Source organism: Amphiura filiformis, chromosome 7 (genome assembly GCF_039555335.1).
Source record: "Amphiura filiformis chromosome 7, Afil_fr2py, whole genome shotgun sequence".
NCBI classification, from domain to species: domain Eukaryota; kingdom Metazoa; phylum Echinodermata; class Ophiuroidea; order Amphilepidida; family Amphiuridae; genus Amphiura; species Amphiura filiformis.
Window position 1 is genome coordinate 70,144,062 of NC_092634.1, and position 142,793 is coordinate 70,286,854.

Sequence of the window (142,793 nt, forward strand, 5' to 3'; positions counted from 1 at the left end):
TGATGTCCTCACTCACCATATGTAGGTTTACCACTAGGAGTGTACAGCCCGGGAGCACAGTAAAAGGCCTGGATAAAGGTTGATGATGTCCTCACTCACCATATGTAGGTTTACCACTAGGAGTGTACAGTCCGGGTGTACAGTAAAAGGCCTGGATAAAGGTTGATGATGTCCTCACTCACCCTATGTAGGTTTACCACTAGGAGTGTACAGTCCGGTGTACAGTAAAAGGCCTGGATAAAGGTTGATGATGATGTCCTCACTCACCATATGTAGGTTTACCACTAGGAGTGTACAGTCCGGGTGTACAGTAAAAGGCCTGGATAAAGGTTGATGATGTCCTCACTCACCCTATGTAGGTTTACCACTAGGAGTGTACAGTCCGGTGTACAGTAAAAGGCCTGGATAAAGGTTGATGATGTCCTCACTCACCATATGTAGGTTTACCACTAGGAGTGTACAGTCCGGGTGTACAGTAAAAGGCCTGGATAAAGGTTGATGATGTCCTCACTCACCATATGTAGGTTTACCACTAGGAGTGTACAGTCCGGGTGTACAGTAAAAGGCCTGGATAAAGGTTGATGATGTCCTCACTCACCCTATGTAGGTTTACCACTAGGAGTGTACAGTCCGGGTGTACAGTAAAAGGCCTGGATAAAGGTTGATGATGTCCTCACTCACCATATGTAGGTTTACCACTAGGAGTGTACAGTCCGGGTGTACAGTAAAAGGCCTGGATAAAGGTTGATGATGTCCTCACTCACCATATGTAGGTTTACCACTAGGAGTGTACAGTCCGGGTGTACAGTAAAAGGCCTGGATAAAGGTTGATGATGTCCTCACTCACCATATGTAGGTTTACCACTAGGAGTGTACAGTCCGGGTGTACAGTAAAAGGCCTGGATAAAGGTTGATGATGTCCTCACTCACCATATGTAGGTTTACCACTAGGAGTGTACAGTCCGGGTGTACAGTAAAAGGCCTGGATAAAGGTTGATGATGTCCTCACTCACCATATGTAGGTTTACCACTAGGAGTGTACAGTCCGGGTGTACAGTAAAAGGCCTGGATAAAGGTTGATGATGTCCTCACTCACCATATGTAGGTTTACCACTAGGAGTGTACAGTCCGGGTGTACAGTAAAAGGCCTGGATAAAGGTTGATGATGTCCTCACTCACCCTATGTAGGTTTACCACTAGGAGTGTACAGTCCGGGTGTACAGTAAAAGGCCTGGATAAAGGTTGATGATGTCCTCACTCACCATATGTAGGTTTACCACTAGGAGTGTACAGTCCGGGTGTACAGTAAAAGGCCTGGATAAAGGTTGATGATGTCCTCACTCACCATATGTAGGTTTACCACTAGGAGTGTACAGTCCGGTGTACAGTAAAAGGCCTGGATAAAGGTTGATGATGTCCTCACTCACCCTATGTAGGTTTACCACTAGGAGTGTACAGTCCGGGTGTACAGTAAAAGGCCTGGATAAAGGTTGATGATGTCCTCACTCACCATATGTAGGTTTACCACTAGGAGTGTACAGTCCGGGTGTACAGTAAAAGGCCTGGATAAAGGTTGATGATGTCCTCACTCACCCTATGTAGGTTTACCACTAGGAGTGTACAGTCCGGGTGTACAGTAAAAGGCCTGGATAAAGGTTGATGATGTCCTCACTCACCATATGTAGGTTTACCACTAGGAGTGTACAGTCCGGGTGTACAGTAAAAGGCCTGGATAAAGGTTGATGATGTCCTCACTCACCATATGTAGGTTTACCACTAGGAGTGTACAGTCCGGGTGTACAGTAAAAGGCCTGGATAAAGGTTGATGATGTCCTCACTCACCATATGTAGGTTTACCACTAGGAGTGTACAGTCCGGGTGTACAGTAAAAGGCCTGGATAAAGGTTGATGATGTCCTCACTCACCATATGTAGGTTTACCACTAGGAGTGTACAGTCCGGGTGTACAGTAAAAGGCCTGGATAAAGGTTGATGATGTCCTCACTCACCATATGTAGGTTTACCACTAGGAGTGTACAGTCCGGGTGTACAGTAAAAGGCCTGGATAAAGGTTGATGATGTCCTCACTCACCATATGTAGGTTTACCACTAGGAGTGTACAGTCCGGGTGTACAGTAAAAGGCCTGGATAAAGGTTGATGATGTCCTCACTCACCATATGTAGGTTTACCACTAGGAGTGTACAGTCCGGGTGTACAGTAAAAGGCCTGGATAAAGGTTGATGATGTCCTCACTCACCATATGTAGGTTTACCACTAGGAGTGTACAGTCCGGGTGTACAGTAAAAGGCCTGGATAAAGGTTGATGATGTCCTCACTCACCATATGTAGGTTTACCACTAGGAGTGTACAGTCCGGGTGTACAGTAAAAGGCCTGGATAAAGGTTGATGATGTCCTCACTCACCATATGTAGGTTTACCACTAGGAGTGTACAGTCCGGGTGTACAGTAAAAGGCCTGGATAAAGGTTGATGATGTCCTCACTCACCATATGTAGGTTTACCACTAGGAGTGTACAGTCCGGGTGTACAGTAAAAGGCCTGGATAAAGGTTGATGATGTCCTCACTCACCATATGTAGGTTTACCACTAGGAGTGTACAGTCCGGTGTACAGTAAAAGGCCTGGATAAAGGTTGATGATGTCCTCACTCACCATATGTAGGTTTACCACTAGGAGTGTACAGTCCGGGTGTACAGTAAAAGGCCTGGATAAAGGTTGATGATGTCCTCACTCACCATATGTAGGTTTACCACTAGGAGTGTACAGTCCGGGTGTACAGTAAAAGGCCTGGATAAAGGTTGATGATGTCCTCACTCACCATATGTAGGTTTACCACTAGGAGTGTACAGTCCGGTGTACAGTAAAAGGCCTGGATAAAGGTTGATGATGTCCTCACTCACCATATGTAGGTTTACCACTAGGAGTGTACAGTCCGGGTGTACAGTAAAAGGCCTGGATAAAGGTTGATGATGTCCTCACTCACCATATGTAGGTTTACCACTAGGAGTGTACAGTCCGGGTGTACAGTAAAAGGCCTGGATAAAGGTTGATGATGGCCTCACTCACCATATGTAGGTTTACCACTAGGAGTGTACAGTCCGGGTGTACAGTAAAAGGCCTGGATAAAGGTTGATGATGTCCTCACTCACCATATGTAGGTTTACCACTAGGAGTGTACAGTCCGGGTGTACAGTAAAAGGCCTGGATAAAGGTTGATGATGTCCTGTAAACAAACTAACTTAAAAGGGCACTTCGTGATCCACAGCCTCATCCCCCCACTTTTCTCAAAAAAAGTTGAGATTTTTATATCACTGGAAACCTCTGGCTACATAATGTTTATGTACAAAATATTTCTTGCAGATTAATCGTGAAATTTGAATTTCGTTCTGGTGCACCAGAACGAAATTACAACGTATTGTCTATGGAGCAAACGCAATATCGGAATCAACTGAAATTTTGGGAATATGCTTTTTTCGTGGATATCTACTGAAAAATGTTATAAAAAGAGGATGCTAGGATCACGAAATACTCCTTTAATTGACACAGGATATTTCTTCCTTCAAAGCGACTCCCACTGGCTTTTGTAATGGGCTCATTATAGCATGACAGATCAACACTCACTCGCTGTACAAATGAGGTATCAAAATATACGCAGACCAAAACTCTATTTATTACATTATTTGGTAATTTAGGTTTAGTGTTTTTAAGATGTGTTTCAAGTATTCGAATACTTCGCTGGATTTCTACAGCAATCAATGGAGGATTTGGGGAACAAATAATTTTCCCCCAGGAAAAAGGGGAACAAAACATTTTCAGTTAAATACGAGGAAGGGTATATAATTTTCCATGAAGAAATGAGTGAGAAATGAGGAGTGGAGGCAATTCTAGTGAATGACCCCCTTGCTGCAATAGAATTGTCCCGATAGCAGGCTAGCCATGAAAACAAATAGCCGTCATTTCCTCACAGGAAAGAAAGGGTTGCCCAGTCCATACCGTCTTATCCATCCAAATGAAATGATTCGAGGCTTGTAATAGATTCAGGTACGTCTGTCTGTCAGCCTGGATTTCCTGATTCTGATGTGATGTCTAAATAAAGTAGAATTTGAACCCGGGATCAAATCAACCAATTGTAAAACATGTATAAACCATTTGTTGTCAGTAATATTGTAACATTTCCATAAAAAATAGATAGACTTTAATGTCAGATATGCCCTTTTAAAGGCTTAATGTACGATTTCCTTCAAATTTTAAATTTGTCATTATATACTCAAAATGCTGAAATAATACTAGTAATAATGATCAGGAATGGTTTCTATCCATTTTGAGCTGAAATAACGAGGTAACGTGAAAGAAACACTGCTTGTTATTTTGGCCGTTTAACACGCAGTTCTATGGGCGGACATAAAGTCATAATTTCTTGAATTATGACTATGTTGAACTTTGCTCTGTTTACCTACAAACACAACAAATTTGGCTGATTCCATTTAGGTGCAAGTTGTGACATGTGTAAACATTACAAATATGCAAAAAAATCAGGTTTAAAAAAAATTAACTAAATTCATATTATAAGATCGTACATTATGACTTTAATTGAGCCAAAACAAATGAGGTAAAACATATTTACTACTTGTAACACTTATCAAAAATTTCAGTAACTCTGACAATTTGTGTTAAATTTGGCAGAAAGTTTGACTTTAGGTATCTAATGGGTCATTTGAGTTAAAAGGTCTTGTTTTGTGTTGACTGGTATATTGATGGGTGAACTTGTCAGCAGCACACCCCTACCCAAACCCGGGGGTACTCAAGTTTGGTTTTGGTAGGGACGTGACGCTGAGATTTTGGAAGTAGACCCATAAAAAAAAAAAAATATAATAAATTTGGACCAATTGATATACCAAAAGTCAAAATTTTCGGCCGAATTTACCCAAAATTGTCTTAGTTTTTACAAATTTTCCCAAAATGTTGGGAAAATTTTGGCTAGATTAAGGAAAAATTGGGCTGTTTTCCGAAAAAATTGAGAAAATTTTGAAAAAAGGACCCATGCATATACCAAAATAGGCTTTGAAAAAGGGGTCATTGATATACCAGAAGGCTGAAAATGCTACCCATGTTTGCGGCACGTCCCCGTATGGTCATTTGTACTGAGTAGGCCCTACCCCCCGGGACCCAAACCAACTTACGTATTCCCTCTCCCAGATTTTATGGAGGACAAATGCATTAAAGCAATAATGTGTGATTTGCATTAAGAATAGATTCCTATTTAAATGTTTTCACTGATCACATTATCCCCTTTTAATTTTGAGCCAAACAAATGAGGTATAACAAAGAAAATTGCAATTTCATTCCAGTGCCTACAATGGGTGTACTACGCTCGCCGATCGTAACATGTAATACTGCACGGGGCATCGCGCTCGATGTGTGTACACATAAGAGGACATCCACGGGAGATGTTAGCAAGCACTCGATCGATGAACTCTGAATAAAACAAGGTCGACCCAGTTTTAATATAAAAAGTTAAATTTTACTGTTATTTCGTGGTACACTACTGGGCATTATAATTATGCAAAAAGTAGAAATCCGAGTAAAATTGAGGGCGTCGCTGTGAAGCAAATCACACATTATGGCTTTAAGTGCATCAAGAGGGTTTTTTTTGACAAGAACCTATTCATTTTTAAAAATGACATGGCAATCTATAATGAGTTTCTTGAGAATATCGGATTCATTTAGAAGAGAAATCTGTTCCAAATAGTTTCCATTGTCAAATTTGACAAGTTTCTATTTAAAAAGAGTAGATCGTTTTAAGAGTGTGTGTGTTTGGTTGGTCCACTTCAAGAAGCACAGTTTCAATCAGAAAGTATTGGATTTGTCTTTTAAATGTAGTTTTATGCAACTTGCATTATTAATAAGGTGGTACTACACCCCCTGATAAATTGTGTGACTAATTTTGAATTTTTCTCAAAAAATGATTAACACACTGGTAACAAAATGTATGTATATTATAGGGGCAAGGAATCCAATTGCTTCACTGACATTCACTGTGATTCAAGACAAGTGGTTCATTATATTATTAAGAAATGAGGTAAATAATGCACTACTTGTCAAAATGGCGATATGACGGAAAATGCAATTTGAACACGATTTAGGCAAAATACGATATACTTGATTTTTTGGCAAAATATGGAAACAAATTCCAATTTTTGTGTTTCCCCAGTAGAACTTATGATGTGGAACACACTGGCAACAATAAAATTTAAATTTGTGGAATCAATAATTTCAAAATGCAGTTTAATTTGTACATATCAAATGAAACAAAAAATTATCCCTGCTGCTGAAATGGAATCGCCCTCGTGATGTCACGCGATGTTTCCATGGGAAGCCAATTGGGTGCCTTGTTTGGTATCAGGCGGGCCAATCACAGGCAGCCTTGCTTGGAGCCGTCGGTGGCCATTTTGTTAGCTAAGGCCATTCTCTGTCAGTTTTTCAGCAAGAACGGATGCAGAAATTTTTTTTCAACTATAAGACAATGAATAGGCCGTCACAGCTTACAAAAAAGTGGGTAGTGGTGAATCCAACGGATGTGGACACAAAACACATCAAGGATACCTCGAATATGAACAACTGGAAAGAAAAAGCAAGTAAGCTTACAGTTTACACCACATCACATCACATGAAATGAATTGTGACGGTACAATGAACAGTCTGGAGTTGTTTGTATAACATGTATAACTCGATAAAACTTTCGTGGTCGATTGTCTAAACAGTGATTTGAGGAAGTCATGCATGTACGAGTACTATTGATTGGGATTGCCGGACTGGTGGTATGGAATAATTCAAATGTGTTGAAATATTGTAGACGAGATCTTAGCGCTATTACATTTGTCAGAAGAGAGACTATATTTATCCTATGCTTGTAAGCGGTGGCAACAGCCGATGGCCAAATAGAGTATTTGTATTTTGCGTCAACAGTGAATAACACGGTGAGAAATTTGCTTTCAAAATTGTCAAACATGGTCGTTCTACATGTATAGGCCTACATGTATGTACATTACTAATATAGGCCACTGAATCACGGCAGTATATAGCCGGGGGTCACTGGGTTATCAGGGGTTTTTGACCTCATAAATAATTATAAATCATGCAGGTAGGAGAATGGAAAATGCTTGAAATTAAGGGAAAGCAAAGTTTTGAACCATTTCTATGTTCATCATAATTATATTAGGCAGTCTGAAGGAACACAATCTATTTCTGTTCTGGTTTGAAATTGAAAGTTGTATAACAACACGGTTCAAAATTTTTGTTCTGAATTGGAAAATCTCTCTTGGTATTTAATAGCCATATGAGTGAATTTAGCACATGTTATCATCATGGGATGGACACGTGATGCTTTGTCTTGGTAAAATTATAATAGGCCTAGTCATATGAGTGAATTTAATTGTCAATTTCAATCTTTTGGCAACATGGTTCAAACATTTTGTTCTGAATTGGAAAATCAGTGTCTTTGTATAATAATAACCATATGAGTGATTTTAATTTCAATCCGTTTAGCGCATAATCATGATGGGCGAGACACGTGATGCTCTCTCTGGGTAAAATTATAATAATAGTCATAATATGAGTGATTTTCATGGTCAATTTATCGCAATCATCATCATGGCCGTAGACGCGTGATTCTCTCTCTTGGTATATAGAAGCCATGTGAGGGAATTTAATTGTCAATTTCAAACGTTTTATACGCAAGCATCATGACGTGGACACATGATGCTCTAATTTTGGAAGCCATCCGGGTTTCTATTTGGATAAAACGAATCACAACAAAAAAAGAGTAACTTCAACGCTATCGTCTATGTCGTCTATGAAAAACAAAACGGCCTTTAAAAATAAATAGATAAATAAATAAATTTTAAAATATGAATAAAAAATGGGTTTAATTATGTGTTTTTTGACCTTTATTACAAGTTCAATCCAAGGTTGTCGGAGTTCAAATAGATTAATAAAGGAGTTGAATTGTTGAATATATTGGATGTCATTTATAGACAGGCATGAATTATACACAAAGTAAAAGGGCTTTTGCTGGCAGAATTTGCTTCTCTTTTTCTGTCTTTTAATTCACTGCAGGTCATGTGGTTACTTCGAGACAGGTGGTAGAAGGAGGACATCTTGCGGGATCTGCAACAGAAAGCCCGTAATTACCATGCCTATGACAGTGGATGGAGTATATTTTGAATCGTAACCTGGCTCTATGGGGAGGAACGATCTTTGTTAGAGCACAAACATGATGGAAACGGTAACTTCTCTAATGGTGAACAATTTTATTGTGTATAACGGCTAACTACATTTAGAGCATGTACAGATAACGAAGAATCTTCATCTACATTAGATACATTGTATCCTTCAAATGGAGTATTGTTGCACCTTAATATGGCGAGGAGGCGAACCAAAATGCTAGTGGTGAACGGGAAGATTATATTATACAGTTCTTCACGCGAGTAAAAAATAGCATAAGCAATTATGGAAGCTGTATGCTAACAAGTCCATGTCAAAAATGCTTCTACTGAATGGAGCTGCAATAAAGGATAGAGGAAGATCATTCCATAGCTTGATGGAAATGCCAATATTTATTTTGTACCACTGATTGGGCTTATATTATTCTTGGGCAATATGTCCATGTCAAATAATACAAGAAACAGATGAAGGAAGCGGTTGCAAGAAAGGATAGAGGAAGATCATTCCATAGCTTGATGGAAATGTCAAAATTTATTTTGTACCACTGATTGGGCTTATATTATTCTTGGGCAATATGTCCATGTCAAATAATAGAAGAAACAGATGAAGGAAGCGGTTGCAGGAAACGGCAGAATTATCTTGGTGTCATCAATGGATCATTTTAGTGATAAAATGTCATACATTAAATGCTGAAGCGATCTGAAGGCAATTGAGTGGATTTATCTCGGAGGAGCTAATTAACCAAACTCGTTGCTGCATGAATTATCTTTTAGGTGTCATAGCACATCAGACAACTTGACTTTTGCTAGTTGGAGAAATAACGGCAAACTTTTGCTAGTTGGAGAAATAACCCCAAATTCTATGGGGTAGAATTCACATTGAAGTGAAATATTGCTCATCATATCAAACTTTTATAGATGTTCATATTAATAAAACAAGGAAATTTGTGTATTTGCAGATAGGGTGCGAGGTCCAGAGTCCGAATAAAATTTATTTACTGGGGAAAAATTATTCATCAATTAAATTATTGCAAATTGGCAATGTTTTCAATCAAATTACCTTTTACACTATACGCTTTGTCACCTAACTATTCTCCGACACAGGTTGGGGGTAGTCTGTTAACATAGGCAGAAGGAAATGTGTGATTATTATGAAATTATCAAAACAAATTCATGGTAAATGATTTCTTATTCAGTATCTATCAAACGAAGTCCAGAACTCTTGTACATTATTATTATGTTTTCATGGTTTTAGTATATTAAGGTGTGTATATGAGTTCTATCATGCGTATTTTTTATGTATACTATTTTGTTCAGAATGTAGGCCCTATTTTTAATTTTTAATTTTTTTATTTTAGTGGGTGTAAATTTAAGATTCTGTGCAGTAGCTGCTGCCTTTGAGGATTTTTTTACATCGTGGGGCGCTTTATAAATCCCATGTATTATTATTATTATTATTATGTCTTCGTTCTAATTACGGCAAATTAACCTTTAAAATTGCAGTTAAATTAAGCACATTTTGTCCCAGTAGATATTCACTGATAGACCAGGGGAGTCATTTAAAGAAGCAAAAAGAATTTCATATAACATAATTAATGTACATTGCTATAAGAGTGTTATCAAGTTTGGTAAAACAAATTATTGTTTTTGTACCTATCAAACAAAGAACAATTCTTCATTAGTATTAAGTGTGGTAAATCAAAGTTATGAATTTAAACGTACTGTAGGACAGATTCGTTCACCATGTATGGCAAATTGACCTTATATAGTTTCATTTATCGGTAAATTGGTCACTAAAACATTTGTCCTAGTTGGTATGTACAAATAGGCTATGTGTAGTCCGAAACAGACGGAAATTCATAGATTACATGTATAGTAATGTTTTTCGGTATGTCAGTGTTTTAAATAGGTTATCACCTAGTTGTTACTCCTGAAGCAGAAGGAAATTTACAATGGTAACTCGTTAATAAGTAATAGTAGGCCTATTAAGCTACTAAAACACTCATTCATGATAATTGACAGTGGTCAAAATATGAGAAGTAGACACTCACTCGACAGTAGCATAATTATCTCATCTCACATGTTCAGAAGGAAGGAAATTCAAATAATTCAAAACAATCCTTTTGAAGTTATAATAGTCAGTGGGTTTTGTTGTTTTCTTTTCGGGTTTTCTCGACGTGAATGTACCAGATGGCCAAAACAAAGCATTGGCAGGCATTCTTTTCCACTAGTACTGCATAAGAATGCTCACTAGGTAGGACTGTTGATCCAATCAGTCAAGTTAAATCCTAAACTTTTTAACATTCGTCACCACCAACAATGGCAGGTTTATAAGTTGGGACAAACTATTTTAAGAACACTATAATGGAGATCATAAACAAGGAAGGAGCGACAGCCAAGAGCTCGCCTTATTTGTAAAGCATAAAAATCTCGGGGGGGGTGGTTTGGTTTGGCAATTTCCTTGCATGTGATGACAAGGAACTTGGGTGGCAGTATTTGGATCATTTTTCTAAAATGATCGATTTAATGTACAGAATTATACATGTACTACATTAATAAATTCGATTTAGTAGTTCCAATATCCGGAGGTATCTACCTACTGGGTATTTGGCATGGGTATATTTACCGATGTCCACTATGTAATCTGAATATGAATATAATAGGAAAATGAGAAAGGTATCAGCCATTTAATTTCTTTTGACGCGCTAGATGACTGCCTAGCGAATTCATGTAAGTCCGCGGCATTTTATTTTCTCTCCATTGGTATTATGGAGCTTTTTATTTCCTCCTCCGAGGAGATATCGTGTAGAGGATTGCCTAGCGAAATATTTGTCCATTGGTATATGGAGCTTTTCCTCCTCGATAAGGAGTTGATCGCTAGATGAGTGCCTAGCAAAATAGTTCCCAGTGTGTTAAGGGGAACTCTTGGGTTATAGGCGCAACAAGCTTCCCAGTAATTGTTGGGAGGCTCGGTCGGGTATTTACTCCGTTCGAAAAAGTTGTCCAGAAATCATTATTATTTGGCTGATTCCAGGGAATTTTCTAAAAACATTGCTTGAATAAATTATGCGTTCTTTCTGAATGGCTGACCAGAGGCCCAAATTTTGGCGTATGTGTTTCCGTCATTTCAGTGTCTGGGGATAATGCAGTTTAATTTGTACATATCAAATGAAACAAAAATTATCCCTGCTGCTGAAATGGAATCGCCCTCGTGATGTCATGCGATGGTTCCATGGGAAGCCAATTGGGTGCCTTGTTTGGTATCAGGCGGGCCAATCACAGGCAGCCTTGCTTGGAGCCGTCGGTGGCCATTTTGTTAGCTAAGGCCATTCTCTGTCAGTTTTTCAGCAAGAACGGATGCAGAAATTTTTTTTCCCACCCACCACTCCCCATATGTCATAATTGATATCTGTTTAAAATTGATTTCAAGAGTTTGATAGTGTGTCATAAAATTTGAGTCTCGCAGTAGTGAGACAAGTACATATAAAGTGTCGGTCTTCAAATTAAAAGGTAATGAGGAATGAGATGAAATACGAAGAGAAAGGAAAATATATTCGATTGAGAGTTCTTTGAATTTGAATAATATTCTAATTACATTGAGGTTTTTGAGTTACATAGGAGTATGACTATTGTATACGGGTGTGAGAGTGTGCGTGGGTAGATCACTTTAGGTTCAATTTCTATCTCAGCAACACATTCTATTCTGTTGCGCAGTTGTATTTTCTGAAATTCTATTTGTATAGGTGTGTTCACTCTAGTGTGTCTTCAGAAGCATTAACAAAATCGATACAATTGGTACCACTTTCAGTCTTAGGTGGTAATGCCCTTCAGTCTTAGGTCGAGTAATTTTATTTATAGCAGGAAGGAAGGAATTAACACCAGGTTGGCATGGGATAGCTAGACAGGGGCCAAGTACTATGCCCTCAGATTTTCTTGTTCATCAAAGTATAAATAAAAATGAAATATTGGGTTCAAGTTTTTATGAGGTTGCGCAGCCGGCTGGTTATCGCGTTAATTTCTGTTAAAGGCTGCCTTTTGTATTAGACATGATATCCTAGTTATGTATTCGAATTCATAAATGTGCAGAGCATGGCACTGTGTTTGCTTGGCGTTGGCAGCGAAAAATAATGGGTTTTGCAATTAACTCCTTCAACATGTTCAAACAAAAACATCGGGTTAATGGTCCACTGTGGTGAAGAGGCCTCGACCGTAAAATTCAGAGGCTCTTCAAATAATCGCAAACGTGGATCTTGCGGTATTTATTATGTATGTATGTATTATTCACTGAGCGTGTTTGTAGAGAGCCAGCTTATCAGTTAGGCGCTTATCACCGTAGAAGTACTTCAAGATCATTTGCCAGTGCAGTGTGGTATTTCCGTGATAAACCACTACAAGCACGCTCGTAATATCATTATGCATTTAAAGTGCATTGTGGTCAATCATACATAGTAATGTTATTCTAATTTAATTATATTGATTTAATTGTTACTGCCTAAATGTATTGAGATTTATTTATATACCAATCACTCTTGTTTACATTTAATTTTATTACTTTGTTGAGCTATTAGTATCACTTGTATATTGATGTTGATGATTGATGAAAATGAAATATGAATGAATGAATTTACTAGCAAAGGAAATGAGGGGATCAGAAATAGCTTATTCCATGGTACAGGGTACGGATGTTAACAAGTAGTCCTTGTGGCAGTTTTTGGATCATTTTTCTAAAATGATCGATTTAATGTACAGAATTATACATGTACTACATTAATAAATTCGATTTAGTAGTTCCAATATCCGGAGGTATCTACCTACTGGGTATTTGGCATGGGTATATTTACCGATGTCCACTATGTAATCTGAATATGAATATAATAGGAAAATGAGAAAGGTATCAGCCCTTTAATTTCTTTTGACGCGCTAGATGACTGCCTAGCTTAATTCATGTAAGTCCGCTGCATTTTATTTTCTCTCCATTGGTATTATGGAGCTTTTTATTTCCTCCTCCGAGGAGATATCGTAGAGGATTGCCTAGCGAAATATTTGTCCATTGGTATATGGAGCTTTTCCTCCTCGATAAGGAGTTGATCGCTAGATGAGTGCCTAGCAAAATAGTTCCCAGTGTGTTAAGGGGAACTCTTGGGTTATAGGCGCAACAAGCTTCCCAGTAATTGTTGGGAGGCTCGGTCGGGTATTTACTCCGTTCGAAAAAGTTGTCCAGAAATCATTATTATTTGGCTGATTCCAGGGAATTTTCTAAAAACATTGCTTGAATAAATTATGCGTTCTTTCTGAATGGCTGACCAGAGGCCCAAATTTTGGCGTATGTGTTTCCGTCATTTCAGTGTCTGGGGATAATGGCGATATCACGGAAAATGTGATTTAAACACGATTTAGGCAAAATACAATATACTTGATTTTTTCGCCAAAATGTGGAAACAAATTACAATTTTTTGTGTTTCCCTGTGGAACATGGAACACACTGGCAACAAAAAAAGTTTAAATTTGTGGAATCACTAATTTCAAAATGGCAATATCACGGAAAATGCAATTTGAACATGATTTAGGCGAAATATGATATACTTGATTTTTTCGCCAAAATGTGGAATTAAATTCCAATTAAATTCCAATCTTAAGTCACTGAAATTCCAGTGTAGTAACTGAATTCCTTGCCCCTTTCCTCACAGGGAAGAAAGGGTTGCCCACTGCCCAGTCCATATCATAGAGACTCTTACATAACTTATGTTGCCAGTGTTTTATTATTTTTTGAGAAAAATGCAAAAATAGTCGCAAATTAATCAAAGGGTGTATATGGCATGACCATATATGGTTTCTTTTACCCTGAGCACCTGAATCCTGCATTAACAAATAAATGCTATTATTTTTTGGGGGATATAATTTTTTTCCCAAGGTGAAAAATTGTGTGTAAGGACCTGCAAAATACAATAAACTGTTTCTGTGTAATAATCATGAGCTATAAAGGGTGTAAAATTTCCAAATGACATGCAAAAATTGCTTGTCCCCACCCCCCTCTCAACCTGCCAAAAATTGCTTTAACCCCTCTCGGCCTACAAACAAATCGCCCGCCCCCCCCCCCCACCCCATGTATAAATTGGTTTGATTCCCATTTGCAAACCTTAATGGTCTATATATAGAATGTGAGGGCAGCAAGCAGGAAAATTTGCACATTTTAAAAGCATTTCGGTAATGTTTCCCTATAAAGCCTTTTTAGAGTATTTTATTTGAAAGGTGCCCATGAATGTATGCCAAAAATGGCTTGCCCCTCCTTTTGGCTCGCCAAATATTGCTTCCCCCCTTCGGCTTGCCAAAAAATCCCCTCCCTAATTTTTACCTTCCCCAGGGCCCATAATTATTATTGCACAGTCCCATGAAGGATGTCTTTGCTAAAACTGCAATGTTCATATAATTTTTTATAGGATATAAAGTATTGTAATGCTCTGCTCTGCTGTGGTCAAAGCTGGGGGGTATTCATCATTAACAGGGGCTGAGCAATATAATTATTATCTTGAAATATTTCTTGTAAACTGTCAATATGTAAGAGGGAAGCCAGTCAGGTGGTTTACAGGGGGAAGTTATTACATTTATTCATTATGTTATTTTACAAATAGGTGTCATTTTGTTTCCGACTGCAATAGTATTATGCAAATAGGAAATGATTGGAATATTAAATCAGCTTTGATGACCATATCAGGGCCCATATTGTGAAATGACTTTATCAAAACTGGGCAATGTGGCAATAACAAGCTTACTATTGCGATAAAGATTTAATTTAAATCTGATCAACCAGACATACCTATTTGACTGCATGTATCATAGACTGGTTCTATTTTGCAACAAGCGGCAAGCTCACGTAAAAGCTGACAACCAAATTATATTTTGGTTAATTTGCTAATAAAAGTTCTTTGTCAAGACCAAAGGAAAAACTTATGTTTTTCTGCTGACAGTTTCGCCAGAAACCTTCTGGCTTTCTCAAAGCGATTGATGTGGGAATTTGGTTGGTACATAGATGTGAAGGAGCTATGGTTGGTTGGTAGTAAGATCTGTCTGAGCATGAAACTGTTTTTCCCAATTTTTTCTATGAATTCTTTTTGTGTAGGCTCAATTTTTCGGTTTTTTTAGTGCTTATAATAATATAATTCTTAGAAATTCTTCTGTGGTAAAACCCAAGAAAGTTGAAGGTGGGTGTGTACAGGTAGGCATAATATATATGAAAGTTTCACAGTCTTTTGTATACATTTTAGTATGCCACTTTCTTTGTTGTATTTCCTATAAAGTGGCTGTACATTTAACAGTATAGGGTGTGCATGGCGTTAAGGGATCATTCACAAACACTTGTAATGGGGAGGGGGGGCTGATGCAAAAAGTGGGTCCTAAATATTTTATTTTGATCCGTCTGTAGGGGCTCATTAAAAAATCACCAAAATATTTTCTCGCAGAACCCCATACAAAAGAGTTTACACTATTTTGTATGGGGTTGACATACATTTTTCATGGCCAAAAGGTCTAGATAATATAATGCGAGCTACTAGTATGCAAATTACATAGGCCTATGATAAAATGTCACTTTCGTATGATTATGCACATAATTATTATACAGGCCAAAGATCATCATGTATGGGTCATTTCCGTTCTTAGCCTCCGGCATTATGTTGGCAAACCTTTCTTTTCCTTCAATCTCCATCTCCTTCCTTCGTCCTGCTGCTTCCATCACTTTCTTTTCCTTCCTCTATCTATTCTTCTCCTTTCTCATCCACCTTATTCTCCTCCTTCTCCCTCATCTCCTTTTTTCCTTTATGTTCTTCTAAACCTTTTCATCTTTTTATGTAACATACATCTAGGCCTATGTACTGGCCCAAATGGGATATGGCCTAAGTGGGACATAGCCTAAGTGGGCCCCCTTTTTGACATGAAAATTATGGGTCAACCCCATACAAAAGCATATAAACTCAATTTTCCCAGGAAAATTTGTGGTCATTTTTTTCAGGGCCCCCCCTTAGGAGGGTCAAAAAATTTCAGGGGCCCCTTTTTGCATCAGCCCCCCCCCTAACAAGTGTTTGTGAACGGTCCCTTGATTATTATGAATTACAGATGTTATATGACAGAAGGAAGCAGTTAACATGATTTTTTTGTCAATTGGTGTCACCACAGATAAGGCCCCTAACAGTCAATTTTGAGTTTCCCGTCACATAATTTCTGAAAACAAGTGAGGTAACTTTTTCATTATTCATTATTTGTCTGCCTTTCATTATATGACCAACACACATGTAAAATGTGTTGTTATTTGCCGCTCACTCACTTGAAGATGGATGTTTAGCCCAAATGAGATTCAAAAGTATACAAAGAGTCTGCAAGGTTGACAGCAATGTGTATGTTTTGATTTTGATTTTTCCACAAAAAGTAAAGGGATATTCGGTCGATCCTTCATGTAATTATTTCGTGTAATCTAATCCTAACTCTAACCCTAATCCTAACCCTAATCCTAATCATAACCCTAATCCTAACCCTAACCCTAATCCTAACCCTAATCCTAACCCTAAACTAACCCTAACTCTAACCCTAACCCTAACCCTAATTTCGTGTAAAATTACATGAAGGAATAACCGGATATTCATATTTTTTTTTGCAAATATAACCAGTTTTTATGGGTATTTTTTGGAAAATCACAATAATGAATTCAAGTGAGGGTCAGAAAATGAAGTGAGGGCGGGTGACAGGAAACTCAAAATCGACTTTCCTTGACCTAAGGCCAAAAAAAAAAAGTTGTTTGTTTGTCCTCCACCGCCCGCTCCTCAGATTAAGGCCTGACCAATATATTTTTTTTTTTTTTTTAAAAAAAAATAAAAATAAGTAAAATTCTTTTTTTTTTTTTTTTTCAGATTTGGAGTATCTCTGGACCTAGCTAGAGCTAAATACTAAGATCTTTCATGGTTGAACGTAAAAAAGTCCCCCAAAAACATTTTGTGTCTTCAATATGCAAAGTTATAACTTGTGTTCATGTCATAGTCTATTATTTTTAGTGACTTCAAAATACATTGGATTTGAAATCATTAAAAGACTATGACACGAACACAAATTATAACTTTAACTGCATATTAAAGAAACAGAATGTTGGTTTTTTTTTTTTCACCATGAACGATTGTGGCATTCAGGGTTTTCTTTAACGCACAAAACCACGCCAGTATTTACGCATTCAGGCACTTTGCTGACTCCTTCAAATCCAAAGTCCCAAAGTCCAACGCGTACAAAATCTTGAAAACGTACGCGTTCAGATATTGCAATATTTGAATAGAGAAACACCCGATATTGTTCATTTATTCTCGGCTTTTGGCATTTAGGACCTGGTCCCGATATGTAGGGCCCATCACATTTTGTCAGCATTAATCCATGTTTTAGTGATTGCGAGTCTCTAAAATGTGTCGGTTTGAAATCTTGCAAATTGGGTTCGGGTCCTTTTTTCTGTTCAAATGATGCACCAAATGTCTTCAATTTGACTTTAATTTTGCAAAATTTTCCCTCTCAGGCATGTCAGGGTTGAACATCCCCCTCAGACACCCCCATGCGTAGTGGTTAAACAAGTGACCATTTTCGCTTCTGCTTTCGACATTTGCCAATTTAGGTCCTATTTTTAACACAATTTATAAGCCTAATATGGAAAATGTGACAAAGAAAGGCTTCATGGACCGTCCATTTCACAATTTTCGGCTTTTCAGCTTAAATTTTACACAGTAATAGTGCCCAAATAATCGCTTCAATTAGGTCTTCATTTTGCCAAATTTTCCAAGTTCTGAGGGGGGAACATCACCCTGCGTAGTTGATAAACAAATGGCCACTTTCACTTCTGCTTTCGACATTTGCCAATAATGTTTAACGCAATTTATAGGCCTACCATAATAGGGAAAACTTGCCGTCCGAAGGCTCCATCATGATCATGTCCATGGACTGCTCAATTCAACAATTGTTCGGCTTTTTTAAACTAAAATTTTACACATTAATAGTGCCAAAATGATCCACCAAATTGCTTCAATTAGGTCTTCATTTTGCAAAAGTTTCTTACTTGATCCAGCACCTTTTGGCGAAAGAATAAGTTTATGGTACAAAAAAATTTGCCATTGTTGAAATATGGTGCATAAGTGGAAAAAAATCGTGCTAAGCGCGCAAAAAGTGCACGTTTGGTCTAAAATGACCAAACATGAGGTTAATTTGGTCAGAAACCCACATACAGGCGTCAACATTGGGGGCTGAATGTATGGACCACCCCTGGTAAAATATTGGGGGAGATCCCCCCCCCCCAGATCTACGCCTATGGTTCCAAAAACAAACATATTGTTAAAAATGTCTTCAAAAATAATATTATAAAAATACCCCTTGGGCAATGTTTTTGACTCCTTCAGAGCAAAAATTCACAATTGAAAGGGTCAAAAATTTTTGAAAATACCCCTTCAGCAAAATGCTTAAAGAAAACCCTGGTGGCATTTAGCTCTAGCTAGGTCCAGGAATACGCCTAAATCCAAAAAATTTTTTTTTTTAAAAAAAAAAAAAATCCGCCCGCCCGTACGTTCTCTTTCAAAGCTGTGGAGGACAAACAAACAATTTTTTTTGGCCTAATGGAACACATTTGGTGTCACACACAGCTGTTGGGAGTATAGACAAATTCACATTTAAAAATGTACTTTTAACCTTCTATTCAAGAGTAGAGCATGTGCCCTTTTCTATTTACGGTATTTAGATTAAAGGCCATTCAGTGATTTGCTTATCCGGACGATTGTAAAAATCATGAACATTCAGATTTTGGTACGTTTGTCATTGTCATAGATGTCACATGTGCCAGGGGCTATTTTAACGTGCCTCACTGTCACGTTCGTGCAATGAGATAAAAGTGTTGATGAAGTAGAGTGCGTTTCAAAAATTAAAAAATTGACATTTTTACCTGAATGTGACCGTAAGAAAGGCTCTACCATTGTCTACTATTAAAGCATATCTACACGGATTGTTAATTGTCACTGTACGAATATTTTATCTCGACACGTACGTGACAGTGAGGCACGTTAAAATAGCCCCTGACATGTGCTAACATCCCGGTGGGTTCAGTCTTTACTGAGGATGTACGCATGATGGGTCCAATTAGGGGTACTTTTCAAGAAATATCCGCAGAATTTTCGAGGACAAAATTGTTTGTGATTGTCCAAATTAGGGGTGTTTTGGAGCGTTTTACCGCTACAGTTTTTTTTTGTATTTTTTCTGTCCGTTTTTTAGCAGTTCCACACAAAAATTGATAGGGTATTTTTTTCCGAAAAAAGTTATCCTCTGTGAAATAGGGGGAAAATTCAAAAGCGTCCTTGAAATGGTACAAATATGGGTATTTATTTTGGAAAAATGTCCTTGATTCCTCGTGATAAGGGGGTGAAATGAAAATGCGTCCTCAAAATGATAAAAATAGGGGAGGTATTTGGGGGCAAATTTTCCTTGATTTCGCGCAAAATAGGGGGTATATTTGCTGCAAATGTCCTTGATTCCCCATGAAATAGGGGGTCATTTTCAAATCCTGGAACGGTCATACGTCCTACCTTTAAATATAAACTGAACCCACCGGGGCTAACATAGCCTGCTAGTGGTTCAACCGAAAACCGTGTATTTAACAAATAAGGCATTTACATGAATTTGTAATTTATGTATAGAAATTAGCTACATGTTTTTGAATGGGGCTTCAACTTCATCAATACCTGCTGTTTTCTTCATTTTTTGCCAAATTTTTCATTTCAATAATACCAAATGAAAATTTAAATGATTTATCCTTCACTTTTATGCAATTTAGAAACAAATTGAAACCACAAAACTGCTCAACAGTTCAAATCCTGACAAATTGAATACCACAAGACAGTATGGCACTGCACAGTAGATTTAGTGTCAAAGTTTGGCCATTTGAAAAATAATCTAAAATCAATATACCCCACACACAATAGTTTAATAGGTAAAAGAGCTGCAGTTTAAGCCACACATGCAAAAGGTCTATTAAAATCTGCAAAAGGTCTCCACAAAAATCTGCAAAAGGTCTTTGTCTGTAAACAATATCAAAATTGGGTCAATTGTTCACAAATTTGATAAATATACCCCAAATCATGAACTTCTGTGAAATTTGTTAACAAATATGACCCACAAATCAATTGCATAGTGGACAAAGGCATTCTCTTAAAAGGTCTGCATTTGGAAAATCTGCACTCCCCCAACAAAAAATTCTGGTTAGGGGCCTGCCTATGGGGGATTGACTTTGGATTCGCAATTCTTGAGTCACGCCAATACTTGAATGACTGTGTGAACACACTGCATGCCCAGGTGTCCTAAGCCAAGATCATGGTCACAGTATAGTACATCCTTTGTCATATAATTTAGATGTCTTTGTCAAGTTTGCAAAATTCTCTGCAAAAAGGGCAGACCCAAACACAAAGAGTGAATACACCGGAAATACCTGTGTTGAATAACCATAAAAATTACAAAGTTATGAAAATACTCTAAGTGATGTGATCAAGCCTATCACTGGCTTCTAAGCTGTCCTCTGATACCTATATAGGCGCCACGGTTTGAGAATGGGGCTAGTTCTAATCAAGCCAAAATGAGGCTAATGACGCTATTAAAACACCCGGGGGGGGGGTCAGTCCCATTGTGGCCTGTACACCATCCGCGATAATGAAAACGCGTAAAAGGGTAGTTTTTTGGGTAGGCACGATCTGCAGCGTATGGTGTTTAGGGTATCAAAAACATGAAAAAACAGAAAAAAGGGTAGCAAAATTGCAATGGCTAATACGCGGAAATGAAATTTAGGGTATGAAATTTGCTGCAAGGAATAAAATCCCTGTTTAGGGTATCGTTTTAGCCAAGGGTTAAATCCTTGTTTAGGGTGCTTTTCAAAAGTTGATTATCGCGGATGGTGTACAGGCCACAATGGGAGTGACCCCCCTCCCCCCCGGGTTAAAACAGTATACACCTCCCACAATGCATCTCTTCCATTTTAATTTTCTGTACTGATTTGCTATCTATTGTAACCCAGTGAGGGGGACATGTGTATTGCAAGCAAGTAAACAAAAGCAAGTAAAAAGGGTCTTTTTTCACAGTCTTTTTTTCTCATTTAGTGTATCAAAAACAACAAAAATGGGTAAAAATTGCGCAGATGTTAGTTAAGGGTAGCTAAATTTGGCACCAAGATGCCAACAAAAATTAGTTGAAAAGAAGGTTAAATTCTAGGTAAAATTATATTCATAAACTCCTCAAAATATGTGCTTGTTCACCGGTTTTTCTTCAGGCCTCTTGACTGATTGCTACCGGACCATAATCGCTTAGGGTACTTTTTAAATCTCCATATCAGTACATGGGTGATATACAACTTGAAATACAAGTGCAACAGAAGTGCAACATGGGTTCATAGTGACCCCCCCACTGGCTACGCCACTGGCATTTACATAAAAAGTTCTTCCTCATTTTGCTAAAATCTTAAACTTGACCTTTTATAAACATTGTCCTTATTTTGCTGAGTCCTTGTAAATATTACAAAACTACTGACCATGACCTTCCATTTGACAAGCACTGATAATAAGGGCCTAAGCAAAAGTTATTGGCAAATATATGAGCTAGGTCAGATGTAACTAATTGGACAAAAGAAAACCCATCCTGATTTACCTGGGTTAATTGGTGGTATTACATTAAAGGGACAGTCACTAAATTTATATATGTTGAACTTCTCACAAGCAGAGTAAGACATGGCCCAAATGGGAATGGAAAAATAGTGAGATATTTCTAAATGGATCTGGACCAAATAAGATTGATCTAAATGGATCTGGACCAAGTGAGATGGAACTAAATGGGTCTGGACCAGGTAGGATTGGACTAAATGGGTCTGGACCAAGTGAGACTGGACTAAATGGGACATGACCCAAATGAGATTTGACAAGTAAATGGGTCTGGACCAAGTGAGACTGGACCAGGATTGGACCAGTGGAGTGATACTGCCAACATAGCAGGCGACAGATAGCTATTAGTATTAGGGACCGTTCACAAACACTTGTAAGGGGGGCCTGATGCAAAAAAAAATTATCGCGAAAATTTTTGGGGACCCCTTTACAGACCTCAAAAATTACAGGGCCCCCCCTTTTTGACATGAAAATTATCGGTCAACCCCATAGAAAAGCATATAAACTCAAGAAAAATTTGTGGCCATTTTTTTCAGGCCCTTAGAGGATCAAAAATTTTCCCCCCCTTAGAAGGTTCAAAAATTTTCAGGGCCCCCTTTTTTGCATCAGGCCCCATTTGTGCTTGTGAACGGCCCCTTAGCAGAATGAATAGCTACAAATTATTTGCAATTAAAAAAAAATGAAACAAAAATGTGTGCATTTTGTTTTAATCAAAATATGACATTAATGCTTGTCAAGTGAATGACAAAGTTATAGCAGGTGACAATAAGGAAATGTTCCATTTTTTGTTCATGTCTTAGACCCTGTTCACATTAGAAAATTTCTTCATTCGACGAAGATAAGTTAATCTGGATTAACTAAATAAGCAAGTGTACACATTACACGCTGAACGAAGACCGAACGAAGACATTGCACTGTACACATTTCATGAAAATTAACGAAGCTCGATGAAGCTATTAACGCCTGGCTATTATTAAAGCCGGCGAAGGTCACTTGTCACAAGATCACTTTCCTTCGTCGAACGAAGCGAGCGTACACATTATAAAATTAGCTTCGTCGAACGAAGTATTCCTTCGTCGAAACAACCTTTTTAGCTAACGAAGCAATTTTAATCTTCGTCGAAGGAAGAAAATTGTGTACACATTAGGAAAAAATGATTTTTAATCTTCGTTCGAGGTTTGTCGAAAGAAGAAAATTTCCTAATGTGAACAGGGTCTTAAATGCTTATTTGTTTGAGCGAGACAAAATATATTGCACCAATAATCTCTTTGCACCTTTAATCAAGGCTGTGGATCTGACCCTTTCAAATACTGACTAGGAATGATGAATGTGTTGTTATTTACAGACCTCAATCAACGAGGCCAAAAATGTGCCTTCAACCTAATTAGTGCCACTCACTCTTGTACACAAAAGACCCCTCCTGCATAACCTGCCTGGGCTGCATATAAAATCTATGGTTTCTTTTGTCTATGGCCCCTCCCCTAATATGCACCCCTGTGGACTTTTCTGATTTCCAGTACATCAAATTACACAATGCTTTGAAGGCCCCAGCAAACATAAAATGTTTTAAAGAATAAAGGTATTGTTTTTAGCCACTGGAGTGCATCTATTGTCTCATGTAACACAGGCGACATCATTATTTTAAGTAAAACTTTAAAATTCTTCTTCACGTTTTCAAAGTACTAAATGGACTGTCACCGATCTATCTCACTGACTACATCATTACCTACATTCCACCTAGGAAAGGCCTCCGCTCTGGGCTGGATATTACTCGCTTTGTCATCCCCAGGAGTAATAGAAAAATTGGTGATGGTTCATTTAGTGTGTCTGGTCCAACCCTCTGGAACCTGTTACCAGCTACCCTACGCACTGCTCTCACAGTTGAATCTTTCATAAATGGTCTTAAAACATATATTTTCTAATGTATTTTGCTGTTGTTATTTTTTGTATATTTGTAAAGCGCAATGTTCATATTTTTGGTATTGCGCAATATTAAGCGCCGTTGTTATTCGCCGAGTTGTTTTACGCCAAAAATAATGATGTTGCCCGTGTTTTACGAGACGATAGATGCACGACAGCTGCTAAAAACAATACCTTTAGTCTCATTCTTAAGGTGGTTATGGAGGCATTATAAAAGTGCTCTAAACATGTTTTAAACAGATTAATTGAGTAGAGCAAAGTACACTGATCAATATGCCTTTTGTTTGGAGTCAATCGGACATACGGTTATCAAAATATATCAATTTATATTTTCTTTGTATCTTATTGTTTTTATCAATAATCAATCAAGTTAATGAGCTAAAATGTCTGGAGAAGCTCATTTACATATAATTTTTGCCAATATTTTGCTAAAAATCCATGCATAAATGTTCAGGGTACTTTTATTTTGCATAATTTTGCCCTGAAACTTGGTCAAAGTGTTTCTAATATGTTCTAATGTATTATATAGTGAAGCCACCCCCTAATTTGCATATTTGCATAATTAATTAGCATTTATGCAAATTAGCTCATTAATTATGCAAATATGCAAATTAGGGGGCGGCTTCACTATATAATACATTAGAACATATTAGAAACACTTTGACCAAGTTTCAGGGCAACAGTATGCAAAATAAAAGTACCATGAACATTTATGCATTGATTTTTAGCAAAATATTGGCAAAATTGTACCTTTACAGTCCTTTTAGCTCATTAACTATATTGATTATTGACAAAAACAATAGGCTGCAAAGAAAATATAAATTGATATATTTTGGCAACCGTATGTCCGATTTGCTGCAAACAAAAGGCATATTAATAAGTGTACTTTACCCTACTCAATTAATATGTTTAAAACATGCTCAAAGCATTTTCTAATTTCTAGAAAATGCATCCAATACCACCTTAAACACTTCAATTCAAATAGAAATATCGTAAGTACTACAAATTTTAATCACATTAAATCCTACATTTTACAAGGAACTACCTAGGCCTTAAAATCGATCAGTCCCGTTGTTGCTATGCATCTCCGATTGGTACAAATAGCGAGTATGTGTATCGCGTTGATGCACACACGCTAACCCGAATGATATCATGTAATATCACACGGGTAAGAACCAATAAGATTGCAGGAACGTTCTCAAGTGTTTAAGAACAACATTAAATGTCGGGTAAAACGTTTTGTATGAAAACACACTACAACAGCATTTTTGAAATGTTGGTATGTTATTGTTGTTATGTTTAATTGAAAAATTTATTTTGCAAACATTTTTTTTTGTTAACACTTAAATAAGATTATGTTAGAATATTTTGCTGTAAGTGTTCAAACCTGTTTTTGAATGTTATTGTTATGAAAAGTTTTAATAATCCAACATTGAAATGTTTTCTGGCAAGCTTTTTGCGAATAATGTCAAAAACGTTTGTGTTTGCTGGGGCATGCCTCCTCGTTTCTAATACTGTTGGCAATTGCAACATCTAAAATGCTCTTCTATGCTTTGTGGATAATTTCTAGGCTGTATAAAAACCAATGGACAAAGAAAAAGAGCAACACTATCTCCTTCAGTTATATTGCTATCAATTTATTATACTTACATTTTTTATACAAGTTTTTTAAAATAAATGTACTGTGTGTCTGACTGGTTTTTGTTAAATACAAAGTGCAAAGATTCCATAAACATGATACACAGATTTTTACATATTTTTGGTTCAAAATTGGGATCACTTGGACATGTGCTGCATGTGATATTTTAACAGGCTACAGCCATATAGGGTTAGACTTTGGTGCTCTTACTCTTATCCTGTGTATTGATCATAATTGAGTGGCCCAGTATAAAAACGGTCAATGGCACATTTTTCGTCATTGGGAGAAATCGGCACTGTAAATGTACGAATGTTCAATAAAATACATAAGAAATTTGATGCTTAAAAGATTAAATTGACAACATTCCCAAGTTACATACATGATGTGTTGTTTGTATGGATGACCTTTGGTGACCTTTGACATTTTTCAACAGCGCCCTCTATTAGTGAGATATAAAGAAACTAGATGCCATCTGATAATCAACTCCACACAGCCCATGATTTGTAGTAGCGCATTAAGGTTGCTTCATCTGGTGCCTTTATCGGGACTTTTACTTGGCAAAAATCAACTTTTCTACACGAAGGTATTGTTGACATGGTGTCTTCACAAGACATGTGTTCTGAAATTTGAATGGTCAAGGACAACTTGTAAACAAACTGTTTGTGAGTTTGATTGACAGGTGACACAAGACTGGAACTAGTTTCTTCATTTCTGGCCCCCATAATAAACACATGTATTACAATAGAGTCCAATTAACTTACTGTGACCAGTTTATATAAAGTGCAGCCACAGGCAATGGTTATGGTTGGCAAACACAGATACCTGGTTAAAACATTTCAACATTTCTTACAAAACATGATAACTTGTCTTTTTCAATGATAAAAATGTGACACAATCAAGAGAAAGGAGTCTAATATTGATTTTGAGATATTGGCAAAGAAAGTGTTAGAATTCTTTTGTTTTATATTGTTTTCAGTGATTGATAAATGAACGTTACTTTGCAAATAAAAGTCGTAAAAGTCAGTTTATGAAAGCTCTTTAGAAACATATGTATAACTCATTTTTGACCACGGTCAACATGTGACTCATTCCCCTTGATCATGTCACAAATTACATTAACGTTTTGCGACATTTGAAAATATTTAAAAAAACATTTGCATTGTATAATCTTTGTATTACCCAACTGCCAACTTGGTACACCCTTTTGAAAATATTGATTACCACTTCTGCCCAATGGGGTAAATGTTTCTTAACTTTTTTTTGACATTATTACATACCGTATTTTGTCAAATAAACGCCCCCGGGGGCGTTACATTTTCCCAAGGGGGGGGGCGGCGTTTATTAAAGGTCAATTTTAGAACGATAATTCCCGTTAAAATCATTAGGTAAACTAAAAACACACGCTAAAATGACGAACTATGAACTAGAAACACGGACTTCTGGCTCACTTCCGGGTTTCTGATCCAGATTTTCGCCAATTATTGACGCTATTATCGACCATGTGCGCAACTTGGTAAGCTTACTACACAAGATAGCATGGAAATATTGGCATTTTTGAAACATCTTGGTTGAAAAAAGTGGTGGGGGCGTTTATTTGAGGGGGGGGGGGTGGCGACTATTTGACGAAATACGGTACATCTTGAAAAGAAAAACAAAACAGAATAAACCAATGACTTGTTCATAGAATAGAATAATATACAAATATTAAATGTTTATGAGTTCAATGGTAAGAATATAATAATGGGTTGAAATATGGATGGACTGTTCTATTATGGAACACTTCATATTTCACCAAATGAAAACATTTTTCCATTGAACGAATAAAAACATTCAAAATTTGTTTTATATAACTCAGTATAAATTCCTTTTCTTCCACTTAATTTTATAAATCCCCAGGAAAATAAAATAAATGAAAAAAATAAATATCTAAACAACACCCATACCTACAATGGTTGAGTCGAGGTAAGGCCAAAACAAAAAAAAGGTTGTCTCAAAGCTCACGAGAAATTTAAAAACAAATGCGAAATGCGATTAAAAAAAAAAAAAATTTATTCCCGACTTTTTCATGGTATTTTGAGAAAAAGTTTTTTCTGGAAAAACTATAAAAAAAAATCTTTGAAATAAAAAAAATTTCCGCATTTCTTTTTTGTCAAATTGCGCCATTTTACAAATGCGCGTACAAGCTTTGAGACAAACCTTTTTTTTTTGCCTAATCACAACGAGTGCTATACGCCCGCGTTTGTCAGCATTGCCATGGTAGCTGTGCGTGAGTGCAATGGAAATGGATTATTGTTGTCCCATAGTCTTTTTGCTAAAAATAGCAAAAATAATCAAAAGTGATTAGCCATACAAGTTATATAAAATAGAATAGTTCACAATGGCAATAGAAGAGATCAGATGAAAAAGGCTACAACAAAGGAGTCGTCATTACTGATGTCATTTCTTAAAGCCCTCTATCATCAGGCTGCCTTGTCTTAATATTGTTAAGGCCCTTCATATTAAATTCTTAGTTTACTGTTAACGCCCGCGTCCAAAATTGAAAATTGCAAAATATTTAATTATTTTATTTTTATTTTGGATTTTGTCCTTTAAAATAACTTTTAATGACTTTTACTTGCTACTTTCTAACATGAATCATATCAACAGTAATGATGAATAAACAAACAGCATAACTGCACCTGATACTATGTGTAAAAGTAAGCATATTAATAAAATAATTAAATGCCGACTCCCGTCAAAACGGTTTGATAATTGGTTGCGATAACTAATACTAAATAAAGAAAATAATAGATAATTAATAATTAATAATTAAAAGTCACCTCGTACTATTTTTAAAATCTTGAACAGTAAACTCAGAATCAATTGTGAAGGGCCTAATGAGTATTAACAATAATTATATAGGGAGAGTCACTAATCAGGTGATCAAAATATGAACACCCTGAGAAGTAAAATAATACTCAACAATATATTGATGAAAAATAACGCAAGGTAACCATGGCATTTATCTTTTTTATGTTTACAACTCTTCAATTTAATACTGAAATACAACACTGGTTTTATAATGCCACTGTACATTTATAATAATAAATAAAACAAAAATATAAGCTTTTCTCTTGCCTTGCAGATGACGGATGATGTCGTACAATGTACGAGGCTGTCAAAAAATAGTTGATTATCAAGTAAAACTTCAAAAATACTTCACTGGGGGTTGTTTTATTTTTTATACGTTTTTGAATTCCATAGGATAAGAATGCAAAAAACATTTGTCACAGCAATCTTGGATTTTTTGGCTTTGTATTTCAAAATCACATGTAAACCAATGGAGAATTGAACATCCCTACAGATCCTGCCTGCACTATGGACCACAATGGCCTCATCCCAATGCCATAGTTCAATAAGCTCAATTAAGCAACCATAGAGCAAAATTTGACCTCAAGTTGCAGAGTATGAGTTTGTGTACCCAAATTTTCAAAGGTCATTCAATGAATGTGCAACTGTATTGGGGTTAATGAAATGTGCCCTGATAGATGAGCATGTTGTGGATCCTAGTGCTGGCCACTCACTAACTTTCTGCAGGAATCATCACAACTGTTTAAAAAAATATCATTTTATGGTTGAATTAGCTCTCAATAAATCGCGCCGGATTTAAAATAATGCCCTCTGTGTATGTTGCAGCATTCACTATTGCATGTCTTTGGTTCTGAGAAGGGGGAGGACTTCATTGAGTGGGACACAGAGGGTAATGCTACAGTGTACAGTATCACCTCATCCCATTCTATTATCTTTCCTAAAAATGATCAATATCATTTCGCTTTGACTAAAACAGTTTCTTACTCAGCTCTTGTACTTGTTCCAGCTTGTGGGAGTTGACCATGGTGAAGTGACACAGGTAGACTACGTGAAGGAGACACGATGTGAAGGAGAGACTGGTCACATTCCATTGTTTTAATCTGTATATAAAGAAAATAGAATAGAACGATTCTTGAATGTAATATGTTGTAAACATTCTTGTCATTTGTTTTTACTCAGCTTCACTGTATCCTGCACTGGGTCACTCCAGTTGAAATCCATACAACCCCTATTCTCTTGGTCAGGGTTGTACCATCTATTGCACTTACCCTGGGGGCACGGTGGCGCAGCGGTACGGGCTCTACCTCGCAATCAGAGGGTTGCGAGTTCGAGCCCCGGCGGTGCCATCGTGTTGTGCACTTGGGCAAGGCACTTTATCTCACTTGCCTCTCTCTACCCAGGGGTGAAATGGGGAGCTGTTAGGGATATTGTCCATTGAGCCGCCTAAAGGTATGAGCATGCCTTGGGCATTGTATGGCAGCTGACATATTCTAACGACGGCGGAATAAATGTAAAGCGCTTTGATACACATGAAAGGCGCTATATAAATGTCAACATTTTTTTTTTTTTTTTACCTACTTCTCTGTTAAAGGGAACATCCTCGCAAAATCCTAGTCTGTCCACATAGAAGTACAAAGTAAATAAATAGACCTCGGAAATCGGTATGAGAATAATTATTTCGGTGCAATGCGTGTGCAAATGCTTCTTTAGTTTAGCGCCCCAATTGCGGCGCGATTTATACTTGCCGAGCGCACTACGCACTTTATGCGTTGCATGTTTTAACACGCAGTGCGTGTGACGCAAAGCATCGACCTCCGATGTCACAGATTTGGTTTGTACTTTGGCAACTTTCTCAGCACAGAAAACATTGAGTACAACAGTAAGGGCGCAAGATGGAATAGCCAAATCATGGCAAAAACAACCAATACAAAGAAGCTATCTATTGCAAGTGACGTCATGCCGACTGACCGATGGAAGACACGACCTAAATTGCCCACACAGGGGGTGTACATTTCAAATGGATTCACCCATTCAGGTAAACCCATTTGAAATGTGTGTAAGATTATGTGGGTGTATGGAGTTCAACTGGAACAGCCCAATTTCTTTTCAGATGTACTGTAAAAGTGAACATTTCTGTATCAATTTTCATGCTCCACAAAGAAAACCTGAAACTAATGATAAACGTAAGCTCAAATTATTTCAACTTCTTGGAAGTATCAAAATTATTGATTCATTAATTATTGATCAAAATTATCAAAAATCACCCCTTGTACAGTAACTGACATTTTTTATCATACAGTTGGTAGTAATGTAATTCAATTTGCCCCTTATTCTAGGTAACCATGGCTAACTTAGAGGCAGTATTCGAAATGTGCCAAACTAGAGAATTTCACAGTTTTTGAGTTGCACGGTTCTTGATGCACACAAAGCATCGGCTGCCTTGACACGCATCATTTTAACTGGGGCGATTTTACTTTGAGCTGGGTTGAAAAATAAAATTATAAAGAATTTTTTGCAACAAAAACCTCTAAGGGAAATTTGAAGACCAGTTCCAAGAAATTGCACTCGCATCCCCAGATGGACGGAAATTTAACAAGAGCACCACTGGTGCTGTAGCTCATTTGTTATGGGTTATGGTCAGGAATACCATGCATAGCTATGTATAGCCATGCATAGCTATGTATAGCCATGCATAGCTATGTATAGCCATGCATAGCTATGTATAGCCATGCATAGTTATGTATAGCCATGCATAGTTATGTATAGCCATGCATAGCTATGTATAGCCATGCATAGCTATGTACAGCCATGGATAGCTATGTATATAGCCATACCAAATTTGCATATTTTACAATGAAAACCTACTGGAATTTGAAAAATTGCTACCCCTCCACCAAATCACTTCACTGTAAGCCTTACCAGTACCATTGGACATACAGAGGGCCGATGAGCAAAGGACAGGCAGCTGACTGCAACAATATAACATGATTATGTCTTGTTCTATTTATAAATGATATTTGCTTAAATGTTTCCAAAGTCAAGTACATGAATCGGTCTTTGAACTTGTTGATATGGGAACAATACCTGACACCTCTATTAAGGGGGCACTAAACCATCAATCAGTGCCCAATCAGGACACCGACAGATTTGGTTGGGAATTGTGATTTTCTGGCTTGACATCCCCTCTGAAGGATGGACTACTCTCATGGTTCATATGTACCTATAGCTTCAAATGCACCATGGGGAAAGTAGAAGTCTGAGACTTTTTCCCCACATCAGTACCCTTCCTTGCAAGTTACCACTGCCAGGAATCAGAGGATGATTTAAGCACTTCCCAGCAAGTCTTGCGGTTAGCACAGCTGTGTGAGTGAACATGACGCCACTGCCCGCCCACTGCATACACACGTGCATGGTTAAATTTGAATTTGGACAGATATATTTACAATAAAAACACCTTCTAAAGGTTGGTCGATTTCACATTTTATGTTATCTACAGAAGGTGTGGATTATCCTTCATGCATACATCACTTTAGATCTGAAATCGACCAACTAATAATGACACACGGGCAATTCTAAAACAACATCTTTTGCACAGAGTTCAATGGGATTTGAAAAGTAAAGTGGCAGTTGAAACTCTAGTGATAACACTTTTACAGTGCATGATGGGGCTTCCTTAAATCATCCTCTGGCCAGGAATTGAACATTTATATATGAATAAAATATTATTATAAGAACACAATATTATTACCGGTATTAATACCTGTATCATTAGTACATGCAATAGTCCCACAGCAAATGAGATTTTTCACAATACCTTAAATAAAAACAACTGATGCGCAGTCATTAACCTCTAATTGATAATGGCCTATTTATGATTCCTGATTATGGATAAGTAACACAAAATATTATCACTAGGATCCACAACATGCTCATCTATCAGGGCACAGTTCTTTAACCCCAATACATTTGTACATTCATTGAATGACCTTTGAAAATTTGGGAACAAAAACTCATACTCGGCAACTTGAGGTCAAATGTTGCACTACCACTGTTTAATTGAGGTTATTGAACTATGCCATTGGGATGAGGCCATTGTGGTCCATAGTGTATGTACAGAGCATCTGTGATTGTCACTTTATGAATAGCTAGCTGGTCATCAACCCCGTCAACAATCCTGCTGAATGTACAACATTTGAACGAACAATGCTCAACAATGATACTGATAAAGCAACCCATAAAAGATTGCTTGCTTGTCCTTTTTATTTTTTATTTCATTCAAAATCTTGAATTATTCCATCGAAAAAAAATGTCCGACATGAAGATGTTTAAGGGAAGGGGTATGAACGTTTGGACAGTATTTATTTTGGGACATTAGAGCACATCAGGCATATCGAATTGCATTCTGAATACGAAGAATGTCCTTCTGATATCAAATAATTTTGATTTTTTGAAATTCGCAATTTAATACACATTTTATGGCAAATCATTAAAAATTGATATTTTTGATATTTAGCAGTACTCGAAGTAAACTTTACAAATCTGATGATTTATACTTAAAGTGTATGTAGGTGGGATGAAAAGCCGATGAGCAATTGAAAATTGTGACCTTTCGTATTGGAGATATGGATTTTTTTCCCCAAAACACCAAAAAAAATTAGGTCTTTTTTGGAAAAAAATCCAGATCTTCAATATGAAAGGTCAAAATTTTCAATTGACCGTCGGCTTTTCCTCCCAGCTACATACACTTTAAGAACATATCATTAGATTTATATAATTTACTTCGAGGACTGTTATATATCAAAAATTTGAAAAATATCAAATTTTTATAATTTGTCATAAAATTTGTATTATATTGTGATTTTCAAAAATGAAAATTATTTGATATCAGAAAGACATGCTTCAGTATTCAGAATGCAATTCGATAGGTCTGAGGTGCTCTCACGTCCCACAAGAATACTGTCGAAACGCAATAAACGCTCATTCTGGATCCCTTAAGTGCATGTTCGCCACCAATCATTTGAAAATTATGACTTTTCGTATTAAAGATAATCATTTTTTCCGAAAAATATTTGTGCAACAGGAAAGATGACGTCTTGACTTGTGTAACTCGTCCCTGACTGGAATCACCACTGACCAACTTAACAGACTTCAAAGAATACAAAATTGCGTGGCCCGTTTAATCATGAAGAAAAGGAAGTATGAGCATATCATCCCCGTCATATAATGAGCTTCACTGGCTGCCTTTAGAATTTCGGATTCAGTATAAGTTAGCTGTTCTTGCTTTTCGGCACTTTGAAGATACTTTACCAACTTATCTGTCTGCTACGCTCTGCACGTACAAACTAGCTCAATCACTTTGATCTTCTACTGAAAGATTATTAAAATCTCCCCGTGTTAATCTTAAATCGGCTGGTGAACGCTCCTTTCATTTCGCTGCTCCGGCTGTTTGGAATTCGCTACCAAACAGCATCTGTAACACACATTCGTTTACTCAGTTCAAAAAGCAACTTAAAACTCATCTTTTTCTTCATGCTTTTCCGGATTCACATATATGTAACTTGTTTGTCTTTATTGTTTGTGCGCCTGAGTTCTTTTGAAGATTGCACACCTACTAAGAACCCTCCATTATTATTATTATTATTATTCTTTGTGTGTAAATACCGTAAAACCCCGTCTACAAGCATACATAGTGTTTTTTATGAAAGCTAAATTAATTCGAAGCCAGCGTAAATATACCAATACAATAGATTGGTCTTAAAATAATACTTGTTTGTATATGCTTGGATCTGTAATTTATTTGCTCATACTCCATAATGGCGCCTGGATTAATGTAGCTTTCCTCAGAAGCACTCTATATGCTTGTAGACGGGGTTTTACGGTATTGAGTGTTACTTGATATAGGTAACTTTGTAAACAACATATAGACTGCAAGCTATATGGTCACCAACCAACAACCCCTCCAAAACACAGGGCACTCTCATGATTCATTTACCCAATACCTAAATTTAGACAAATGTCTGGTGATTAGGCCATCGGCAATGAATTCATAGTTTCCGCTTGGAGATCTTGAGAAGGGGACAAGGTCACATTTCATTATTCATTATTTGGCATCATTTCATTATTTGCTATTTTTACAGGGTTATATATGGATTCAAACAATAAAACATGTTCCAAATGAATTACTGCAGCATATCATTTTGCTCAGTTAATTTAACACATTTTTCGTTATATTTAATGTCCTGTTAAGTTTGAATTCGTCCATAAAATTTGGAAGTGTCTATTTGTAAACTTAAATTTCATCTTTGGTCAAATAAATTCATATTTTGATCAAAAAGAATCATAATGTTCATTTAATTTTGTCCCAGAGTGCATTGGAATCGTCTCACCTGTTGCATGGACAGTACTTGGCTACTTGCACAAATATAATTAGTCTTTGTTCATTAATTTTCATGGTTTGATCAAACCAATTCATCAGCCATATGTTATAATAATGCATTGTAGGCCTTCGTTTTTGGATTGCAGCTTAGATTTGAACCACTGGTCTTGAGTTCTCACCTTGCTGATATAGATCCAAACAGGCATGTCTAAATTTATTCTGACCAAATAACAGTTATTACAATAAGATGGCAGCGAAACAAAGGGGCCCAGCAAACACAAAACGTTTTCGACATCATTTGACCAAAGACGAAATTAAAGTTTACAAACAGACACTTCGAAATTTTATTTAACAAATTCAAACTTAACGGGATATTAAATACAACGAAAAATGTGCTAAATTCACTGAGAAAACCTATATTATTGCAAGCGCATCTAAAAATGCTCCGGAAAGGGACGATTCAAAAATTCCCATTATCTACATGTACCCCTACTGCTGCATTCTGTATTGTACACATCTATAACTATGGCACCTGGCAGCTTTTGCACATAGGGCATTCGTTCACTATGTATTTTTAGCATAAAATATTACTTATGTAGGAGATAATGTATAGACATCCCCGGGGGGTACTCAGTACAAATGACCATGCGGGGACGTGCCGCAAATATGGGTAGCATTTTCAGCCTTTTGGTATATCAATGACCCCTTTTTCAAAGCCTATTTTGGTATATGAATGGGTCCTTTTTTTTAAATTTTCTCAATTTTTTTTGGAAAACAGCCCAATTTTTCCTTAATCTAGCCATAATTTTCCCAAAATTTTGGGAACATTTGTAAAAACTAAGACAATTTGGGTTAAATTCGGCCGAAAATTTTGACTTTTGGTATATCAATGGGTCCAAATTTCTTGGAAAATTGGTATATTTATGGGTCCACTTTCAAATTCTCAGCGGCACGTCCCTACCCAAACCAAACTTGAGTACCCCCCGCCACCCCCCCGGTAGACATCACTATAAAATGCTTCATTTTCAATTTGGTCTTGTCTCTTCTTTGGGCTATTAATAGGTTGTATTTACACTCACTTGAGACATGCTTGACATCAGGCAACCAATGATGACAAAAGGCTATTCCAAATGAAATCCATACACCCCCTATGGAAGACATGACCATAATCTCCCACGGAGGGTGTATAAGATTATGGAGTCACACATTCAGGTACCCCCATTTGAAATTCACACTCCCTGTGTGGAAGCTTATGGTCATGTCTTCCACAGAGGGTATATAGATTTCAATTGGAATAGCGCAACTGATTTGTAAGAGCCACTTGTTAATGCTCTGCGTGCTATCCATGCGCCTCCATGGAAAAAGTTCAAGTTTTGAAATATTTTCTCAAAATATCAAGAGCTATCTTAAGAACTACTGAATAAATACTAGGCTTGTTTGTACTCATTTTAATGCATTTTTCATGCTGATTCCAAATATGGTCATGAAAATTTACATTTCTGAAATTTTTGAATTTCTAAATTTTTTTTGAAACTTGTCGTCTGCAGTCGACACCCGCGTGAAGAGAGTTAAGCTACTTTATCATGTATCTAGGTGTTGATTAAAACAAGGTGTTTCAAGATGTCATTGCATTTTGAATGACACACAACCTCCTTCTGTGTCCGGGGGGTTCACTCCCATTGTGGCCTGTACACCATCCGCGATAATAAAAATGCGGAAAAAGGGTAGTTTTTCGTGGGTGTCAAAAACATGAAAAATTGGAAAAAAGGGTAGCAAACTTGCAATTGCTAATACGCGGAAATGAAATTTAGGGTATGACGCAAGGAATAAAATCCTGTTTAGGGTGTGAAAACAGGCGCGTGTTACCTGTTTAGGGTATCGTTTTAGCCAAGGGTTAAATCATTGTTTAGGGTGCTTTTCAAAAGTTGATTATCGCGGATGGTGTACAGGCAGGCCCGTACCCAGGGGTGGTGCGACCGCACCTCCCCAAATTTGCAAAAGTATACAAAAAGTCCCAAAATTTAAGAATTTGCGAGCGTAGCAAGCAAAAAAATCAGTTTTTTGTGGGTTTTTTGGTCAAAAAAGGTCCAAATTTGGGGAGAAAAGTCCACTTTTCACAAAATCGCCCCCCCCCCTTTGGAAAAAAGTCCACTTTCCCCAAATGCACTCAGGCCACAATGGGAGTGACCCCCTGGGCTTCTGTGACCTATATGAAGCCAACAGCAAAAGTAGGTTCACTCTTATTACATATTTTAGTATCACAACTGTTGATGAATCAGGCAGGGATTTGGGCATGCCCATCATTTTTAATACACTCTGTATTTTTACTACACAAAACATTTATTTTGTGATCTGCAAGCCAAGAGTACTGGTAGTATATCAGTTCGGGGGCACTCGTAATAACCGGACGTCTCTGATTTCAAAGACGGGTCAGTGATTTCACATACGGGGGTCTGTGATATCACATACGGGGGTCTGTGATATCACATACGTCGAGCTTTGCCGAGCTTTGTTGACAGCTCGGCACTCGATGCAGCACATCGGAACGAAGCTGAGTGTATTAGAATAAGCTTTCCTATGTTTAGAAAATATCTACCTGTGCAAAAATTATATCTATCTGTGTAAATTCTGACAAATGGTCCCAGAACACACTTAGATTGCAATGGTCAAAATCAAATGTTTTGGAAGTAAAAAAATCCCAATTTTACTATCCAATTCATGAATTGGATAGTAAAATTAGCAGGCACTGAACATGCTCAACTTGGGCTAGCTACAACCCTGATAAGGCCTATACACAAAATTATTCCCACTGCGATTACCGGGAAGAGTAACATTTTCCTTCTTGAGGAAGAAAAATAGCAGGGACACTTACTGGTGAACGCCATATAAAAACTCACTCCATTCCTACAGAGTGTGCATACAGGCAAGGAAACAGAAGTTGATTGAGACCATGTGATCGCGAAATTGACTTCTGCATCGTCAAGCGATGTGCTGCATTTTATAGCAGAGATTTACGAGTAAGGCTGAAAAAAATGTTTGGTTGCCCTCAACCGACCGACCGCAAGAATTGGAAATCTTGGGTCGGTTGGTGTTTTTTTCCCCCAATCACTTTTTTAGAAGAAACCTTAAATTTGGACAGAATCAAGGATTTTTTTAATTTCTTATTCACTCATTTTATTTATTAAATGCATATTTGATTGAAAACAAGAAGTATTTCCATTTAAATCCAGTCCAAAAACACACAATTTTTTTACCATAAAATATTCAAGCATTTGTCAATACTAGCCTTTTCAAAATGGAGGAAAATCGAGGAAGAGTACATGAAAAAAAGAAAAGAAAAAAAGGATCAACCTACCGACCTTACAAATTTTTGTCTCGGAAGGGCAACCAAACAATTTATTTTTTTTGGCCTAAGCAATGGAAACTGACAGCTATCCGTCTTTTGCCGCTATTTGACAGCGAACACTTTTACCAGTAAAATGCAGGGGACTCAATAGAAACATGTTATAAGTTGCCAGTGTGATCAAAACGGTGACATCTCGCTATCTCTAAGGTCCGCTATCTCTAAGGTTCGCTATCTCTAAGGTTCGCTATCACTAACGTGTAAAGTCTATGGAGATCAGAATCCGCTATCTCTAATAGAGAAAAGGGTTCGCTATACCTAAAAAAGGTCCGCTACTTCTAAGGTTCGATATCACTAATTTAGAATAAGGTTCGCTAGTTCTAAGGTTCGATATCACTAATTATAAATAAGGTTCGCTATCACTAATTTAAAATAAGGTTCGCTATCACTAATTTTGAATAAGGTCCGCTATCACTAATTTATTGAAGGTTCGCTATCTCTAAGGTTCGTTATCACTAATTCCAATAAAGGTCCGCTATACCTAAGGTTCGCTATCACTAATTTTGTTTCAGGTTCGCTATCCCTAATTAATTAAGGTTCGCTATCTCTAAGGTTCGTTATCACTAATTTCGATTAAGGTTCAGCTATACCTAAGGTTCAAGTATCACTAATCTTAAATAAGGTCCACTATCTCTAATTTTAAATAAGGTCCGCTATCTCTAATTTCAAATGAGGTCCGCTATCTCTAATTTTAAATAAGGACCGCTATAGCGAACCTTATTTGAAATTAGAGATAGCGAGCCTTATTTAAAATTAGAGATAGCGACCTTATTTAAAATTAAGAGATAGCGAACCTTATTTGAAATTAGTGATAGCAAACCTTAGAGATAGCGAACCTTAGAGATAGCGAACCGTAACCATCAAAACACTGAGGAAACATATGTACAGAATGGGCCCCTTATTTGGGTATGTGGTGACTGTCCTTTCAATTCCTTTTTACTTGCAATAATCTTAATTGTGTGTTTTTATTGTATTTTTGCTCCTTAGAAGGGGGTTCTTCTTGGCTGACAGATTACCATTTCAGCGATTTTGGCATATCAATGGGTGGGTTTTCAGTGAGACCAATGCACCCAATTGGGCACATTTGGGTGATTTTGGCATATCAATGGGTGGGTTTTCAGTGAGACCAATGCACCCAATTGGGCACATTTGGGTGATTTTGGCATATCAATGGGTGGGTTTTCAGTGAGACCAATGCACCCAATTGGGCACATTTGGGTGATTTTGGCATATCAATGGGTGGGTTTTCAGTGAGACCAATGCACCCAATTGGGCACATGTGGGCAAAAGTGCCCTTTGAAGCACTCAATTTAATAGGGCAAATTTGGGTACTTTTGTGAAAAAATGGTGCACTGATAGGTTACAGCAAAAATTAGGTACGGTACAGAGAAAGTCAGTATCCCAAAGTCTGTTTACCAATGACCCTAGGGTCTACATGTATGGTGTGGCACATCCCCATACAAACGTTTTTGATGACCCCCCAGGCGTTTGCATATCTCAACTTTATTATTGCTGACATTTGATCACATCATATATATGTGACACAATCTGGTCCATGGGGCCAAAGGCCGCACATTTAAAACTGAGATAAAGGTAAAAATATGGAGGTAAAAAAACAATAAAATACATAAGAAAATAGGCATCAAAAAACTTCATAACTTTAGACCCAAGTATGCTAGACCTTTGGTGTCTTCAGTAAATGATAGTCTATTCTATGTGAAATGTAATAGTTACAGTAACTCAATTGTCAAAAATGCCTCCTTTGGCCCCCATGGACCAGGTCGTGACACATATCATGTAAATTATAGCACAGATATTGGAATAGTAAGTATTGTTTGTGAAAATATTTTGTCACAAATATTACCCATGTACTGTACCCACAAATCTATGGTCTTCCTCCTTTTCCTGTGGTCAAGCACCCACACTTTTTCCGGGATTAATATTTTAATTAATGATCCAACACAAGGTTTCCAGACTAATTTTAAGTGTTGAAAGTTTAGTGTAGATCGGTTGTTCAACCAGATCCTGGGGAAAATCTGTATTTTTATTTATTTGCTGTTTTACAATGTTTATGAGACATGATATTGATATTCAAAGTTGGCTGGGAAAGAGCATTGATGGTGGGATACATGATAGACAAAAATAAAACAAAACAACAACAACAAACAAACCAACAACACACACAAACAAGAGCACCAATGGCGCTGTGGCTCTACGCTTTTTTTGTGGGAAAGCAATTGTTCTTGGAGTCGAATGCGCAACAGGTTGGTAGGTCGGTCAATTTTTTAAACCTTCAGTTTGAAAAAATTCCCCAAATATTCAATACGGTCCTTGAAACTCGATGCGGTGGTCAATCTTCCTCCTCCGCATTATTATTTTTTGCCGCATTACTATTAGTTGCAAAATCTGAAAATAATTCATTATTGTGCAAATTACTACTGAACCAGCAAGAATAATTTGTTCTGCAAAATTTTAAAATCCCCTTTTTTTAGTATTTGAAGCTTTCAACAACTATAGAAAGCCTTGGCAACTATTAGAATTCATCTAAATTGACCTCAGACGACCCCGAAATGACCTCCCAAAATTTTGCTCTAAATGGTGACCTCAGATGACCCCGAAATGACCTTCTAAAAATTTGACTTCAAATGTTGACTGTACCCACCAAGTTTCATGCCCATCGACAGTTTTAGTAATTTGACCTCAGGTGACCCCTGGCTGACTCGAAATGAGCTTCCAAAAATTTGGTTCTAAATGTTGACTGTACCCACCAAGTTTCATGCCCATCGACAGTTTTGCTAATTTGACTTCAGATGACCCCTGGATGACCTCTGGTGACCGTGACCCACTATCCAATACAAACTTGTTCTGTGCGACCCTACAAAATTAGGCTCCAAATGTTGGCCGTGCCCACCAATGCCCATACAACATTTTTAGCAATTTTACCTCAGATGACCCCTGGGTGACACCGGTTGACCCTGAAATGACCTTCCAAAAATTTGACTCCAAATGTTGACTGTACCCACCAAGTTTCATGCCCATATGACAGTTTTTGCTAATTTGACCTCAGATGACCCTGGATGACCTCAGGTGACCTTGACCCACTAACCAATACAAACTTGTTCTGCCTGGGGTCAAGATGCACCCACCAAGCCAAGTTCGAGGAACATGCGACCCCACAAAATTTGGCTCCAAATGTTGACTGTATCCAGTTTCATGTTCATACAACAGTTTTTTAGTAATATGACCTCAGATGACCCCTGGGTGACCCCAAAATGACCTTCCCAAAATGTTGATTCCAAATGTTGACTGTACCCACCAAGTTTCATGTCCATACGACAGTTTTTAGTAATTTGACCTCAGGTGACCCCGGATGACCTCAAAATGACCTTCCCAAAATTTGACTCCAAATGTTGACTGTACCCACCTAGTTTCATGCCCATACGACACTGTGTAGTATCTTCCCTAAATTTGTCCTTAAATGTTGACTGTACCCACCATGTCTCGTGCCCAGACGAGTTTTTAGTAATTTGACCTCAGATGACCCCTGGGTGACCCCGGATGACCTTCCCGAAATTTGACTCCAAATGTTGACTGTACCCACGGTTTCATGCCCCTACAACAGTTTTTGCAAATTTGACCTCAGATGACCCCTGGATGACCTCAGGTGACCTTGACCCACTAACCAATACAAACTTATGCTGGGGTCAAGATGCACCTAGTACCAGGGATCTATACGATGATTTTGTTTTTGGGTGGATCATCACGCCAGATAGGCATTTTACACATAAAATACACATAACCCACACACAACGCAATTGAATAACAGACCGGTACTGCACAGTGCCGCTGGTTACCAGTTGTTCTCATTTATGTAATCAGCAATTGGAGCCTACAAAATGTGCTGCATTTATAGTGTACGGTACTATTATGTGATATCGGGAATTGACACAAATTTTACGGTAACAAAATCAGTCATACCCAGAAAGGATAAAATTGAATTGAGAAAATATTGTATGTGTGACTTGTTGTACTAAAGATGCATCCACCCACCAAGTTTGAGGAACATGCTTCCCCTACTATGCTAGTGCTCTGACGATAACACTCGATCGCCATGCAATCTAAGTTTTGTAGGCCAGTGGGACAACGGAATCACTACGTAACGAGCTACTACTACACTAGTCTCTGAGCGAAGAGGCAGACACAGACAAACAAACAGATTCTAGTGAATTAAATAGTGATGATCAGTTGTAGCAGCTACAAATTTGACGTTTGTCAGGGGTCAAACCCCTCCATTTATATTTCCCCACACTTTTAGACAGACACCCTTTTATCAAAAATTGAACCCCCACCCTTATGCAGTGTTTGTGACCAAAGCTTACAGCATTACTTTATCAAATTCGAAGACTGAACATCGGGCGCTATCGCCGTTTTATACAGTCACTTCGGGTCCATTTTATCACTATCTGCGCCATCAATCCATTTCAGAATCCAAATTGATGCAGAATTTATCCTCATCTATCAAACACTCATGATTTTCTTATTCATCTGAAACATTTGCGACATAATATTGGCAAAACTGCAATCATCTTTCGAAAAGATACGACTTTAGATTGTTTACAGCATTACTTTATCAAATTCGGAAGACTGAACATCGGTAGTCACGATTATGCACTTTCAGTTTCCCACGCGTTTGAACGGGAATTGGATTGCGTACTTTTTCGATGTCTAGTGAGCAAATTTTTTCATTATTTTGAGAAAATGATGTCAAATTTTCTATTCTATATTGTTTGGTAATAATGTCTTTTGCCAATAGTATGTTTAAAGTTGTAATTTTGTGTTTTTGATCGCAAAGATCGGATATTTTCGTTCCGATTCAATTCTGAACCCTTCGCAAGGGTGCCGATTTCGCAGAACTTTGACGATAATTTTGCCTTTTGGACACTTAAATGCTTTCGATCCTTAATTTTGTTTCAACCGAGTCTTAAATTATCAAGCACAATACAGTTGGTACCACATTTATATACATTGATGAAATTTTAAATATTTTTTTTCAAGTTTCTAACCGGCGCAAATCGTTAAGTGTGTATTTCCCATTGACATCCAAAATGGCGTAAGCCAGTCCTCAATATACATAGGTACGGCGTATATAGGACTGGCAAGCGAGTCTAGAACATCGGCGTTTCATACAGTCACTTCCGGGTCCATTTTATCATTATCTGCGCCATCAATCCATTTCAGAATCGAATTGATGCAGAATTTATCCTCATCTATCAAACACTCATGATTTTCTTATTCATCTGAAACATTTGCGACATATTAAATGTTGGCAAAACTGCATCACTGCAACTGCATCGAAAAATACGACTTTAGATTGTTTATCATAAAGTAACACATGGGCAAATGGGCAAAAGGCTGAGATACCTGTGAGATCCTGAATACATGAATACGTCAGTCTATACTCTCTACACGCCGCTGTGGTTCGGATCGCTCCACTTCTAGTGTGAGCGAAAGCGGCCAAAGCGACTGATGTAGAGACTGAAAATTATATTCATTCATAAAACTCACGGTAGCGTCGATTCTACTACAGGTGACGTCGTATGAATTGAAAACATCAGCAAATTAATTTTTGACATTTTCTTTCCAGATTTATGAAGAAAATATGAATGTTTTTCAACAGATCATCAAATTACTTTATTATATTTTTTTTTCAATTGGTAGCGTTACCCCTACGCTTTATAATTATATATTGCTCACACGCTTTTTAGAAACCCACCCTATATTCCGCAAAATTGTAATTTTTACAGATTTTCAGAATTCCCAACCCACGCTGTAGAAAGCGTGCCAGACAAACAATGATAATGAATAGCCAGATGTGACCTTCGCTGTCGAGCCGTTGTTTTCAGGGTTGTCAAACCCAGCGATTTGGTAACCCAATTAGGCGACTTTTGAAGATTTTCCCCGGGACAATTTCCTGCCCCATAGAATACAAAGGGTAAAGAAAACACCTGGGCGACTTTTCGATTATTTGACCTGCGATTCGGGCTGAATTTCTTTGGCAACCCTGGTTATTTAGCGTTCATTTAATTAAATTACTACGCCGCTGGTCTCTAAATATTTTGAAGTGTTGTCCCATGGTAACAAAACTCCCGAGAACTCAATAAACAATCTGGACAAAGGAATCATCCAATCACGTTTCTATCCATGTGAGATCACCGCAAAAATTCATGATAAAAGGTCACTTTCCCAAAGAAAAATAGTGCAATCCGTCAATTCCGCCATGATCTCACAACTTAAATTACTCAGACCAAAATAATCTCTAGCGCATACAGGGAACCAAGCAAAACGATAGAAATGACTTGTTTCTCATGACGACTTTTGACTTTTCTCACTTCAAAATAAGTACTTTCCCCACCCCAAATTCACTTCTAAAGGAGTGCAATCGATTGCTAAATAACTAAGCAAACCTTGGAATGTAATTTCAAAGCCAAATATCATTAACAAAAGAAACCTTAGCATAAAAAGCAAGAACGCAAGTGGCCAAAATGTGTAGCAAAAATACAGTCCTCACTGACTACAATGACTAAGGCTCACTAGCTCCGCTAAGAGCCAAAAAAACTAATTTGGCACCTTTTTCTGAAAAAAGCACAACTTCTCTAAACAATTGTACTGTGTGGACCATAGCCATCCCTGTTCGCACCTTTCCACTAACTAACCCCTATAAATCTTTCCACTATAGGGTGGTGTAATACTAAACTCATCCCAAAAAGAAAGTATCCAGTTTGATTTTGGTCCATAAATCAAAGATGGGGTCTTAAATCAAGACCTACTAAAAGTATGTTACAGATAAACTTATTGGGTACATTTTGATACCTCATTTGTCCAAATCGATGCAGAATTGATGACACAATGACCTTTTGAAGGCACCTACCCAGGATTTTAAAGTTGCAGTAATTCTTATTGATGTCGATTTCCTGCCTCTCAAGATTCTTCATAAAGGTACACCATATTATCAGAGACGGACTAAGACTGTTTGACTTCACTTCATGTGTTTTATTGAATACAGATACTCTTTTTCTCATTCCTCAATGTTTTACCCTTCACACTTAACTTCACACATCTGCGGCACATGCTCTCAGTGAAACAAAATGAATATTGAGTAGCAGGACCAAATCAATAGCAATTACTGCAACTTTTATAATTGAGGTGATTGCATTCAAATAGTCATTGTGTCATTAATCTCTCCATCGATTTGGACAAATGAGGTATCAAACTGTGCGGCATAAATGTATCTATAACATACTTTTGGTAGGTCTTGATTTTTCTTTGACTTATGGACCAAAATTAAACTGGATACTTTCTTTTTGGGATGAGTTTATGATTACCCCAGGGTGAATTATAGGGGGCCAACCATTTTTGGCAAGTCTCAGCATGGAAGGGGCAAGCATTTTTAGCATGTTGAAATGGAGGCCAAGCGATTTGTGGCACATATTTTTTAGCAATCCTTTCAATATCAGGTCCTAAAGAGGCACAGAAAAATGTTCAAATATGCATACTCGCTCACCGCACTTCAAAAAAACCCTGAAATAGTGCATAAGTTTGTGATAAAAATAAGATCAAAAAAGTGTGGAAATTTAAAAAAGAAGAAATTCAGGCAAAACATGGAAAAGTGGCATCTCTGGGGGGGATAGACTATGCCATAAGCAATTTTGATAAAATATGTTATTATTATTTAATCATGATGAATGTGCCGCAAATTCCATAAATTGTTGTGTACTCTGTAGTTAATGGCAATAGCATGTGCCCGCCGCCCGGAGGATTTAAACAATAGCGAGATCTGGGCGACCAATCACAAGCCAGATCCATTTAAAGATGCATTACATCATGGTCAATTTTAAGTTAGGCGAGAAATTGGCCTAACTCTCCATAGAGTCCTGTGTTAAGAATCTTCTCTCTACTGTCTATGCCGCAACCCAAAAGGGTGGTGCAATAATTATGTGTACCCCTGGTCTGGTGAATTATAGGGGGGGGCAAAGATTTTTTGGCAGGCCAAAAGGGGAAGCATTTTTGGCAGGTCGAAAGGGGGGGTCAAGCGATTTTTGGCAGGTCAAAAGGGGGGCAAGCGATTTTTGGCACAGATATTTTAGGCACCGTTTCTATATTACGCCCTAAAAAGGTGTAGGAAAACACTAGGAACACATTCAAATATGCAAAATTTCCTGCTTGCTGCACTCGCATTATATGATAAGACAATTTAAGGTTTTAAATTTGGGTTCCCCAAAATCTCACATGTGTGTGGGGGGGGGCAAAGATTTTTGGCACGGCCAGAGGGGGACAAGCGATTTTTCCAGACCATTTTGAAAGTTCACCACCCCGGGGGTACACATAATTATTGCACAGCCCCTAAGTAGTCCACTTTGGAAACTAACAAACAGAGGGAGTATGGTGACTGAAAATATCAGATGTGAAAATCTATCAATTGCACACAAATTAATACAAATCAGCATTTTATGCTTAAATGTATGCAAAATGGGCAAGTGGACTACGGAGAAGTCTAGTGGGGGGGGGGGGGCAAAGATTTTATAGCAAATCAAAACAAAGGAGAGGGGGAAGTGATTTTTTTGCAGATCATTTTGTGAATACCCCCTGGGGTACACATGATTGTTGCACAGCACCAAGAACCACCCTTATAATGGGTTAAACCATTGATCCTCCCTTTAATTCCATGTATTTCATCTTACAGTTAGGTCACAGTGCACCTTTAAGGTACTGTTGATGGCTTACACTAGAATCCACAACATGTTCATCTATCAGGGCACAGTTCTTTAACCCCAATACATTTATACATACTTTGAATGACCTTTGAAAATGTGGGTACACAAACTCATACTCTGCCACTTGAGGTCAAATTTTGCACTACAAGTATTTAATTGAGATTATTGAACTATGGCATTGGGATGAGGCCATTGTGGTCCATAGTGAGTACCAACCAACATATGGAATGACAATCAACCTAGATTCTATTTCACATGCATATATTGCTATTAAGGGCTGCATATGCAATAATTATCTGTTCAATAGCCTGCTAAACAATGTTTGGCCAGTGGAGTAACAAGCGGTGGGGGCAGGGGGCGGTTTTGAACCCTTGCCCCCTGCTTGCCCTCCAAAATTAAAAAGGTGAAGTAGGCCTACTTCTGAGAGTTATTAATTAACCTAGTATTTGGTCATTTTAACCTTAAAACCCCAAATTTTTGTGCGCTTTACGCACATTTATTCCACTTCCAGTTTAGCTTCAATATGCCAAAATTTTTCGCGCAAAATATCACTTGCCGCCCCCCCTTTCGACTGGCAAAAAATGAGTGAAATAGCTAGAAAAAGGGGTGTTTTTCCTCTAAATTGTGCTGCGATCAAGCAAAATCAGTCGGAACTCGGAAATATTAAATTTTCAGTTTCTTATAGGGTAGTAAAAAGCATTTACAAAGCTGTATTTTACAGAAAACCCTGTTGAAATTGAACAACCAGTTCCAAAGATAAGAGCAATTAAACAGGAAGCCCTGCTTGCCCAGTTCTCCACAGAAGAACTGGCAATAAACCTGTTACTTTGATGACAGAGAACAGAATTTACATGGATAAATTTGAACCTTGACTAATTCCCCAAGGAATTTGAACTAAAAGCGGGGCTTTCACTTTAAAGAGTTTCCAAAACAAACGGGAAACAAAAGGAAATGTTTCATTCATTCGGCTATATCTCAAAATCAATATTTCTGAGTTCCGACAGATTTTGCTTGATCGCATCAAAAATGTGAAATAAGATTCAAAGTTGGGCGATGAGCATGAATACCCCAGGTACATGGAGTGTGGGGACGGAGGCACTGACTGGCTGCTCTTCCTGATTATCACATAAAAAGAATTAGGTCAAACCTGGGTCATGCAATGATTCAATTATTTACTAGCCAATCAGGACCACTTTGTGCCCAAAAATTTGACACACCTAGGCCAAACTATACTTTTATCGGAGTCCATATGACTACAGGAATACTGTAATGTGGTTTTTAAACAAGATTAGAGCAATTTTGAAATTTGACCCCTGTATAAAGTTTGATGCCCTTTTGAAAATGATCCCCCACAGGAATTCTGGGTAATATTTACTGGTGACATAGTCAGGACCCATAGTTCATAAAATACCACAATTTGCTTGTAGTTGTAGTACAATAGTCACTAGGATCCACAACATGTTCATCTATCAGGGCACAGTTCTTTAACCCCAATACATTTGTACATTCATTGAATGACCTTTGAAAATTTGGGTACAAAAACTCATACTATGCAACCTGAGGTCAAAATTTGCAATGTGAGTGTTTAATTGAGGTTATTGAACTATGTAATTGGGATGAGGCCATTGTGGATCATAGTGAGTTGGACATCTCCTACATGTACGCTTGTTATCAAATGTCCATCAGTTGTATCAGTTGCAGGATATGTGATACTAAATGTCCATATAATCAAGGCTTAACTCATTTGTCTTGGGCCTGTAGCATTATGAATTTATTATAGTGCCAGATATCAAATGATAATTATAACAGCTATCATATACTGTATAAGTGGTAATTTTCGCGTACAGTTATTTTCGCGACTTGTAGTGAGAGACACATTTTCGTGAATGTTATTTTCGCGATTGCCCAGTCCTCCCCTATACTTATAATACATTATGGCATATATTCGTGAGGTGTTATTTTCGCGGTTGGAGCTCTAATCGCGAAATTCGCGAAAATAAAACCCTCGCGAAAATTTCCACTTATACAGTATGGGAGGAAACAATAGGTCATAGGAGCAATGTGTATGTTCTTTCTTGGAGCTATGATAACTAGAGTGGTTACCACACCATAGCTGAACCATGGGGCTTCAGCAGCATATTGTGGATGTCACACATTTCAGACTTTTTCTCTTTCATGTGACATCACCCGGGGGTCACACTTTTGACAATTTTGTTTTTTAGATATTTCATGTAGCACAGACCAAAATATGAATATTCACCCGGGTCTTTTAAAGAAATATTGACCCGGGTCTTATGAGGAGTGTCATCTCTGGTAGGGAAAATATTTTTATTATAATTCTGTACTTTTTCTCTTTCATTTGACACCACTCGGGGGGTTTGCCTACTCCATAGAGTTGTACACATTTTTGATTTCGCATGTATAATGACCTATGTACAACTCTATGGAGAATGCAAACCTCATTGATGTGTTGAAGTCATCGAGTCCCAAAGCCAATATCTCTCAGAAATGTTGTCCAAGGACATATTTTCAACATACCTGAAGTTGATGGTGGATCAAAATGTCTGACATTGGTTTTCAGGGGGGTCAAAATGTACAAAAAATGTACAATTGGGGTTTTGCATGGGTAATATCTCGGCTAAAAGCATTCTAATAGGCTCAATATTGGATAAGAGTAATGTCCTACCAAAGGGCTCTGACTGGCAAAAAAATGGACAGTAAAATTATTTTTACTTTTGGAGTTCTGACCCCCCAAAGTTGGTCCTGGATGGACGAAGTTGCATTTTCAGGGCCCTATATCTTTTAAAGTAAAGGAGTTACAAGTTTTCTGATGCCAGATTTGAATTCTACACAAATAAGTACCCCAGGATACATACTTTTCAAAGTTGTAAAGGGTTCCTTTATACATTTATGGACCTCCAAACATCGTCTTTCGGCGTTGCGACACATTTTTATGCTGACCCCCTAAATTTCAAATTGATGCCACAGGAAAAGCGAAATGGAGTATGAAGCTCAAATTTTGGGATTGTACTTTCTCATCAATATCTACCACCACACAGAAAAAGAAAAAAAATTGAAGAGGTGCTGCGGTGCACATCCCTGGAGTTGACATGGAATGGGTCTGCTGCTTTATTTGCAGCAGGATACTAGCTGGTATTGAATCTCTGTATAATACAATATTTGACTAATTGCCCCACAAGATTTGGACCATTTTGGGAAAATATTATAAAACTTCGACCCACTCCAACAGTAGTACATCAAACTAGTCGAAATGGTCACAATATAAAACCAGCCTCCTTCAGTGACCAATCACAGATGCTGTTATAAAACCCTTTGCAAGTCCATATATATACTTTGACCCAGTACTAGACCTACTACTTGTAAACACGTCAAAGCAACTGGCCTTATTATACTCAAATCCCACATTGAAAATTGCCTAATATTCTTAAATGGTTGTGGACTAAATGTCATTTCCATTGACATAAGTGTGCGTTTTAATCAATTTTAGTACAAAATGATACATAATTCATTAAAATCGCTCAATATTTGACAAAGTTAGCTCACAGACATATGATATATAGTAGTTAGCCCCTTAGCTACAGATGTTAACCCATTAGCTTAGCCATTTAATTTAATACTAATTTAATTTAATATAAACTGTGTTGTCTTTTTAAAAGACAGTTCTTGTTTATTCTATTTTAATACACATGTATATTTCCATAACAATTAATTATTTATATTAAAAACACAGATCTCATATTTATGTTATTATTGCTTTGATTCATGTTTTTTATTGGTTATGAAGAATTGGCAATATACTAAAACATCACTTTGGAAAATTTTATGAGTACGAAAGTTTTCTGAAATTTTTATCCGTATTAATTTGTACAGGAAAACAGTTTATTGCCTATTGGATAGGATAGGTCGAGCCTGTAGAAAAAAAAAGGTGTTTTTTCATTGCCTTTGTACCAGTGGTCTCTTGTCTTGATTGTTATTTGTCACTGAACAATGCACAAAACCAAAACTAATAAGTGCATCTTATTATGAATTATTATGACGAGAGGAAGAATTTGACACTATTTTGACAACAATCGGAGCAAGTTTTCAAATTTGGCCTCTGTAGAGGTCTAACCTTGACATTTGACCGTTTTGTTTATAACTTGAGAACCATACATCACAGATAGGTCAAACTATACTTTTTCTGAATCCTTGTGACCAGAGGAACACTTTGGCATGGTTTATAACTCAATTTGAACAACTTTGAATTTTTTCCCTGTATAAAGTTCGATGACCTCTATGGCGGCCATGTTGGACAAAATATTTTTGGCCCTCCCCCTGGAATTGTTCACCAGACTGAATACTACATCTGAGCCAAATTTCACACTTTTCACAAAACTTTAACAATGGTTTCACCATTTTGCAGCACTATACAGATTTTGTAATGCAAATATGAATGTTTTTGACCAAATTAACATCATATTGACCATATTTTGCTCCAGTTGATTGTCATATTTGATCATTTTAGATCCAACATGGCAAATGTTTGTGCACTACTTGCTTCAGGAAAGTTACTCTGGAATCAAGCTCTAGTCACTCTGCTTCACAGATTTGATATCAACCTCCATCCACCATGTCAAAAAGAAAGCTATGTCACTGCACACAATGCACTCTTTTTCTGAATATCCAAGACCTAATTAAAAAGACCAGTTTGCACCTGACATCAGGACAAAGCCACGGCATTTTTGTTCTGGTTAACAGGACGTCATACGCAAACTAGTCTTTTCTATTTCAGTTTTGGATTATAACATGTTGACTTACCTGACTCAGTTGTATGTTTTCAATAGTTGACCATTTTCTTGATAGTTTCTATGCATCTCCATTTATCTGGCAAATAGTATGGTTCAAATATATGTGGAAATGGTGTGTCATAGCCGCACACTCTCTGGATTGGGCACTCTAAATGAAGGAAACATTCACTCTGAAATGAACAAATAATACAACAGGATATTGTGGATGATGTCCAGTGTTCGAACAAAGGAAAAATAAATGGTTGTCCCACGGACATCCAGATTACAATTTCTGGTTGTCCGTCTCAAGTTTTGGTTGTCTGTAGGCCTACAATGGTGATAAAGGCTACAGATTTATGGTTGTCCGTGGACAACCGAATCAATATTCTTGGTTGTCCGGCTGACTTTTTAGTTGTCCCGGCGAGCGGACAACCAAAATTTCGAACGCTGATGATGTCATAGAGGTAGCCTCTCTGGATCGGGCACTGTTAATAACATTGACAATGGGGGAGTTGGCACTTCAAAGGGGGGAAAGATTTTTGGCATGTCCAATAGGAGAGGCAAGCGTTTTTTTGGTAGACAATCTAAGAATTCAGCATCTGGGGGTTCATTACTGCACAGTCCCTAATTCTGACGGTCGGCATGATGTCACTTGCGACAGATTGCTTCTTCCCATTGGTTGCTTTTGCCAATATTTGGCTGTTCCATCTTGCCCCTTGGACACAAAGGGGACACTTACCATTGCACTCAATGGGGGAAATCACAAAACACGCCATAAAATAAATGCCTTTTGATGAAACAATTCCAAAAGTTCAATTTCTTATCATCAGGTGAAGCAACTATAAATAATTACCAAAGACAAAGCTAATTAGTATTTTCTGTGCTGAGAAAATTGACTTAAACTGAAAGCCCCTGTACAAACCAATCAGGATTTTGTGTGGGTGTCCCCTTTGACAGACGAGAGAAGTGGGTACGTGCAATAGATGGAACAGCCCGGCTGAGAGAATGATCTCTTACCTGCACAGTGGATGCAATTTCTCCTGCAAAGCCTCCTGTGATGGGTGCTTCATGAGCTATCAATAGTCCCTACTGATCTCTTACCTGCACAGTTGATGCAATTTCTCCTGCAAAGCCTCCTGTGATGGGTGCTTCATGAGCTATCAATAGTCCCTACTGATCTCTTACCTGCACAGTGGATGCAATTTCTCCTGCAAAGCCTCCTGTGATGGGTGCTTCATGAGCTATCAATAGTCCCTACTGATCTCTTACCTGCACAGTGGATGCAATTTCTCCTGCAAAGCCTCCTGTGATGGGTGCTTCATGAGCTATCAATAGTCCCTACTGATCTCTTACCTGCACAGTGGATGCAATTTCTCCTGCAAAGTCTCCTGTGATGGGTGCTTCATGAGCTATCAATAGTCCCTACTGATCTCTTACCTGCACAGTTGATGCAATTTCTCCTGCAAAGTCTCCTGTGATGGGTGCTTCATGAGCTATCAATAGCCCCTACTGATCTCTTACCTGCACAGTGGATGCAATTTCTTCTGCAAAGCCTCCTGTGATGGGTGCTTCATGAGCTATCAATAGTCCCTACTGATCTCTTACCTGCACAGTTGATGCAATTTCTCCTGCAAAGCCTCCTGTGATGGGTGCTTCATGAGCTATCAATAGTCCCTACTGATCTCTTACCTGCACAGTGGATGCAATTTCTCCTGCAAAGCCTCCTGTGATGGGTGCTTCATGAGCTATCAATAGCCCCTACTGATCTCTTACCTGCACAGTTGATGCAATTTCTCCTGCAAAGCCTCCTGTGATGGGTGCTTCATGAGCTATCAATAGTCCCTACTGATCTCTTACCTGCACAGTGGATGCAATTTCTCCTGCAAAGCCTCCTGTGATGGGTGCTTCATGAGTTATCAATAGTCCCTACTGATCTCTTACCTGCACAGTTGATGCAATTTCTCCTGCAAAGCCTCCTGTGATGGGTGTTTCATGAGCTATCAAAAGTCCCTACTGATCTCTTACCTGCACAGTGGATGCAATTTCTCCTGCAAAGCCTCCTGTGATGGGTGCTTTATGAGCTATCAATAGTCCCTAATGATCTCTTACCTGCACAGTGGATGCAATGTCTCCTGCAAAGCCTCCTGTGATGGGTGCTTCATGAGCTACCAATAGTCTCTACTGATCTCTTACCTGCACAGTGGATGCAATTTCTCCTGCAAAGCCTCCTGTGATGGGTGCTTCATGAGCTATCAATAGTCCCTACTGATCTCTTACCTGCACAGTGGATGCAATTTCTCCTGCAAAGCCTCCTGTGATGGGTGCTTCATGAGCTATCAATAGTCCCTACTGATCTCTTACCTGCACAGTTGATGCAATTTCTCCTGCAAAGCCTCCTGTGATGGGTGCTTCATGAGCTACCAATAGTCTCTACTGATCTCTTACCTGCACAGTGGATGCAATTTCTCCTGCAAAGCCTCCTGTGATGGGTGCTTCATGAGCTATCAATAGTCCCTACTGATCTCTTACCTGCACAGTTGATGCAATTTCTTCTGCAAAGCCTCCTGTGATGGGTGCTTCATGAGCTATCAATAGTCCCTACTGATCTCTTACCTGCACAGTGGATGCAATTTCTCCTGCAAAGCCTCCTGTGATGGGTGCTTCATGAGCTATCAATAGTCCCTACTGATCTCTTACCTGCACAGTGGATGCAATTTCTCCTGCAAAGCCTCCTGTGATGGGTGCTTCATGAGCTACCAATAGTCTCTACTGATCTCTTACCTGCACAGTGGATGCAATTTCTCCTGCAAAGCCTCCTGTGATGGGTGCTTCATGAGCTATCAATAGTCTGCCAGTTTTGTTTACAGACTGAAAATAAATAAATAAACAAAACAAAAATCAGCTATAGTTTACAAATAAAAATGCAGTGATGACATAAATTGATCACGATTGATTACTACTGTATTCATCGTAATTATTAAATGCCTCGGCTCGTTGGTAAGTCAGTAAACATGTTTTAAAAGATTTGTTTACTATTTAAAGCCATAATGTACTATAATATGAAATTGTTTCAAACCTTATTTTTTGGCATATTTGTAACATTTGCATATGTCCCAACTAATTACACCTAAATGTAATCAGCCTAATATGTTGTGTAGGCCAACAGAGCAATTTTGACAAGAGTGTCCTATTTATCCATTAATTCTGCCCATAGAACTCCATGTTAAACAGCCAATATAGCAAGTGGGGTTTCTTTCCCTTTACCCTGTTATTTCGGCTTAAAATGGACTGGAACCTGTGGGCTGTTATTACTAATATTATTTCAGCATTTTGGATAAAGAATAAGAAAATTAAAATTTGATGGAAATCGTACATTATGGCTTTAATGTGCTATGAGGAGTCAAACTATAAGTCAAAATAGACATGAAGTAGAGTAATGCTGACACGATTCGATATTATACAAATATTAACTGTCTATGAGTGTGATGGTCGAAATATAATCACGTGGTGAAAGATGGATTGTTCCATTCCACGAGCCGTAACGGCGAGTGGAATGGAACTATACATCTTTCACCAGTGATATATTTCGACCATTACACCTAATTTAAGACAGTTAATATTTGTTTTATATCACTCATGCATAAATTCTATTACTAAAATACTATTTAAAGTAGGAAATACATTTTTTCATCAACATAACACCATGTTTTGCCGTGATATACTTCACATTTTGGGGTCCACCCCATAACTAAATTAAGCGAGTCCAAGAGTCAGCGTCTGACTTGGCGCAGCAGCTGCGCACTACTGACAGAGCACTATGATGGTAAAGACTATCACACGGAGAGGGTGATAGTAAAAATGATAAATGGTAATCAACCAATGAACTGTCAAGAATTTATGTATGAGTGATATAACAAGAAATAGCAAGTGCACATTAAATGTTGGCGCCAGTGAAACCCGAGAGTTTTCTGTGATATCATTTGACCGTAACTCATGCAAACCAAGTACATTGAGGGGAAACAGTACGTAATGAATAAATGATACAAGGGGGTACCTTGAATTAGACAATAATAACTACGCACCATCTATTTTGAGGTCATTGTGTGAAATCGGAGGGTTTTGTTTTGGGCTGAGGTATTTTTACCGAGGCCCCTCTACAGTATGCAGAGCTACAAACGTAGGCACAGAAGTAGTTTGATACACAAAAAACCATTTAAAACGTTTTAAAAACATTTTGTGTTTGGTGGCGCATTTGGATTTAGAAATTTGAAAATACATATACTTGTACATTAATAAAAAATAGGAAATTGTGGGTGCTATTCAGATTTTTATCTCAAAATTTTTGGGGCAGCAGGAGATAGGACCTACCTATCCTTTATGCCATGATAGTCAATATCAAAAACAAAAATTCTCACCTAACATGCATAGCAGATTTGCCATAGCCTAGAAGCTTGTCCACAGAACTAACATAAATAAAAGCCGGTTATTAAAGGGACACAACGTATTGTTGGTCGAAGCAGCCCCCCCCCCAAAAAAAAATTTGATTTTCATTATTTAAATCAATATATTATTGAAAAATAACACTTCAAATGATGTTTTGCAAAAGTTCATTCTACAAATCATATACTATGAAAACGTGCTTGATTTATTGTTTTTATTAAAATGAGCTACATACGTTTCATAAAAGTTTTTGTTTCAGCCTTCTTTACAACATAACTCAAGAACCACAGGACCTACAAAAGTATATATCTGTGATATTAGAATTCTTTTACACGCTCGCTATGAAATGATCAATGCAATTTTTGTTGAAGCTCACTACCATTCGCAAGATGCTGTGAACTACCAAATCGCAACAGTTTAAAATACACCAGGCACAAAAAAAAACTCGTCAGTTATATTCATCCTTGCTGTTCAATAACTTGATAATTTTGGATTATTCTGAAATATACATTTTGTTAATTGGACTTTTCTTTCTCATTTGACACCCTGTTCGTGAACATTGAGCAAGAATTGACCAAGATATGCACCTCCAAACTCTCAAACCCCAAAATGAAAAGTTGCAATTTTAACGATTTAATTGTGCCTGTTACACTGTGTGCTTTATTGATTGGCCCGTGGTGCTTGTGTGCAATATAACGATGCGTTCCCATTGAAAATGCAACTTTTGATTTTGGGGTTTGAGGCTTTGGAGGCGCATATCTTGGTCAATTCTTGTTCGTTTTTCACGAACAGGGTGTCAAATGAGAAAGCAAAGTCCAATTAACAAACTGTATATTTCAGAATAATCCAAAATTATCAAGTTATTTGAACAGCAAGGATGAATATAACTGACGAGTTTCTTTTTGTGCCTGGTGTAGTTGCTAACCTTAAAGCTACATTGTAAGCATGGGGAAATATTACTATGTGTCTAGTCATACACATCAGTACCATGTCTGGATGCTAGCTAGTCTGACAGACAGTGTAATACAATGCTACCAACAGATGTTATGGGCAACCCATTGAGTAAAATGAGATAACTGACATTAAGTCTACACCTGTATTCACACTCTACTTGCTGTCATGTAACCAATCAGCTACCTTGTTTCAAGTTGCTATGAAAAGAACAATCAATCTAAATGGTCAAATATCAATCACTTGTTACCAGCAATTGGAGCATAAACTCAGCTTTAATTTCACCAATTAACAACAGCACTTTAAAACTACACTTTTTTTTCACAAGCTTAATTTGTACTTATCTTTGAAATGCCAAAATTGAATACATCTCTTCTTGATATTGTTATATTTCTGGTGGAGTGGGTTTTTTAAATTTGATTTGGGAGAGGTGCTTTTATACTATGGGCCTGAGTTGTTTAAACCATGATATGTTCATGCTTCTCTCATTCATTGAAATGGGCATACTATAAAATAGTTCAATAACCTTTATATTGTAAAGTGAATGCTTGGTGGAACTGGTTTGGCATAGTGCGGAGTAGGCTAGGTGTGGACATGTGGTAGGAGTAGGCTAGGTATGGACATGTGGTAGGAGTAGGGAAATTATTTGTGGAATTTTTATCAATGCTAGTGTAAAGTTTAGGCCAGGTGTAATGGTCAATCTACACAGTGCGATTCTGCCGCATGCGAATTTTAACATCTGGTTTTCTTTGATTGATGACTGGTGCGGGCGTTCAATATACACAGTGCAATCATTTTGGTGCGATGCAAACTTTCAAAAGTTCAGTGTCCCCACTTTTTCCACATAGGTAAGGGATAGTCTAAGTTTGGTCAATTCTTGTTCCAAACTACCGAAGTGTACATTTGCCATAGACAAGCTGTTATATAAGCCTTGACCTTTTTGAAAATCATCACTGAGGTCTGGGGTAAGTAGGCTATAGAGACAAAAATCAGACTAAATTCATTTAAATTGGTTCTGTTCTCACATCTATTTCATAACTATCATATTACCTGAGACCCATGGAATGCTGTTCATGTAAAACTGGGACACTTTTAAATACTTTTCTATATTATCATAGGCCTATATTTTCATTTATCTGTAGTAAAAAAGCATTAATAGCGAGGCTGTGATAATTTTTCATCCGACATCTTCAATAGTTTGCTCTCTTTCCTTCCTGTCATAAAATTCAAAATCAAGTGAACAAATTTAGAGAATGGAAAATCCAAATTATGAATGAGTTGATGATCCCTTAACTGTAGTACTGTGACTCGTTTTCCAGGTGTTTTTTCGGCCACAATGAATTCTGTCCCATTTGGGGAATTGGAATACTGCACGAAAAATAGAACAAGTCCTATTTTGCTGCGGCATATTTTTGACTTTGATGACCCATGCGGCATGATGCGATGGACCTATTTACACAGTGCATTTTTCCTTGCAGTACTCTCTGGAGCTTTCCGCATGCAGTCGATCGCACCAAAATCGCACTGTGTAGATTGGGCATAACTCAAACTATTGGAAGTGAGGCCTTTTGGCTATTTAAAAGAACAGTACATGCAGGCCCGTAGCCAGGGGGGGTGCCACGCACCCCCCCAAATGCCAATGACCCAAAAAGTCCATTTTTTTGACCCAAAAAGTCGCATTTGCGAGCGTAGCGAGCGAAAAAATAGAGGTTTTTTATGCCTTTTGGTCCAAAATGTCCAAATCCGCCCCCACCAGTCCAACAAGGTCCAAATTTTGAAAAAAGGTCCACTTTTTTCAAAATCAGCACCCCCCCCAAAATAAATCCTGGCTACGGGCCTGAGTACATGGGTCATGAGTATACAAGAAGTCATGACTGGGCTAGCTATAAAGAGATTGGCATATTATTTATTTGACATCTATGTGAGTGGTGCATAAAGAGATTGGCATATTATTTATTTGACATCTATGTGAGTGGTGCATAAAGAGATTGGCATATTATTTATTTGACATCTATGTGAGTGGTGCATAAAGAGATTGGCATATTATTTATTTGACATCTATGTGAGTGGTGCATAAAGAGATTGGCATATTATTTATTTGACATCTATGTGAGTGGTGCATAAAGAGATTGGCATATTATTTATTTGACATCTATGTGAGTGGTGCATAAAGAGATTGGCATATTATTTATTTGACATCTATGTGAGTGGTGCATAAAGAGATTGGCATATTATTTATTTGACATCTATGTGAGTGGTGCATAAAGAGATTGGCATATTATTTATTTGACATCTATGTGAGTGGTGCATAAAGAGATTGGCATATTATTTATTTGACATCTATGTGAGTGGTGCATAAAGAGATTGGCATATTATTTATTTGACATCTATGTGAGTGGTGCATAAAGAGATTGGCATATTATTTATTTGACATCTATGTGAGTGGTGCATAAAGAGATTGGCATATTATTTATTTGACATCTATGTGAGTGGTGCATAAAGAGATTGGCATATTATTTATTTGACATCTATGTGAGTGGTGCATAAAGAGATTGGCATATTATTTATTTGACATCTATGTGAGTGGTGCATAAAGAGATTGGCATATTATTTATTTGACATCTATGTGAGTGGTGCATAAAGAGATTGGCATATTATTTATTTGACATCTATGTGAGTGGTGCATAAAGAGATTGGCATATTATTTATTTGACATCTATGTGAGTGGTGCATAAAGAGATTGGCATATTATTTATTTGACATCTATGTGAGTGGTGCATAAAGAGATTGGCATATTATTTATTTGACATCTATGTGAGTGGTGCATAAAGAGATTGGCATATTATTTATTTGACATCTATGTGAGTGGTGCATAAAGAGATTGGCATATTATTTATTTGACATCTATGTGAGTGGTGCATAAAGAGATTGGCATATTATTTATTTGACATCTATGTGAGTGGTGCATAAAGAGATTGGCATATTATTTATTTGACATCTATGTGAGTGGTGCATAAAGAGATTGGCATATTATTTATTTGACATCTATGTGAGTGGTGCATAAAGAGATTGGCATATTATTTATTTGACATCTATGTGAGTGGTGCATAAAGAGATTGGCATATTATTTATTTGACATCTATGTGAGTGGTGCATAAAGAGATTGGCATATTATTTATTTGACATCTATGTGAGTGGTGCATAAAGAGATTGGCATATTATTTATTTGACATCTATGTGAGTGGTGCATAAAGAGATTGGCATATTATTTATTTGACATCTATGTGAGTGGTGCATAAAGAGATTGGCATATTATTTATTTGACATCTATGTGAGTGGTGCATAAAGAGATTGGCATATTATTTATTTGACATCTATGTGAGTGGTGCATAAAGAGATTGGCATATTATTTATTTGACATCTATGTGAGTGGTGCATAAAGAGATTGGCATATTATTTATTTGACATCTATGTGAGTGGTGCATAAAGCAGAGATGCCAGTTACTCTTCTCAAAATTTCCTGAAATGCTTAGAAAATTTCCTGAAAATGTGCATTCTCCTATTCTTTTGTACAGGAGGATCTGTACAAAATTTCCTGAAATCAGGAAATTTCCTGAAAATCGGCATCTCTGATAAAGAGATTGGCATATTATTTATTTGACATCTATGTGAGTGGTGCATAAACTTTTATTTAGGGAATTCAATCCAAACTTCAAATGTTGCCACCTAAAATTCTTTATTTTGCTGTGTATTTCAATGTCAGATTTATTCAGTGGCATGTGTGCCCACTTCAAAAAATCCATTTAAGATTTTCGGAAACTGGACACATTTAGAATTTTAAAGTATATGCAGGCCCGTATGCAGGATTTTTTTTGGGGGGTGCTGATTTTGAAAAAGTGGACTTTTTTTCAAGGGGGGGGGGGCAATTTTGTGACTTACTTCCCAAAATGTGGACCTTTTTTGACGTTAAAAGGGCCTGAGTATAGGTAGGCCTACACCACCAATTTGAGGCCATGCACCCCCGCATGGACCCAACTTGTAGAATGTGAGGGAGCCAATCATACACACATTCTGCTGTAGCCCTATAATAAGCTCATTCTTTGAAAACTTCAGCGTGGGCGTGAAGGACTGTGGAAAATATCAGCTGATCATCATCAATGAGCTGATCAGCTTGGAAGCTTTAACGTATGCAAAGTGTGCAGACAGCAGAGGTCAGGCAGCAATAGTCATGTTCACACGGGCATAGAATTCTTGAGTATTGCAACTCCTAAGTCAAACTTCGAGTGCATGTCCACATGACTCCACTGAAGCCTAGAATGCATAGTGTGCAGACAGCAGAGGTCAGGCAGCAATAGTCATGTTCACACGGGCATAGAATTCTTGAGTATTGCAACTCCTAAGTCAAACTTCGAGTGCATGTTCACATGACTCCACTGAAGCCTAGAATCCTAGAGTTTTACAATGACTGATATCATTTACTGATTGAACCATATTAAAATATAATTAGGCCTAAACCATAAGGCCGCAGGTTAAGCTCAGTCAGGCACGTATGCAGGATTTCATTTGGGGGTGCTGTTTTTGAAAAAGTGGACTTTGTTCCATGGGGAGGGGGGCAATTTTGTGAAAAGTGGACTTTCTTCCCAAAATTTGGACAGTTTTTTTGCTACGCTTGCAAATTCTGAAATTTTGGGACTTTTTGTATACTTTTCCAAATTGGGGGGGCTCATTCTCCTGGCAATAGCTTTTCGACACTCCAGCATTGCTCGAGCATCACTTGGGAAAATCATGAAATCCCCTAAATTTCTTTGGGATAAATTTTGGGGAAAACTTAGGAATTGGATCCTCAAGACCATTCACACGGCTGATTTCCCCCAAGGTTTTGCTTGAGAGCCATGTTGCATGTGGACATGCACCTGCTGGGTTTTGTGAAATTGAGTGATTTTCCAGATTTGCCTTGAAGAGAGAAAGTCACAGCACAGATATTGTATTAATTTGTGGTCACAGATATTGGCATCATGTGTAGATATAAATCTCAAGGCTCTGATGATATACAATATGGATATGGGAGGGCAAATTCAGCCAAATTAAAAAAAATATTTGGATCTTTTTGTAAAAAAAAATGCCAAAATTGGCCTTTAAGAGTGATTAAGGGGGTACTACACCCCTGGCCAATTTTGTGCCTATTTTTGCATTTTTCTCAAAAATCATAGCATATTTGGGACAAGTAAGATATGTATATTATAGGGGCAAGGACTACAACTTCTGTACTGAAAATTCAGCAACTCAAAGTAAGTAGTTATTGATTTATTGATTAAATATTGGTTTCCCTCATTTTTGACTGTAACTCCACAACTGTTGTCTGTGTTGAAATAAAATTTCCAGTGCAGTAGTTGTAGTCCTTGCCCCTATAATATACATATCTTACTTGTCCCAAATATGCTATGATTTTTGAGAAAAAGGCAAAAATAGGCACAACATTGGGCAGGGGTGTAGTACCCCCTTAATTCAATCAATCAATCTTCTACTATCACTGAAAACACTCTGGTGAAAACAGGTGGATTTCTTGTTGTAGTGAACTGAGAAGAGGTCACTAGATAATTGGGTCAAAACAAATCAGCTGGTGAATCACACCATGGAAGTAATCACACACACCCCAGAGACTCACACTGGCATTCAGCACAACAGTTACAAGATGAGTCTTTGAAAAGGACAAGTTACCTTGTGGACAATATTTTTATCAGGAATCTCTTAGATTTTGCATAGTCATGTCATTTTCTTATCATGTTTTCTATGCTTCTTGTGTAAAATTCAAAGCTGTCCCGCAAAATGCGCTTTCCTAAACCTCCCTCAGACGGCTGTTTACTTCTTGCCTAATGGCCCATTTTACTGTTTTTAAGAGAAGGGATTTTACTTACCTACACTCAACATGTAGCAAAACACAAGACCATTAGGCCAAAAAAAATATTGTTGTGTTGCCCTCAACCGTCCTACCCTAAATCCTGAAAAATCAGTATCGCATTTTTTTTTTTTTTTTTGGAATGATGATTTTTACAGACTTGTTCAAAAACTCAATGTTTTTCATTTAAAATTAATATTATATTGTAAGACTAGTCTTTAATTGTTGTCTAACAGGTATCCAGAAGTCAAAATTGACAAACGTCCCCTAATTGAACAAGCAATATTTAATATTTGAGGGGATTTTTAAAAACTGAAGGTTTAAAAAAAAAAAAAAAAGGAAAAAAAAAATAATAATCAGACCGTCCTACCCAAATTTCCTATTTTTCCACTTGAGGGCAACACAATAATATTTTTTTGTCCTTATTTAGATCTTTAAGGCCCTTCACAATTGATTCTTAGTTTCCTGTTTCACGGTTGAAAACTGGGGATGAGGTGACTTTTAATTATTAATTATTCATTATCTATTATTTTCTTTATTTTAAAACAAGTGGTCGCAACCTACATCAACCTGTTTTGCTTAGGAACATGCATTTAATTATTTTACAACTTTGTTTGATTTTATACATAAGTAATGGTACAGTTATGTTCTTTGTTTATTCATGATTATAGTTGATATGATCAAAATCAGAAAGTAGCAAATGGAAGTCATTAAAAGTTACTTTTAATAAAAGAGAAAATCCAAAATATAAATAAAATAATTAAATATTTTGCAATTCTCTTCTTTTGTATGCGGGCGGGAAACAGGAAACTAAGAATCAATTGTAAAGGGCCTAAGCTTAGGGACCTTTCACAAACACTTGTAACAGGGGGCTGATACAAAAAGAAAAATTGACATATTTTTTTCAGGGCACCCCTTTCAGACCTAAAATTATTTTCAGTGCCCCTAATTATTGGCCATGAAAAATGAACATCATCCCCATAGAAAATAGTGTCAACTCATGTTCCACAAGAGAAATTTTAATTAACCTTAAAAGGTGATATTTTTAAAGGTCCCCCTTCAGAGGGATAAAAATTTTCAGGGCCCTTTTTTGCATCATGTCCCCGTTACAAGTGTTTGTGAATGGTGTCCCTTAGGCATTGTAGTATAGATGCGTTGACATGTGTTTACATTTGATACACCCTCTGTTGGTCTGAAATCAAAACTGCCAGTGTACATGGAAGTTGGGTTTTTTTCCATTAACTTTGGTTTCAAAACAAATAATACTGAAAATGTTATCAAAGTTGTTTACAAATGCATCAAATCAAGCCAGAGCTGAAATCAAGCTAAATACATAATATCACACAAAACAACAAAGATCTTAAAAAGTTGGCGTTTGAAAAGATGTTTGTGGTCTGCCATAGACACTCTTGTATTATTTTGCCTGGCTTGAAACAACAGAGGGCATTCTGAATGTAATGACACCACAGGTCAACTCATTTATAACCTTACATCATCAAGAGTGTTTAGCAGGTTTGCATCAGTGAAAATAATATAGGCCTAGCTAGGTATAATAAACCTTAACCAACTTTATTTTAGGCTTTATTTTAGGGGCGATTGTTAAAAACAATCAATTCAATTTTTTTTAAATAGATTATTTTCGATGTATTGAACATTGTGCGACTGTAATAGGTTGAGCAATGAGCATCATTTGTTGCATAGAATTCCACTATTAAACATCGTGGTGCATTTTAAGTAGAGAAAGATGTGTTTAGTAGCTGTTCACTTGTTATTCTGGGTGTAATTTAAGCTCTAATCATCTATAAAGATGCAACTATTTAAAAAAACACCTATCAGTTGAAACATTGCTTTAAAAAACTTTGCTTAGAAAAACAATAGATTATTTTTGATAGAATCAAAATGTTGATACTTCGATTAAGGTGTTTTAAAATAATTGAGTACCCCATTAAAAAGAATAATTGATTATTTGCAATTAATCAAACTATCGCCCAAGAGATGGAGTGTTCAGCTTAAAGTTGGTTATGCTGCCTCAGACCCAGGTTATGCTGACTCAGACCCAAGATTATGCTGCCTCAGACCCAGGTTATGCTGCCTCAGACCCAAGATTATGCTGTCTCAGACCCAAGATTATGCTGCCTCAGACCCAGGTTATGCTGCCTCAGACCCAGGTTATGCTGCCCTAGACCCAGGTTATGCTGCCTCAGACCCAGGTTATGCTGCCTCAGACCCAGGTTATGCTGCCTCAGACCCGGGTTATGCTGCCTCCCGGGTTATGCTGCCTCAGACCCAGTTTATGCTACCTCAGACCCAGGTTATGCTGCCTGAGACCCGGGTTATGCTGCCTCAGACCCAGGTTATGCTGCCTCAGTCCCAGGTTCCTCTTTTTATTAACAAATGTTAGGCCAAAAAAACTGTTTGTTTGCCCTTCCTCAACCTGCAAAAAAAAAAATGCTGACCCTCTTTCTTAAAAAGGCAAACAACCCATGGGCAAGAAAACAAACAAACAAACAGTACTAGTACCAGAAATGATTGAGGTCAATAATTTGTGCCTTGGGATAGATGGGAATGGTCAGTCAATTTTCTGTGCTGAGCACCCTGAGTACCTATGTAAGGCCGAGTCTTCAGTGGGGCACACTGACATCACCTGGCTAATAATTACTTGGTGCATCAGAGATACTACAATCAATACCCGGGATCGATACACATGAATGTGCTATGAACGAGTTTGATATGAGACGAAAATCTTTGGATACCGGGGTAGAAAATGATGAATATCTCCCGTAAATGATTTCGTAAAGAAACCAGATGTGGTTCCTTGCACTTGAATATATGTTTTGAATAGATATAATAGTCGTTAGCTAGCGTCTTGAGAAAGAAGCTTGCGTCTTGAACTAAAAAACTTACAATAATTCTGATTTTATATGTGCCGACTATATAGCGCAGTGTATAGGCCAATCGTGGAGGTAGTCTAAAAGCAGATGACATATGGCGTACCATGGTCACTCACACACTAGCGAGGTCAGTCACCCATGGTCACCGGGCTATTGTCAGTAGCCTTAGTCAGATGTCCTTCGGCCCATTATGCGACTCAAAACTATCAAACAGGTCGGAACAAAATGGCCATGCGTGGCGGTGGATTCAACCTACCATGGCGATTTCTGCCATGAAGATATCGGGGCGATGACACGGTGTGGGGTTCCTTTGCATTTGGTTAGTAAATTTCAAGGATCATGCATCATATTGCATTGAAACACTCGTAATTTACAAACTATAGACCCTATCATAGCAAAAGTATACATTTTCTGAAAAGGAAAATGTCCAATCTTTCAACTGTGCTGGTTGGCACCCAAGTGGTTGGTGGGTCAATTCCCGGGTGGGCCGGGGAAAACAACTTTTCTCTTCATCTTCTTTCCTTCTACTTGGGTAAAAAGAAGAGAGGGAGTTGGGGTTAACCTATATAACCTTGGGTTTTTAATATTTCACATGATTCAATTTGGTGTGGCATTAGGCCAAAAAAAAATTGTTTGTTTGTCCACGTCCGACCGACCGTGTACCTTGGTCCCGACTGTGTCTTTTTTTTTGAATTTTTTTTTGGGGGGGGGGGAATTTTATTTTATTTTTTATTTTTTGGCATTGGTGGGACACCGTATAAAACAGTGGTTAGTATAAATTTAAAGAAAGAAAATGTAAAGAAAATGAACAGTATAACATGCAGAACCATCTCAAGAGTTAAACCAGTAAAGTGCTGTGTGTTTTGAATTATTTACCAGTCTTCAAATTGTCAGTTTCAAGTGCAATATCTGTAAAAAAACAAAACAAAAAAAAATCCGACCTACCGACCCAACTGTTTCATAAGCCTCTATGGACAAACAAACATTTTTTTTGGCCTTACATAGGTCACAGAAGCTCCCAGTTGTAATTGTACTTGAAGATTCCAGACTTCAGTGGAGTTGTGTAGACCAGTCAGGGATTGGCTTAGGAATCACAATTCTCAAGTACGTCAATTCTTGAGAATTGTATGATCATCTGAACACCCTTATAAAAGACAATCTCACTAGGATCCACAACATGCTCATCTATCAGGGCACAGTTCTTTAACCCAAATACATTTGCACATTCATTTAATGACCTTAGAAAAGTTGGATACAAAAACTCATACTCTGCAACTAGAGGTCAAATTTTGCACTATGAGTGTTTATGAGGTTCTTGAACTATGCCATTGGGATGAGGTCACTGTGGTCCATAGTGTCTGGTGTAGGATGAAGGGAAGGGATGGGTCATGCAGTTATTTATAGACGGTCAGTCCTCATATCACTACCCTGGTCAAAACTAGCCAAGTCCTTGAGTCATTTTCTACTTGAAATTAAAAACAATTATATTTTTGTCAAATGAGGGATAAATATAAACCAAACCAAAACTGGCACTGTGATGAGATACACATGTGAGTCAGGAAAGAAAATCACAGAAAATGGTCATATTCAGGACGAAAATGTTCTTATTTTGAGCGAAAATCACCCATTTGAAGGCGAAAATTGCCCTCTTTTGAATGAAAAACATTTTGGGCAAAAATTGCCCATTGTTTGGAAAATTTTCCCGATTTTTGTCCCCGCCAAATTTCACTTTGGGCCCCACCCCCTCAACAACTCATGATGCCATTTGTTCTTTTCCTTGGACGACCTAAAAATGATGAATCTGTTCATTTTCCTTACCTCAATAATGGTTTGTTCATCCCACGGCATGATGGTCCTCAGGTCAATGAGTTCACATGACAAGCCAAGTTTATCTTGTGCCATCTGTGCTACATCTCGCATAACATGGACTTGTGTACCCCACGCTACTAATGTTAAATCCGAACCTAAAAATAAGGTAAAAGACACAGAGAAATGCAAGATGCGTTTGTTAATCATGGTGCAATTTGATATAGCCATATGACTGTCAAGTTGCATACTAATTAAATAACCACCAAGGGTGTGTAGATTCAGATTCCACTTTCTACAATGTGGGGGTTTGGAATTCCAATTGGTAAGAAGGGTGGGGGTTAAAATTTGATGCACTCTGAAGTCTTGGGTGCATTTTCAACCATTTTGGTTTTATTGATGGCCCACAATTCCCCCCACAATGGGAGGGTGAACCATTTTGCTGTTATATGATGGAGGGGAACAGTCTGTGTGTTCATTTGTAAGGGTCAATTAATTATTTGACAACCTGCTTCCATGTTTGAACTTGTTCTTTATGTTTATAAAGCTAAAATACCATACACTGACAATTGAGTGGCAAACATTGTCCTTGATGTGAATTCTATAAATGGTTGGTTAATGCTCTGCGTGCTAGTCCTTCGCTTCAACGGAAAAAGTTCAAAGTTTTGAAATATTTTCTCAAATTGGCAAGAGCTATCTTAAGAACTACTGAACCAATACTAGGCTTGTTTGTACTCATTTTAATGCATTTTTCATGCTGAATCCAAATATGGTCATGAAAATTTACATTTCTGAAATTTTTGAAATTTTAAAATTTGTTTGAAACATGTCGTCTGCAGTCGACACCCAACTGAGCATGCTGTAATGCCAAAGTTGATTGGATATACAGGCCACCTTATGGGGAAACCATTAATATAACCAGCCCACTCTTTTGACATAATCAGCACACAGGTTACTAATCAAAGTCATTGAAAGGGCCACTTATACACTGGCGAAGTGACGAAATAAATCGGATTAACTACCATAGCAATAGGTGAAAACAATTTTAAATATATCGTGCTGCACTACAAGCAGGTTGCACTCCTGTGTATGTCTGCAATCATAGATTGAATACAATACTGGTCTTTTCAAAGATATTTAAAAATCTTACAGCCTGTGTGAGTGATCAGCATGATATGGTTCGATGCAGAGGTACCGTGTAAACGTACTAGTGCAGTGCGGTATATTCAAAAATTATTTTCACCTATTGCTATGGTAGTTATCCGATTATTATATAACTTCACCAGCGTAATGCAAACTAACAGTTTACTATAAGCCATGCAGCCCTCGATTAAGGATCTGAACGGGCATGGCAACTTTTTAGGGCAAGTTGATAATTGCCTTGGATTTTCACTGAAAAGGCAAGGCAGCACGGCAGTTTGTAATATTTCAAGAGGGCATCATGGCAACTGTTTAAATTTTGAGAAGGGCACCAAGGCAAAGTGAACAAAATACACACACAAACAGTCTGATAGATGATTTTATAATGAAGGGGCAGGCCTGGGGCACCGACAGCAACTTCATTTAGAGGGCATGGCAAGTGACTGCCTTGGGTGAAGGACATATTTTGAGGGCATTACGGCAGTGGGGAAGGGCACCCACGGCAAAATGCCATGAGTGCCGTGGGTTAATTCGAGGGCTGAAGCCATGCCTATTTAACATGCTTAGTGCTTTATTCAAACTGGTCAAACTTGTACCACTAAAGAAAGAAAAGAAGTGCTCAATGTCCATGGCTAATACTCTAATAACTTGTCATCTTTTTCCAATGAAAAGATGTTCAGTGCACATGGTGCTGGACTGGCAAACCAGATTTCACAAATCAATATTATTAATGAACTTGAAATTTGAACACTCTATTTCACCTCGTTTGGAAATAATATCAATGCTTTGGAGGTGACGCGTATGTAGGGCTGTTAAGACCCCCTTTTTCAGCATCGCTGTCACCCAAAGACCCCATATTTTTTACGAACACATGCTCTCTCTGATCTGTCACCCAAAGACCCTAACAAGTTCAATTTGAACAGCAACTTTCATTCATCACTGATTTTGTTACTTAGTTTGAAAAAACAAAGAAATTTGAAGAGATTTTGCACTAGAAATTCGATTTTCGAGGTTTCTGCGGCGCTATTTCTGCTCTCACCCAAAGATTTCATTTAAAAAAAGGTCATGTTCTCACCCAATGACCCCATATTTTTTACATTTTGCTCTTACCGAATGCTAAAAATCATGCTCTCACCCAATGACCCCATATTTTTTACATTTTGCTCTCACCGAATGCCCCTTAGTGCGAAAGTGTCAGCCCTACACCTATCCATTTCATATTGAAGTGCCCCCCCCCCCACACAGCCGTCTCAAATTAATTTGCTATCAAGTATCATTCAGTATTCAAGCCACTGTATTGCTAATACACTGCCCAGGTTTACTAAAGACAGGCAGAATAGATGATATGAATTGATCTGCCATATGTGGGTCATTAGAAATGATCTTTACATCAACACGAACAGCACTTATTCTATAATATACAAGAGCGGTTACAGCACCATAGCTGAACCATGGGGCTTCGGCAGTATATTGTGGTACATGTATATATCACTCTCTCACATTGTGGACATAAAAACCAATCCATGAAAATATTCCCACAAATGTGTCAGATGCAATGTTATCGACCATTTTCATCATGTGTACAGTAAAAGCTGCTGACTCTTTCTCCACAAATGAATTCTATTCTGTTATTGAGTCAGGGGCTGTGCAATAATGTGTACCTCTGTGGTAGTGAATTCTCAAAATGGTCTGCCAAAAACCGCACCCCTCCCCCCCTTTGGCCTGCCAAAAACCGGCATTTTGAAAACTTGACCTTTGAACCCTTTATGGCCCCTTAATGAATTTAAAATATTTTAAACATGTTTAGAATGTCATAAGGATCATTGCATTTAAATTTCAGCTCAATTGGATCATTTTGAAAACTTGACTTTTGACTCCTTTATGACCCCTTAATGAATTTTAAAATATTTAAAATATGTTTAGAATTTCATAACGATCATTGCATTTAAATTTCAGCTCAAAATGAGCATTTTGAAAACTTGACCCCTGACCCCTGTGACCCCTTGGATGGTCTCTGATGTTAGGAAATTTCATTATATTCTTTACTCTTTCCTCATTCATTTGACATCACTCGGGGGTTCATACCTTTGTGGCATTTAAAGATATGTCCATTTCAGACCAAAAGGTTAGTTAATAACCTAGGAACCTAGTAAGCGGGGGGGGGGGCACTATAGTGTCAAAAGGGGGTATCAGGCGCGTCCGAGGACTCTCAAAAAGCACCCTAAACAAGTATTTCCGAGACTGAAATTTTCCCCCCTAAACAAGTATAAGTTGCACGATTTGCTACCCTAAACAAGTAGTTGTCTTTTCCCCAACCCTAAACAAGTAATTGATGCAATTATTACCCCTAAACAAGTAAACACACAGAACCCAGGCGGCGAGTGGCATGATAGGGCTAGCAATTTGTGGCAAGCCGTCTGAATTTTGAGCCATACAAGTTTACGTAGTGCTAAAGCTTACCTCAAAGTTCATGCAGTATGTCCAATATTTTCAAGATTTTTGGGCCAATAATTTCCCCTTTTTGGATCACAGGTCTAACCCTTTTATTGAAATATTGTAGAATTTATTCTTTGGGATTGGGATGTACCCATTTCTCCACATATCCAAGAGAATTTTGAACTGCAAGTCCAACGCAAATTACGGCGTCCATGGCGATTGCAAACCACACATTGAAGTTGGAAGAAGACGGCAAACACGGCCAGTTTAGCTTGGTTTATTTCCTAATTTCGTCTCGATTTAAAACATCCTAGAGCATTAATTATCATACTGGATTCAGTGGTAAACCCAACTAAAATCCTGAAACTCATTGATTTATATTTTAAGAAAGCCAAAATAGTTCCAAATTCTTCAATCGTTGTGTTTGTAAATACCTTGGTAAAATTTCACACATATCAAAAGTTCATTGACACAGCTTGTTTACAAACCTAGAAGTTTGTGGTTGCTTTGTTGCTCCTTTAGACCATGTTCCGATCAACCAAATTTTCTGGGCTGGAAGCCACCAAGACTATGAATATTAATGAGTTTAAAGAGGTTCGGCCGATCGAAAATCCTCTTATATTTTTCCTCATAATTTATTGACTCCACAGTTAAGAAAAAGCATGCTGATTGGTTGTATATTCTGAACAAGTTGTGACCTAGACTAATTCCAATCAGCCGTCTACACTTCGCATGTACTGTCATGCTTCGTAGTGACGACTGATTATCTTACAGCCCAAATCATGACGGACTTCTGCAAAGTATTCAATGCGACTTTGGTTATGCGCCGTAGCGCGACTGACTAGCGGCGCCCGTGTACCGCGTTGCTGTACCGCGCCGCTGTGTGATGTGACAAGATCGCGCTCTGAACTTCTAAAAACAACAAACTCGGTCAAAAGGTCAATTTGGACACAACTGCGCACGCTCTATGCCACAGGAATCCTGTTGCAAAATCCGTCACTTTTTTTCCACATAGTTTTTTCAGTCGTCAATCCAGACGGTTGACGACTGAGGGCAGCAGTCTAGTTGTGACCTCGTCCGGGGACCTCGTGTTTAGTATGCTAGCTGGGCCAGTATAGGGATCTGTCACCTCTGACAGGTCAGTGACAGCTAAAAGATGGCTTTTAACTGCTTTTGGGGTGTAGGAAGAAGACACTTTCCTTTCACTTTTCATGAATGAAGGAGAAAGCACAAAATCCCAAACTTGGCAAAACTACCCTTAAAGTACGTAAGAGCTCCAAAAACATACCCTTTTACACCAATTTTACATGAATTTGATACCCTATTCACGTTACGCACGTAAGGTACCCTAGTCTGAAAAAATACCCTTTTTACGTGAATTTACGGACGCGCCTGATACCCCCCTTCAATATTACAGTGGCCCCCTGGGCCTAGTAACCTACTAGTAACATACACTGTTATAGGCTGATACCATTTCATGGTTCAGTAATAATATCAGGGTGACTCTCTTTAATGTCAATTGACAATGACAATTACAGTGTATTTATTCATGGTGTGTTCTATCTAATACAATCAGAACTGCATAGAAAGGGGGCCTACTCAAATTTGTGTGAGATAAATCAAAGGTCAATCTCTCAAAATATAATTTGTGTCAGTCTTGTGAAGACCTCGATGCGTGGCCGGGGTGGGGCACCCACTAATAATGTGTGATGGGGATGTGTGGTTACACTGACCCCCAATTTTCAACCCCCTCTCTCACCCAATGACCCCCCTTTTTGTTTTACTGAACTCCATCTCACCCTATGACCCCTTCCTTTGTTTTCCTGTCACCCCTCTTTTCAAGAATTTTTGACAAATCTCTTTTGTTGACTTTTTGAAAATTGTGCATGAAATTTTCCAGTCTCATGGAAAGACCCCCTTTTTAAATAAAATTTCCCCTGTCTCATTTGTAAGCGCCATGGTATCTTCTGGTGAATGGCGCCATATATGCCTGTAAAATGTAACTGTAACTGTACTCATACTCTATTAATTAACCCTAACACTTAACCCTGCTTTTTGATATCGGAAGTTACAGAAGATACGAAAAAGGAGAGAAGATGAAGAAAAAAGTCACTTGGCCCCCGGGATTCGAACCTTTGACCCCCCCCGCATGCTAACCACACGATCACGGACCGGTAGCTACATGGGTTATCGCTGCCCGGGCAGCAATTTCGTGAGCATATAACACATAACACTTAGGGTGATTGCATCATCTCAGACCCTGGGATTCACTTAAATGCGCTTAATTTTTCATCGTGGTATTCTGTGGTATTTTTGGGTGTTGGGGTTAAATTAATAATTTCAAAATGCATTGAATTTGTATGCATTTTGAAATCATTAATAGAGTATGACATGAGTACAAATTTATTCAAAACACATAGGCCTACAATTTTTTTTTTAATCCTCCATGAATGATCCTAGCATTTAGCTCTAGGTCCAGGGACACTTCAAAGCTGAAAAAATAAATAACTTAAAAAAAAAAAAAAAATTGTTGAAATTCGAGTATAGTTCCACCCCCAATTTTGAAAAATGTTCACCCCAAAATGGGGTGGGACTATACTCGACTCAGTACGGTATATTGCAGATTTCAAACAATCAAAATTATTTGATATCAGAGGGACATTCTTCGTATTCAGAATGCAATTCGATATGGCTGATGTGCTCTCATGTCCCACAAAAAATATTGTCCAAACGCTCATACCAGAACCCTTAAAAATGCACACAATTGAATACCTGAGTGAAAGAAGGGCCCAACTCCAATTTTTTTACAAAAATGAGTTAGACCCAGCATTATATTGCCAGCAGATTGTTCTTCCTTGTGTGTGAAAGATGAGCCCAAATCCACTCTCTAAATAGTCTTCCACATACACTTAGAGAATAAAAGATAGGATTTTGTCTTTTGCCTATCCAATATCGTGTCATAATGGATGGGCTGGCCAATATTTTGAGTAGTGGATGCCGGCGCAGCCGGTATCCACTACGATTCTTATTCAGTTTTAATGTAATTTTTCGAGAAAAACTGCCTTTTTTCAGAAAAAATAAAGTTACTTTTGTGAGGACATCCCCGTTGTTTTAAATGAACGAAACCATCACGAACATCTAAGCCACCGAATCGCGTTTTAGTTCTCGCACGTGTATTACGCGAACGCATTACCGCGCGATCATTGAGGAGCAACAAGCGTGGCGCCGTTGCGTGGCGGCGCGCGCCCTGACTAATATCACTATCAACTATTGTTGAAGAAAGAACCAACTCCATGCAGTTGGGCCCTTCTTCCACAAATATTGGGTTAAAGAGGAATTTTGTTCATCCATGAAATCTGCTTTTCACTACAATAAAACTTTCTTGCTAACATATTACATGCTTCTACTTGTGCAATTAATGGATAATTACCAAATTTCTGTAGCTTTTTACAACACATCTGCTTATGGTACTGGCACTTGCAGTATATTAGTGGAAGAAGGGCCCAACTCCAGCTTGTATTAAGACCTGTACCGTTGCCATGGAAACATCATATATAATTTTGAATGTATGTAATGTTGTATGTTCATGTATTGAAGGTCCCCTGAAGCTGAACACATTCTGTCTATAAAACTTTTCCAAATATTAAGTTTTTTCTTAATATCTCAAAAACAGTTTTGATGGAGTTGGGCCCTTCTTCCACTCAGGTATTCAATTACTCCCAGCTACATTCCAGAACATCCCACTTTAAAAAGAGTCCCATTCCCTATTTTGTTGCTATATTAAACAAATAGCATGTCTTTTTCCTGCATTTTTCTGTGTGCATGCACATTTCAGCTTTTATGTTCAATAATATTTGAGCCATTCCATGTCAACTCCAGGGATGTGCACCGCAGCACCTCTTCAATTTTTTTCTTTTTCTGTGTGGTGGTAGATATTAATGAGAAAGTGAAATCCTGAAAATTTGAGCTTCATACTCCATTTCGTTTTCTGATGCCAGATTTGAATTATACACAAAAAAGTACCCCCAACAACTTTGAAAAGTATGTATCCTGGGGTACTTTTTTGTGTATAATTCAAATCTGGCATCAGAAAACTTTTAGGACTCCTTTACTTTAAAAGATATAGGGCCCTCAAAATGCAACTTTGTCCATCCATACTTCGGGGGGTCAGAACTCCAAAAGTAAAAATAATTTTTTGTCCATTTTTTTTGCCAGTCAGAGCCCTTTGGTAGGAGATTACTTTTATCCCATATTGAGCCTATTAGAATACTTTTAGCTGAGATATCACCCATGCACCCATGCAAAACTCCAATTGTACATTTTTTGTACATTTTGACCCCCCTGAAAACCAATGTCAGACAATTTACCCCACCATCAACTTCAAGTATGTTGAAAATATGTTCTTGGACAACATTTCTGAGAGATATTGGCTTTGGGACTCAATGACTTTGCTTTAAAAACATCAGTTAGGTTTGCCTACTCACATATGTCATTCCAACCACATCAACAAAATGGGTTGGTTGGTCAGTGGTCATCCCCTCAAATTTTGCTGAAAATCATTTCTGGCATACCTCTGATGCACTATTGCATAATGTATGAGACCCTGTGGGATGTTCTTCAAATTCTTCGCTGGTTAGCAAAGCCCAACACCCGTGGTAAAGTGTCGCCGACCCAGTGCTTGGCATGTGAGGGGTCTTGGGTTCGAATCCCACCCAGAGCAAACAACTTCTCTCTTTATTCCTTCCTTCTTTCCCTTCCCGTCGCCAAAAAGCCCTTAGGCCGTTAGGGTTAATCTCCCACACAGGGAGTGTAAATTTCAAATGGAGTCACCCACTCAGGTAGTCCAGAAATTCACACTCTCTGTGTAGGAGATTACAGTCATGTCTTCCATAGAGGGTGTATAGATTTCAAGTGGAATACCCCATTGTGTACGTCACTTACCTTCCACCACTACTTCTGCTTTTGATAGAGGTATTTCATATGCTTTGACAGGAACTTGCTCCACTGTAATGAACAAACAAAAAACTATTACAGTCAATATTTAAATTATAGTGCTCAGCATGGGACACACACACAATGAAATACTAAGAAACTAGAACTGGTGTAAGGAAACTCTGCCCGCTTTGTCACGGGAGACTACGATAGACCAAGCCGTGTCACCTCAATGCTCCGTAAGCTCAATTGGACCTCTTTCCAGACCTACGTCTCTACAGTCGCATATAGAAGAGCTCAAAAGAAGCACGAAAACACCTACAATACTGCATGAAAGACGCAGAAAATCACAGTGGCACTATATAATTTTGTATTACACAGGGTACCAGAAAGCAGTAACAAGGACTAAATACTAAAGCCCCTGAACAACAAATTTGGCACCAATTTTGATCTTACTATGTTTGTTTGTACAAATTGTCTTGGATGACTGAAACATATGAAGATGGATGACATTACACCAAAGCTAAGACCCACCATCATCAACTTTGCATTTAATTACAATGTAACATGGTATACAGTGCTAAGTGTTGATTTAAAAGCTCAAAGAATAAACAGGTTCCTTTCTCTCACACATGCTATAGGAAAATTCCTGTTCATCATAGAACTTTCCCAATGCGTACACATGGCGTACATAGTGTACGACGCAGACGTGAATGTGTGTTATTGCACAAATGCGATTGGTCAGTTCTGAAAATGTTGCACCTTATGCCTTTGTGTTGCTACGTGCGAAGTTGCTAAGCCATAGTTAATTCTGATCTAGAACCACTTATAGTAGGAAAGTATGATTTGTGTCACATACCCGCAGCTATGCATAAGACCTTTGGCTTAACGCGGCTGTGTACTCTAGCCATTGTTTCTTTCTCAAAATTGAGTTTTTATGATATGTTTGTACCTTGTTATGTTTTTTATAAATACAAGGAATGAAAATCCAGATTTGTAAACTCCAACTGCAATATTTTAAGGATTTTATTTCACTATTCCACTCGAGTTTGAAATTGAAAAGGAAAGAAAATCTTTGTTGTACCAGCAAGGTACACGGCATAACAACTCATCGCGTTGCTATGTCGCGCAATTTGTTGCGCTTTAAATACGCGACGACACGCGACGCTTATCTGCATGCGTGGCGCATCTTATGGAAACACCACGGAAGCACTGATTTCACAAAAACCTAGTGGTCAAATGGCTCCGTTTTAGCTGATAAAATGTGGGTTTTTCAAGTTCTTTCCCCTGATTTAGATATCAAGTTATGAATGGATTTCGCTCAAACTTCTCAAGGGGCTGTGGATTTACCCGATGTTCACGTAATATAAGTTTCAAAAACGAAAACTGTCGCATTCTCCTGTGAGATTCGATGAAAGTGCAAAATGTGACCACTTTAAACTTCAACGGCCATTATTTCAATGTTCATTTTCTCGGTAAAATGACGATTTAGGTACACGATAACTCAATAAATACAGCATCTATAGGTAAGCAAATATGATCATCGTAAAAAGCATGATCGACTCAAGAAACGGTTTTCTCATTTTTTTATATTTTGGTCTATTTCCGATTTTGGGCATCATTTTGTGCAAATAGGCGTTTTGAATTTTAAAAAGTTCATTTTGATGCCTTATATGATCAATATCTCAAAAAATAAGGCCAATATCAAAAAATAAAAAACCGTTTTTGGAATGGAGCCTCAAGATTGAGCTAAAAACAAAATAAAATATTTTGGAAAGAGTGTTTTTTTGTTATGATGTACCTAAAAATATTGCAAAAAACTCACTTTTTTGTGATTTTCTTCAAAATTGTTATTTTTACCCCAAATCTGTATTTATATTAAGATTTATTGATGTCTTGCCTTCATAAAAATGTATACTTTTATATGTTTTATGTGAATAATTACAAAGTTATTGCACTTTTACTACATGCATGTCTGAGAGTACACAGCCACCTTAATAGGAGACTACGTGATTTGTATTACATACCTGCTGCTCGGTATAAGACCTTTGGCTCAAAGAATATACAAGGGTTTCTATCTCTTATACATGCTAGTAGGAAACTATGGTGTGTATTACATACCTGCTGCTCGGTATAAGACCTTTGGCTCAAAAAATATACAAGGGTTTCTGTCTCTTATACATGCTAGTAGGAAACTATAGTGTGCATTACATACCTGCTGCTCAGTATAAGACCTTTGGCTCAAAGAATATACAAGGGTTTCTGTCTCTTACATGCTAGTAGGAAACTATATGGTGTGTATTACATACCTGCTGCTCGGTATAAGACCTTTGGCTCAAAGAATATACAAGGGTTTCTGTCTCTTATACATGCTAGTAGGAAACTATGGTGTGCATTACATACCTGCTGCTCGGTATAAGACTTTGGCTCAAAGAATATACAAGGGTTTCTGTCTCTTATACATGCTAACTAGTAGGAAACTATGGTGTGCATTACATACCTGCTGCTCGGTATAAGACCTTTGGCTTTAAGAATATACAAGGGTTTCTGTCTCTTATACATGCTAGTAGGAAACTATGGTGTGTATTACATACCTGCTGCTCGGTATAAGACCTTTGGTTCAAAAAAAAAAGAATATACAAGGGTTTCTGTCTCTTATACATGCTAGTAGGAAACTATGGTGTGTATTACATACCTGCTGCTCGGTATAAGACCTTTGGCTCAAAAAGAATATACAAGGGTTTCTGTCTCTTATACATGCTAGTAGGAAACTATGGTGTGTATTACATACCTGCTGCTCGGTATAAGACCTTTGGTTCAAAGAATATACAAGGGTTTCTGTCTCTTATACATGCTAGTAGGAAACTATGGTGTGTATTACATACCTGCTGCTCGGTATAAGACCTTTGGCTCAAAGAATATACAAGGGTTTCTGTCTCTTATACATGCTAGTAGGTAACTATGGTGTGTATTACATACCTGCTGCTCGGTATAAGACCTTTGGCTCAAAGAATATACAAGGGTTTCTGTCTCTTACATGCTGGTAGGAAACTATGGTGTGTATTACATACCCGCAGCTCGGTATAAGACCTTTGGCTCAAAGAATATACAAGGGTTTCTGTCTCTTACATGCTAGTAGGAGACTGGTTTATATTACATACCTGCTGCTCGGTATAAGACCTTTGGCTCAAAAAATATACAAGGGTTTCTGTCTCTTATACATGCTAGTAGGAGACTGGTTTATATTACATACCTGCTGCTCGGTATAAGACCTTTGGCTCAAAAAATATACAAGGGTTTCTGTCTCTTATACATGCTAGTAGTAGGCCTTTGGCTTGAATTGGACTTCTTGGAATCACTACCTGTAACAAATCAATATAACACAGATAATGAAATAGTGACTCAAATTCACTGAGAATCACAGCATCATTCTTTAACATAACAAAACATTAATACATCATGCACATAGCTACAGCCATAAATGGGCTATTCCACATGAAATCCATACACCCCCCTATGGAAAACATCAACTTAAGGTTAGCAACTATCTTAAACTGTTGCGATTTGGTAGTTAACAGCATCTTGTGAATGGTAGTGAGCTTTGGCAAAAATTGCATTGATTATTTCATAGCGAGTGTGTAGAAGAATTCAAATATCACAGATATAGTTTTGTAGGTCCTGTGGTTCTTGAGTTATGTTGTAAAGAGGGCTGAAACAACAACACTTTTGTAAAATGTACATAACTCATTAACAACAATAGATCAAGTAAGTTTTCAATGTATATGATTTGAAGAATGAACTATACAAAACATCAAAGTGTTATTTTTCAATAATATATTGATTAAGATAATGAAAATAACAATTTTGGTTGCTTCGACCAACAATACATCATGTAGCCTTAATCTCCCACACAGGGGTGTATATTTCAAATATTTCAAATTTGCATTCCCTATGTGGGAGATTAAAGTCATGACTTCTAGGGGGCACATGGATTTCTACTGGATAAGCCCAATGTTGGGATTTGTAGATATTTCCAGGGATAAACAGAGACAATTAAGATACTCATTTTTTTCCATGACTTTGACATTTTTATTCTTTTCTATGACTTTTCCAGGGCAGGAAATTGATTGTCAAATTTCCATGACATTTCCAGGGTTTCCATGACTGGGAGACCCAGCAGAGAATGTTCCATTATCTACCTGACACTATTTGTCATTCATATCTCAGTTATAAATCAATTATTGGTGAGATTCATCAGTATAATCCAAAAGTCAATTAAATAAATAAGATCCGAAAGAATGAAGTATCTACTCCATATATTTCAGCTCATATCAGGAACTTTGTTTGACTGTGGTGTTTCTAGATATTGGTAGTTTTGGTGGCTATGATGACGTCGCCACTTTTGAAGATTGCCATTTTGAAATGATCTGGTACGGTCATAAACTCGGTCCAATTTGTATGCCCCTTTGTCCTTGTTCATAGCATTTTCTCCTGATCCAAATGGCTTCTTTGAGTTCTTTGACCAATGTGTGGTTTTGTATACCTCTTGATGGATGATCATCACAGGACTGCCGACTTCTAGTAACACCACAGTCATTACAGAGTGAACAAGGTTCCTGACAGGAGCTTTAGTATTTGGAGTGAGTTACCTGAACTTGTTAAATCATTTATCAATGCCTAAAATTAAAGATGAAAAAATGGTGTTCAATTGGGGTATATCAGTTTTGTGATTTCTAGTCATTTTAAGTACTGTATTTTCTATGCATGATAGAAGATGTTGTCAGACATACCTTGACTCCTGGTACATGTGCATAGTATGCCTCTGGGCTTTGAGAATGGTACATAGCTCCATGGCCTACAGCTCCTGATGGTGTGCGGATGGTAAGACCCCCACAGTTGAATAGGTTACCAGACCGATACCTGAACTTGGATGCCTCGTTTACAATCTGTACAAAAATACAAATTTAATTAAGAGTTTTGTATCCGAAAGTAACAACCTGCAACTCCTGGCAAGTTACATACTCACACATGTCGTCTAGCATTTCTTGGTGGGGGACTAATTAGACAATAATAACTTTGTACCATCTATTTTGAGGTCATTGTGTGAAATCAGAGGGTTTTGTTTTGGGCTGAAGTATTTTTCCGAGGGAGCGGTAGCTCCCAAGAAAAAATACCGAGGCCCAAAACAAAACCCGACAATTTCACACAATGAACTCAAAATAGATGGTGCAAAGTTATTATTGTCATTCATTACCGTCGTATTTAATAATTTGAACAAATCAAAATAGCATTTTATGTTATTTTATGCCATAAAACGTTGTTAAAATATAACCAGTTTTAATTATTGTTGTAACCTACCCTACAAAAAATCGACCAGGCGAATTTAACATTCGCGCCGACAACAAGAGCTACCAATCACAGAAACGCGTCGGCATCACGCATAGGCGTGTGCGTTGCAATAACGCTTAGCTTTATACACGCACACGCGCGCAGAAGTCATTGTAGCGCGTCAGGAGTCATTGTGAGTTATTAATGACCTCGCAATTAGTGCACGGTCAGGCAATCAATTTCTTTTGATTGGATCACAGGTTTCGCGTATATTAATGAGGTTATGAATATCTCTTTGTTACCTCCACATCGTATCTATTGGGGTTACAAACCTTTATTCAGTTATTATACTTAGTTCTCTGGATTAATAGGAATGATGAACAAATTTGGTCTTATTCTGCACTGTTATCCACAATTTAACACTTTGCTCAATCAATGTAAAATTACACATAATGCTCTTAGGCCATCTTAATTAAATCCCAAGTCTCAAAGTTGCCGCACTCATTAGTAAAATCATGCACATAGTCCTGTTTGAAAATCACAAATGCCTTTGATTTTTCACAAATCACAGCACTACAGTGCAGATTATCTAATCTCCTCATCCTCAACAAAAGTTTGGAAAGTTTTTTCAAGCATCTATATCTCAGATTATTTGTGACACGTTCATATCGTGTTGCATATCAATGGATAGCTACTTTATACACTTTTACAATGACACCACATTTAAAGCAATCACCTTTTTTCTTGTCCGAGTACACTTTTTGTGAATGTAGTGGGATCTCAAACAGAATGCGCCAAATCGACCATTATTCCGTGCTCAAGCAACACTAGTCACTAATAGCGGTTGGAAAAACCATACGCAGCCACAACAGCCAGTCACCTCCTCCTCATGCTGCTCACCTGGCTGGTCACATGTTGCTGTGGGATGGTTATTCAATGTGGCTGCATTGGCTCTCTGGCACACACAGCACGACCAAGCTGGTCTCACGAGTGTTCAATCAGGTTGCGGTCTGGGCTGATGGCAGGCCATTCCATTCTCTCTACTCCCATAATCTGTAGGTAGTCATGGACTACACTGGCTCTGTGGGGGCGAGCGTCGTCATATTAGAGGATTGCATTAGGTCCCAGATTGTGACGATATGGGATTGCAGCTTAAGCTGCATAGAATAATGGTCAATTTGGCACATTCTGTTTGAGACCCCACTACATTTACAAGATGTGTACTCTGGCGTGAAAAAAGGCATTGTTTCAAATTTGGTGTCATTGTAAAAGAGACTTAAATAGCTATTCATTAATATGCAAAACGATATAAACATATCACAATTAATTTGATAAAACGAACAGAGACGGGAAACAGTATAGTTTAGCAAATTTTCGGTACCAAGCGTACCTTCTTCAGGCTTTATTATAAAATGAAACTAGAAAAACAACAGGTAAAGTATATTGTTTCCTGTCTCCTTTCGTTTTATTTGATTTCACTTCAAGGGAGTGTATCTTCAGATCCAGTATAAGCATGTGTGTTTTGTCAACCATCTGTTTACAAACCACAATTAATTTGAGCTGTAGATGCTTGAAAAAAACTTTTGTTGAGGAGTTTATCTATCTATTGTTGATTCCCAAACGATGCAAAACCGAATCCCACAGGGCATCGTTTTTCAACCGTATTGTTCCCCTGTGGAATCAACTTCCTCTCACAATTAGATCCACTGTCAACATGTCCTCTCTCTGAGTGGTACAAGAAAAAACTAGAGGAGAGTTTTGATCCTTACAACACATGCTCTTGGGTTACATGTTGCCAGTGTTCTGGTTGTATAGGCTTGTGTAGGGTTTATTTTTTTTGTCTTTTTTTTTTTTTTTTTTTTTTTTTTTTTAGTTGGGAAGGGGGAGGGGGTGTCCTCATTGTTTTGATCTTTGGTGGGACTGTCCTAGAGGTGCTTTGCACCTGTTAGTCCTTGCCTTTCACTGGTGCAAAATTTTATCAATACTTCCTTTTTTTTCAGTGTACAATGTATGTACTTTTGAATATTCATATTATGTGCAATATATTTTGATGTTATATTATAATTATTGTATACCAGTGATAAAGTGTAATAAATAAAATAAATAAAATCTATCTATCTATCTCTCTATCTGTCCTACCTGATCAAATGCTGGATGGATATAATCAGCAAACTGGATTTCAGCAATTGCTGTAGCACCTAATGCTGCCATCCCTATACCAAAGCCAACAATACCCTGCTCACACAGAGGAGTGTTGAACACCCTGTCTTTTCCTGCAAGTTAAACAAATAAATTATGTAACAGAAAATCACACTTACACAACCAGATTCCTATTCCTCACACTCCCAGGGGTACATGTATGCTACTGCACAGCTACTTCATTGGTACTAGAGTATCTGTGTGGGTAATCTGAATTACACATACAGTACACACTGGACAGTGGTGCTGTACTATCACAAGAGTACATGTAGTTGGGCAGCAATCATATAGGCTTCACAATTGAATACCTGAGTGGAAGAAGGGCCCAACTCCATCAAAACTGTTTTTGAGATATTAAGAAAAAACTTAATATTTGGAAAAGTTTTATAGACAGAATGTTTTCATCTTCAGGGACCTTTAATACATGAACATACAATATTACATACATTCAAAATAATGTATAATGCTTCCATGGCAACGGTACAGGTCTTAATACGAGATGGAGTTGGGCCCTTCTTCCACTAATATACTGTAAGTGCCAGTTCCGTAAGCAGATGTGTTATAAATAGCTACAGAAATTTGGTAATTATCCATTAATGTGCAAGTAGAAGCATGTAATATGTTAGGAAAAAGATTTCTTATTGTAGTGAAAAGCAGATTTCATGGATGAACAAAATTCCTCTTTAACCCAATATTTGTGGAAGAAGGGCCCAACTCCGTGGAGTTGGGCCTTTCTTCCATGAAAACCATGATTAAGTGTACGTGGAAGACTATTTAGAAAGTGGATTTTGGCTCATCTTTCACACACAAGGAAGAACAGTCTGCTGGCAATAAAATGGCGGGTCTAACTCATTTTTGTAAAAAATTGGAGTTGGGCCCTTCCACTCAGGTATTCAATTATATTTGCTTGTTATTTGGTTCTGTTTTTGTTTGTTTGTTAGTTTGTTTGTGTGTGGAACTAGGTCACTCCCTAACACCTAATATTTATAAGCTTCTACTTGATGTTATATCATAACAAAAGTTGTTACCCAGTAAGTACACATTGCGAAAAGAAAACCCCTTCCCCAATCTCTATTGTGTCACTCATGGACACCAAAATAGTGTGCTTTATTTACCTTGATTATTTTGCTATGTGCCTGACCTATTTTGAATTAAATGTGTACATAGTGTGTTGTGGTAATTATGAGCACACACCTTAAACCTAATGCCCTTAAGGGGGTACTACACCCCTGCCCTATTTTTGCATTTTTCTCAAAAATTATAGCGCATTGAGGACAAGTAAGATATGTATATGATAGGGGCAAGGACTACAATTACTGCACTGGAAATTCTATTTCAGCACCGACAACAGTTGTGGAGTTACAGTCAAAAATGAGGGAAAACCACTATTTGATCAATAAATCAATAACTACTTGCTTTGAGTTGCTGAATTTTCAGTACAGTAGTTGTAGTCCTTGCCCCTATAATATACACATCTTACTTGTCACCAATGTGCTATAATTTTTGAGAAAAATGCAAAAATAGGCAAAAAATTGGCCATGGGTGTAGTACCTCCTTAAGTGATTTTTTAATGGAAAGGAAAGAAGGAAAAAATTAAGATGGACAAGAAGTTGTTTGTTTTTATCAGGATTCAAATCTGATATACCTTGTGTGCCAAGCAGTAGCTCGGTGACCGGTAGCCACAGGAATTTTGTTGGCCTAGCCAACAAATATGTTTATCACATAGGTAATTGCATCATTGCATCATGTGGGATGCATGCATGCAATGGATATATCTCAAAGTATACAAATTCATCAACATGTTTTGAGGGGAAGTAGTCAAAACTACTGGTCCCTCTGTGATGGATGATTTGACTAATTCCTGACGCGTCAGCGGAGGGAAGTAGTCAAATCATCAAACACGAGGGACCAGTAGTTTTGAATACTTCCCCGAAAAGGAACATGTTGTATTTGCTTTACTATACCTCATAGATATTTTCACTATCATGGTAAAAACCGTAAACGAAAGTTGAAACACACACCGGTAACGGCCAGCATGACGACCGACATGATTAGTAAGCTTAATATTTTGCTTACCTGATTTTATTGAAGGATTTCTGTTCAATAAAATTAGATGGATAATTTTCTAATTTCCTTTTTAACACTCCATAAATAACAGTTTGTTTCATAAAATGTCAAATTTGTGTGTTATTTTCCATCGGTAATCTCGGCAAAATAACTGCAGCAGACGCCATTTTAAAGATAAACGCATCTGCAGAATCGCCGCTGTGCAGCATAGTGCTACGTCTGAAGGAACGGTGACGTGCGGGTCGAGACACCCATGTGGTAGTAGGGGTGTGGAATTTTTTACTACTTGTACTTCCCCGTATGTGAGTAATTGCACAGGCGCGGGGAAGTAGTCAAATTACCGTACTCGGACGCTAGCATTATTAACCAATAAGATGACTGGATTACCTAATAAATATTTATAAGGTATAGTAATATTTTGTACTATACCTGGGTGTGTTTATAGGGTTAAGTACTACATGCACAAACCTAATGCTCATCTTCAGGGTTGCCAAAAGATTTCAGCCCGAATCGCGGGTCAAATAATCGAAAAGTCGCCCAATTTTTCTCTTTACCATTGGCTTCTATGGGGCAGGAAACTATCGGAAGTCGCGGAAGCCAATGTTGAAAAGTCGCACAAATTTTTTCTTAACCATTGGTTTCTATGGGACAGGAAATTGTCAAAAGTCGCGGGAAAAATCTTCAAAAGTCGCCCAATTGGGCTACCAAATCGCAGGTTTGGCAACCCTGCTCATCCTAATTGATTGTTGCGTTTGCTGATAAATCCAGAGGAGACTATCTTGTTGCCATGACAATCCCATGTGGTGGATTTGATTGGTTATTTGGGTGTGTAACTTACCATGCTTATCTGCTAAGCCAACCGTGCATCTAAAGACACCACCAAAGTTAACATCCTCACCAAATATAACTGCAAGAAATATACAACAAATATAGCTTCAAAAATGGTTAGTTGAGTGGTGCCTATTGTTTTCTGTTCTGCATCACTGCCTTCAAATATGGCAATATTGTCATTGAATACAAATGCTGGGAGTGACTACAGATCTCACACCACCAAATAGAAATAAGGTTGAGTGACTTTTAATATTACTGTCTGCTTCAATTTATGGGTAAGAAACAGACAAATTAAATATTAAAATGAGCAGAAATTTGTTTGATTTAGGCTAAACTTGGATTGCTACATTGTAATGAATAGAAGAGAGGAAGATCAGCAGCAAGCTGGCTAGATGGATGATAAAATTCACTGACATGAGCATGACACATATAACATGGAGATTATTGGGATGTGCCCTGAGTAATTTAATTTGATCATCTAACTTTAATGGAGTATTTCCTGATCCTAGCATTCTCTTTTTATGACATTTTTCAGTAGATATCCACGAAAAATGCTTATTCCCAAAATTTCAGTTGATTCCGATTTTGCGTTTGCGTCAACTTTGCGAGTTATGTATGATTATGTGTATTATACTGCTTCATAGACAATGTGTTGTAATTTCGTTCTGGTATCAGAACGAAATTCAAATTTCTCAATATCTTTGCTAAACGAATTAATCTGCAAGAAATTTTTTGTACAATAAACATTATGTAGCGAGAGGTTTCCAGTGATATAAAAATCTCAAATTTTTTTGAGAGAAGTGGGGGATGAAGCTGTGGATCACGAAATGCCCTTTTAAATCCCCATAATAGGCAATGATCATTGTACTGCATAATACATAAAACCCTGTGGCTAAAATAAGGTGAATGTGAAAGTAGTGAGCTATTAATACAATGGGATATTTTGGTGTTTAGTGTATATATTGTAAACATAATTTTGTGTCAGATTTATTTGAAGAGTTGTTGTGCAGTAATGTGATTACTACTATAGTTCGATCAGTTCGTAATAGGCTTGAAAAGTTAGGCTTTTACCACGATGCCAAAAAGCAGACCCATGTTAAGAGTGCTATGTCTGGTAGATATTTTGTGTGTTAAAGAGAGTAAACAAAATAGGAATTGAATAATTTGTGATACTTCTGGCGAGATATCACAAGACAATTCTCAAAATAAAATATTTTCTATCAATGTATATGTAAGTGGAAACAGCTCAGTGGAACAAGGCCTGCTTCCTGAAGAAAGTGAGTGAATCTTGAAAGCAGTGCTTTGGAAATTATCATCTGTGCAAGGATTTTGTAAGCAAAAGATATATGTTACACAAATCAACACAATACCGTATTTCGTCAAATAAACACCCCCGGGGGCGTTACATTTTCCCAAGGGGGGGGGGGCGTTTATTCAAGGTCAATTTTAGAACGATAATTCCCGTTAAAATCATTAGGTAAACTAAAAACACACGCTAAAATGACGAACTATGAACTAGAAACACTGACTTCTGGCTCACTTCCGGTTTCTGATCCAGATTTTCGCCAATTATTGACGCTATTATCGACCATGTGCGCAACTGGGTAAGCTTACTACACAAGATAGCATGAAAATATCGGCATTTTTGAAAAAAAAAAAAAAAAAAAAAGTGGTGGGGGTGTTTATTTGAGGGGGCGACTATTTGACTAAATACGGTACTAGTTTAAATGAGGAAATAAATCAGTTGTACAGATCATTGAGTGTAATCAACAAGAAGAAGCCTGTCAGATTTAGTGAATATTGTAAATCATTATAATTTGATGATTGTGTATGCATTCAATATCGTCAATGATTTATACACTGTGGTGCAGTATGGGCTCTCTCTCGCAATTGGAGGACAAGGCGCTTTACCTCACTTGCCTCTCTCTACCAAAGGGGTGAAATGGTGAGCTGTTATGAATATTGTCCATTGAACTCCACCCAAAGGTATGAGCATGCCTTGGGCATTTCATAGCAGCAGACATATTCTAACGACAGCGGAAAAATAAATGTTAAGTGCTTTGATACATGTGAAAAGTGCTGTATAAATGCCAATATTTATTTCATTATTCATTTTTATATGCAAGAACATTGTCCAACTATTCCATACTTTTCATTAAAGATTCAAATTTTGTTAACTTATGAAACGGTGTGAATTTGAGTAAAAGGTGTTTTTGGCCTTATAGGTCATTGCAATCCATAACAGTCAGTATGCAATTCCCAGCCAACATTGACTGTCAACAATAATGACTGTCAACCTACTGTTAAAGTCAATATTTTCGCGAGAAGATATTTTCGCGATTTTGAAGATTTTGTTAATTGCGCGCGAATTAAATTTCACGGTTTTGATATTGATACAATAGAAACCTAATGCAAAAGGTTAGTTTCGTGAGTTTTTATTTTCGCTTTTTTATGTCCACTCGCGAAATTCGCGAAAATAAAAACCTCGCGAAAATTTCTACTTTTACAGTATTGTATTTCCTTGTCAGAGAGACCAGGCAAGGGCTAATTTCAACCATCATATCTGTGGCTAAGAACCAAGTCACTCCTATGAAAATAAAATGACAATTTCTTTTAAAAGGCAAATTTTGTACACATCTCTACAGGACTGGCATTTGGTGGTGTGAGATCTACATGGGTTTGACATAGTATTGCTTTTCAGCACCATGCTAAATTACTGAACATCAACATCACCACATATTTGTGATAACTGTGCAGTTCCCACCAAACCTGCAACAGGGCACACAACCATATTTATTTTTATATACCTCATCTAAAGATTCCCGTCATCTGATTGGTTAAAAGAGCGGGCATAGTTTTGACTATGCCCACTAAAGTAACTATTCCCCGGGCATAGTTCTGTGTGTGCTTTGTTCCCAGCGTAAAATGATATTACGCACGCGTTAATGTTTCGTGGCGCTATAATTAGGGCGGAAATCGCCTGTGCCGTTCGCATTGAAACTATTCACTTTCTCTTTCCAAAATCGATGCTTTTAACCAAACAGATGACAAGAATCTTAAGATTTGGTATATAAAACAATATTCACTGCTTTTTTTATTGGGTATGGTTAAAATTAAAGGTTCATGGTGATCTCAAAACCGTGACTATGCCCTCGGCTACGCCTCGGGCATAGTCATGGTTTTGAGATCACCGCAGGCCTATAATTTTAACCATGCCCCTCATAGCAGTCAATATTTGTATAATATTATATAAGTATATATATAATATTGATTTTCAAATGTAGTATCACCATTCTTTTTATATTTGTCAATAATAATATACTGATATTTAAAAATAAAATTGAGCATGTGAGTTTGTTGGCCTACCTGCTGATTGGTCTTCACCTAGTGCTATATCCATGGCGTTGGTAATTGATTGAAACAGGTTCATCTTTGTGGTTTCTCCTGTAAACAATGTTTGAGGAAACAAATTATAAACAAATCAGGGGTAAAGTTAGAAAATAAAGTTACATGTACCCAGACAGTTTTTTTTAAAATATGGGCTGAATATCACAAAATTTTGCATGCACAGGCAAAATTCTACATGTACAGAACCAATGTGTATGCATCATCTGTGCATGCATGTACATGTAATACCCTATAACCAGTCTGGGCACGTCATACCCAGCCAATCTCCCAAGTACGATCTAAGATGGATTGTTTGCATCACGGCTTGTCCTGAAAACACTCTTGTTAGTCTTGAACATAACATACAATGTATGCAGTGCATCTAATTATAACCGTCACATCATTACCCTGGAAGTCACAATGTATTTTATGAGTGAAATTGACCCTTTTCAAGGGTCATGTAATATACGCATTAGTGATGGTAATCTTGGTGACTGAGAGCTGCCATTTTGGTAGATATGTGCGTTCTACTCGCAAGATACAGCAGTTTAATTAACTTTTGGTTGACATAAATCCAACAAAATTTTCAATAACGGGTCCAGCGTTCGAAATAAGTCGGTTCCTCGCACCAAATACCTGTGAAAGTAGGCACAGGACTGCAAATTTCCTACCGGTATGGGTCCGTGTGATCCGTAAAAATTGAACCAAGCAAAGAGCAGAAAATTCTAGTTTTGTTCTTCCATTAGAAAATTAATCTGGTTCATATAATATGTCCAGCTCCCTGCCCTGAATAAATTTTTTTTAGCTTCCCATTCAACCCAGGTTTTCAATCTACATACCGTGATCGCTGTAGCTAATTCTCATTCACTTTATTTTCTGTAGGTCTAGATGGCTACGCGATATCAGCTATTTCCAACGCTGAATATTTTGTGTTATTCAGCCCATTTTGAGAAAAAATCATACATAACAATTAATGCTGGTTTCATACTTTCCTGCTGCTTGCTAAGTTTTGTTGTCGCAGTTCGTACCCATTGAATTTGTGTGGAGCGGACTTGCTATCACTATCAGGGAAATGTACGTAACCATTCCCCACCGTAGCATCCCCACCCAATCACCCATATGATAAAGGACGCAAAGGTGGGGTGTTCCTCACTAATTCAGACATCGCTTCGGCCAAATAAAAAAATTAACATGTTTCACGTCCCCTCCCGCTTCCTTTTTTGAGGTTTCTTCAATTATATTTTATTTTTTGAAATTCAGTCATAACTTTTCTAAAAATATACTGTCTAGGAAGTAGAGATGCTATAGATCTATAGCCTTGCTGATTTTTACTTGGCCTTATCTTACGCAAGTTACATGGGCATTAGACGTTCGCTTTTCGCATCTCTTTCCTTGTTGGAAAGGTATAAGTAACGTTGAGGAGATATGGATGATATTTGTTCAAAATACTCTCATGCGTCACTTTCCAGCTGTTTTTAGGGTAAAAAGTACAATTTCTCTACTTTAGTGCCGGTTGGCAAGTCCTCATATTCCCTTGAGTGCCGGTTGGTCTGCCTGAGTGCTGGTTACTACCGACCGGCACCGACCAATCATACTCGGCAGTGGGGTTTGACCCCCACCCTTTTTACTGAGGCACCCTTTATACTGAAAATTCCTGACCCCCACGCTTTTTACTGAGGCACCCTTTATACTGAAAATTCCTGACCCCACCACTTTTTGTATCCATTGATGAAGTCACTCGCAATTCGAAGTAAATCAAGTATGCCGAATTCTGCACCTATTTCACACGTGCAAGTCCGATGTTTTTCTCTCCATGAAGTTGATACATTATGTGAACAATGCAAATTATTTTATGTGAAAAGCTACTACCGTACTGTACTGTACAATAAACATTTTAATGCATAACTGTACTTTTTTGGTGTCCAAATGTTGTTCTTGTCATGAACTGATTCGTATCTCGTGTGCGCTGTGTTCAGTGACTTATATCCTACCCTTCTTCGCTCAATCAATTATGCATGATTAATGACGTCACTCATACGTACGATCGATGTAAAGAATTAACTACCGTACCACACATCGTAACACGTCATGGAAAAAATCGGACATTTGCATATCACGGAAGGGCTTCCGGGGGAGGATATTGTGTACATTGCGCTGGTGTGGACTCACCTAAACAGGCGCTGGCCTGCTTCAAATGGAATTTTATCTTGCGCAGGTTTGGCGATTTTTCTTGGAATTATAATTGTTTTAACATTCAATAAAAATATACTGTAAGCTGAAACAAGCCCACGCTTTTTATTTTATTCCCACGCTTTATACCATTCCACGCTTTTAACCCAAAAAGTTTAAACCTCCACGCTTTTACCAATTTTCAGAATTTCGAACCGGCATGCATTAAAAAGCGTGGACTGCCGAGTGCCAGTGTAGTGACAACCCGTCCCTGGTAACGGTACATGAACACTGTCTTTTGTGCCTATGTAAATTAGTCATTGTGTAAAGCTGTGTTTATACTAGTTCCAGTAACTGTAACTCGTCATACCTATAAGGTACAAGGTATATTTCTTGATGCTTGAAGTTTGGATTTCTTAAACGTACAGTGCATCCCTATATCGCTGCAAGACTTCAGGTCCGTAGATGTCATTATGTTTATGATAAAGACTGAAGTCTTGCTGGCAGGACTATGTTTATACCCATGCATGTTACTCATCATCAGACTGAATCATTGTCGTTAACTGCACAAGTTATGCATTTGTTATGTGTGCAATTCTAGAGAATGTTGGCCAACAGAGGGTGTCAATATAGGCCTATGTGTCGCTTTTGAAAAGCAGCGAATCGTGCGCATGCTCAACAGGCAAATATACAACGGCGATTTAGTACACTGATCATGCGTGCGATTCAGGTTTCTGTAAAAGCGATTGAGTATAAATGCATCTTTAGAAATGACCGGCGATTGTGTGTTCTCAAGTGGGTTTTATCATGTTAATTAGTGACCTGACACACATTTGTATTGGTTCGATCAAGCATTGAAATGCTTTTGTTTTTTGTCCTGGATCGGTCAAGCATGTCCAACAAATTTTTCAATGTAAGTGCCTCTGGCCCTAGTGGAAGTAAAAACAGATACTATAACTATCGCCAAATTGGTCAAGCTGGGAGATTTCACGTTTGTTGATAGAAAGACAACCTAGGCTAATAGAAATTGGCACTTCATTCGTGGTGGATAATAATACTAAAGTTTAAAACATGTAGGCCTAGCCTATGTCCGGCACTTAAGCAGGGTGATTCTTTGTTGGATTATTTTATTTGATCCTATTTGTGACCTCTTCTCAAAATGTATTACTTTCCTTTTCTCACAAGTCTGAAACATCGAGTCGTAGTACCGTCCACGCGAACTTGGATGTAAGCTTAAATTGCATTGGCCTACATGTTGCAATGGTTGACGCAAATTCAAGAAAGTAGAAAACTTGGAAGTATGACTATATCCCGGGACTATATCTGACTCTGTATTTTGCAAACTAAAACAAGAATAGGGTCCTACTGTATTAAATAAATACGAAAATGAGAGTAGGCCTATGACTGAATTAATTTAGATGCCAAGACACTGAAACTGATTTAAGTAAAAGTCACACGGCTCGCACAAAGTTATGAATGAATGCCGTACAAAATAGTTTTATACTCATCACATGTATATCGCCATGGTGGGGGCACATAGGCCTATGTAGGGCTATTTGCATGCTTGTCATAGTACGAGGAACCCATACCGAAAATGTCATACCGATAAATGACACGTCTGTTTTACCCGGTTTTTTTAAGTTTGCCTTGCGAACTATGCTTGTCATGGGTCGACCTGGCTAAAAATCCTGGCGTTTGCGGGCCGAATGTGGCAACCCAAAATTTACGGTCGACCTGGGAGAAACCGATTCACGATAACTTAGGTGGTCTATCGTGGTATGCGATACGCTATTTTTTGGTCGACCTGGGATTTTTTTCTCCCAGCTTGACCCAAAACACATAACTATCATAACTATGGCCAGTGCAAAGTTCTGCTAGTCCCTAATGGGCATGGCGCATGAAAAGAAGTGTCTTGCTTTGCACGCTCGCACTGTTTGCGCTATTTTTGAGTTTGCTCACGCGGTACCTGACTTAGCATCGATCCCCACGGGCAATATGTCATGTTTCCACGGTATGCTATCAGCAATATACCTTATTGTGAATGTCACACACGTACGAAAATCAGGAAAGCTGCCGAATTCGACAGGTTAACATTTTTTACGAAGACATTTAAAATTCAACACATGAAGTGCAAATCATTTACCATCTGCCTCAGAAGGAGTGTCAGGTACAATAATAAAACCTGCAGCATTCCGACGACTTTCTATACGGTTTATATCTCTAGAAACCTTGAAAAGACTGTCTTTTCTCCGCAAAAAGTGGCCCGAAAATCGACCAAAAACGCATCTAATCGACGCCATGTTTTGTTTTGTTGTGAATGGGAAATTCCTCGTTTTGTGTAGGAGCACCTCTTCCTTTTTGGGCGAGGTGCGGTACGCCGCACCCGCCCTATTATATATTAGTCTGACTATTGACCTACTTTTTCACATGCAGTGTTGCAGAAAATATTCGTGCTGGTTATATACCCAAAAACCCACAGAGGTGATAGTTTACGGCGAGTTTTGTAATTATTACTTGATTTTGATATACGATAAAGTCATCATAGGCAGTAATGTGTTTGTATTAAAAGAAATAACAAAAATAATTATTTAAGTAATATAAATACTATTCGGAAATTGCAGCAAGCTTTGCAGATGTCTTTATTTGAACAGTACCAGTTCTCCAGTTTTGCTAGTTTTCCTAATTTTTGGGCTAAATTAAAAGCATCGTAAAGGTCATAATTTTATACTGACAGCTTCGCTATGTACTTTATAGCTTGTATGTGCAATTTGTTCAGTGTGTACATAGGCTATTTACTTTTCAAATCTTGTGACAAATTGTGCTTGTTGATGCTTGTATAATGTATTATAGACAAATTATTAGAATGCATGTGCAGCCCAGCGCTGTCCAGGTTGAATAAAATAAATAAACCTATGAATGAATATTTTATTCCCTGTTACTATTATATTTGTTGGGACAAAATAATGATATAGTTTGATGCATTGCTTTGAAACTTTATGTTAATCATGATAAAGATAGAAAGTTAAAAAATAATATCGAAATATTGTAAAATCGAACTTTTCCCCTCATAAGTTGTATCAAAATAATATATTGAGGAAATAGATATAACATATTTTGAAACTTTCATATGGAAAGATAGCCCAGACCTGTTGTCTCACCAGAGAAGATGAGCAGAAGTCTTCCTACCTGATGATAAAAAAACTCTAGGTATGATTACGAAAATGTACGGAGCCTCATGGGTGACATGTAACAAATATGTTTTTGAAAATTATCCCGAGATAATCAGGTTATCTCAGGATAATTATCCGAGATAATCATGTTATCCGGGATAATCAGGTTATCTCAGGATAATTATCCCGAGATAATCATGTTATCCTGGGATAATCAGGTTATCTCGGGATAATTATCCCGGGATAACTTGATTATCCCGGGATAATTTTCAAAAAAAATATTTGTTACATGTCACCCATGAGGCTCCGTAAAAATGTTTTAAATAACTATTATCTACAAAATTTTATAACAATGTTCTATATAAAATGTTAATATAAAACGTTTTCTGTTATGATGTGAATTGTTAATATAAAAACAGGGAAAATCTGTTCCAACTGACCAGCAGGGAACCAAAGGAGATTCAAACGGATAAGCAACTAGCAATGGATAATATTAAAATCAGGGAAAATATGACACAACATCGATTTCCAATGGGGAATAACACATTCATTTCATTTCTATTGACAATTCTCGCTATTCGCAATAAGGGCGCCGCCAGCGTTTTGCGATGTAATCGTGATGTATCATGGGAAAATCGTGATGTATCATGGGAAAAGGTCGACATCCAAGTCCGCGCAATATGAATATTACCATGCTATTACATAGGAACACGTGACAATATTTTTAGTTTGTCAATATAACGGTATTACACGCAAATCGATAGAGAAAAAATTAATTGTGCACATTTCAAATCACATTATTAAGTATTGAGTATCGCGTGTAACACCTTTTGACAAACTAAACAAATATTGTCACGTGTTCCTATGTAATAGCATGGTAATATTCGTATTGCGCGGACTTGATGTCGACCTTTTCCCATGATACATCACGATTACATCGCAAACCGCTGGCGGCGCCCTTATTGCGAATAGCGAGAATTTTTCATTTGCTCGCCCTATTCCTTTTAAAGGAATTTTTTTATAGAAGAGTATGTTCAGTTCATCACGATGTGCCATGCCTAGTCCAGGCCCTAGCTAGAACCCGGCCTACACCGGATAGGGCAGAGATTTTGACACTTGATTTGGGTTATTGGACCTTTGAGGTTAACGAATCACAGAGGTGCTTTTGCGAAAGCGGCTGCGAATTCGAGAAATCCAAGATGGCGGCCGGCGGCCATTTTGAAAATTTTAAATTTTAGTTTTCACTCAATATTCATGTGTAATACATCATTCTATAGGTTTTTGCATACAAGGAATCAATTTCTGACATTATTTTTATGATTGAAGGTCAGTATAACATGTTTACATTCAAAATGGCCGCCGAATGGTTGCCAAAAGATGGGGTTTTCATTAAAATGCATTTAGAATTCAATATTTTAACTTATTTGATGTTAAAAATAACCATGGGATGCTGATATTATGGTGACAACAAAGCATAAGTCGTCTATGTCATTTCTATCATCTCCTGGATATGTTTAAAAATCAAAATGGCTGCCAAAATGGCCGCCAAAATAGTCTTTTTTCATTAAAATGTGTTACAGGAGTATTATAAAGTACCAGATTTACAATGAAATGGTGCCAAACATTGTGTTCTTTTAATATTAAACTATAATCTAGTCAACTGGACTTACTATTTTTGAGTGGAAATTTTCACGTCCAATCCTGAACGCATCATCAGCCCTACTGATGTTGTGGCGGCAAAAGTTCATTGACCTGTGAAACGGATGTTGTAGTATCACAGGTCACCACCTTTGAGTTCAACCTGAGAGGTATCTTCCTGATCGCTGAACTGTAGGCCCCGGCCAAGTTGTGACGTAGGCCGCCTCCCCTGTTAAGTGAAGGCTCCTCCCGTTTCACGTAAATCGCTTCTTTGACCCCTCTCTCAAACCATCTGCTTTCTCTGTCCAAGATTTTCACAACCTCTCAGGTTGAACTCAAAGGTGGTGACCTGTGATACTACAACATCCGTTTCACAGGTCAATGAACTTTTGCCGCCACAACATCAGTAGGGCTGATGATGCGTTCAGGATTGGACGTGAAAATTTCCACTCAAAAATAGTAAGTCCAGTTGACTAGATTATAGTTTAATATTAATACTGTTTACTACCTGGATGAATGATAATCTTCACAAACGTATTGTGTTCTTTTGTATTCAAAGTATCCCTCTGGTAAAGGGGTAACAATATGACATCGGCATCAATTAATATTATCTCATATGGGCATGTAAACATTCAAAATGGCCGCCAAAATGGCTGCAAAACATGATTTTTTCATTAAACTGGTATTTAAAACAGCATTTTAATAGATGTTGTGTTAAATATTTCCATGGAACGCTGATATAATGTTAAAGGGATATTTCTATCCCAATTTCTTCCTGCTCATGTGTTTTTACATTCATAAAAGAATCTTAAATCCTAAATTTCATGCAAATTGGACATTCCGTTGGCGAATTATGGACTATAACATACCGTATATTTCAATGGTCCATAGGATTGTGTGTTATACTTTCGTTGGCGACAGAATAAAATTCAAAATCGAACATGTTGGCCGGTTTCTCTGGAAAGGGAATATATTTGCAAGATTCCTCTTGCACTTGATCATTATGCACCTAGTATATAAGGGGTCCCGTTGGTATGAGCATGCCGGCAGAATCATTTTACGACAGAATGTTAACCATATGCCATGAAGCTGAAAAAATGACATCTCCTGTAAAAAACTGGTATCTTGAAAGTTGGTGTAACAGTCATTTAAGGTGGCTGTGTACTCTCAGATATGCATGTAGTAAAAGTGCAATAACTTTGTAATTATTCGCGCAAGATATATAAAAGTATACATTTTTATGAAGGCAAGACATCAATAAATCTTAATATAAATACAGATTTGGGGTAAAAACAACAATTATGAAGAAAATCACAAAAAAGTGAGTTTTTGGCAATATTTGTTAGGTACATCATAACAAAAAAACACTCTTTCCAAAATATTCTATTTTGTTATTAGCTCAATCTTGAGGCTCCATTCCAAAAACGGTTTTTTTATTTTTTTGATATTGGCCTTATTTTTTTGAGATAAGGCATCAAATGAACTTTTTAAAATTTACAACCGCCTATTTTCACAAAATGATGCCTAAAATCATAAATAGACCAAAATATAAAAAAATGAGAAAACCGTTTCTTGAGTCGATCATGCTTTTTACGATGATCATATTTGCTTACCTATAGAGGCTGTATTTATTGAGCTATCGTGTACCTAAATCGTCATTTTACCGAGAAAATGAACATTGAAAGAATGGCCGTTGAAGTTTAAAGTGGTCACATTATGCACTTTCATCGAATCTTACAGGAGAATGCGGCAGTTTTCGTTTTTCTACCTTATATAACGTGAACATCGGGTAAATCCACAGCCCCTTGAGAACTTTTGAGCGAAATCCATTCATAACTTGATATTTAAATCGGGGGAAAGAACTTGAAAAAACCCACATTTTATCAGCTAAAACGGAGCCATTTGACCGCTAGGTTTTTGTGAAATCAGTGCTTCCGTGGTGCTTCACCTAGGTTTCATTATCATTGAGGTATAGGACTTTTTATTTTTTCGGAGAAGAGCAGGTAAGGCAACTACTTGATTATATTTCTACATGTTCATACTACATACTCTGAAAATTTTAGAAAATTCGCACGAGTCCGTTTTTTTTAAATCACATTTTTGTTCCTAAAATTAGGGTTATAGCGCCCTCAACGGGCACTCTCTCCATAGGGCTACATGTAAAGACCTGTTATAGACAAATGGCCCTAAAATAAAACGGACTCGTGCGAATTTCCTCAAATTTTGCATATGATGTAGATTTAACATCTGGAATGTAATGCAAGTGATGTCGTTGCTGCTCTTCTAAATTCATTTTTAAAATGTCCGCCCCAGACCAAGGTGCTTCCATAAGATGCGCCGCACATGTAGATACGCGTTGCGTATGCGTAGCGTGTTTGTGCGTTAACAAATTGCGCGATACGCAACGCGATGCGCGGTTGCGCGCGTGTACCCTGCTGGTACAACAAAGATTTTCTTTCCTTTTCAATTTCAAATATGAGTGGAATAGTGAAATAAAATCCTTAAAATATTGCAGTTGGAGTTTACAAATTTGGATTTTCATTCCTTGTATTTATAAAAAACATAACAAAGTACAAACTTATCAAAAAAACTCAATTTTGCGAAAGAAACCATGTCTAGAGTACACAGCCGCGTTAAAAGAATATAATATACTCTTTTAAATGACTGTTACACCAACATCCAAAATATTATTTTGGTGGCCAAGTTGAATTTTAAACATGCCCAATTACCCATAAGTCCATGCTGTTTTCCTATTACTGCTATGCTATAATGATTATGTGGGAAAATACTCTCCTTTTATGGCACCATCCCTTGAAAACCAGATACCTAGTGTCGCTGTAACAGATTTTGATGAAAAAATAATATTTTGGTGGCCATTTTGGGAGTCAATTTTATTTCTTTGAACTTACCCATGGGATAATTTTGAATGACATATTTTACGTTACCCTTCTGCCACAAAGATATTTTTGGATCTCGAAGAAAGCACTCATGTGGCACCATTTCCTTAAAAATCAGATAAATTACATGTTGTTGAGACATAATATTATCAATTTAAAAACTACTTGCATGGTCATTTTGGAGAAAAAAAGAAAGGAAAGAAAGCACTATTGTTGCACATAATACATTATGTAAATTGTAAGTTGCTGGAAGGTATGGGTCTTGCTTAAAATGCCATATAGTTGAAAGCTTTCCATCCTGTTTCTGTTTTGCGGAATTTGATGGAAAACAAAAAATAGACTATGGGGCAGGTTGGCCCACTTGTGCTGGGCAGGTTGCCCCATTGTGTTTATGGGCAAGAGTTATGCATACTTTCTCCATTTTCACCCATTTTGTGTCAAATGAAGCAAAATACAATTTACACACCAACACTAGTCAGTTCCATGGATAAAATTGTTCAAAGGCGGAGTATAGTACAAAAAAAATCTATATTGTTGTCCTATTTGAGCACTTTTTGACTGGAAATAGCAATATTTCAATATCATATTTCTTTATAATTGGGAATTTGTACATAAAAAGTAATTCATCACTCAGAATAGTTAATAATGAACAAAAAGTCAATTACAATTGTTATCCACAGCCTTTCAGTTTTTCGTTATGGGTTTTATAAGATGATTGGTTAACGTTATTTCCTTGATTTTAGCTATTTCCTCAAGAATGACCCATGATGTCGCAAAATGAATTTTATTTTTTGATTATCTTGGAACTATGATAGGTGATATCTTACCGCAGTTGTAACTTTAGAATGTTTTATTGGAAAGAAATATGGCAATAACACACGGTTGTGCATAGAGGGCCAACCTGCCCCGTTTGGTGGGCCAACCTGCCCCGGCCTGATTAATTTTCTTTTCGCTCTCTCCTACAACTACTATAACTTTTGTATAAGTCACAGAGCCATATAAATTTGTTAGCATTTACCTAGAGTAAACAGCTCTCAAGTATCAAATTGAGAGCCTCCTAACCCACAAACTGAGCTCTCCAGATAAGTGGGGAAAAAGGGGCCAACCTGCCCCGGTCTCCCTTACTAGGTGCATAATGATCATGTGCAAAAGGAATCTTGCAAATTTATCTTATAAATTTATAATTTATATCTAGAGAAACGGGCCGAAATGTTCGATTTTGAATTTCATTCTGTCGACAACGAAAGTATCACACACAATCCTATGGACCATTGAAATATATGTTATAGCCCATAATTCGCCAACTGAATGTCCGATTTGCATGAAAATTTGGGTTTAGGTTTCTTTCATGAATGTAAAAACACATGAGCAGGAAGAAATTTGGATAGAAATACTCCTTTAACATTATATCAGCGTTCAATGAAAATATTTAACACAACATCTATTAAAATGCTGTTTTAAATATCATTTTAATGAAAAAATCATGTTTTTGCAGCCATTTTGGCGGCCATTTTGAATGTTTACATGCCCATGAGATCATATTAATTGATGCTGATGTCATATTGTTACCCCTTTACCAGAGAGATACTTTGAATACAAAAGAACACAATGTTTGGCACCATTTCATTGTAAATCTGGTACTTCATAATACTCCTGTAACACATATAAAAGAAAAAAGACGATTTTGGCGGCCATTTTGGCAGCCATTTTGATTTTAAACATATCCAGGAGATGATAGAAATGACATAGACAACTGACCATAATATCAGCAACCCATGGTTATTTTTAACATCAAATAAGTTAAAATATTGAATTCTAAATACATTTTAATGAAAACCCCATCTTTTGGCAACCATTTGGCGGCCATTTTGAATGTAAACATGTTATACTGACCTTCAATCATAAAAATAATGTCAGAAATTGATTCCTTGTATGCAAAAACCTATAGAATGATGTATTACACATGAATATTGAGTGAAAACTAAAATTTAAAATTTTCAAAATGGCCGCCGGCGGCCATCTTGGATTTCTCGAATTCGCAGCCGCTTTCGCAAAAGCACCTCTGTGATTCGTTAACCTCAAAGGTCCAATAACCCAAATCAAGTGTCAAAATCTCTGCCCTATCCGGTGTAGGCCGGGTTCTAGCTAGGGCCAGGACTAGCCGTCCTATTCAAGCTTATTCATTACATACAGTCAATACGAGCTAATTTGTTTTTGCCTTTTTTTTTCTTAACATGTTTGCAGTTGGCTACCAGCCGTCACATGATCATAGTATTAGTATGCTTTACTGATTAATGAGCAAGGTTATTACAATTGTTTACTTAGTGATAAATCCCCTGAGCATAGGAAAAATACACTGGATATTTCACATAGCCGGTTTGATGTCCCACTGTCTTAATATCAAGACTTTATCTGCAAGTTATAATAATTATTGAATATGGTAGTGTTGTTTGTTTAAAATCTTATCTTGTTTGAATGATAATACAAACAACTGATTCCTTTTGCATACTAAGGCTACTGCATATTTCTAGAGTTTATGGTTGGCGAGTTATATAAGCTTTATGGGCATACCGGCATCATGGGTGTTGTATAGACATAGAATGTGTCAATATGGACCTGTAGCACACCATGAATAATAAATTAAATTGCTAAAAATGCCAAATTTGTTCCCTGTAGGTGGCTTAAAAACCTAAATGCAAAATGACGTTTAAAAGAAATTATTTCCAGAGTCAGGATGTAGGTATCATTATGCCTCAAATCATTTGTCATTAGGTTATGATATGAAAGTTGAATAAATTCACCTGATCCGTGATTTATGTGTACAGAGAGTTATAAGAAGAGGAGAAGAACATTGGAACTAAGGAGTTTCCTTAGATCCATAAGAACGTTTTTATTTATTTATTTATTTATTTTTTATTTATTTATTTATTTATTTATTTATTTATTTATTTATTTATTTATTTATTTATTTATTTATTTATTTGTTTATTTATTTATTTATTTATTTATTTATTTATCTTGTGGCGACCAATCAATGTACTGGCACTGTTCTCCCTCTTTCCATCACGGCTCTCTGTAAGCAAAACAAGAGAATGTAATAAACCAGTTATCATGGTTAAGGTCTTCCGTAGAAGAGACAAATAAATAAATGAAAATAAAATAAAGATCATAGTGCACTTACGTCCACGGCGAATTCACCGTGACCTTTCCAGCCATAAACCCGCTTATTGAAGATTAAACCGATATATGCAGTACTAAACCATTATATAGTAATCTATTGTCCAATGCAAATTTATTACCACCTGATAATATTGATCCAATGAGCGACCGAATTGTCCGCTACGGACGACTAATCCAATCGATAATGACTCTATTGACCGAGTTTTGGGATATTTTTCACTGGTTTGCAGCTGTTTGCTGTCATTTACTCATCAAGGCGGACCACCGTTATTATAAGGACTATGCCAATTATTTAAAGATTGACATGTAGAGAATAAGCCATAATTGATTGACAGAAAGTACTAAATTTGTACCTATGACGGTTTTATGACACCAATCTTCAAAATACGATCAAAACAATACGGCTGCCCGGTGAAGTAAAGGTGATGTTCATTTTCAAGATTACTGGTTAACAAAAAGCAGGCCATTGTCTCATTTCGTGAACAAAGGTCCACATACCATTGTTTCCTTGCGTTTCCTTTATAATCGGTTACCCAACTGAAGCTATAATACCAGGTCATTGCGATACCGCACATATAAAACAGACACATGTGCACAACCAGAGAAGATCTGATTTAATCAGTTGAGCTGTTTTCAATGAGTGTTATCTTGGTTTAACAGCTTTTAATGGGGTTTAAGTCCTGCAAAGGTCGCGGTGAATTCTACTGCAGACATGACTGCATCATGGGGGGCAATTTTGTGGGGTGAATGTTTTATATAGCACAGCCTTTCCGCCACTGTGATCAAATAATGTTCTGACCAGTCATTCGGTAGGTCGACATGACGTCACTTGCTATGGATGGGCCGCTCATCGCAGTGTTTGTTTTTACCGGGATTTGGCTTTTCCATATCGCGCCCTAAGGGACACTTAGCGTTACACTCAATTAGATAAGGCACATGTCATAAAATAAATGGTGAAACAATCCCGGGGGGGCACTCAACTTTGGAAGTGACGGTATGTGCCTGTCAATAGGCCCCCTCTTTTGAAGTCGACTATAGGCCTACCCGATGACCCCCTTTTTTTAAAAGCCATACCCGATGACCCCCCTTTTTTTTAGTTGCAGCTACCCAATGACCCCCTTTTTTTGGTTGAGGCTACCCAATGGCCCCCCTTTTTTCTAGAATAGCATCATCAAAATGGAACAAAAAATGCCGAAACTGTCAAATTTTGCTCAATTTTTTCAAAATTATGCCGACATTTTCAAAATTTTGCTCCAATTTTTCAATTTTTTTACCCGATGACCCTTTTAAAAAAATCTTATACTCGATGACCCCCTTTTTTCAAAACGTTGTACCCAATGACCCCCTTTTTATTTTGTTTGTACTCAATGACCCCCTTTTTTAAAATAACGCTTTGTACCCGATAGGCCCCTACTTCGCGACTCCGGTAGGCACATACCCGTCACTTCCAAAGTTGAGTGCCCCCCGGGGAAACAATTCAAAAGATCTTTTATCAGGCGAATAAACACCATGTAAAAATTATTACGAAATGATCGGAAAAGCAAGTATTTTCTATCATATCTATGCGGAGAAACTTGGCTGGAACTGGAAGGACCTGTACAAACAAATGGGGATAGTGAGGATGTCCCGTTTGACAGACGTGAGAAATGGGTAAGTGCAAGATAGAACAACCCCGAGGCTGAGAGAATCAGGGGTGGTATTAAAAACTTGTAAATGGCCATCTCAGAGACAGGAAAAAATCATCTTGGTAACAAAAGCTCCCAAGAGTGTAATCCCGGGGGGCACAACCGGGCTGCGAACAAGTAGAATGGGGACTTTTGGAGCTGCGAACAGTCAAATCAAGGGTCTTTCAGTCTTGGCTTTTTGGTTGAAAATCGCCTGAAAAAAAACCCAGAAAAATGAGGAATGAGCAATTTCGGGGTCTTTTATAGCTGAAATTATCAAAACCAAGGGTCTTTCGGAGCTCTTTTTGGGTCAAATATAGGGGGTCTTTCGGAGCTGTGAAATCCAAAAAGGGGGGTCTTTCCGGGGAGCATACCCGTATGGTCATTTGTGTTAAGTGCCGCCCCCCCTCCCGGAGTGTAACGCTTCATATTGTATAGATAAGCTTATTACCTGATGGAAACTGACATATGTTTCCAAAGTAGCCGTCATTACACGTGCAATAAAAGGCAGGATAAAAGGAAAGCTGGCCACTCCACGAACTGCACTGTCCGTTATTCAAGCATGGATTGCTAGCACAGGTGTCTAAGAGAAAGAGAAGAGATAAAACAAGTCAGTGTAGGCTACACAATTTATATAGGCAGTGGCACGAAAGGAATTTTTGGGAGGAAGGAAGGGTGGAAATAACATTTTAGCCCCACGATTGGAGAGACGAGCCCCTACCCGGGAAATAATTCGTACAATTATGTTGTTACAGCATACAAGACCGATTAAAAATACTCCTTAAATACAACATATCAATATTGGTAAGACAACTAGGCCCCGGGGGAACTAGGCCTATATGCTTCGCGCTGAGAATAATAATAAAATCACAATAAAGTGTACAGAAATACCTTAGTAGGAGTGAAAAAATAAGAGCACATAGTATACGTTTTGAACTTATAAAAAGTGGTCAAAAAGTTTCGGTCCTCTGAAGAGATATCTTTGTGCCTATAACATATTGGTGGATTTGCAAAGAAATGCATGGAAAGATTAAGGTAAATGTGTCAACTTTAAAGGTTCATAACTTGAAAACTGAGCCACCTGGGTATATAATTATGAACTGCATCTTGGGATTTTTCTTTTAAATAGAGCTTTTATGAGAAAAAAAATTATGCAGAGCTCCGACGTCTGACAGCCCATTTTAAGGAATTGCCAGTAGGAACTAAAAAGTCCATATGGATGATTTTTCAAAGAAATGCATGAAATTAACGTGTCAACTTTTCAATGTTCTTAACTTGAATACTGAATCACTCTGCCACTAGTGGAAATTCAAAATAAGAATTCTTTTAAAGCGTTGAGAATTAGATAAAACTACGAGAATTGAAAATCTTCTCATTTCTATAAAACTTTCTCATCCAAATGAATGAGAAATATTAATTAACTGGTCAACAACCTGAAATTTCTCATTTAAAGCAGACAATCATTGATGGTATTACGATCTTGTAACTGGTCATCGGACAGAAAAAATCATTTTGGTAACAAAAGCTTTCAAGAGTGTAATGCTTCATATTATATAAATACGTTTATTACCCGGTGGAAACTGACATATGTTTCCTGAGTAACCGTTATTACACGTGCAATAAAAGGAAAGGCCACTCCCTGACGAACTGCACTAGCTTGCACTGTCCGTTATTCAAGCATGGATTGCTAGCACGAGTGTCTAAGAGTTCTAAGAGAAAGAGAAGAGATAAAACAACTGTAGGCTACATAATATATAAGCAGGGTCGCAGCAGGAATGTTTTTTGGGGGAGGAAGGAAGAGGGCAAGAATATTTCAGCCCCACGATTTGGAGAGACGGGCCGGCCCCTACCTGTCCCCGTCTGATCAATTTTACTCAGACGGTGTGGGAGTTTGTGACGCTATAGTGTGAGCCAGCCTTTAGTAAGACTTAGGCTTAAGGTGACCCTGAGGCTTACTGAACCTAACCCGCTCTCGAAGCCCGAGTCTTAAAGTCATAATGTACGATCTTATAATATGAATTTGGTTAATTTTTTCAAACCTGATTTTTTGGCATATTTGTAATGTTTACACATGTCACAACTTGCACCTAAATGGAATCAGCCAAATTTGTTGTGTTTGTAGGTAAACAGAGCAAAGTTCGACATAAAGTCATAATTCAAGAAATTATGACTTTATGTCCGCCCATAGAACTGCGTGTTAAACGGCCAAAATAACAAGCAGTGTTTCTTTCACGTTACCTCGTTATTTCAGCTCAAAATGGACAGAAACCATTCCCGATCATTATTAGGCCAAAAAAAAAAAAAGGTTTGTCTCAAAGCTCACGAGAAATTTAAAACAAATGCGAAACGCGATTTTTTTTTTTTATTATTCCCGACTTTTTTCATGGTATTTTGAGAAAAAAGTCTGATTTTCGCCGATTTTTCTGGAAAAACTATAAATTTTTTTTTTTGAAATAAAAAAATTGTTCGCATTTGTTTTTTGTCAAATCGTGGGATTTTACAAACGCGTGCGAAAGCTTTGAGACGAACTTTTTTTTTTTTTGGCCTTACTAGTATTATTTCAGCATTTTGAGTATATAATGACAAATTTAAAATTGGAAGGAAATCGTACATTAAGCCTTTAAGTCAATGAATGAGGGCACTGTTAAAATGCCTCCATAGCCTAGATTAAAGGGATTCCCGGCAATCACAACGTAATAATGCCTTATAATTTAGGGATGACCAATGAACCATCAACTTGATTAGAACACTCCCATAGACATGCAGGGAGCTCAACTGTGCACTGCTTGCACAGACATTTCTAAATTGATCTCATTCTTTTAATTTTCAATATTTTTCTGTAAAAATTGGGGAACTTACTGCCAATTATATTTTGTAACTATCTTGCAAATTACAGCAACATAACTTATTTCGTTTTTCTGTAAGTGCGAGTCAAAATTGGTCCATCGCCACAGTGCGCTTAATTGCCAGTGGCTGAGTTCAGCACTGCTCAAGAATGGCACAAAATATTCATGTCAATAATTTCAGGTGAAAAACGTGGCCTACTGAGCTGAAATTTGGCAGAGTTGCCAGTAATACCTCTGTCATACCCTCTGTAAAGAGGTTAAAATATTGAACAAGCAGATCTTGAGTTACAAATTAAATCACCAGCTTCCCTTTGGAATTTCCATACTCCTTTCGAATCATGCTAAGAAGACACCTTTCTGAACATAAATGTGAAGTTTCATGCTCATTTGATGTATTTTTCACCTGATTTCAACCCTAAACGTTTTGTTATATTTAGGCCCATACCATCTACAACTTGCTGCTGGCTATACCTTGTTTAGGACTTTCACCTGAATGTGCAACCATAACTGTTTCAAAATAGCCCGCGATAGTCATGCAGGTAACTCCGAGGTCAAGCATTGAATTGGTTTGAACAAAGATACTCATAATGTATTGAGTATCTTTGGTTTGAATGAGGAATACTACAGGAACCAGCGCCTTTTGTTAGAAGTCACACATGAGCATGATGAGTAAAGTGGATAATCTCTATTGTTGTGAATGAGTCAATGACCTTCAAAACTTAAGATTTTGTTTACATACACCTACTAATTGGTCATATTAAACCCAATAACATTGAAATTCTTGGTTGTGAAAAAAAAGTTCACCTTCTTAGTGCAATTTTGATTTTGTGCCATATCGGCTATCTTGGATGATTTTTGGCAAATGTCCTCTAAATGCATGATTTCAATGCCTCGGTTTGAAAAAATAAGTTATGCCAGTGACTAGATAAGTGCCATTTCATAAGAAACCCCTTTGATTCTTTCACAATATGCTTGTTTCATGTTTGCAAATTATGTTAAAATAAAGAAATATATAAAGGTAAATATATGCTTATGCCAATTTTGCTCCCAATTGCTATTTTTGGACCTTGCATTTTATTTCGTTCCAATGACCGGTCAGAATGGGAAACTTTGATAATTCATAATTCGAAAAGTTTTTGAGCGATTTTGACCATTTAACCACCAAAATACTTCTGTTGATGAGTTCTACCCAGAAAACAATATTTTGTAGCAATAGGGTCAACATGAAATTTTGATGGTTATCCCTACTTATATGTATAAGGCACGAATCAAGCACGAATCACATGGTATTATTTCAAACAAACTCATAGGCTAGTGACTATAAAAACGAATGTAAACAGTCGTCTCTCTACACGCGAAATTCAACATTCCCGGGCGCCGGAATTGTCGAGTGCAATGACGTCCAACTAATACATCCATTTTATTAACGCCTGACGAATATAAACACAAATGTCTTAAAATGAATGACAAAAGACGTAAAAGCTTTTTCAATTCTCGCCAGGTGAGACGAATTTGAATGCTCGACGAATATTACTATGAAATACACTGACATTAAAATGAATTTCAATGGTCCATCAAAAGAAATTGATTTCGAGTTTCTGCGAGCGCCACTTTTGGACGAATTTGAAATACTTTTTACTAATATCAAAGACCAAAGTACAAATTAACTTACCTGTTGACACGGTAACAGTGACTACAGCAAATAAACACAAAATGACGAGCAACTTCATCTTTCTCATTTAGTTACAAAATCTGGATCACCAAATATTTTTTTGTTTATTTGCAGCTGATATTAAACGATGTTTCTCCATGTGAGTCAGGTAGTGAAATGATGGATATGATGCTCTGAAGTCAGGTGGTTTATGACGTGCATTCCCTAAATTCAGTAAATTTTCATCGTCAACCGTGTAATTGAATGGGATTATTTTGAAATTTTAAAACGCTTGAAATATCACAAACAAATAGGCCTATGTTGATAAATAATATAAATACAAGCTAAAACCGTTGGGGTTCGATAATGAACCCCACAAAACTAACTGAGTATATTGGAAAATGCCATACGGCCGGGCGGTTTCACGAGTTGCCGGCTCGATCATGTCATCCGCCGCCTGTCTAAAGTCGGAATTGTAGGCATATGCCTAAAAGAAGGCCTATCAACCAATCTACACCAGCTTGCCACGTGGTTCCAAATTTCATTAACTTTAAAATTACATTTCGGAATTATATAGAACTTAAATTTACATTTACATATCGTAATGTTTGCAGGTGTTATAAAGCACGAATATTTTCTGCAACACTGCATGTGAAAAGTACGTCATAAACCAAACGAATTTTAAATTAAATTTTAGAAATGGTAAGCTTTAAAGTACCAGCCAGTCTACGCCAGCTTATCACGTGCCTTAAAATTCGCTAACTTTGAAATTACATTTGGAATTAGAAAATTATTTTACATATTTTACACAACCAGCAGGAATATTTTCTGCAACACGGCATGTGAAAAGCAAATGTGGCGTACCATACCTCAATTGCTGATTCTTCCTTTACATTAATAAGACACAAATTACAACTTATTCAGAAATATATATTCAGTTTAATAGGTTGTCAGCAGCGGCGAGGGGAATTTGGCGATTCGTTGTCTAAATCGCCAAAATAAATTATTAGGCCTATGGAATCCCGGTATGCAATCACCGGCTGGGGGGTTGCAATGCCACTCAACATAAATGACCATACGGGTATGTTCCCCCAGAAAGACCCCCCTTTTTGGATTTCGCAAAGACCCCCTATAGGCTATATTGACCAAATTAGAGCTCCGAAAGACCCTTGATTTTGATAATTTCAGCTCTAAAAGACCCAAACATGTCTCATTCCTCATATTTCTGTGGTTCTTTTTTCAGGCGATTTTCAACCAAAAAGCCACGAAAGACCCTTGATTTTGACTGTTCGCAGCTCCAAAAGACCCCATTTTACTTGTTCGCAGCCCGCGGTCCGCAGTCACAGTGGCGTAGCTGCCGGGGGTTTGGCGGGGGGGGGGGCAATTGCCCCCCTAGCAAAAATTATCTATTTGGGCCCCGCCGCTATAGTGCAAGGAAAAAAGAGGAAAAAGGAGGGGGAAAAAGGAAAAAGAGAGGGAGAGGAGGGGCAGAGAGATGGGGAATCCATACGATATGCAATACCATACGATTATCAATAAGCCTGGCAAAAAGTGTCTATTTGGCCCCCCAGTGCAGGGAAATTTGGTGGATTTGGGCCCCCCCTGGAAAAAAATCCCAGCTACGCCGCTGCGCCGTCACAGCTCCCAAAGACCCACCTCCTCAAAATTCCGGGGGAACATATCAGTACCCACCAATAATTTTTGATGTGCCCACCCCCGGGCATCGACACCGGTTAACTTGGATTAAGAATTTTCTCTCAGACAGAACTCAGAAAGTGTTGGTTTATGGGACAACATCAGCTTCTGTGACGTCAGGTGTCCCCCAGGGCACAGTCATTGGTCCCCTACTCTTTATAATCTACATTAATGATTTACCGAACAAATTCACTTCAAAAGCCAGATTATTCGCTGACGATTGTCTCATCTATACACAGGGCCGTTCCGACCATTAGGCCAGGTAAGGCGGTCGCCTAGGGCGGCAAACATAGAGGGGCGCAAAAAAAGGGCGAAAAAAGAAACAAAAACGGGAATGGAGAAAGAAAAGGGAAGAAAAAATGAGGGCGGACAAAATGAAAAAATGGGAGGAATGAAAAAGGGGGTGAAAAGAGAAACAGAAAACAGGGCGAAAAAAAACAGTGGCGTAGCGATGGGGGAGGTGGGGCACGTGCCCCACCCTTAGGGCAGGCGCCGCCCTTAGGGGGTGCCGAATTTACCAATTCAGGATCGATTCTGCGCCCTCTAATTGATGAAATTCAAAATTTTCGCGCGCTTCTCGCGCATTTCCCACAAAACAGGGACAATTTTAACGTGTCTCACTTTAACGGGTTAGGCCATTTTAAATCGACTTTCGAAAAGTTTTTTGATACATTCATTGATTTCTCAAAAAGTAAAAATCGCAGTTTAACAAATAACGGTTCAAATGAAAGCCATTATTAGGGGCTAATTGTTGTATCACTATGAAAGGCCTGACACCAATATAAACACTTATTTCGGTGACCCAAGTTCATGGTCATTTCTGCTCACGCACTTTTTTACAGATGGCCTAGAATTTCATATTTCGGTTTCAGCGATTGCCCGAAAAAGGTGGTATGTTTTTGAAAAGCGTTTCCGCTTGGAATGTAGATAGTTGTTGTTGCTATTACTGTTCGCGATTTTAATTTATGCACTTTTTAGCCGACAATTTTCAATGCATTTTACATAATAGAAATGTCGCTGGCATAAATACCGATATTTTTAACAGTATCGTTTTTTTAAATCAAAATACCATCCAAAAGAGTTCCCAATACTTTTATGAAACCGTAGATACCAAATCGGACTGCAGGTGATGAACAGATTTTGAACTAGAATTAAAAGAACCAGCGTAGACCTTCTCAAAATGTACTTTTTTAAAATATCGAGTTGTTTAATTTTGGACTGCTTTTTCCTTGTTTTTTATAACAAGAAAATGCTTTACATACCCCAAACTTCTCACATAGTCTTGGCTAAGTGTCCGTTACTGGTTGATATTATTAGAATTAAACGATTTTAATGATTAACTTACTTTTACCGCAATGTTTTCCCTCGCAATGTTCAAATATATCCCCAAAATGGCGTTGCTTTCTGTCTCACATTAATGACAAGGTTATCCCAAGATGTGTGAGAGTTTCTGACACTATATTCACGGGTATTCTATAGCTATTCAAACATATACAAATTTGGCTGGTTTGCGATAAGCTATACCATTTTCACCCTGATGTGGTAGACTGGATCCTTCAGTTTTTCAACAACTACGCACGGTCATCGGGTTGTGCTGTTGGTGAATAAGGCAAAGTGACGGATTGTGGGTAAATAAAAGACGCCGTCATTAGAGGCCAGAAGGATTCAGGCTACTGATATGGCAGTGACATCAGCACTGTATGAATTTCATTACACTCCCTAGCGTTCGATCAAAGCGCTGGTGTACACTCGCACGCTTAAAGACACCGCATAGATGCGCGAGCGAAACAGCTGCTTCAACGCGTTGACGTCACTGCCACATCGGGGTGAAAACTGGTATAGGTCAGGCTTCCTCAAATAGGTTTGTTGAAGCGCCACATGAAATAAAGACTGAAAAGCGCCACTCAATGGCTGCGAAGCAGCTTTCGCGGTGCTTTAGCACGGCCGGGGAGTCAGAGGGTGCCCCCTGTGAAGTTAACGTGGTTTTTTTAAAGTTGAGGTGCAAATGACGCCATTTGGTGCAATATTTTGCACTATTTTAGCCTGTCTTTACACGGAGAACATGGGAATTTATTTATTTATTTATTTATTTATTTATTTATTTATTTATTTTAAATCTAAACGGCGCCTCGCGCCACTCGGGAAGCCACGCTATTTGCGGACCCCTGGTATAGGTAATAGATGACTATGAAAACTTTCCGCATACCGAATATGGGTTTAGCCCATATTTAATTGCCTTTAGGCCCTATGATTTATTTTTAGAAAAGAAAGCCTAAGACTGGAGCCTAATCAATTGAGAAGGGAATGGATTTTGTCACAGTAATATCAAAATTAATATCGTCCATAACAAGAAGGAATGCATCACGATTTTTTGATATCCAGCTATAGTATTTTAATTGATTTACACTGAACATGAAGCTATAATATCTCTACTATATAGCTTCATGCATGGACATTTGCAGACCGACCTTCTCCATGTAGCGAGTACCACATTAGATTGTGTTTACAAGAAATATATAATAAGCGCCACTTCCACGAAATGTCCTATATGCCAGCAACTTTGATGATAATATATTATCTACAACATCACACCTGTTTTTCAAGAACTCTCTTTTATCTATTCACCTCAAAGAAAGGATTAGAATTATTATAATAGAATCCCTGACCTGATGCAACGCATTTTTAATGAGTTGCTGAGGGACTAGAAATCTTTATGGTCGAATGAACAACGTATGACCACTACACAGGTCAATGGCCTTATTGTGTTCTGGCGGGTTATTTAAAAGCACGGTCCCTGAATTTTTCCAGACAAGGAACAATAGGAACAAATTGCCTGGCAATGGGGTCACATATAATCCCAGTCTATAGTGTGATCAGAACATTATAGGCAGGTAATCATTATAGTATAATCAGTACGAAAAGTCCAATGCGATTTTTAATGTATTTTAAAAAATTCAAAGAACCACTTTTTAGCGGGAATTTTTGCAAGTTACACAGCTGAAGTTGTAAAATGGTTGAAATACTACAATATTACGGCGTAAACAAGAATATGTTTGTTTGGTCTTTGTTCCTACAGCCACATCCCTTAACGTTCGTGCAATGAGATAAAAGTGTTGATGAAGTAGAGTGCGTTTCAAAAATAAAAAATGACATTTTTACCTGAATGTGACCGTAAGAAAGGCTCTACCATTGTCTACTATTAAAGCATATCTACGCGGATTGTTAATTGTCACTGCACGAATATTTTATCTCGGCACGAACGTGACAGTGAGACACGTTAAAATAGCCCCTGCCACAAAATCATTTGAAATATCAATTTAAGACCGATATACAATATCATTATAACCAAAATAAATTAGTGGTAAGCCCTATTTGTGCACATTTTTGCTCGCTCCGCGCGCACTTGTTTCAAGAATGGAGGGGGGTGTCATTATGTATCCTTAGCCTTGGGCGCTACAAACCCTAGCTTGAGTTTTCAAGGGGGTACCCCCACTTAACACGAATTTTTGGTATGCTTTGGTGGGGCGGCAGGGAGAGGCTTTGCCTAGGGCGGCAAAATCCCTAGGAATGGCCCTGTCTATACACCAAGCACCAATCACAAACCAGATGATACCTCAATTTTACAGAAAGACTTGGATGCTCTGGAGGAATGGCAAAACACATGGTTGATGGTCACAGCTCCCAAAGACCCACCTCCTCAAAATTCCGGGGAACATATCAGTACCCACCAATAATTTTTGATGTGCCCACTCCCCGGGCATCGACACCGGTTAACTTGGATTAAGAATTTTCTCTCAGACAGAACTCAGAAAGTGTTGGTTTATGGGACAACATCAGCTTCAGCTTCTGTGACGTCAGGTGTCCCCCAGGGCACAGTCATTGGTCCCCTACTCTTTATAATCTACATTAATGATTTACCGAACAAATTCACTTCAAAAGCCAGATTATTCGCTGACGATTGTCTCATCTATACACCAAGCACCAATCACAAACCAGATGATACCTCAATTTTACAGAAAGACTTGGATGCTCTGGAGGAATGGCAAAACACATGGTTGATGAACTTTAATCCATCTAAATGTTTCACCATGACCATCGGTTCCAGCCCTCAGACACCTCATGTTCACACCTTCTGTGGTAGGCCGGCCTAAAGAGCTTTCAACAGTTTCTTCTCATCGATACCTGGGTATTCATCTGTCAAACACACTTTGGCTATACAAATGCAGCATTCTGCAAAGAAAGCCAATCAGATCTTTGGAGTTATTAGGAGAAACCTGTGGAGCTGTCCTGAAAAGGTTAAGGTCACTGCCTATACAGCCCTGGCTTGGTCTATCCTGGTCCTGGAATACGGAACAGCTGCGTGGGACCCCTACTTGCAGAAAAACATCTACGCTCCTGAGAGATTCAACGTCAAAGAGCTCGTCAAGCAGCAAGATTCTGAAAGAAAGTGTATACCCGTGAGAACGGAATTGTTACCAACCTACTTCGGGAGCTTGATTGGGACACTTTCCAGTCAAGACGGCAAGCAAAGAAGTTGACTACTCTTTAATGGAAAATGGGCTCATTCCCAGCAAACACAAAAACGTTTTAAAACGTTTTAAATAAGTTATATTTTGGCTTTTGGTTTAAGTAAAAACGTTTTAATAACATTAAAATGTCGGGTTGTATAAAGGTCATGATAACGTTTTAAAACGTTTTGTATGAAAACACACTACAAAAATATGTTTTAAATGTTTTCAAAAAATGTTATTATAAACTATTTAAAAAAAAGTTTTTACCAAATATTTTGTCAATACTTAAATAACATTATGTTAAAATATTTGAACCCAGCAAACACAGAAATGTTCTTAAAATGTTTTTTTTTCAAAACCTTTTAATAACATTTAAATGTCGGGTTATATAAAGGTCATGAAAACGTTTTTAAAACGTTATTGCAAATATTTTGGGCAAACATTTTTCGCAAAATATTTTTCAACCCAAAATAACATTCTGTTTAGAATGTTTTGTATCAAGTTTTCAAGAATGTTTTTGGAATGTCATTAAAACGATTTTATACCCTTTATATAACCCGACATTTAAACGTTTTCTGTAAAACATGTTTGTTTACTGAGCAGTAGATTATCAAAAAATGTTTTTTAAGGTTGTGAAAACGTTTTATACTCTTAATACGGTATACCCTTTATATAACCCGACATTTAAACGTTTTCTGACAACCTTTTATCACCTTTTGCGCATGATGTCCAAAACGTTTTGTGTTTGCTGGGTTGATATTAAATTAGACGACTATATACACCACACCACAAGGTCATCGAGGGGACACAAGAAAACAAGAAATTTTTTTCAGCCAAGATGTAAGACCACCATCTACCAGAAGTTTTTCTTCCCATCAACCATCGTTAGCAGGAACCAGGCTCAACCAGCTTCCTCCATCCGTTGCTGAGAGCCCTGACCTGAATACTTTCAAAACAAATTTAGCTCATGACGCCCCAAACCAAATCTATTTCTGCTCTGCCATCCAACCGCTGCGCAAGTTGGTGTGATGTATACTAGAGATATTTGTGCCAGCAGCGACTTCAGATTCAGATAGGGTCAGCAGGCCCGTCGAAACGAATTTTGAAGTGGTGCGGCAGAAAACTTACTGGGGCACAATCAGAAGTGGCCAGTCAAAGTGGTTCCCAGTATCAGGGATACGCCAAGAGCTGCCAAGGCTGTGTGTTGTCGCCACTGCTCTTCTTGATTTATATGGACAAGATCGCCGAGAGCTGCCGAGGAAGCAAATCCAACTAGTGGAGAAATAAATGAGATTCTCTTTGCAGATGACCAGATGACCAGAGACTCATCGGACTCTGCAAGACTTCATGATCATACCAGCAAACTATATGCAGCATGTGAGAAAATTATGACATGAAAGTCAGCGTAGCCAAAACAGAGATTACTTTAGCCGATTACCCAAGGATAATGACATCACTATTAACAACAGCAAGCTAAAACAGACAAAGGGGTTTAATTAAGTGGGAAGTATCTTCTCTGAGGAGGGAAGTATCAATAGAGTTAAGGGATCTAAAATGAGCGTTTATTGCGTTTCGACAGTATTTTTGTAGGACATGAGAGCACTTCAGACCTATCGAATTGCATTCTGAATATTCTGATATCAAATATTTTTCATTTTTTGAAAATCACAATATAATACAAATGTTATGACAAATTATAAAAATTTGATATTTTTCAAATTTTTGATATATAACAGTCTTCGAAGTAAATTATATAAATCTAATGATATATTCTTAAAGTGTATGTAGCAGGGAGGACAAGCCGACGGTCAATTGAAAATTTTGACCTTTCATATTGAAGATGTGGATTTTTTTCCCAAAAAGACCTAATTTTGTTTTTGTGTTTTGGGAAAAAAATCCATATCTTCAATACGAAAGGTCAAAATTTTCAATTGACCGTCGGCTTTTCATCCCACCTACATACACTTTAAATATAAATCATCAGATTTATAAAGTTTACTTCAAGTACTGTTAAATATCAATTTTTAATGATTTGCCATAAAATGTGTATTAAATTGCGAATTTCAAAAAATCAAAATTATTCGATATCAGAATGACATTCTTCGTATTCAGAATGCAATTCGATATGTCTGATGTGCTCTAATGTCCCACAATAAATACTGTCCAAATGTTCATACCCCACCCCTTAATAGAGACACGGTGTCAAAAGGCCAATAATATCATTTACCAACTAGGTCCACTTCTTATACATCCTGTAATACCCATGGATACCAAAGCAAAACTCATCAATGCCATATTTTTCCCAACACTCTGCTACCAGTGCCAAACCTGAACTCTCAACAAAAGCACAACCCAATTAAAAAGCTCATCACCTGTGAAATGAGATGCCTAAGAAAGGCAGCTAATAAGTCAAGGAGGGATAAAATCAGGAATGAGGATATCAGAAAGATTGTGGGCACCACCCCAATCACAGAATATGTCACCAAACAACAAGTTAGATGGTTCGGTCACAGTATGCGAATGGCCAAACTGCAGAGCTCTGCAGCAAGTCTAGAGGCTAGAGGAAGACCAAGGAAGAGGTGGGCAGATGGAGTAAAGGAAGTGCTCGCAAGATTACCATGAGTGAGGCTACCCGACTCGCCCAAGAAACCGGGCCAGGAAAGAAGGTTACATTTCCCCACGTACTACGTTCATCAATCAGTGGTGGAAGTAAAAGTAAAAAGTAAGTATTAAAGCGGCCGAAAATGGGGGTCTGTGGGCGAATCCCCAGCGGGGTTGAAGATATCACACCACCAAATAAATCCCCATAGAGATATGTACTAAATTCGCCTCAAGAAAACGTCATTTTTTCTTCGCAAGAGCGACTCAGTTCTTAGCGACAGCTATGATGGTTGAAATTAGCCCTAGCCTGATCCCTCTGACTGGATTAAAATATAGGTTGACCGTCATTATTTTTTACGACTGGCCCTCGAAGTCTATGATGTCCGGGAATTACCTAATTTACCCCAAAAATCATGCCAGTGTTTCTGTATAGAAACGACTGCTTAAAATCATTAAAAAATACTCGATCTCTCCCATCTGTGGTACACTTGCGGGAATTGATATTACTAATCATGACCAATCCAAATTTAGCCAAAGTTATGCAAATTTCTGCTCATTTTAATGGTTACTTTAACATTGGCTTGGGCTGATGCGCGTATTTTTTTTTTGGGGCTGGGGCGCGAGCCTCCGGGGTAAAAGCAGGGGCGGCCAAAACGAAGGGGCGGCGGAAGAAGAAGGGCGGCAAAACGAAGGGGCGGCGGAATTTTCAAACCACCGAAAAAAAGATGGGTCAACCTTTTCGGGCTATTGAGGAAGGGGCGGCAAAATTGAATTTTCTTCAGCCCCCCGGGGTAGGAGCGGGCACACGTCACTGATAGGCCCTGCAGTATCTTCAAAGCGCGAATGTGAAATCTACTGATGGACTTAATTTGCCTGGAGGCATTGCACCAGGTGTCTGCATGCCTGGGCATCACATACAATGTTGGAAATATTATGTAGTGCTTCAGAGGGGTTAATTTCATCGCATCCATGAAGGCTGTTTCTCTAGAGTCCATCCATAGATTTCCTGGCAAGATTCACACTCTGCTCTGCCCTGGCCTTATTTAGGGTGGTGTACACTCTAAATTACAAGGATTTAAAAATAAATCCTTAAAGATTGTAATTAGGGACCAATCAATTTTAGATTTAAAATTAATCTTATAGATTTGAATTTTAAATTTTAAAGATTTAATTTTAAATCTGTAAGATTTAATTTTAAATCTGTAAGATTTAATTTTAAATCTAATACTTGATTGGTCCCTAATCACAATCCTTTAAATCCTTGAAATTTAGAGTGTAGTTGCCCTGAAAATTCCTAGATGGGTGGCTTCATTGTGTTCCGCAAGAGGTGTTGTGTTCATGAAGATAGTCTGCATACTGTATCTGGATCTTGTGTCATACCTCACCACCACACTCTTTTCGGTATTGAGTGTGTACCCATTGATGCATGTGTACTATAGTCCCTAGCTCGAGGAGATACTGGGTATTTTTGTCATTATCGGCAAGGACGAGCACATCATCTGCTTCGGTAGGGCAGCCAGCTGGAACTGGGCCAACACGAACATTACACGGAGATTTCTCAAAAGAAGGTCATTCACAAAGACTTTGTAGGCTAGCGAAGACATATTACATCCCTGTCTTACTCCTCGGCTGGAGTTCTGGTTGTCCAGACATCTTTGTCAAGATCATTCGTGAATTTCATGATGGAATGCAGGCAACTGTTCTAGTTGATGGTGATACAACTGAGTCCTTCCCGGTTTGTCATGGTGTTAAGCAGGGATGTGTGTTGGCACCAACCTTGTTTGGTCTCTACTTGGCAGCTGTTTTGGAAATGTCAGGCTGACAACCTATCAGATGGTCAGCATGGAGTTTTCCTCCGTTCTAGGACAGATGGCAAACTCTTCAATCTAGCCCGTCTACGTGCCAAGACCCGATGTCAAGAAGTCTGTGTGCAAGAGCTTCTATATGCTGATGACACCGCCCTGGTAGCTCAATCCATTGAAGACCTGCAGAACATGTTGGACTGTTTTGTGACTGCATCAGTTGCATTTGGCCTTACAATCAACATCAGTAAAACTGAGGTCATTTACCAACCTGCTCCTGGAACTCAGCACCAAGATCCTGATCTCTACATACATGGGGAACCTGTCAAATCGGTCACCAATTTCACCTACCTGGGGAGTGTGATTTCCATGGACAATTCCGTCGATCTGGAGATCACAAGACGAATTCAGAGTGCCACCAGTGCCTTTGGATCTCTGGAAAAAAGAGTTTGGTCCCAGCGTGGTATAAGACTTGCGATCAAATGTAAACTTTATCGCGTGTTTGTCCTACCCTGTCTCCTGTATTCTACTGAGACCTACACACTCTATAGGAGACTCATCAAGAAGATAACTTCCATTCAACTTCGCCACCTTAGATGTATCATGGGAATAACATGGCAGGACCGAGTCCCTAATGGAGAGGGGCTTCAGAGAGCCAAAATGGAGAGCGTAGAAGCCATCCTAGTGAAAAGCCAACTGCGCTGGGTCGGTCATGTTGTGAGGATGCCGGATGAAAGACTACCGAAAGCTGTGATGTATGCTAAACTCACAGAAGGAAAGAGAAAACGTGGTGGGCAGAAACTTCGGTATATAGAGATGTTGTGAAGCGCGCGTCATCTGAAGACAGCTGACATGGATGTTGATACATGGGAGACAAAAGCTAGTGACCGGATCAATTGGAGGAAGAAGATCCACGATGCTGGGAAAACTGGAGCGGAAGCGAAAGGAGAAGTACCTTGAAGGATGGAAAAAGAGACACCCACCAACTTCGACAACTGTGCCTTCATCGACCTCGATGGGCAGCCGATGACGATGATGATGATGATGATGATGACTACTCGGCTGATTTTGAATGTCTCCTCCTTTCCATTTCACAGATGCTAAGTTGCTTAGCACTGGCTAAGGTACTCTATAATCATTAGGTATCTCTAGCACGGCAAGCTTTCAGACTAGAGGTCATTCTGCCAAACTATATCGAAGGCCTTTTCTGCATCCAGGTAGTTAGCAATCAGCAAGGACTTACTTCACTGACTAGTGCTTCATTCAGAGCAAGAGAAGCTGATAGGATGGCAGTCTCTGCCAGTGAATCCAAACTAAAGATTAGTTAAAGACTCTCTTGGTGAGAATATCCTCAAATACCTTGCCAAGAGTAGACGTAATGGTGACTTGGTTGGGTCATCCTTTGTGCACTTCTTCTTCCATATATAGGTTTGATAACTCCAATCAGGAAGTTAGAGAGAATGTACTGGGAAGTGAGAATGGCGTTGAAGATTTCCATATTATTAGAGACCGTATTATTTGCTTAACTGGATGTATGATGTTTAAAGTTAAAACGGAAATTGCACCCTCCTACCTCTATGATTTGTTTCGTCCAGTTAGTATCATACACTCTATTAACACTATAGAGGTAGTGTGAGTGGTCACCTGTATGTTCCAAAGTGCAATACAAATTATGGTAAAAGCTCTTTCCAATACAAATGTAGTGTATTATGGAATGCTATTTCGAAAGATATTCGTCAAGTCAACTCATATATGCAATTCAAAAAGAAACTCAAAGAAGACCTGAAACTGTAGTGCTCACAGCTCATCAATGTCAAATGTTTTAAATACTTCGTGTTTCTCTTTTAATTACTCATTATAATAACTAGTTGACTGATTTTCTCGAACACTTATGGTTTTAATGCTGTATAATATATGTATTTTAAGGGATGGGGTATGAACGTTTGGACAGTATTTATTGTGGGACATTAGAGCACATCAAACATATCGAATTGCATTCTGAATACGAAGAATGTCCTTCTGATATCAAATAATTTTGATTTTTAGAAATTCGCAATGTAATACACATTTTATGGTAAATGATTAAAAATTGATATTTTTGATATTTAACAGTACTCGAAGTAAACTTTATAAATCTGATGATTTATACTTAAAGTGTATGTAGGTGGGATGAAAAGTCGACGATCAATTGAAAATTTTGACCTTTTGTATTGAAGATATGGATTTTTTTTCCAAAACACAAAAAAAAAATTAGGTCTTTTTGGGAAAAAAATGCATATCTTCAATATGAAAGGTCAAAATTTTCAATTGATCGTTGGCTTTTCCTCCCAGCTACATACACTTTAAAAATATGTCATTAGATTTATCGAGGACTGTTATATATCAAAAATGTGAAAAATATCAAATTTTAATAATTTGTCATAAAATTTGTATTGTATCGTGAATTTCAAAAAATGAAAATTATTTGATATCAGAAAGACATTCTTCGTATTCAGAATGCAATTCGATATGTCTGATGTGCTCCCATGTCCCATAAAAAATACTGTCGAAACGCTCAAAACGCTCATTCCAGATCCTTTAATGCTGTATTATGTAAGCTCAATTTTTATATGGTTTTATAATGTATGATCTACGTGTATTTTAATGCTTTTATATGTTTGTCTCAGGGCCCTACTGAAAATCAACATTGCAATAATTCTCGCTATTCACAATAAGGGCGCCGCCAGCGGTTTGCGATGTAATCGTGATGTATCATGGGAAAAGGTCGACATCCAAGTCCGCGCAATACGAATATTACCATGCTATTACACGTGACAATATTTTTTAGTTTGTCAAAATAAAGGTGTTACACGCGAATCGATACTCAATAATACTTAATAATGTGATTTGAAATGTGCACAATTAATTTTTTCTCTATCGATTTGCGTGTAATACCGTTATATTGACAAACTAAAAATATTGTCACGTGTTCCTATGTAAAAGCATGGTAATATTCGTATTGCGCGGACTTGGATGTCGACCTTTTCCCATGATACATCACTATTACATCGCAAACCGCTGGCGGCGCCCTTATTGTGAATAGCGAGAATTGTTGCATAGGGCCTGCACTTTGGCTCGTTTTTTGCAGGTTTACATGGTCCAATAATCACAAGATGACTGACATGTGGTAACAAAGGAAGCAGTCACTGCAATTTGATTATGTCCCATTATGATTGGCCATTCAAGACACCCCTGTGAATATACTATAGCGGCCTTTTCAAAATATAATACCTGTTTGCTTGACTGTATTGACAATACCCGGGAACAATACACACAGTATATGCATTGGACAAACTTTTTACAATAAACATGATAAGTGATGATGTGACCTCCAGATTTATACATCGTTCGTCTCGCACACTGACAACATTTGATTGAATGGACTGTAGGCTACTGCGCCGTGATTACGGTGAAGGACACCGGTTCAAATCCTTTGTTTGGAGCCAATCGATAAAAGCATGCAGGGCTTCTATACCCATGTACAGTTTATCCCTACATAACCTATGTCTTGAATACGCTGGCAAAGTTATGTAATAATCGGATTAATACTATATAGCAGTAGGTAAAAACAAGTTTTGAATAATCCGCGCTATAAAGTCCCATTCAGTGATCCCAGCGAAAGTGAAAAAAAAAAAAATCAAATTGTTACGTTTATAAATTTTTTGATGAAAAACAAATGGCAAAAAAAAAAAACAAAACAGGAAAACGACAGTATTGACGAAGTTGAAGCCGCATTCAAATACATGTAGCTAATTTATATACTGTCAGTACCGGTATGTAAATTACAGACTCACGTAAATGCATTATTTTTTGTCTTAGACACACGGTTTTCGGCTGAACCACTGCACTAGCAAGCTATGTTAGCACATCTATGACAATGACGAAAGGTACAAAATCATCCATAGGCCTTTAGATAGCAGAAGACACAAAAGTGGTGTTTTATGACCTTTGACATTCTTTTGTGGCGAGTGACATGGTCTTTCAATTCACGCCGAGTGTCCTTGACAGGTTTGACTATGCTTCAGTGGTCATGAAAGAATTCAAAAGATAACCTCTGCCCCAATAATCCCAAGCAATTTTCTGAAACTGCTCCTCGGATCATAAGAACTCAGTCCTCAAATGATAGTCATAATAATGTCCAAAATATAAAAATTACTGACTATCACTGAAGACTGAGTTCCGCAATCTAATAGCCAAAATCTGAATTTTGATGATTTTTACGATCGTCGGGATGAAAAAATCAAAAAAATCACTGAATGGGCCTTTAGTTCCTCTCCTTACCCTGGCAATATAAATCAAAGAAAAATAAAGAAAGAAAACAAGAAAAGAAAATTAACCAAATTAAGGGATCTGGAATGAGCGTTTTGAGCGTTTCGATAGTATTTTTGTGGGACATGAGAGCACATCAGACATATCGAATTGCATTCTGAATACGAAGAATGTCTTTCTGATATCAAATAAATTTCATTGTTTGAAATTCACGATATAATACAAATTTTATGACAAATTATTAAAATTTGATATTTTTCACATTTTTGATAAATAACAGTCCTCGAAGTAAATATCATAAATCTAATGTTATATTCTTAAACAGTCACTGGCATGATACCATACATGTATAGGCCTATATATAGTAAATTTGTCTGCTTTATCTGTTTTGTGCTGTTTAAGCAAATAGTTAAACATAATGTCCATAAAATCTAAGCTTTTACTGTCAGCTAGATATGTCCCCTTTTAATTTTGAGCAGAACAAGTGAGGTAAAGCAAAGAAAATTTACTACTACTAGCGCCAATGAATGTTATAAGATTGTAAAACGGTACGATCCTCTGGGTGGGGGTGTGTGTGGGGGTGTGTGCGTATGTGTGTCCTGTACGCGTATTTTTTTCTGCAACTATAACGGGACGCAATACGATACCGGTATGTTATAAGAATCAAACTTACAAGAAAGATGGCTCTTGTCAAATCCTACAATTCTGTCAGAGAAAATATGCATATTTGCATTAAATTTTTAATTAATTGACATAATTGATTAATTAATAAATATTTTATTTAATGATTTACCATAATTCCAAATATGTCAAACAATATGTCAAATTAAAGCTAATGAAATGCTTTATAAATTGGTCAGAGCGCATTTTGCAGAATGCATTTAGTACTTTAGCCTGTCAAGCCATTCAAGCCTGTCAAGGTCAGTTAGTAGCCACTTGCTGAATGGATGGCCATGATCAGCTATCAAAGAGATGCCTTATGCAGCTGCCAATCACAGTAGAGGTTTGATAACATTTTGTTTAAAACCCAAATGTGATATAAGGACAAAGCTGTGCATGTTGGTACTTAATTGTTTGGATTCTTACGTTGAAATTCCCTTGTATTAGTATTTTTATGTGTAGTGTATAGTGGTCATAAATTATATAGCTTTTAAATTTTGGGCATTTTTGCTCTGTTGCACTGTAACATTATGGAATTTGAGCAAATCATTTACCGACACAAGCAGGTATACTGTGTATTATTTTATTTTTATTTTGTATCTCAGGAGCACAGCTCACTTGGTAAGGCATCAGAATTTGGTACACTAGCGCTTCGAACTTTAAATCGGAAGGTGGTGAGTTCGAGCCTCATCACGGTCACATTAATTTTATAAACCAAATATTGTTCGAACTTTTCATATTTGTTTTTCTTTTATTGTTTCTTTTCTTTGTCTTTTTTTCTTTTTTTTTTATTTTTTCTTTATTTTTCTTTGATCCATATTGCCAGTGTAAGGTGAGGAGGGAACTAACGGCCCATTCAGTGATTTTTTTTCATCCGGACGATCGTAAAAATCATCAAAATTCAGATTTTGTACAAGACTGCGGATCTCAGTCTTCAGTGATATAGTCAGTAATAATCTTTTGGTCATTATATGACTATCATCATTTGACGACTGAGTTCTTATGATACATCATCCGAAGAGCAGTTTCAGACAATTGCTTGGGATTGTTGGGGCAGAGGTTATCTTTTGAATTCTTTCATGACCACCGAAGCAGAGTTAAACCTGTCAAGGACAATCGGCGTGAATTGAACTGACCATGTCACTCGCCACAAAAGAATGTCAAAGGTCATAAAACATCAACTTGGTGTCTTCTGCTAGTGGTTCAGCCCTAAGCCGTGTAGGCAAAAATAATGCATTTACGTGAATCTGTAATTTATATACTGACAGTATATATAAATTAGCTACATGTATTTGAATGGGGCTTCAACTTCGTCAATACTGCCGTTTTCTTGGGTTTTGTGCCAATTTTTTCACTAAAATTTTTATAAAAGTAACAATTTGATTTTTTTTTTCACTTTCGCTGGGATCACTGAATGGGGCTTTGCAACGCGATATATTCAAAACTTGTATTCACCTACTGTTATAGTATTAATCCGATTATTACACAACCTCACCAGCGTATTCAAGATATCCAATGCAAATAATCACCTACTGTCTGTTCAATTAGCTTAGATTCTTGATTTTTTAAGATATTTGAAAAAATAAAAACTTATGGCCAAAGTCATCAAAGAAAAGTGTTAGCACAGCCTTAGACCTAACGTGATTTATACTTTTCAAATTCCCAAGTTCAATTTAAAACCCCATTTCTTTTCAATTTTGCCTCATTTTGGGCAGTTACTTGGGTCCACCGAGAGGGTTCGCGACCTTTTTACAAATCGAGTGGGACGGTCCATTCTCAACTTAGGGCAGAGACCCTATCCAATTTAGCAAAACAATCTGTCCACCAATCTGTCCTGCCATTTCAATTGTTATACCGTTCCGGTTATTGGATAGGTTCTATAGGTGATGATGGTCCACCGGTTTTTGTTACACGAAATTATATGGCGCGAATACGTTTTATGCATGACATTATTCTGAGCATTATTTTTTCCTAAGCAAGGACATTAAAATTACGGATTTCGTTCTCATTTCAACTGGTTTACAATGTAAATTGAGTTTTGTTTAATACCACCATTCCTTCCCAAGAATATCAGCATTCGCTTGACATTTTCAGATACAGTAACTTTACAAGAAATGTTTTCTGTAACCTGATTGTTTTAAATAATATTTTCTTGTATAAATGTTCTTTTGTTTCACAGTTTTTTCAGTTTGTATTCAACAAACAAAACGAAATAACAACTTGAAAATAAATGTGTAGTTTTATAATAGGCCTATTATAGGCCTACACCTTCTCAGACCCATTCGCAAAATAAATAAATAAATAAATAAATAAATAAATAAATAAATAAATAAATAAATAAATAAATAAATAAATAAATAAATAAATAAATAAATAAATAAATAAATAATAAAAAAAATACACAAGGAATGTATTTATATAAACTGGGCTTATTTTAGAAAACCTTAGTTCCCATAAATAATAACGTAATGTTTCGACAGTAGGGTTTCAACACAAATTAGGCATACTGGCAAATATTTTGCTGGACAATACTTCCTGATGCGGATGGTCGAATAAATACCCTCTCTGCGCATTGTGACATTCGTCCCCATTGCTCTAAATGGATTGATTCCAAAAAGTTTATGGTACCCGACGTTCTACGGCTTTTTATAAAAATATCGCGGGAAAAGACCACAATTGAAAAGAAATGGGGTTTTAAATTGAACTTTAGAATTTGAAAAGTATAAATCACGTTAGGTCTAAGGCTGTGCTAACACTTTTCTTTGATGACTTTGGCCATAAGTTTTTATTTTTTCAAATATCTTAAAAATTCAAGAATCTAAGCTAATTGAACAGACAGTAGATTATGACGTATCATACCGTAAATATGGCGGAGTACTCAAATTCATTCAACAAAAGCATGATTACAAGCTATTGCAATCTACCGCGACAGCTCGTCTCACACACATAACAAATGCACAAATACGATCAAATAGGTTGACGACAACGTTTGATTGAATGCACTGCATTGTGCCATGATTACGGTGAAGGACACCGGTTCAATTCCTTTGTATGGAGCCAGTCAATAATTTCACGCACATCCTCTATTATTGCCCAATTATTGCCCGGGATGATTGCACACTGTAAAAGAGCTATTGTTATAATGTTTGATGAAATCGTGTTTAACTACCGTATTTGCTTAAGGGGCACAATACAGATAAAGCAGACAGATTGACTACATGTGGTACATGTATATACATATTAATATAGGGAATGTGTGTGAGTCGAGTATTACCAAGGGGTGACACTAAATTCACGGTTGTTCTATTAGCAACGCAAAACCTATGAAAAATTCCGCTGGTTTACTAGCTAGAAAGTGAGGCCAGTTATCGATCCGTTATGAATAATTCATGTTCGACCCTTGGATCATGTTAATTGCTATTGGCAAATAACAACGTTGTTAGTTTTGCGAACTTTGCCTGTTCAATGAGAGTATAGCGCGCCCTCAATACATCTGGGCGCAAACCAGGCGAAAACGATCCAGTTTAATGAAATGGCGGACGGATATTCCCATCAGGCACCAGTGATATGTTTGTTTCAAAGAAAGTCTACTAATTTGATATGAAATGACATTTTGCAATAGCAAAGTCAAAATTAGGACTTGAGGTCAATAACATGAAGGAAATACGTGACAGAGGCAAGGTGTGAAACACAAGTAGTATTTGAAGTTAAAATAACCTTTGATACCCGACCTGACCTTCCATAGCTTTCCATCATGGCGCCTTATTCGTCTTTATGTATTTCTATATGCTCTCAAGTAAAATAAAATACCAATATGCACTAAGCAGACAGAATGTTACTTGGCTCCCAGCATGAATTATTGATTTTATACGGAGGTAAAGAAATACACAGTTGCCTGCAAGCCGTGCACCATACTCCAAATACTTCGGTAAATCTGAATAATGGTCACATGTAGACATATCATGTGTTCGGGAAATCACGTGGCAACATTTTAAGATTTCAGACTTGTTTACTAGTTAAATTGTCATTTGTACTGTTGATTATTTATCTTTGTTAATTAATATATCTTTTAAATGCTGATAAATCGTGGTTGGCTGCCCATATTATATGTTAAATTCAATGTTTTATGAATATAATTCTACCACGCAGAGGGGTCACACAGCATAATTTCACACTACACGATTTAGCTAGATTTGGAGCTCTGCACTTCAAATTCACGTCAATTTCAAAGTTTATACACTTAATATATTTAATATAATACTTATTTTTTTGTTATAACAAACTGGAACACGAAATGTACTAGCTTATTACCTATACAGAAAGGGATTTATACACATTCACTCAGCAATTTGACATGCCTGGCGCATCAAGACATTCTCTGTCTGGATAACATGACTGTCGCCCTCAATACGTCTGGGCGCAAATTTAAATAACAATACGCTATTTACATATGAATGCGGCTTCATGCTAATGTCTAGTGCCGCTTCCAGGCCTATTCCGTGGTATTACCTAATTATAATAGGGGCGTATCCAAAAATGAATTCACGCCCCTTTCAAATGTCGAGCCAAAGTGCAGGCCCTATGAGTAGGTTACCCTGTTTAAATATGGTTAATAAATAAATATAAGTGGTTCAACAAGAAAATCTTTTGCATGGATAAGGTGTTCATCAGCAATATCATCACTGTCCATCGCTTTCCCTTTTTTGAGCCTATCGAGAGCATCTTGGACCTCTTGATAGGAGATAGTTGTTTGCTCTTTTCTTCTGTTGACAGTAAATTTCTCTCAAGGATTACTACATCAACTTCAGCCTTCACTTTATGGTCTTCAAGGAAGTTGGTTGCTGTCTTTAAAAATGTGATGGTCCTCGCTCGGTATCGACAGGCTCGGTATGGAGGTGTATAATTTTCACAGATTTTTGGGCTGAAGACCTGCACTGCCAAAAAGAATCACATGCCTATATTTACGATCGACCCAATTGGGTGGTTTCTCTGATCTTTTCTTTCCTTTTTCTCTTTTTCCAATTTTCCATTTTCTCCCCTCCTTTACCCATTGCGGGGAGGGGGAGTATCCGCGCCTGTCCTCCACCGCCGCAGCGCGCCGGAAAAGAGCGAACGGGATCAAACCGACGGTGAAGGAGACTAGGGACTACATGTATAGTAGACCCTAGTGGGCTAGACTCCATTGTATGCCGTGAACTGAAAACGTGAGGTCGCAAATCTTGTACATCTTGAATAAGCGCAATTCAGCTGGGACATAGACTATAATATTATGTGACACAATTTTGACATGGGTTGCAAGTGGACTGACTTTCAAATAAATTGGGTTGTGTTCCCAAAACTAAAGGTTAGGACGCCCTACCCTAAATCCTAAAATGTATACAACACGTCTAAATGTCAAGTGCTTGGCATGAATTTTAAAAGTCACTGGCAAGCTCTGGCAATGGACCAATTTGGAGCAGAATATACTGATCAGAATATAGAGTTATGTCATTCCCCAGGGATATCTGAAGTAATGTTGTTTGTGATTCATCAATTTTATCTAGATATTCACGTCATATTGTCAGAAATGCAAGTATCATGTACGTTACTCATCGTGAATGTGAACGATATAAAATATCAAGCTAAAACATCGAAACCGGTCACACACCTTTGCACAGTATTTTACTTAGCCTGAGAGCACATCCCCCGGGGGGGGGGGGGCACTTACATTACGTGATGGACACCATGCTCATGTATGGACTCTTGAAACGCACCCTAAACGAGTATTACTCAGCGCGTGCAAAACATACCCTAAACAAGTATTTTGCCATTTTTTTAACACTAAGAAAGTAAAAATTCATGTCCAGGTTCTTGTTTAATATATAGTAGTTTGATGTTTCTTAATATTTTACGCTACAATGTGTTCTGATAGAAGTCAAACATAGCCTATTTCACCCTTTTTTTTTTGCCATTAAACTTTTGTACCCTAAGCAAGTATTTTACTTCGAAAAGTATACCCTTTTTCCTGATTGTTGGCGTTTTTGACACCCTAAACAGGTACAGCGCTGTACTTGCCCAATGCTGAAAAACAACCCTTTTTACTTGTTTTTTTTTACATGAGCATGTTGTCCACCTTGAAATACAAGTGCCCCCCCCCCGGAGCACATCCAGACACCCCATTACATTTTGAATACGAGAAATGTCTTTCTGATATCAAATAATTTTAATAATAAAGCTAATGACATGTAGGCCTACTTAATATATGGAGACAAAAAGCCGTCCATCATTATGAAAAACTAGATTTCGCGATTCTCGGGTTGGACGATTCTCGTGATAGGCCTATCTCTAAGTACCCAACACCCGTTTCCCATAATACTTGTCCTGACCTCTCAAACTACATGTACTACGATATATGTCTCGCAATGATTAAGGGGGAATATGCCTTTGCAAGGGCTTAAATAAGAAATGATATATTTATAGAAAGGGAAACATTACCTTTCTTTTGCTTTTTGTTTGATATCAATCGGAGCTTCTGTTCAAAAGTTATGGTCAAAAATGTAACTTCGTAAATTAGAATCTCTTATGTATTTTATTGTTTTTCAACCTCTGATATTTCTTATGTATTCTATTGTTTTCTCAAGCTGCGATATTTAATTTTTCCACTTTAAAAATAGATATCTCAAAAACTAATTAAGCTTTTAGTTTCAAATTTTCATAATCATTTGTGACAATTCAATTTCTTATTTTTCACAAAATATTAAAATAGAATAGTGTTTCTAAACTATGGAAATAATTAAAAAACGGTGTTTCTATACATAATTGCCGAAGTGAATTTTAACGACGCGACATCGCTGCGCGCAGGATTTCTCAAAAACGATATGCTCTATGGAGATGGGATAAAAAGCAAATTAAAACATATTAGTTAGGCTATAAAATGAACTAAAAACTTCCCATTAGTCCCATAGGAACCCATTTGAGGGGGGTTCATTGGTCCACAGGTGGCAAAAATAATTATGTTTTTACTTTTTAGGACAATTACCCCCCCCCCCCAAAAAAAAATAGGTTCCTATGGGAATAATGGAAAGTTTTTAGTTCATTCTATAGCTTAACTAATATGTAATATGTTTAATTTGCTTTTTATCCCATCTCAAGTTCATTTGCATATAATGCCGCCAACAAGCTCAAAAATTACATTAAGGGCTGGGGTATGAACGTTTGGACAGTATTTATTTTGGGACATCAGAGCACATCAGACATATCGAATTGCATTATGAATACGAAGAATGTCGTTCTGATATCAAATAATTTTGATTTTTTGAAATTCACAATTTAATACACATTTTATGGCAAATCATTAAAAATTGATATTTAACAGTACTTGAAGTAAACTTTAGAAATCTGATGATTTATACTTAAAGTGCATGTAGGTGGGATGAAAAGCCGACGATCAATTGAAAATTTTGACCTTTCGTATTGAAGATATGGATTTTTTTCCCCAAAACACCAAAAAAATTAGGTCTTTTGGGAAAAAAATCCATATCTTCAATATGAAAGGTCAAAATTTTCAATTGACCGTCGGCTTTTCCTCCTGCTACATACACTTTAAGAATATAACATTAGATTTATATAATTTACTTCGAGGACTGTTATGAAAAATATCAAATTTTTATAATTTGTCATAAAATTTGTATTATATTGTGATTTTAAAAATGAAAATTATTTGATATCAGAAAGACATGCTTCGTATTCAGAATGCAATTCGATAGGTCTGATGTGCTCTCATGTCCCACAAAAAATACTGTCGAAACGCAATAAACGCTCATTTTAGATCCCTTAATACTGAAGCCTATTGAATGACGTGCTTATTGATTTTGTGGCTGAAATTCGTTTTTTTGTTTTTTTTGTCACTAAAAAACAAGAAAAAAATATTTGATGCATGTCTGTCGAATAGTATTGCAAAAAACAAGTTTTTCGCCATCAGTGCGCCCAAATATGTTGGTTAAAACGAATACAGATTTGGTACATCGGAAACGGTTTTAAAAAAACTTAAGGGAAAAGTTTAGTAAGTATCATATTGTAGCTTTGGATATAATGTCTATAAAATGTTTTCAAGATGTGGTTGTCCAACTGCTTACACAGGATAAATATTTTGGTCGTATTTGAGCTCCCTGACATACTTTGGGACTTTTCAGAAATAGATCATTTTCAGAAATAGGCCTACATCTGTAATGATTTCCACACAGATGTCGGCGACCTTTTTAATCAAAATTAGTCTTGCTTTTCAGACCGTTTCCGACGTACCAAATCTGTATTCACTTAAACCAACACATCTTAACAACCATAAATCACATTTTTATCAAAAAACTTTTATTTTGTAGCCAGCATTTAAGAGTATAACCATGAATAATTTCAATATCATGGCACGTAAGATAACAGAGATGTGATGATGGAGGTAGAACTTGAACCCTCGCAGTTACTATATTCCTTTAAGGGCATATCTATTGCAAAACAAGTTTAACTCCATTCGAAGAGAATAATTATTACATTACAAGTTGACACTCGTTGCAATTTTTTATTCGTATTTCTCCTGAAAAAAGAAAGATAGTGTTGGTAAAATGCGGCCTCGTACGGGTCCTTCCCCCGTTCGGAGCGAAATTGATTTTCGAGCCTGGCAGCGGGCTGAATGACGTAAGTAAATGAAGAGGACATTATAGGGGTGAGTGGGTTAATCCCGAACACCTTTTCATTTAAGATTATTACTACACATTTAAAAACAACGTAAGATAGAATAAACTATACCAATATCAAGAGTGGATATAATTAATTATAAGCACGTTCTCATTAACTAAACCTTAATTAATTAATTAAAAGATATGATGAAACAAAGAAAATGGCGTCGTTCGGGATTACCCCGCGATCTGGGGGTAATCCCGAACGGTACTGGAAAGGTCATTGAAGAATCAATTTGGAGTGTTAAAAAGAATTGAATTTATGATTATAACTTTTAATTTATATCTAGAACCTCGGTGAAAGATTAGTTCATATCCAACTCATGATACATGAGTTGGCATGGTTGGATAAGTGTCTAATTTCGATTTTAATATCTTGTGAGTCCCAAGAGTCCCAAACCTCTTGACCCTAATGTGGATTCTGTGAATGTATCTTTGGAGTAAAGCCTATAGCTTTTGCTGCAGAGTAGTGCGAGAGCGTCCCCGATTCTCAGGTTAGCTATACAACAGCACCGTTCGGGATTACCCCGCGTTCGGGATTACCCGCCGTTCCTCTATGTTCACGAGTGAGTACATAACACATGAGGCTAGCTCTTTTCATGTTCGTTCATGTATAAATGCGCGGCCTTCAATGCATGCACAATCAGTAGCGTAGTCAGCGGGGGGGGGGGGGAAGAAAAAGTGCCCCTCTGACAAAAAATGAAAGAGAAAATCAGGAGAGCAAAGGAAAAGAAAAAGGGCAAGGAGCCCCTTTTCTAGCAAAATTCAGGGCCAAAGTAGTGTAAAATACAAAATATTTCCGCGCTACGCGTGCACATTGTAACAATAAAGCCCGTTTTTAGCCGGATAATGGGCGAAAATACCACATCATCCCAATAAGGCCCTTTTCGGGAAGCTCGAAGACATACAGTCTCTATGTATTGTATGATGCAACTGCAATTTTTTTCGTCTGTGCCCCCAAAATTTTATTTTGCCCCCCCCCCCCGACCAAGAAAGCTGGCTACGCCCCTGTGCACAACAAAAGGTTAACTCCCGGCCCATTTAAATTGTTTATTTGCATAATAAATACAATATTGATCACGCTGAAATTCCAAGATCTTGCGGTAACATATTGCTCTAAAATATTTTTTTATATTTTAGTCCAAATATTTCTCATGTTGTTGATATACATATGAATTGAAATATCACAATTTACTAATATATAATAATGAAGTCGCCTGGCCTGCCTTTATCCATACGTTTAAAAAACATTAAATTTGTAATACTTGACTCATAGTTTTTAGGTCAAAATAATCTGTCTCGTTCGAAGGAACTCACAGCATACAGTTGGTTTTTGCGGAATATCAACTTTAAACGTCTTATTTTCTCAATGAAGGAGTCATTTTCATTGTCCTCATAATATTAGCTTACCAATGATATGATGTTGTTCGAGCAATATATATGCCCTTTAAGAAGTATTTTGCGCATCCCGCCAAAGCATAGATCTTAATCAGACATGGTAATGATTCGTTGTAATTATATGCTTTATCACTCAATACTTTATTAATTATTTCCTGTGAAGTTCGTTGAAAGTAATTGGGCTGTGCAATAATTACGAGCCTTGGTGGGAGGGTAAATGGGGGGGGGGGACTTTTTGGCGAGCCGAAGAGGGGGTGGGGAGCAAGCAATTTTTGGCATGTGCAAGGGGGGAGGGGGGCTTCCTCTTCCATTCCCACTTTCCCAAATTCAAGTTTTTTCTGTAAAAATTCCCACTTTTCCCTGAAAAAAAAGTGTCCTCATTCACCAATGTTTTCTCTACAGAATTACTGGCATGATTTTGCATGTATTGTGAGTAAACTGCTCGTTGCTAAGGATAAGATTTAATTCATTCACCATGTTCACTTAACCTCGACCCACGTGACTGATGATGACGACGAATAAATCATTTAATTAATTATAATATTCATGATGACTCACTGGCATGCGCGGATGGGGTAACTTATAAACTTACTAATTTTCTTATATCCTTTCTGGGCGTGTTTCCTGTAATATTCAACACACTGTCAAACTTCTTTGTGTGGAAGTTTTTTGATCGCATCGGTTTGTCGTAGGCTATATTCTACAACTCTGTCGTGTCAAACGGATTGTATTTAAATATCTGAATGTGCTGATCTAGAAAGGTAAGTGATTTACTTGGTTTACTTTTTGATATAATTATAGGTCCTACAATCCATAAAAGTTAACGAGTTCAAAAGACTGCATGCATGTTATTTGTATTCTTTTGCGAATTATTTTAGAATACCTAACCACTCTAGATTTTCATTTGAGGGACATTCGGTTATTCGTCGCTAAATCTCCCAATATTAGATTAGACAACATTCTTAGATGTAATAACTATTACCTCTACAATTAATTTTGACAACGAATATCCCAGCAAACACAAAATCGTTTTAAAAACGTTTTAAATAAGTTATATTTTGGTTTAGGTAAAAACGTTTTAATAACATTAAAATGTTGGGCTATATAAAGGTCATGATAACGTTTTAAAACGTTTTGTATGAAAACACACTTCAACAATATTTTGAAATGTTTTCAAAAAATGTTATTGTAAACTATTTTTGCAAACATTTTGGCCAAATATTGTGTCAATACTTAAATAACATTATGTTGAAATATTTGAACCCAGCAAACACAGAAATGTTCTTAAAATGTTTTTTTTTTTTTTTTTTAATAACATTTAATTGTCTGATTATTTAAAATTCATTAAAACGTTTTTACAACGTTATTGAAAATATATTTTTGGCAAACAATTTTCGCAAAATATTTTTTCAACCCCAAAATAACATTCTGTTTAGAAAGTTTTGTATCAAGTTTTCAAGAATGTTTTTGAAAGTTATTAAAACGTTTTTATACCATTTATATAACCCGACATTTAAACGCTTTCTGTAAAACAGTTTTGCTTGCTGAGCAGTAGATTATCAAAAAATGTTTTTTAAGGTTATGAAAACGTTTGATACTCTTAATATAGGCCTACCCTTTATATAACCCGACATTTAAACGTTTTCTGACAACCTTTTATAACCTTTTGCGAATGATGTCGAAAACGTTTTGTGTTTGCTGGGTAAACACGATTCTCTGCGTTTTTCATGTTAAGAGAGGCAAATCTTAACTCTTAGACCTACAGTATAAAATATAAGCCCGTGCACTCCAATGCAAATCCAATAGGGGACACGAGTTGAAAAACGGACGCACCCTTTAATTTTTTTTCAGTATTTTTGAAAAGAAAACGGTTTGCGGGTATTGCCCAGATTTACCCGCCATTTTTACAGACAATAATATTGTATAGATTTTGTGGTCCTCCGCGGATCTCTAAAAGGGCTTTTAAACATGTTAAAACGGCGCATGTAGGGCCTACTGTACACTTATGAAATGTCAAAATGGTAATTTTTGCACGTCGCCTTGTCGCATAGTCTCCCCCGCAGCCATTATTGGTTACGCTTCCTGTTATTAGTGTGGAGGGAGCGCAACCAAACCGGCTGCTGTGGAGACTACTGGTCGCAGAAAATAATCATTCCTCTACAGCGGAAGTTTTTGAAATTACATGCATTTTACATGAATTGTACCTAAAATTGCGAATTTATTATGAATTTTACCTTTAATTATTGGGGGGAGGGGGCTAGGGTACTTGGACCCAACCAACATTTTGGGGCTCCCAGACCCTCCCCCGGTTTTAACGGTAGAATTTCAAAATTGCTCGTATGGAAATAACACATTTTCAAAAATATCAACTCAAATTTGTGTCCTGATGAGTAATTTTTTGTACTCAGCCTTTTAAAGTTTTAGCATTCAAATGTATGGGCACTTAGGGAACAATCAAAAAGCTCGATGAAGTCCTATAAACGAAAGTACGATATTGACATTTTAAGGGGGTACTACACCCCTGTGGTAAATTTGTGACTATTTTTGCATTTTTCTCAAACAATAATAACACACTGGTAACAAAAGTTATGTATATTATTGGGGCAAGGCATCCAATTACTACACTGAAATTTCAGTGACAATATTTGTTTCTTCCCTAAACGTGATCAACATCCTAGCATTTGTCGCACCCTCCATAACCCATGCACAATAGCGACGGCCACTATATCCTATGAATACGTGATGGAATTTTCGATATTTGACACTTACGTTAGAGGGGAGGGGGAGCCTAGCCCAGCAAACACAAAACGTTTTCGACATCATTCGCAAAAGGTTATAAAAGCTTGTCAGAAAACGTTTAAATGTCGGGTTATATAAAGGGTATATTAAGAGTATAAAACGTTTTAATAACCTTAAAAAACATTTTTTGATAATCTACTGCTCAGCAAACAAAAAATGTTTTACAGAAAACGTTTAAATGTCGGGTTATATAAAGGGTATAAAAACGTTTTAATAACATTCCAAAAACATTCTTGAAAACTTGATACAAAACATTCTAAACAGAATGTTATTTTAGCTGAAAAAATATTTTGCGAAAAATGTTTGCCCAAAATATTTTCAATAACGTTTTAGAAACGTTTTCATGACCTTTATATAACCCGACATTTAAATGTTATTAAAAGGTTTTGAAAAAAACATTTTAAGAACATTTCTGTGTTTGCTGGGTTCAAATATTTTAACATAATGTTATTTAAGTATTGACACAATATTTGGCAAAAATGTTTGCAAAAATAGTTTACAATAACATTTTTTGAAAACATTTAAAAATATTGTTGTAGTGTGTTTTCATACAAAACGTTTTAAAACGTTATCATGACCTTTATATAACCCGACATTTTAATGTTATTAAAACGTTTTACCTAAACCTAAAGCCAAAATATAACTTATTTAAAATGTTTTTAAAACGTTTTTGTGTTTGCTGGGAGGTTAGCCTTCTAACGAAAGGACTTTCGTTTATAGCACTTCATCTAACTTTTGGGTTGTTCCCTTAGTGCTGTGGCATGTGTGGTCGAGCAATATGGCACGGTCCACTGCATTAAGGTGTGACGTCATTCTCCCAAAACGGTTAATACAGTCTATTTGTGAGATAACTGGGAACTGATTATCTATGTAGCCTACTTTATGATTCATATTATCATATAGCACCACTTTCATATTTAGGGAGAGCGTGGCGCAATGGTTAGGGTACTTGCCTTTAGTGCATGAGGTCCCGGGTTCGATTCCCGGCGGTGGCGATTTGCTGGGATATTGAAAAAAAAATGTCTGAAATTAATTGGCAACTTCTGTAGATTAAATTCAGACTTCCGCTCTCCCCATGGTTCATTTAGAATTGGGTAAATGAATCATGAAAGTACTCCGTCCTTCGGAGGGGACGTTAAGCCGTCGGTCCCGTGTACAGAGAGCCATACATGTATCTCGCAGCCAGTTTCGAAAAGAGTAGGGTGTTAACCCCTGACTGTTCCCAACCCGTCCCGGTGTTCAAATGAACCCCAATGGAAATAAGCTTCAATAGAGGCTTTCTTGGGTTATCCAGGGTTGTCAAAACCCGAACAAATCAAATCAAAAATCAAAACAATATTTGTCATGTCTATAGTAGTGAAAGGATAATTCTATTAATTAATGAATACGATGCATTTTTGTTATGTTTTCCAGACACAAGTTTCCAAGCAAGACCACGAAACCGATAACAATGATGGGTTCTCCGATCTGTATCTCCATATTAATCATGCTATCCACCATCCTCATCCTTCATAAATCAGAAGCATGTAATTTACCGGTTGGATGGGTGTCCAAACCACTAGAAACCCGTGCAAGACAAGCCCCAAATATCGTGTATGGCACCGTGTTAGGAATCTATCAAGGTATGACCCCAGAGGAGTATCTGGTAGAAATGGACATGCTCTGCGTCATGAAAGGTGCAGCTACAACAGGACGCGCCAATGTGACAGAGATTGGGTCAGATTGTGTGGATAACGCCATGCGGAAAGGGGTCTCGTATATTCTCTTTGTTCAGACTCTGCGGGCTGGTAACGGACAAAACAGATACGTTACTCATGATGTCAATACAGAAATGGCGGCACATAGAGCAACGAAAGAAAACTTCGATGTAATCCGGCGATCTGGAGTGAGTAACCAGTGTAACCAGGTTACTACATATCAACCGGCAGTGGATCCCGATGCTCCGATTTTCACGGGTACGGGTAATGGCACAGATGCTGGATGTATGGAGCCACCTTGCAATGCAGGCAATGTCTTAGTTACTGGTACACTGTGGATGTTGAGCGCTCTGGTATATACGGTAGCAACAAATTGAAATACATAAACTCATAACAAACTCAAACTCTAGTATTGCTTTCAGCTAATATTGTTTATGTCTATGCAAAAATTCACTGAAATTTGCCAACTTCCATTAGAAGCAGTTTAGGGTCGTTATTTTTGGTCGTTTTGCATACGGACGAAAGGGAGATAATTATGAACCGTTCCATCTGTATTATACCGATTATGTGCACGATGGAGGGCGATGTTATCGACCTTGTGAGATGTAATGCCGTTTTTATCATCGTTTCCCCGCGCTCTGCAAAATACCGTCGGGTGCTGCATGGGTTATAGTGACGGTTTTATTTACGGGTATTCGGCATTATCCGCCTGAGATCGCTAACTAATGGATCAACTGCAAATCTTGGAAATTATCTTGACATTTAATCAAAAGTTTCGAGTTGCGTCTTTTTTCATAATTGTGTAACTTTACCTGACGGTGGTTGTTAACCAGAAGCTTAAATGGGCTATTCCATTTGAAATCCATACACACCTATCATTCTAATGCAAAACATGACCCTAATCTCCCACACAGGGGGTGTAGATTTTCAAATGGAGCAACCCATTCAACCTCACTGGATATTCACACTCCCTTATGTGTGGAAGATTAAGATCATGTCTTAGGGTGTGTATGGATTTTAATTGGAATAGCCCAATTACCGGCAATCAAGTTACCGGAACCGTTTTTCCGTAAACATGGTAAAACTATGCGTAAAATGAATTACCATATTCTTCACAATTTTTCACGAAATTTCAGTTGATCATGATTTGTTGTCAACTCTATTGAATTATGTTCACCCTCTCTACCCTCTATTTCCAACCTGCATGTAAGGGATGCACCGTTTGATATGGGGGGGGGGTCGTGACCAAAAATAGCACCTGGGAAAAATAAATAAATAAATGAAAATAAAATAACACCTCGGCGAGTCAATATTTTATTCCCCGACATATATTTTTTTTGTGTCCCAGTACGAGGTGGCGCAAATTTTGTTTAGTTTATTTTTTGGGGGGTGAAATGGTGAAACAAATCTATTTTTGGAAAAGCTACCAAATCCCTTAATATCTAATGGTGCGTCCCTAAAGTAGAGTCCGAAGTTTACCGTTTTCTAAAATCCATTTTCTGTGTTGTAATCCGTGTTGTAAAATTTGTAAAATGTATAAACAATGATACTAATGTCACAATAAAGTGTTCAATATCGCGATCAATATGCTCTGATTTGAATATTCTCACGATAATAGGCCGATTATTACGATGTTTGGAGGGATATAGCCTAGGGCCATACCTTTATTTCGGTATTATTAAATGTTCAGTATTTTTATCATCAAAATTGACATCACAACTCATGATTGTTTTTAACATTTATTTCTCTTAGCTTTTAACAATTTTTGTCACATCATACAAAAAAGCCATTTTCCGTGTTGTACCTCCGATTCCGTGATTTTCTTCCGTTTTCCGTAAAACGGAAAACTTCGGACTCTACAAAGTGTCATGATAATCATGATAATTATTGATTTCTATTTTGTTGAACGTGTAAACAAAAATGTTAATTCTGTTATAAAAAGAGCGGAAAATAAAAAAATACATAAACCGAAGGAGAATTACCGAGTATATTCTTGAAGTCAGGTTTTTTCTTCTATAAGTTCTTATGAGCTCTCTGGCCTCTCCTACATATTTTTCGTTGTCTCACTGCCTGAATGTTATGATTTATGGACAAATAATAATAAAAGATGATTTTAGGTCTCTAAAAATATTCAATACAGAAATATTATTCCATAAAGACATGACAATAAACATTCACGGTCTAAAATACGTACCCAGGGATACGGACATCTTTGGTGTCCGCTGGCTTTCAGCTGAAAAACAACTGAGTCGTTTCCACCTGGTATTGATGACAATCGGCGAGGAATGTTCAGGACATTTCTCGCTGATTGTCATCAATACCGGAAGTGTCCGGTACTCAAGGTCATTTGCATCAAAACCCAGCTGAAGACTGGTATATTCGTCTCAGATCTTTCTGTGGATCAACAAAATCCTGAGACTATAATAGTCTCAGACAAAATCAAATAGAAATTTGATCAAGGATTTTGAAAGTATCTTTCCTAATATTTCAAGCAGGTGTGTTTATGTGGGGTGTGGGGGTGTGTACGCACACGTATGAATGAATTTCACTGCATGGATTTATTCTTACACATGTCTGATCAATTATAAAGGCACTTAACATCGTGTTATCTATTCAGAAAAGCAAATCTGGAGGGGTCTTCGTTTTCAGGTCCCCTTTTACCGATTACCCCGGTAGGGGACCTGAAAACGAAGACCCCTCCGAAATTGCTTTTCTGAATAGAGAAGACGATCTGCCTTTATAATTTACGAGATATGAGTAAGAATAGATCCATGCACTGAAGTTCATTCATACGTTTGCCTACACCCCCACACACCCCACCTCCCACATAAACACCCCTGCTGCTCAGAACCTTACTCACATCTCACACATTCTTCAAGCACAAGCGTAATACACAGGCGCAATATGCATAGTAAAATATTTCAAGGGGTCTTCGTTTTCGAGGTGTTCGTTTTACCGACACCTGTATGGGGGTTGGTAAATCGAGGACCCCAAAACCGAGGACCCCAAAACCTGGTCTGATATGCATTTAAAAGCATTCAAAATGAGGTCGTCGTTAACGGGGTCTCGTTTTCGGTGTCTTCGTTTTCGAGGTCTTCGTTTTCGGGGTCTTCGTTTTCGGGTTCTTCGTTTTCGAGGTATTCGTTTTCGAGGTCTTCGGTTTACCGACACCCCACAAGTACAATGACTTACATGTATGTTTACTTGGAATTGTGACGGCATCATAAACCCTTTTAATACTACACATGATGTAAATATAAGAAATTAGTAGACCTTGAGAGGTCACTGGTTAAGAAAGAGGTCAAATGGATTGTACTGATATTTGGCAGGACCTTAATTCATATTTTTATATTATGGTTAATGATTTTACACAATAATTATTACAATGATGGAATATGTGACATCATT

At 37.6% G+C, this 142,793-nt stretch overlaps 2 protein-coding genes and 1 long non-coding RNA gene across 5 annotated transcripts; 1 reads left to right on the plus strand and 2 right to left on the minus strand.

Moving 5' to 3' along the window:
• Nucleotides 1-28,371: 28,371 nt before the first annotated feature.
• LOC140157560 (2-oxoisovalerate dehydrogenase subunit beta, mitochondrial-like) lies at nucleotides 28,372-94,492 on the minus strand. 2 transcript variants are annotated; one of them, XM_072180792.1, is made up of 11 exons: nucleotides 94,304-94,492; nucleotides 89,971-90,048; nucleotides 86,612-86,680; nucleotides 83,647-83,780; nucleotides 80,970-81,125; nucleotides 79,433-79,541; nucleotides 76,189-76,251; nucleotides 67,684-67,829; nucleotides 54,469-54,555; nucleotides 51,719-51,878; nucleotides 28,372-29,450 (listed from the first exon to the last, which is right to left on the minus strand). In XM_072180792.1, the coding sequence occupies exons 1-10, from the start codon at nucleotides 94,458-94,460 to the stop codon at nucleotides 51,738-51,740; spliced, it is 1,140 nt and encodes a 379-aa protein (XP_072036893.1). In that variant the 5' UTR covers nucleotides 94,461-94,492; the 3' UTR covers nucleotides 28,372-29,450; nucleotides 51,719-51,737. The 2 variants fall into 2 exon arrangements, with proteins under 2 accessions (XP_072036893.1, XP_072036894.1); XM_072180793.1 differs by lacking the exon at nucleotides 94,304-94,492 and adding an exon at nucleotides 94,127-94,209.
• An 8,315-nt stretch (nucleotides 94,493-102,807) lies between these two features.
• Nucleotides 102,808-109,648, minus strand: LOC140157562 (lactadherin-like). 2 transcript variants are annotated; one of them, XR_011859705.1, is made up of 3 exons: nucleotides 106,280-106,364; nucleotides 105,161-105,292; nucleotides 102,808-102,938 (listed from the first exon to the last, which is right to left on the minus strand). XR_011859705.1 is itself a non-coding variant. In XM_072180794.1 (3 exons), exons 1-3 carry the CDS (start codon nucleotides 109,292-109,294, stop codon nucleotides 102,871-102,873), a joined length of 267 nt encoding a protein of 88 aa, XP_072036895.1. In that variant the 5' UTR covers nucleotides 109,295-109,648; the 3' UTR covers nucleotides 102,811-102,870. The 2 variants fall into 2 exon arrangements, 1 of the variants encoding a protein (XP_072036895.1); XM_072180794.1 differs by lacking the exon at nucleotides 106,280-106,364 and adding an exon at nucleotides 109,228-109,648 and having other exon boundaries at nucleotides 102,811-102,938.
• Nucleotides 109,649-135,223: 25,575 nt separating this feature from the next.
• LOC140157561 (uncharacterized) lies at nucleotides 135,224-141,371 on the plus strand. Its single transcript, XR_011859704.1, has 2 exons — nucleotides 135,224-135,650; nucleotides 139,102-141,371. It is a non-coding gene; the product is annotated as an uncharacterized lncRNA (long non-coding RNA).
• Nucleotides 141,372-142,793: the final 1,422 nt, after the last annotated feature.

Excerpts from the sequence above, each read along its gene's own strand:
- LOC140157560 (XM_072180792.1), bottom strand. The coding sequence starts at position 94,460 with ATGGCGTCGATTAGATGCGTTTTTGGTCGATTTTCGGGCCACTTTTTG. Across the intron at positions 86,681-89,970 it reads AGGTGAAGACCAATCAGCAG|TTATATTTGGTGAGGATGTT; the intron begins GTAGGCCAACAA and ends TATTTCTTGCAG. Across the intron at positions 54,556-67,683 it reads ATGAACAAACCATTATTGAG|TCTGTAAACAAAACTGGCAG; the intron begins GTAAGGAAAATG and ends ATTTATTTTCAG.
- LOC140157562 (XM_072180794.1), bottom strand. The coding sequence starts at position 109,294 with ATGAGAAAGATGAAGTTGCTCGTCATTTTGTGTTTATTTGCTGTAGTC. Across the intron at positions 105,293-109,227 it reads CACTGTTACCGTGTCAACAG|ACACCTGTGCTAGCAATCCA; the intron begins GTAAGTTAATTT and ends TCTTTCTCTTAG. Across the intron at positions 102,939-105,160 it reads CATATGTCAGTTTCCATCAG|AGAGCCGTGATGGAAAGAGG; the intron begins GTAATAAGCTTA and ends TTTTGCTTACAG.